The sequence below is a fragment of the Moschus berezovskii genome, chromosome 1 (assembly GCF_049115385.1).
Source record: "Moschus berezovskii isolate FMDL1 chromosome 1, NW_MosBer_1.0, whole genome shotgun sequence".
NCBI classification, from domain to species: Eukaryota; Metazoa; Chordata; class Mammalia; order Artiodactyla; family Moschidae; genus Moschus; species Moschus berezovskii.
The window spans coordinates 19,619,537-19,763,715 of record NC_142460.1 but is presented as its reverse complement, the minus strand read 5'-3'; the positions used below and the strand labels follow the sequence as shown (position 1 = coordinate 19,763,715).

Sequence of the window (144,179 nt, the reverse complement as noted above, 5' to 3'; positions counted from 1 at the left end):
TAGTTGACATGAAACAATGGACTGGTTCCAAATTGAGAAAGGAGTACATCAAGGCTGTATATTGTCACCCTGTTTATTTAACTTATATGCAGAGTACATCATGTGAAATGCCAGACTGGATGAAGCACAAGCTGGAATCAAGATTCCCGGGAGAAATATCAATAAACTCAGTTATATAGATGATAGTACTCTAATGGCAGAAAGTGAAGAGGAACTAAAGAGCCTCTTGATGAGGGTGAAAGTGGAGAGTGAAAAAGCTGGCTTGAAACTCAACATTAAAAAAAACCCTAAAATTGTGGCATCCAGTTCCATTACTTCATGGCAAATAAATGGCAAACCAATGGAAAATATTGACAGAGTTTATTTTCCTGGGCTCCAAAATCACTGTGGATGGTGACAGCAGCCATGACATTGAAAATGCTTGCTCCTTGAAAGAAAGGCTATGACAAACCTAGATGGTATTGAAAAGCAGAGAGATCACTTTGCTGACAACGGTCTGTAGAGTCAAAGTTATGGTTTTTCCAGTAGTCATGTATAAACGTGAGAGTTGGACCATGAGGAAGGTTCAGCACTGAAGACTTGATGCTTTTGAACTGTGGTGCTGGAGAAGACTCTTGAGAGTCCTTTGGACTGCAAGGAGATCCACCCAGTCCATCCTAAAGGGAATCAGCACTGACTATTCATTGGAAGGACTAATGCTGAAACTGAAGCTCCAATACTTTGCCCCTAATGCAAAAAGACTAATTGGAAAAGACCCTGATGCTGGGAAAGATTGAGGGCAGGAGGAGAACGGGGCAGCAGAGGATGAGATGATTAGATAGCATGACTGACTCAATGGACATGACTTTGAGCAAATTCCAAAGATAGTGGAGGACAGAGGAGCCTATCACGCTGCAGTCCATGGGGTTGCAAAGAGTTGGACATGACTTAGGGACTGAACAACCACAATAAAACATATAAAAATAAGAAAAGAAAATTTTAAATAGGTGGGAGAAAAAATTTACTATTATTTTAAATTTTTAATTAATTGATTAATTTAATTTTGGCCCTCCTTGGTCTTTGTTGCCGCGTGTGGGCTTTCTCCAGTTGCAGCAGGCGAGGGCTGCCTTCCAGCTGTGGTGCTCAGGCTTCTCATGGGGGGAGCCTCTCTGGCTGTCGCGCACAGGCGCGAGGACACATGGGTCAGTGGCTGTGTGGAACGGGCTTAGCTGTCCCGTGGCATGTGGGATCTTCTTGGACCAGGGATGAAACCTCTCTCCCCTGCATTGGCAGGTGGATTCTTCACTGCTGGACCACCAGAGAAGTCCCGAGGTATTCTAAGTGTTTAACCTATTTTAAGTCACATTTCATTCATCCATCAACATCAAGAATTAAATAGCATTTATAAATCACCTTCCTTTCTGTTATTCCCACAGTCTGATAATTTAATGTTCTTATTCTCCCCACTCACCTCTCTACAGCCTAGATTTTGTAGCTGATAATGATAGTAGAATTATAAGTATTACTTATTGAGTGCCACATGCCAGGTACCTTGTTTGTTTTATACACCTTGTCTCATTTTCCCCGAGCTCTTAACTACCACCTCAAACTACTCCTCCAGAGAAACCAATGGCAACCCACTCCAGTACTCTTGCCTGGAGAATCCCAGGGATGGAGGAGCCTGGTGGGCTGCCGTCTATGGGGTCGCACAGAGTTGGATATGACTGAAGTGCTTAGCAGCAGCAGCAAACTACTCCTCAGACTGCTTAGAAAATTTTTTGAAAGAACACCGTCTTCTATTTCAAGCCTCCTTCAAGCAATATTAAATTAAGTCGTGTAACTACACTGTCAATGATTTTTTGCATGGATTTCTTTTTTTTTTCAACATTTATTTATTTATTTGGCTATGTTGGGTCTTAGCAGTGGCATGCCAGACCTTTGCTGCAGTGTGAAGACTTCTCTAGTTGTGGCTCATAAGGACTGAGTTGCTCTGCAGCAGGTGGGATCTTAGTTCCCCAACCAGGGATCGAACCCTTGTCCCTGCATTGCAAGGCAGATTCTCAACTACGGATCACCAGAGAAGTCCCTGAATTGGTTTCTTAGAGTCATTTTCCTCCTATGGCTTCTATGATGCCATAGAACCCCACTGTTCTCTACTTCTAGCATACTTCCTCTCACTCTCTCTTGCTTGATTCTCGCTTCTTCTGAACTCCTTAATACTGGAATGCCACAAGGCTGAGCCTCAGACCTCTGGTCTTCATGTACCTCACACTTTAAGTGATCTCACCTGGTCCCATGGCTTTAAATACCATCTTTCACAGATTCTGAAGTTTGTATCCTCAGTCCTGACCTTTTTCCTAAATTCCAACTGCCAGTTTGACATCTCCACTTGGATGTTCAGTAAGCATCTCAAACTTAACATGTCCAAAACCAAATCCAGACTTGTTCTTCCCCTCTTCTGCATCTCGGAGAGTGACACCCTATAAATCCAGTTTTTATGTTAATTAATTAAATGATTAATCCAGTTACTCAGGTCAACAACTTGAGAATCAGACTTGTATTCTGTCTCTCACACTCTGCACATTCAATACACTAGCAAATTCTGTTGTTTCTGTCTTCAGTGTAAATCTCCACTTCCTCTGCTAATACCATCCTTGTTCAAAACAATGTCACGTATCTCTTGGACCATCGCAATAGACTCTATCTTGGTTTGTTCTCTCTTGCCTCCTTATATCTTGTCTCCAAACCCAAGACAGTGACAATCATTTCACAGTGTACACATCTATCAACTCATTATATTATATACTTTACATATGTATAATTTTATTTGTTAATTATCCCTCAAAGAAACTGGGGGAAATGAAAGATTCCACCATGGCAGTTGTGGTTGACCGTCTTTTATTTAGTATTCCTCCCTTGTGTTTGATGTGTTCCTTTGATGTGAAAATGTAAGTCTTTCTTTGGCACAGAGGAATTTTCTTTTATTACTTACTGGATTATGGCTTTTCTTCCAAGTAAATTATTGTCTATTGGAACCCATTTAAGTGTCTGACTCTCTCAGATCTTTCCTCATATTTCTTATCTTAGTCTTAAAATGTCTATTTCTTTGACTTTTGCTTTTTCGAAAATTTTTTTTAGTTATTCATGCATTGAATTTCAGAAATGTTCTTTATACTATTCAGCATCCCCATTGAAGTTATTTTGATGTACTTAAAAAAAAAGCTTCTAAGATATCTTCTCCATTTTTATAGCAGCTTGCTTTGTGAACATAAAATTTGCTGTAGATGGAATGGTTGTTTCCTCCCCAAGATTCATGTGTTGAAACCTAATAATCCCCAGTGCAGTGTATTGGGAGGTGGGGCCCTTGGGAGATGATTAAGTCATTGTGGTGGAATCTTTGTGAATATGATTAGTGTTTTTTTGTTTGTTTGCTTTTTTTTTTTTTAGTGACTTAAATGTCCTTTTCATGATAGGGGACTGGAATGCCAAAGTAGGAAGTCAAGAGATACCTGGAGTAAAAGGCAAATTCAGCCTTGGAGTACAAAATGAAGCAGGGCAAAGGCTAACATAGTTTTGCCAAGAGAACGTACTGGTCATAGCAAACACCCTCCTCCAACAACACAAGAGAAGACTCTACACATGGACATCACCAGATGGTCAATATCAAAATCATATTGATTATATTCTTTGCAGACAAAGATGGAGAAGCTCTATATAGTCAGCAAAAACAAGACCAGGAGCTGACCGTGGCTCAGATTATGAATTTCTTATTGCAAAATTCAGACTTAAAGTGAAGAAAGTAGGGAAAACCACTAGACCATTCAGGTATGACCTAAATCAAAATCCCTTATGATTATACAGTAGAAGTGACAAATAGATTCAAGGGTATAGATCTGATAGACAGAGTGCCTGAAGAACTAAGGATGGAGATTTTTAACATTGTACAAGAGATGCTGATCAAGACCATCCCCAAGAAAAAGAAATGCAAAAAGGCAAAATGGTTGTCTGAGGAGGCTGAGAAAAGAAGAGAATCTAAAGGCAAAGGAGAAAAGGACATATATACCCATTTAAATGCAGAGTTCCAAAGAATAGCAAGGAGAGACAAGAAAGCCTTCCTCAGTGATCAATGCAAAGAAATAAAAGAAAACAACACAGTGGGAAAGACTAGAGATCTCTTCAAGAAAATTAGAGATATCAAGGGAACATTTCGTGCAAAGATGGCACAATAAAGGACAGAAACATGCTGTATTAATATCTTTCTGCTACCTAACAGAAGCAGAAGATATTAAGAAGAGGTGGCAAGAATACACAGAAATATATGAAAAAGATCTTCACAACCCAGATAATCACGATGGTGTGATCACACTAGAGCCAGAAATCCTGGAATGCAAAGTCAAATGGACCTTAGGAAGCCCACTACGAACAAAGCTAGTGGAGGTGATAGAATTTCCAATTGAGCTATTTCAAATCCTAAAAGATGATGCTGTGAAAGCATTGCACTCAATATGTCAACAAATTTGGAAAACTCAGCAGTGGCCCCAGGACTAGAAAAGATCAATTTTCATTCCAATCCCAAAGAAGGGCAATGCCAAAGAATGTTCAAACTACCACATAATTGCACTCATCTCACACTCTAGCCAAGTAATGCTCAAAATTTTCCAAGCCAGGCTTCAACAGTACATGAACCAATAACTTCCAGATGTTTAAGCTGGATTTAGAAAAGGCAGAGAAACCAGAGATTAAATTGTCAACATCTATTGGATCATTGAAAAAGCAAGAGAGTTCCAGAAAAACATCTATTTCTGCTTTATTGACTACACCAAAGCCTTTGACTGTGTGGATCACAACAAACTGTGCTGTGCTGTGCTAAGTCACTTCACTTGTGTCTGACTCTTTGTGAGTCCAGGGACTATAACCCGCCAGGCTCCTCTGTCCATAGGATTCTCCAGGCAAGAATACTGGAGTGGGTTTCCATTTCCTTCTCCAGGGAATCTTCCTGACCCAGGGATCCAACCCAGATCTCCTGCATGGCAGGCAGATTCTTTACCACTAGCACCACCTGAGAAGTCCCAAACTGTGGAGAATTCTGAAAGAGATGGGAATACCAGACCACCTGACCTGCCTCCTGAGAAATATGTATGCAGGTCGAGAAGCAACAGTTAGAACCGGACATGGAACAATGGACTGGCTCCAAATCAGAAAAGGAGTATGGCAAGGCTGTGTGTATTGTCACCCTGCTTATTTAACTTATATGCAGAGTACATCATGAGAAATGCAGAGTTGGATGAAGCACAAGGTGAAATCAAGATTCCTGGGAGAAATATCAATAACCTCAGATGTACAGATGACACCACACTTACGGCAGAAAGCAAAGAACTAAACAGCCTCTTGATGAAAGTGAAAGAGGAGAGTAAAAAAGTTGGCTTAAAACTCAACATTCAGAAAACAAAGATCATGGCATCTCTGGTCCCATCACTTCATGGCAAATAGATGGGGAAATCGTGGAAACAGTGGCAGACTTTATTCTTTTGGGCTCCAAAATCACTGCAGATGGTGATTGCAGCCATGAAATTAAGAGGCGCTTGCTCCTTGGAAGAAAAGCTATGACAAACATAGACAGCATATTAAAAAGCAGAGACATTACCTTGCCAACAAAGGTCCATCTAGTCAAAGCTATGGTTTTTCCAGTGGTCATGTATGGATGTGAGAGTTGGACCGTAAAGAAAGCTGAGCTCTAAAGAATTGAAGCTTTTGAACTGTGGTGTTGGAGAAGACTCTTGAGAGTCCCTTGGATTGCAAGGAGATCCAACCAGTCCATCCTAAAGGAAATCAGTCTTGAATATTCATTGGAAGGACTGATGTTGAAGTTGAAACTCCAATACTTTGGCCACCTGATGCTAAGAAGTGACTTATTGGAAAAGACACTGATACTGGGAAAGAATGAAGGCAGGAGGAGAAAGGGTGACAGAGGATGAGATGGTTGGATGGCATCACCAACTCGATGGACATGAGTTTGAACAAGCTCCGGGAGTTGATGATGGGCAGGGAAGCCTGGGGTGCTGTAGTCCATGGGGTCAGAAAGAGTCAGACACGACTGAGAGACTGAACTGAACTGAAAACAACAAATACTTATTATCTCACTATTTCTGTGGCCAGGAATTTATTAACAGCTTTGCTGGGTAGTTTTGGCTCAGGATTTCAGCAGGGACTGCAGTCATTGGAAGGCTTGATGAGGACTGAAGGATTGGCTTCCCGGTTTACTCCCACAGCTGTTGGCTGGAGGCTTCAGTTCTTCAACTGATGAACCATTTTTTTTCCCCCTGCTCTATAATTTGGCTTTTTTTTCTTTTTAAGATTTTTTTCTTTGGAACTTTTTATTTTATTTTGGGGTATAGCTGATCAGCAATGTTGTGATAGTTTCATGTGGATAGCAAGGGAACTCAGTCATATATTTACACGTATCCATTCTCCCCCCAAATCCCCTCCTATACAGGCTGCCTCATAACATTGAGCAGATTCCCTGTGCTGTACAGTAGGTCCTTGTGGATTTTCCATTTAAAATATAGTAGTATGTACATGACCATTCCAAACTCCCTAATTATCGTTCATGAATATGATTAGTGTTCTTTTTTTTAACCAATTTTTAAATTGGAGTATAGTTGGTTTACACTGTTGTGTTAGTTTCTGCTATACAGCAAAGTGAATCAGCCATGTGTGCATGCTAAGTTGCTTCTGTTGAGTCTGACTCTTTGCAATCCCATGGACTCCAGGCAAGAATACTGGAGTGGGTTGCCATGCCCTCTTCCAGGGCATCATCCTGACCCAGGGATTGAACCCACATCTATCACGTCTCCTGCAGTGGCTGGTGGGTTCTTTACCACTAGGGCCACTTGGGAAGTCCATACGCATACATATACACTCTCTTCTAGACTCCATTCCTATGGAGGTCACTATAGAGCACTGAATAGTGTTTCTTGTGCTATACAGTGGGTTTTTATGCATTATCTTTTATAAATAGTAGCGTGTGTATCAGAGAAGGCAACGGCAAGCCACTCCAATACTCTTGCCTAGAAAATCCCATGGACAGTGGAGCTTGGTGGGCTACAGTCCATGGGGTCGCTACTAGTCGGATACAACTGAGCGACTTCACTTTCACTTTTCACTTTCACGCATTGGAGAAGGAAATGGCAACCCACTCCAGTGTTCTTGCCTGGAGAATCCCAGGGATGACGGAGCCTGGTGGGCTGCCGTCTATGGGGTCACACAGAGTCGGACATGACTGAAGTGACTTAGCAGCAGCAGCAGCGTGTGTATATCAATCCCAGCCTTCCTTGGTAAGCATAATTTTGTTTTCTACATCTGTGTAATTAGTGTTCTTATAAGAAGACCCTCAGACGGTAAAGAATCTGCCTGCAATGCAGGGGACCCGGGTTCAATCCTTGAGTCTGGAAGATCCCTTGGAGAAGGGAATGGCAACCCAATCCAGTATCCTTGCCTAGAGAATTTCAAGGACAGAGGAGCCTGGAGGGCTACACGGTCAACGGGGTTGCAAAAAGTCAGACATGACTGAGCAACTCACACACAAGAAGACCTTAGAGAACGTGCATGATGATTCAGCAAGAAGACAGCTTTCCCTGAATCAGAAAGAATGCCTTTCTCAGACACTGAATCTCCTGGTGCCTTGGTCTTGAGCTCCTCAGCCTCCAGAGTTATGAGATTAAATTCCTGTTGCTATAAGTCACCTGCATGCATGCTAAGTTGCTTCAGTCATGTCTGACTTTTTGTGACCCCATGGACTGTAGCCCACTAGGCTCCTCAGTCCCTGGGATTCTCCAGGCAAGATTGCTGGAGTGGGCTGCCATTTCCTTCTCCAGGGGATCTTCTCAACCCAGGGATCGAACCCACATCTCTTATGTCTCCTGAATTGGGTTCTTTACCACTAGCACTACCTGGGAAGACAAGGCTATGGTATTTTTGTTGTAGTGGCCTGAACAGACTAAGATAAGGATGAAAATAAGAATGTTTTTGAAAGTTTCTTCATGTTTTCTGTAGTGACTTTTTGTTTTTCCTTCTCCAGCAGGTTTCCAAATAGGTTTGCTGGTCCCATTGCATTAGGCCTAGTTGAATCACAAAAGCCCATCACCCTTTAAAAAAATTATTTATTTTTTAATTGAAGGATAATTGCTTTACAGAATTGTGTTGGTTTCTGCCAGACATCATGCTAGCCTCCACTGTAGTCTCTGTTGACACAAAAATTAGGTATGAGTTTAATAAGCTTATGTAGTAAAAGGTTAACTATACAGTTCACTTTAAGAAGCTGTAGAGGAAGAAATAAGCAAACAGAAGAAATTACTTTTAACTGGATGAAGAAAATTCCCCTTTTTTGTTGAACTTTGCTGTTTGATACTGGAATACATTCTTAAATATATGTGATTATGTTGCACATTATTTTAATGTGCATTTCTAGCTTTGTTTTTGCTAATAACTTGTTACTTGATGTTTGTTTTGTATTTATTTTAGACTATAGAAATGATGTTAGAAAAAAAAAAACAAGCAATTTTTTTGAGCTCGAGATAGGTCTTAAAGCAGTGGAGACAACTCTTAAGACCAACAATGCATTTGGCCCAGAAACTGCTAATGAATGTACAGGGCAGTGATGGTTCAAGAAGTTTTGCGAAGGACACGAGCCTTGAAGATGAGGAGTGTAGTGACCAGCCATCGGAAGTTGACAACGATCAATTGAGAGCCATCATCAAAGCTGATTCTCTTACAAATACACGAGATGTTCCTGAAGAAATCAGTGTTGACCATTCCATGGCCATCCAGCATTTGAAACAAATTGGAAAAGTGAAAAACCTCAATAAGTGGGTGCCTGGTGAGCTGACTGGAAATCAAAAAACACTTTTTGAAGTGTTGTCTTCTCTTATTCTGTGTGACAACAAGCCATTTCTCAGATTGTGACAGGCGACAAAAATGTGGATTTTATACGACAGCTGGCGACCACCAGCTCGGTGGCTGGACTGAGAAGACGCTCCAAAGCACTTCCCAAAGCCAAACTTGCACCAAAAAAAGGTCATAGTCACTGTCTGGTGGTCTGCTGCCTGTCTGATCCACTACAAGTTTCTGAATCCTGGTTAAACCACTACATCTGATAAGTACACTCTGCAAATTGATGAAATGCACTGAAAACTGCAATGCCCAGCTGGCATTGGTCAACAGAATGGGCCCAGTTCTTCTCCAGAACGACACCCAACCGTAGCACATTGCACAACCAATGTTTCAAAAGTTGAACAAATTAGACTGTGAAGTTTTTCTTCATCTGTCATAGTCACCTGATCTCTCTCCAACCAGCTACCACTTCTTCAAGCACCTCTACCACTTTTTGCAAGAAAAGCGCTTCCACAGTTAGCAGGATGCTGAAAATGCTTTTTTTACATTACAGGAATAAACAGAATTCTTTCTCATTGGCAAAAATGTGTTCATTGTAATGGATCCTATTTTGACTGGAAAAGATGTGTTTGAGCCTAGTTACAATGATTTAAAATTCATAATCCAAAATTGCAATTACTCTTTCACTAGAGATCCAACCAGTCCATTCTAAAGGAGATCAATCCTGGGTGTTCATTGGAAGGACTGATGCTAAAGCTGAAACTGCAATACTTTGGCCACCTCATGAGATGAGTTGACTCACTGGAAAAGACTCTGATGCTGGGAAAGGTTGGGGGCGGGAGGAGAAGGGGATGACAGAGAATGAGATGGCTGGATGGCATCACCGACTCCGTGGACATGAGTTTGAGTGAACTCCGGGAGTTGGTAATGGACAGGGAGGCCTGGCGTGCTGTGATTCATGGGGTCGCGGAGAGTCGGACACGACTGAGCGACTGAACTGAACTGAACTGAACATAAACTCTCAATAATATTGTCCAGATATGATGCAGTGTGGATTAAATTGAGAAAACTCAAACAGTCACTATATAATTCCACAGTCCTGAAAGTCAGACTCTGTTCCCTGAAGTCTTCAATGGTGAATTCAAACATTTGGCGAAGAAATAACACCAGTCTTATATATATGCTCTCAGAAAATAGAAAAGGAGGAATTCTCCAAAACTTGTTACATGAGGAAAGCACAACCTTAATGTCAAAACTTGACAAGGACATTATGAGAAAGGCAAATTCAAGTCAATTATGCTCTGGATTCCACAAGCAAAATTCCAAACACTGGCCACCCAAATTCAGCATTATGAAAAAATGATATATTGACTAAATTAAACTTATTCTGTGAATAACATTAGAAAATAATCAGTGTAATTTGCTACATTAACAGATTAAAACAATTATGACTACCTCAGGGATTTGGAAAAAAATCTTTTGATAAAATTTATCATCCATAAAATTTTGTTTCAGAAAATTGGAAATGGAAGAGAACTTCCTCAAGGTGGTAAAAGTTATCTAAGGGAAAAAAACTACAGTAGCAAACATCATACTTATTGGATGAAATAAGTTAAAAGGTTTTCTTTTGAAGATGTTAATATGACACAAATGTCCACTCTTATTCCTATTCTGCATTATGCTGGGGCTCCTAGCCAATGTAGAGAAAACAAGATAAGGAAATGAAATAGATATGAATTAGAAAGGAACATATAAAAATCTCATTATTCATAAATAGTATCATACCATGTGTCAAAAAGACCTAGTGGTATTGAAATGCAGAGGACAGAGAATTGCAAAACTTTCCTAAGGAGAATAACAAGGCAGAAGGATTTGCTCTACTGGATATCAAGTTATGAAACCACATTAATTAAAATAATGTGTATTAGTGGGTGGGTAGACAGATGTTTGACACTGTTTCCACTGTTTTTTTCCATCTATTTCCCATGAAGTGATGGGACCAGATGCCATGATCTTTGTTTTCTGAATGTTGAGCTTCAAGCCAACCTTTTCACTCTCCTCTTTCACTTTCATCAAGAGGCTTTTGAGTTCCTCTTCACTTTCTGCCATAAGGGTAGTGTCATCTGCATATCTGAGGTTATTGATATTTCTCCCAGCAATCTTGATTCCAGCTTGTGCTTCTTCCAGCCCAGCGTTCCTCATGATGTACTCTGCATATAAGTTAAATAAGCAAGGTGACAATATACAGCCTTGACGTACACCTTTTCCTATTTGGAACCAGTCTGTTGTTCCATGTCCAGTTCTAACTGTTGCTTCCTGACCTGCATATAGGTTTCTCAAGAGGCAGGTCAGGTGGTCTGCTATTCCCATCTCTTTCAGAATGTTCCACAGTTTATTGTGATCCACACAGTCAAAGGCTTTAGCATAGTCAATGAAGCAGAAATAGATGTTTTTCTGGAACTCTCTTGCTTTCTCCATGATCCAGCGGATGTTGGCAATTTGATCTCTGGTTCCTCTGCCTTTTCTAAAACCTGCTTGAACATTTGCCATGAAATTAAAAGACGCTTGCTCCTTGGAAGGAAAGTTATGACAACGTTGATAGTATATTAAAAAGCAGAGACATTACTTTGCCAACCAAGGTCCGTCTAGTCAAGGCAATGGTTTTTCCCATGGTCATGTATGGATGTGAGAGTTGGACTGTGAAGAAAGCTGATCGCCGAAGAATCGATGCTTTTGAACTGTGGTGTTGGAGAAGACTCTTGAGAGTCCCTTGTACTGCAAGGAGATCCAACCAGTCCATTCTAAAGGAGATCAATCCTGGATGTTCATTGGAGGGACTGATGCTAAAGCTGAAACTCCAATACTTTGGCCACCTCATGTGACGAGTTGACTCACTGGAAAAGACTCTGATGCTGGGAAAGGTTGGGGGCGGGAGGAGAAGGGGATGACGGAGAATGAGATGGCTGGATGGCATCACCGACTCTGTGGACATGAGTTTGAGTGTACTCCGGGAGTTGGTGATGGACAGGGAGGCCTGGCGTGCTGTAATTCATGGGGTCGCGGAGAGTAGGACACGACTGAGCGACTGAACTGAACTGAACTGAGACAGATGTTTCAATGGCACAATATAAAGAGATCTTGAAACACACTCCAGTTCAGTTCAGTTGCTCAGTCGTGTCCGACTCTTTGCAGCCCCATGAATCACAGCACGCCAGGCCTCCCTGTCCATCACCAACTCCCAGAGTTCACTCAAACTCATGTCCATCGAGTTGGTGATGCCATCCAGCCATCTCATTCTCTGTCGTCCCCGTCTCCTCCTGCCCCCAATCCCTCCCAGCATCAGAGTCTTTTCCAGTGAGTCAACTCATCGCACTCATGCATATTTGGAGCCTGGGTATTTAACATAGCTCTCTCCAACAAATGATATAGGACAAAGAATATCTACATGGAAAGAAAAGAGCTCAACCCATATCTCATATCATTCATAAAATTTAATTTCAGATGTATTCTAGATCTAAATGTGAAAGATAAAACCAAGCTTTTAGTTGATAATATAGTATACTCTTTTCCTACTTTGAGAGAGAAAAAAAAACCTTCCTAAAGAGGGCACATAATGTATTAACCATCAAAATAAATTGTACTTTATTAAAATTAAGAATTTTTGTTCAACCAAAGATACCATTAAAATAGAGAAAGAACAAGCAACCATTCAAGATTTTTTAAAAAGCAACTTTTACAAATCAATAAGAAAAGTCTTCCTCGGTGGCTCAGATGGTAAAGAATCTGCCTGCAATGCAAGAGACCTGGGTTCGATCCCTGCATCTGGAAGATCCCCTGGAGAAGGGAATGGAAACCCACTCCAGAATTCTTGCCTGTCAGGTTACATTCCATGGGGTCACAAAGAGTCTTAGCATCTGAGCACACATAGGCACGAGAAAAAGATAACTAGGAGAGAGGCAAGCAATTTGAATGGGCCAAAGATGTTAATCCAAATGGCCAATATACCTCTAAATCAAAAAGGTGCACACTAAAACCACAGTGAGAATCAACAGATTCATCAAAATGGCTACGATTAAAAAGACTGATAATACTAAGTGTTGGTGAAGTAATAAAGCAAAGGGGACTCTCATACATGGCTAATAAGAGAATAAATGCTGCAACCACTTTGAAAAACAATTTAGCATTACTTCTGAATTTGAAAGTACACACACATTATATTCCTACAGTTCCACTCCTATATCTATGCCCAACAGAGATACATACACATGTGTATGCACAAGAATGTCCAGGAAAAAGTTCCCAGGAACCTCAAACCTTAAACAGTCAAAAAGTCTGATAACAGTGGGGTGCATAAATGAATGAGAACATATTCACAAAATAAAGTGAACAATGAAAATGAATGAACTTCAGCAGTATGTAACAACGTGGATTAATGTCGTAAACATAAATGAAGTAAAGTAACCAAATGCAAAGGAAGGCATACTACAAGTTTTTATTTATATGAAATTAAAAAATCAAGTGAAGCTAAACTATAATGTTTAGGGATATAAGCTTAGGAGGTTAAAAACTTTTTAAAATTCAGGAAGTGACTTCCATAAAAGCCAGGATAATGGCTACTCTTATCAAACAGGTACAATGATTGGGATATTGAGGAGACTTCTAGGCTGCCGGTAATATTCTGTTTTGAACTAAAGAGATGTTCACTTAAACAATTAAGCCATATGTTTTTGTTTTTTTTCTTTTTCTGTATTTGAGTTCTCTCTCTCATACACAAACACACACACAATTATAAAAAGAAAAATGAATGATTAAATACATTAAGACACATGTAAATTACAGTGTCTAGTGATGTTGAGCATGAGTTTAACAAAATGAAGTAGAATTATACATAGTGACATTGGAGAGCTTTTGAAGACAATTGTTACCCTTGAGAAAACTAAGCAAATTTCATAATGATGCACACAATGTGATACCTTTATATCAAAACAAAACACCACTATATATTTTTGTATGTGCATTCACACATGCACTTCTGTAGTACATACATGCATATCTAACTACATACACTTCTATAGTACATAGAAATGATCTCAGAAATATTTATATAAATGTAAAAACAGTGGCGACTTCTAGGGAGAGACCTGAGTCCTTGTTGGTGTGTGGATGCTGTAGGTATCACTTGCACAACTAAAAGTAAACAAAAGTGGAAGGGAGGAAGGGAGGGAGGAAGGACCGAGCCCAGAAATTTGGGCCAAGTCACACAGCATTAAAGTGGAGATAGTTTAGAGCAGCTTCACTAGTTGCTTCTTTCTTCAGTTCAGTTCAGTCGCACAGTCATGTCCGACTCCATGTAACCCCATGAACTGCAGCACGCCAGGCCTCCCTGTCCATCACCAACTCCCAGAGCTCGCTCAAATTCATGTAAATTGAGTCGGTGATGCCATCCAACCACCTCATCTTCTGTTGTTCCCTTCTCCTCCTGCCTTCAATCTTTCCCAGCATCAGAGTCTTTTCCAATTAGTCAGTTCTTCACATCAGGTGGCCAAAGTATTGGAGTTTCAACTTCAGCATCAGTGCTTCCAATGAATATTCAGGACTGATTTCCTTTAGGATGGACTGGTTGGATCTCCTTGCAGTCCAACAGACTCTTAAGAGTCTTCTCCAACACCACATTTCAAAAGCCTCAATTCTTCAGAGCTCAGCTTTCTTTATAGTCCAACTCTCACATCCATACATGACTACTGGAAAAACCATAGCCTTGACTAGAAGGACCTTTGTTGGCAAAGTAATGTCTCTACTTTTTAATATACTGTCTATGTTTGTCATAGCTTTCCTTCCAAGGAGCAATCATCTTTTAATTTTGTGACTGCAGTCACTGCAGTGATTTTGGAGTCCAAGAAAAAAAAACCTGCCTGTTTCCACTTTTTCCCCACATATTTACCTTGAAGTGATGGGACTCAATGCCACGATCTTAGTTTTCTGAATGTTGAGTTTTAAGCCAAGTTTTTCACTCTCCTCTTTCACTTTCATCAAGAGGCTATTTAGTTCTTCTTTGCTTTCTGCTATAAGGGTGGTGTCATCTGTATATCTGAGGTTATTGATAATTCTCCTGGCAGTCTTGATTCCAGCTTGTGCTTCTACCAGCCCAGCATTTCTTACGATGTACTCTGCATATAAGTTAAATCATCAGAGTGACAATATACAGCCTTGATGTACTCCTTTTTCTATTTGGAACCAGTCCATTGTTCCATGTCCAGTTCTAACTGTTGCTTCTTGACCTGCATACAGATTTCTCAGGAGGCAGGTAAGGTATGTCTGGTATTCCTATCTCTTGAAGAATTTCCCACAGTTTGTTGTGATCCACACAAAGGCTTCAGCATAGTCAATGAAGCAGAAGTAGAGAAGCAGAAGTAGTAGTAGCTTCTTTCTCACTTCCACGCTTGGGGGTGCCATTAGTCAAGAATTAGTTCATTCATTCATTTAACACGCATATATATTATGGTGTTTCCTGAAGTAAACGTGTTTGTAACTTTCATGTTTCAGTCCAACCACTGAACGGGCAAGTATTTGATGATAGCATGGCACCCTGCCTGGCGTGCTGTGATTCATGGGGTCGCAAAGAGTCGGACACGACTGAGTGACTGAACTGAACTGAACTGCTGATATTCAAAAACTTCACCAGTAACAGGTGACAGGTAGATCATGTTCATAAGAAGTGTGTGCATTTCTGAGTGTTTCAATAGCTCATCTAAGAACTGCACATGTCCTCCTTCACTCAGTTTATCAAAGCTTTAAAAGTTTACAAAGTGCAGTGACGGCAGAGGAGCTTCTAGAACTCTGGAAAACTCTAGGGGAAATGTTCAAATGTGATGGATCCAAATAGACACAGTGACGGGCCTGAAATTCCAAGGAGACAGGAAAGGAACAGCAGTGACACGATCACACTGGAGAGGCAGCTGTGAGCGTCTGCCTGGTGTGATCCACACAGAGCTTGACGCTGGACAAGTGTGCGACTCCCGGGAGCTGCTGGAAACCCAGGCTTGTTCTCACACATCCTATCAGGCACAGACGTGCTTGTCATACCCAGCAGGAAATCTGCTCGACTTGCCTTTATAGTGGGATGTGTCAGTAAAGCACAGGGACACCTAACGAGAACGGCTTCCAAAGACCTGAAGTCAGAAACTTTACCTTGCCATCACAATACCTCCTGTGTGGTCTCCCTGATGACCCTCCCGGTCATGCAAACAATTTCCCATCTGCAGTTGGGTATTCCTGTCAGAGCAAAAATTAGACTACCTCTCTCCCTGGCTTCAAACCCTGCAATAAGGTGACTTTTATGAAATGTCACTGCTGAGTCCATATTTTCTCATTCAGTCCTTCAAGCACCCTGACATTGGAGCTGTTCTTACGATTCCCACCTTACAGATGAGGAAGTTGATATAAATAGCTCAGTTCAGTCGCTCAATTGTGTCCGACTCTTTGAGACCTCATGGGCTGCAGCACACCAGTCTTCCCTGTCCATTACCAACTCCCGGAGTTTACTCAAACTCTTGTCCATCAAGTCGGTGATGCCATCTAACCATCTCATCCTCTGTCATCCCCTTCTTCTCTTGCCTTCAATCGTTCCCAGCATCACAATCTTTTCAAATGAGTCAGTTCTTGGCATCAGGTGGCCAAACTATCGGAGTTTCAACTTCAGCATCAGTCCTTCCAATGAATATTCAGTACTGATTTCCTTTAGGATGGACTGGTTTGATCTCCTTGCAGTCCAAGGGACTCTCAAGAGTCTTCTCCAACACCACAGTTCAAAAGCATCAATTCTTCAGCGCTAAGCTTTCTTTATAGACCAACTCTCACATTCATACATGACTATTGGAAAAACCATAGCCTTGACCAGATGGACCTTTGTTGGCAAAGTAACATCTCTGCTTTTTAATTTGCTGTCTAGGTTGGTCATAACTTTTCTTCCAAAGAGCAAGCGTCTTTTAATTTCATGTCTGCAGTGACCATCTGCAGTGATTTTGGAGCCCCAAAAATAAAGTCTGCCACTGTTTTCCCATCTATTTGTCATGAAGTGATGGGACCAGGTGCCATGATCTTAGTTTCCTGAATTTTGAATTTTAAGCCAACTTTTTCACTCTCCTCTTTCACTTTCATCATGAACCTATTTAGTTCTTCTTCACTTTCTGCCATAAGGATGGTGTCATCTGCATATCTGAGGTTATTGATATTCCTCCCAGTAACCGTGATTCCAGCTTGTACTTCATCCTGTCGAGCATTTCTCATGATGTACTCTGCATATAAGTTAAATAAGCAGGGTGACAATATACTCCTTTCCCTATTTGGAACCAGTCTGTTGTTCCATGCCTGGTTCTAACTGTTACTTTCTGACCTGCATACAGATTTCTCAACAGGCAGGTCAGGTGGTCTGGTATTCCCATCTCTTGAAGAATTTTCCAGTTTGTTTTGATCCACACAGTCAAAGGCTTTGGCATAGTCGATAAAGCAGAAGTAAATGTTTTTCTGGAATTCTCTTGCTTTTTCAATGATCCAACAGATGTTGGCAATTTGATCTCTGGTCCCTCTGCCTTTTCTAAATCCAGGTGGAACATCTGGAAGTTCATGGTTAATGTACTGTTGAAGCCTGGCTTGGAGAATTTTGAGCATTACTTTGCTAGCGTGTGAGATGAGTGCAATTGTGCAGTAGTTTGAGAATTCTTTGGCATTGCCTTTCTTTGGGATTGGAGTGAAAACTGACCTTTACCAGTCTGGTCTTTGTGAATTCTTTAGCTAATTCTGAGTGTCTCTCTGTTGCCTCCACCCCAGTGCTCTATCCCATTATTCTGAGATTTTCTTCATGGCATTTAAAGGACACTTGCTCCTTGGAAGAAAAGCTATGATAAACCTAGACAGTATATTAAAAAGCAGACATCACTTTGCCAACAAAGTTCCATAGAGATATGAGAACTGGACCATAAAGAAGGCTGAGCACCAAAGAATTGATGCTTTTGAACTGTGGTGTTGGAGAAGACTCTTGAGAGTCCCTTGGACTGCAAGGAGATCAAACCAGTCCATCCTAAAGGAAACCAGTCCTGAGTATTCATTGGAAGGACTGATGCTGAAGTTGAAACTCCAATCATTTGGCCACCTGATGTGAAGAACTGACTCATTGGAAAAGACCCTGATGCTGGGGAAAAGAGAAGGCAAGAGGAGAAAGGGACAACAGAGGATGAGATGGTTGGATGGCATCACCAACTCAATGGACATGAGTTTGAGCAAGTTCCAGGAGATGGTGATGGACAGGGAAGCCTGGTGTGCTGAAGTCCATGGGGTCACAAGAGTCAGACACAACTGCATAAGTGAATAGCAAAATGTTCTTATAAGGGCTTTCCAGGTGGTGCTAGTGGTAAAGAGCCCACCTTCAATGCAGGAGACGTAAGAGATGTGGATTCTATCCCTGGGTTGGGAAGATCCCCTGGAGGAGAGCATGGCAACCCACTCTAGTATTCTTGCCTGGAGAATCCCACGGACAGAGGAGCCTTGAGGGCTACAGTTTATGGGATCCCAAAAGAGTCAGAAACAACTTAGTGACTATAAAGCAACAACAGCACATGTTTATACATCACCTTTCCCCAGTAGAATACAAGGAGAGGGACTTGCTAACTTTGCAGTATCCCAAGTGCCAGAATGATGCCTGACAAATGGTGGGCAGTCAAGAAAACTGTTCACTAAGTGCTGAATAGGTGAGCTTAATGCTAGTCCCTCTGGAGCTTATTATGTTACATCCAAAGTGATTAATATAGTTGCTTGCATTTATAATGAATTATGTAAATAAAAGAGTTATCCTTTGAATAACACTGGGGTTAGGGACACTGATGCCCTGCACATCCGAAAAATCTGTGTATAACTTTTGACTCCCCCTCAGCTTAACTACTAGCAGCCTCGTTGACCAGAAGCATTGCTGATAAAATAATTGTCAGTTAATACATATATTGTATGTTGTATGTATACCTACATATATTTTATACATTCATGACATACCTAACTTTTTCTTAATTTTTAAGATCTTTCTTGGCTGGCTACACAGTTTGTGAGTTTTTTTCGAACTGTTGCAAATCTCCCCCAGATATGTAGTATATTTAATGGAAAATAAATCTGTGTATAAGTAGACTACCACAGTTCAACTTTGTGTTGTTCAAGAGTCACCATACATTAAATATGACATTAATTCAACAACAAGAATGAAGTATGTTATCTGTATCTAGTTCATTTACCAAATGCTGACTGTGTACCACACATTGTTGGGTATGGGTGAAAAAAAACCCCATTACTTAAGGAGCTTATAAGTCTGTGTATGTGTGTGTATAGGGTGTGAGTGGGAAAGAGAACACTACGCTGTGTAGTAAGTGCGACTGTAGAGTTAAACACAGATGCTGGTGGCATAGAGGAAGGGCAGGTGAATATGAACAGGATTATAGTGGGGTGTGAGGGAAAGCTTTCACGCAGAGCTGAGAACACCGCTCAGTTAGGAGGACCATAATAATCATCCAAATATGTGGGGAAGCCTGTAAAGGGCACCGACTTACTAAAAGCGAAGAAGTGGTACTTTGGGGGAACCGTCTGGTACAAGGCAGGGATGCACTGAGAGGTTAAGCTGGATATGTGGAAGAGCCATTCACAGATGACTTTGGATTTCGTTGAATTGTATATCACCATGTCTTCTCTATTTCCCACTGTTGGCACAGTGCCTGTCAGATGGTAGGACCTCAGTAAATATTTTTTGAATGAGTGAATGGATTTGGAATGTTACTCCAGAGTATCCAGGAGCCAGTGAGAGTGTCAGTAGGGAGGGGGACCTGATCAGAATGCCATTTGAGAAAGACCACTCTGGAAGCAGAATAAGACTCAAGTCAGTGAGGGGCGATCAGGAGTGAATTTAAGGACCCTGCAGTGAGGTAGATCAGAAGGATGAGATGGATTTGAGAGTCACTTGGCAAGTGATTAGATGATGGGAAGTAAGAAGTAGGGTCAAGGCTAGAAGGGTTGCAAATTTCTGGCTTAAGAACTAGATGTTTGTTAGTGCCACGCATAAGACACAGGACCCAAAGGGGGAGTTACTGGATTCAGCTGGAGTCTTGAATCTGAGTAGCTTTTGGAACATCCTGGTAGAGATGTCAATAATTAGCCAAAATGTGGGCCTGGAGCCCAGGAGAGCGATCTGGGCTGGAAGATCTCTCTGGGCACCAGCAGTGTTGAGGTAGTTCATGGAGCCTGCGAGTGTGGAGACAGCCCGGGGAGGGGGCCCTCCAGGATGGGGTCTGCAGAGGTCCTGGAGGCGTGTGAAAGGACGAAGCAGAGAGGTGCCCACGATGGGCCCAGAGATGTTGGTGGACGGAGAATTACGGTTTGAAGGAACCAAAGTCCAGAGCCAAAGGATTTTGCCTATGAACACAGTTGAAGCATGCAAGAATGACCAATAAGAATGAAAGTTGAAAGGATAAAATCCAGGATGGAGTGTGGCCTGAAGGAATGGACCAAGGCAAGCAGCCTGGCACAAGCAGGTGCTCCCTCTTTACCTGATGCCCTGGGTGAGGTCAGGGCTTCTCTGGTGGCTCAGACGGTTAAGAATCTGCCTGCAATGCAGGAATCCAGGTTTGATCCCTGGGTCGGAAGGATCCCCTGGAGAAGAGAATGGCAACCCACTCCAGTATTCTTGCCTGGGAAACCCCACGAACAGAGGAGCCTGGCAGGGCTACAGTCCATGGGGTCGCAAAGTGTCAGACACGACGGAGCGACTTTTCACGCTGGGTGAGGTGCTAGGTGGGGTGACTTCCAGGAACCATTGGGTTGCGGCGGTTTCTGTCTTTTTGTAACTTTGGATGCCATCTCCCAGGAGAGTAGGGCTTCTTTAAGTGTCGTGACCCTGGGATCGCGGCCTTCACCCATCCTTCTCCCCCGCCCAGCCTCTGCAGCGGAGCACTTGGGCAATTCAGGGCGGTGCAGAAGGTCCGAGTGCACTGTCTGCACATGTGGGCAATTACATGTCTAGACTCATTACTCACATTCTCTGGCACAGATTTCCACATAAATCAGGTGTTTTCACCCATTCCCAGTTCTTCTTCCTGGGTCCTCTGACCTCTTACCCTAGTTCTGGGGAAGTTTGCTTGGAGACTGAGAACTTAGGATGCTTGCTATTTGGGCCTCATTTCCCCCTCAGTTCTGGCTCTCCTCTGAGGGTTCTCCACCCCGCTGTGCCCTCTTTGGGAAAACCATGTGACCTTAAGACCATAAATAGTTCAGGAAATTCTTTCTTGGGATGCTGAGTGAAGGAGGCCTTCCTCAGTGCAGAAAAAAAAAAAACCGATGCCCAAAGATGTTCATCTTCGGATTGGTTTTAAGAATGAAGCATGAAAATAGCACTGAAACATGTATATTACCATATGTGAAATAGATGGCTAGTCCAAGTTCGATGCATGAGACAGTGCGCTCAGGGCCAGTGCACTGGGATGACCCTGAGGGATGGGATGGGGAGGGAAGTTGTAGGGGGGTTCAGGATGTATACCCGTGGCTGATTCTTGTTAATATATGGCAAAAAGCACTACAATATTGTAAAGTAATTAGCCTCCAATTAAAAAAAATAAAAAGAATGAAGCATGAAAATTGGTGAAGGGAAATGGCCAAAAGCAGGGGAATGATTAAGAGGACAATGGCATTTCCTTGGATGGAATATAACACACGGGTATAAAAAAATACTTATTTATTTGGCTTTGGAGGGTCTTAGTTGCAGTATGTGGGATCAAGTTCCCTGCCCAGGGATCACACCCAGGCCCCCTGCATTGGGAATGTGGAGTCTTAGCCACTGGCCACCAGGGAAATCCCGAATGCAACAGTTTTTATAATAGTCACAAAGATAATTAAAGAACCTGAAAATGTTGCTGGTAAGATATTAAGGAAGGGAAGAGAATACAAAATAATGTTTGTAGTGTGATTAAAATTATGTAAATAAAAAATCACAAGAAGTCTAGAAAGGAAACTTTAAAATGTCAACAGTGGCTGGGTTTGGATTGTATGATTATGGGAATTTTTTTTTTTTTTTTACTATTTCCCAGTTTATCTGTAATGAGCTTATATTGATCTTGCAATGGAAAATATGCATAATAAAAATAACTTTAAAAGCCCTGAAGTCTAATTGGAAAGCTATCTTCTCTTCTCAGGCTTTTTAAGAATGGAGCTGTGGTTGACTCCCTCTGTCCTCTGTGACCTGGAGTTTATCTATTGATCTGGGGAAGTTCACGGAAGTAGGTTCGAACCTTCTAGGCAGGGCGTCCCCTGGAGACTAGACTCTCTCCTCGAGGTGGGGCAGGTAGGGCTCTGTCCTGGGGTGTTGGCATTTAGAATGTGCAAAAGCTATTAAACACAGGCTGTGAAGAGCACACCGAGCAGGGAAAGCTACCAGAAAGCTCCTGAGGGCCGTTCCCACACCCTGTCCCTGACGCCTGTCATGAAGTCACACCCCCGTACACTCCTGGGGGTGGAGCACTCAGCCTCCTGGGGCCTGTCTGGAGCCCCTTAGCACCCCGCCCTGGCTCACCCATAGTGCACTCCCAGGCCATCCACACAGAGCAAAGTCAGAAAGAGAAAGACAAACCACATATGGAGGCATATATGTGCAATCTAGAAAAATGATGCAGAGATGCCTATTTACAGGGCCGGAATAGAGCCGCAGACAGAATGAATTTGAGGACATAGTTGGGGGTGGGGATGGAAGGGTGGGATGTACTGGGAGATTAAGATTACACTAGCATGTGGGCCTTCCTGGTGGCTCAGAGGTTAAAGCGTCTGCCTCCAATGTGGGAGACCCGGGTTAGATCCCTGGGTCGGGAAGATCCCCTGGAGAAGGAGATGGTAACCCACTCCAGTATTCTTGCCTGGAGAATCCCATGGACAGAGAAGCCTGGTAGGCTACAGTCCACGGTCGTACATGACTGAGCGACTGAACGGAACGGAGCATGTGTAAAACTGCTGTAGTGGGAAGAGCATGACACAGGGAGCTCAGCTTAGTGCTCTGTGATGTCCTAGAGGGGTGGGATGGCAGGGAGTGGGGGGGAAGGAGGGGATATAGATATACATATAGTTGATCCACTTCGTTGTACAGCAGAAACGAATGCAATGTTGTACAGCAATTATCCTCCAATTAAAAAAGGCAGGGGGATGGTATCACAGGAGACTCCGAAGCGACAAGCCAGCAGACAGCTGGCCCAGGAGCAGCAGCAGGGTGCGAGGCCAGTTTCTGGTGCCGGGAGGTGTGCGGATGGAAGGGGCTGGGGAACTGGGTGGAGCAGTAAAGCTGGGCTGGACTGCAGGAACTGGGCAGCCAACCGGCCTTAGAGCTGACTCTCTGCCGGACGAATTATGGGGGGCATGAAACACCAAAGGAAATGACAGCCCACTCCAGGACTCTTGTCTGGATAATCCCATGGACAGATCAGAATGGCACAGTCCGTGGGATCGCAAAGAGTCTGACACGACTTCAGTGACTGAGCACGCGTGTACGCACTCTGGGGGCTGGATTATTAGGGACATGGAACACCCACGGGGTCGCCTCATTGTTTTACACAGCTGTAGGCCCAAGAGAGGAGAATGCCCCCCTTCTCCACACGACACTAAGACGGGGAGGCTGCCTTTGTCTGAAGACTGAGCTGTCTTGGAATTCCTCCTTCTGCTGCTGCTGCTGCTGCTAAGTCGCTTCAGCCGTGTCCGACTCTGTGCGACCCCATAGACAGCAGCCCACCAGGCTCCCCCGTCCCTGGGATCCTCCAGGCAAGAACACTGGAGTGGGTTGCCATTTCCTTCTCCAATGCGTGAAAGTGAAAAGTGAAAGTGAAGTTGCTCAGTCCTGTCAGACTCTTTGTGACCCCATGGATTGCAGCCTACCAGGCTCCTCTGTCCATGGGATTTTCCAGGCAAGAGTACTGGAGTGGAATACTCTTAATTTAGGCCCCCTGAAGGGACCCCTTAGCTTCCCTTGTGGCTCAGCTGGTAAAGAATCCGCCTGCAATCTGGGAGACCTGGGTTTGATCCCTGGGTTGGGAAGATCCCCTGGAGAAAGGAACACCTACCCACTCTTGTATTCTGGCCTGGAGAACTCCATGGACTGTATAGTCCATGGTTTCGCAAACAGTCGGACACGACTGAGCGTGTCATGGGACTCCTTAGGCGGAGGGGGCCTGGGGGTAGAAATGGCCATGATCTATGTCCCAAATGGAACCCGTAGCCTCACGTTTGATGCTTTTCTTCTTCCTCTCATCTCCATTCCCGGGAGCTTCATTGAGCCCAAGTCTTGGGAACCTCCCATCCTGGGACTCACAGGTTGACACCCACAGCCTTCCCCTAGACAAAATGCGAGAAACCCTGCCTTGTGCTGCCAACAGATACTTACTGGAGGCCCTCTGTGTGTTGGGCATTCTACAGGAGCCAGGACCAGCAGCAGTTAGACTAAGCCCCTGCCCCGGGGAGCCTGCATCCTTCTGACGTCCCAGCGGCACCGCAAAACCATTATGTTCTGTAGGCTGATGCTGATGGAGCCAGGCACTGTCTCAGAGGCTTCACATATGTACACAGATTTCATCTTCACAACAGTACCTTCCTCGTTGTCAGAGAAGAAACCTGAGAAAGGGGCTAAGGGGCTTACCTGGATGTGCAGTTAGTGGGCACAGAACTGGATTGGAACCTGGACAACCTGATTCTGTACACTACCAAACTTCCTGTTTTTTTGCCTTATTTAAGAAATTGTGATTTCTCTCTCATGTCATCTCCCTAAATGTCACCAGTATCCATCCAATGAGAGAATCAGAGCCCAGAAGTCCCTGTTGACACCTTCTTCTACCTCACCCTCCACGTCCACTCAATCAATAAGCCTTGCTGATTTTACCTTTTATGTTTTTCTTCAGGAGGCAGAAAGGTGTGTGGTTTTGGTCGCCATTGGGCCCAGCCCCCCAGCATGTATACTGACCACTCCATCCGAGTCCATCAGTGAACTCCACACTAGTGCTTGGCCTGGGGTTTTGCTACCTTTGGATGCATCCCTTTGCTCTAGATGGAGAATGAACATCCCAGGGGCAAATCATGGATGAGATCGAGTCCCTCGCCAGGCTTGGTAGGTGAGAGCCAAACCAGAGAATCTGATTTAGATTGATATGTAGGTAGATAGGTTAATTAGTGAATGCAATAATTCTAGTGTTTGTGACGGGGAGTAAATTCATGCAATATCCTTCTGTTTTCTTGTCTGTCTTTTTGATCAGAATACACAGCAAACAGCTATGAAACACTTCCTACATGGCAGGCAGGTTTCCCCATGCTTTCCACGTGCTACCATATAATCCTCACCTCTGTCCTTTGCCTTGGGCCTGATTGTGTTATAGATGGGGAAACTGAGACCCAGAAAATCCACCCACTTGCCCAAGGCCACACAGTCATGAAGTGGTGGGACCATGAGTTTGGATCCAGAAAGTCTAGCTTTGGCTCAGTACCCTTTACAGGCAAGTTCCACTGTCCCCAAACCGCCGAGGACTGCTCTTTCCTGAGGACCAAGTATTTGAACTTCATGGCCACACTCCCTTGGATTCAAGGTGGAGGTATCTCCCAAGGTGGATCTCAAGTGAGTTTCCTTCTTCAGACCAAAGATGATGGTCAATGTCAGCAGTCACATGAACTCAGCACATGTGCCCTCAGGGAAGTCAGGCTATGGGACAGCCACCTTCCACAGTGGGAGTTGGGGCTGGGTGGAAAAGCAGAGAGACAAGATGGGGTGGGGGAGGGGGGAGACAGCGTCAGATACTTCTAGAGCAGTGCAGATATATGTAGTCCCAGAAACACCAAGACTGTCACATCAAGATCCTTAGGAGCCTCAGCTTCACGTTCTGTTTCTGGATTCCAGGATATACTCTGGAATCCTTTAGTAAATTCCTGGGTTTTGCTTCTTCATTGTAATAATTATAAAATGATGGTCAATGAGACAGGCAAAGACATAAAAAGAATGTCAGCATTCGATTAACTCTCATTTTACAGATAAGTGATGAACTGCAATGTGTTGTGTGTGGGTGTGAGTCTGCATATATTTATAGGGTATGTCTACTCATATCAGGGGACAAAAAGTTGAAAGAGGCTTCAATTAAAATAGTGTAAAGGAGAAACTTGAAAGCCACCTGGAGAGCACATGATGTAGTGTTAATGAAAACAAAATTGTAGGTGAAAGGCGTAGGCAAGAAAATTCCTTTTGACCCAGCAGATAGATTCCAACTCTAATATCTCAACCCTGGTTTTCACAGCTGCTCGGGAAGAATCATTCTAGAATTACCATGCTCCCACATCCACTACCAGTCTTCACGTCTCTACCAAGAACTTGAATCTGTAACTACTTCAAGGTCCTGAATTTTTCAACTAGACTCAGTTGGCCTGAGATAGCAAATATCCTCTTCTTGGTTGTTGGGTTAGTGATTTTGTAACATCTGGAAAATGTGGAGATCAGAATAGAAAATGAACTAATCAAGACCAGAGTACTGCTGTATTTTATCTGTTTTAGCATCTTGGAAATTGGATTGTATTCTACAGTCAATGATATCATATAATAATAAATGGTCCTATTTCTTCTTTCTTAATGATATTAAGAGTTCCAGGATATTAAACTCCAGGAGTTGGTGATGGACAGGTAAGCCTGGCGTGCTGCAGTCCATGGGGTCACAAAGAGTTGGACACAACTGAGCGACTGAACTGAACTGAATGATATTAAAATAATGTTGCATCTTACAATTGAAGATATCTTAGATCCTATGAAATATTGTTGACCTTTTAACAATATGGATTCAAACTACACAGGTTCACTTATATGTGGATTTTTTTCAGTAAATACACTGGAAGATTTTTTCTTGATATTTGCAACAATTTGAAAAATTTACATAACTTTTTTGTAGATTACATAACCAAAAGAAAAAAAAAGACAGAAAGGAAAAGGCAAGTCATGAATGTACAAAATACATAGATGCTAGTCCATTTGATCATTTATTACCATAAAATATGCAAAAATCTATTATAAAGAGTTAAATTTTATCAAAGCATGTATACCAACACTTACAGACCACACATGGTACCATTTGCTGCAAGAGAAATGTAACCAAATGTAAAGATACAGTAATAAATCATAATTGCATAAAATGAACTGCAGTACGTACTGTGCCACTGTAACAATTTCACAGCCACCTTCTGTTGTATGGCAGTGCACTCACGGTGTGATAGCTGGTTAAAACACCATGTGATGCTACCATCTCCAAGTGAGCAGTTCCTCTCCCCAATATATTGCATTTCAAAGTAAAAAGTGACCATGGTTCTGGCTCACTTTTTACTGGGTTTAGTGCAATACTATAAACCTTGAATAACACACTGGGACCCATACAAAGTGCCACTGGTGATGCTGGAAGTGCTCCCAAGAAGCAGAGGAAAGCCATGACATTACAAGAAAAGATTGACTTGCTTGACATGTGCCATGGAGATAGCAGTGGCTCACCATTTCAAGATAAATGAATGCAATGTAAGGACTCTGGTTAAAAAAAAAATAAGTTACATCAGTACGTGTGAAAACCTTGAGGTTTATGGTATCTTTTTATCTGGTATTGAAAATGCAGCTGTTGTGGGAATGCAGGATTAGCATTCCTATGGACTCTAACATAGTTTGAGAAAAGGCATAGTCATTATGCTGCTACTGCTGAGTCACTTATGTCGTGTCCGACTCTGTGTGACCCCATAGACGGAAGCCCACCAGGCTCCCCTGTCCCTGGGATTCTCCAGGCAAGAACACTGGAGTGGGTTGCCATTTCCTTCTCCAATAGTCATTATATGACACCTAAAAGCAAAAGAAAGGTGAAAGATCTAAAACAGGAGGATTTAATGCCAGCAAAGGATGGTTTGATAATTTCAGAAAGAGACTTCACTCAAAAAAGGTCAAGATAACAGGAGAAGCAACTTCTGCTGACCAAGAGGCAGATGACTTCCCAGACATCATTGAGGAGAAAGAAACCTGCCTGAGAAGGTCTTAAATGCAGATGAAAATGCCCTATTCTGGGATAAAATGCCACAAAGAACATTTATTAGTAAAGAAGAGAAGTGAGCACCATGATTTAAGGTAGGAAGTGATAGACTAACCAACTCTAGTGTTTTGTGCAAATGCAGTTGGGTTTCTGATCAGGACTGCTGGTTGTACAAAAAAACTTGAACAACCACCCTTTTTTCTGGAATTGGTTCCATCAACGTGTTATCCCTAGAGTTAGGAAGTTACCTTGCCAGTAAGGGACTGCGTTTTAAAATTCTTTTGTTATTGGATAATGCTCCTGGCCACCCAGAACCCCATGAATACACCATGAAGGTGCTAAATTGGTCTATTTGCCACGAAACACTTCAGTCGTGTCCAACTCTGTGTGATCCCATAGATGGCAGCCCACCAGGCTCCCCTGTCCCTGGGATTCTCCAGGCAAGAACACTGGAATGGGTTGCCATTTCCTTCTCCAATGCATGCAAGTGAAAAGTGAAAGTGAAGTCTCTCAGTCGTGTCCGACTCTTAGCGACCCCATGGACTGCAGCCCACCAGACTCCTCCGTCCATGGGATTTTCCAGGCAAGAGTACTTGGCCACCAAACACAGTATTTCTAATTCAGCCTCTAGATCATAAGAACCTTGAAGGATCATTATATCCAGTACTCTGTGGAAGGGATTGTCAATGCTATAGAAGAGACCCCCAACAGAAAGATCATCATGAACGTCTGAAAGGATTACATCATTGAAGATGGCATTGTTTTTGTATTGAAAGCTGCGACAGCCGTCAAGCCTGAAACAATGAATTCCTGCTGGAGAAAACTGTGTCCAGATGATGTGCATGACTTCACAAGACTTATGAGAGAGCCAATCAAGGAAATCATGAAAGAGATTGTGGATATGGAAAATTAAAAAAAAAATGTTGGGATGAAGGGTTCCAAGATATGGGTCTTGGAGAAATTTAAGTGCTAATAGGCACCACACCAGAGGAATGAACAGAAGATGACTTGATGGATATGATGAAGAAGAAGACAGAAAAGACGGTGCCAGAAAACATGTTGACGTCAGACAATCTGGTAGAAGAGTAGAAGAGTTCTAATTATTCAAGGCTGCTTTTGACTTCTCTTACAACGTGTATCCTCTTATGATATGGACAAAACTAAAACAAACGGTGGGAGAATGATCGGGACCAGGTAGAAACACTTTTAGAGAAATGGAAAAGCAAAGAATTCAGACAGAACTTAGGATGTATTTCCAGAAAGTTACACCAAGTGTGTCTGCACTTCCTTGCTCCCCTCCCCACTTCTCCACCTCTTCTGCCTCTGCTACCTCTTCCTCCTCTTCTTTTTGGCCTCTTGAACATGAAGACAACAAGGACAAAGGCCTTTATGATGATCCACTTCCACTTAATGTACAGTAAACAATCATCATGTCATACAGTTCATGAAAGTATCTTTTGTGTAAATGTGAGTGTCTTTGTAAGAAAATCTAATAACTGTGCATCAAAAACTGTGTGAAACACTTTCATGCCATCATCATGACCTACGTATTCCTCATGCAGAACATCACAGACAAGACTGCTATAGAAGTGGATATCCTTTCCTTACGTGGACATAGGGTGAGTGATAGTGAACATCAAATTAGTAATATATTAGTTTTCTTACTGTTTTACCACTTTACTTTCAAAAGAATTACATTATCTTACAGTACACCCCTCTCCTTTGTAACTGGAGAAATTGTGTATCAACCTATCTTCACATGTTAGTGTTTTTTAAAGAATGTAATGATGTTTCCAATACTGGATTATGACTGTGACTGCAATGCTGTATGACATAAATGTTTTAGAACAATTCGTTCGTTTATGTATGTGAAAGTTATTCAGTTGTGTCCAACTCTTTGCGACTCCATGGACTATACAGTCCATGGAATTCTCCAGGCCAGAATAGTGGAGTGGGTAGCCTATCCCTTCCTCAGCGGATCTTCCTGACCCAGGAATCAAACCAGGGTCTCCTGCACTGCAAGCAGATTGTTTACCAACTGAGCTATCAGGGAAGCCGTTCATTTGTGAATAGACTAGGCTATCAGGGAAGGGGCTTCCTAGAGTACAATAGCTGAAAGATGATAGAAGTTTACTTCATGCTCCTGTAACAGTCAGGTGGTGTGTGGTCCAGAGCCGTGGACCTAGCAACTTTGCTATGTGAGGTCTCAAGGAAATCGGGTCCTTCTCTACTCTGGCTCTGCCATGGCCTGAGGGGTTATCTTTATCAACCTGGATAATGTTGGCACACCACCACATCCAAGGGAAGTGGGGAAGAAGTGAGTCCAGGCAAGCACGGTGAAGGGGCATACATCTGCTCATGTCTCATTGGTCACATGGTCACACTAACTGCAAAACGCACCCTACTGCTGGGTGGACATGTGTCCAGCTGAAACCCAGGGGTTTCAGCTAAAGGAAGAAATGGGAGAATTAACAATAGAAAATATTTGGCAGTCATCCACCATGAGTCTTAAGAAACTTCACTCAGTAGATTAAATTATTAAATTTCAGTAATTGCTTAAAGAAGATTTCACTTGTCAGTTTTATGTTTGCCATGGCAGATGTTTGAAGTGTTTTGAGAGACAGATATATTGTAATTTTAAAAGCACTTAAAATGTTTCACAAAATTAAATCATAAGTTTATAAATAGGGTTGATTATTTAGGAGAACCTAACAGAAGCAGAAGATATTAAGAAGTGGCAAGAATACACAGAAGAACTGTACAGAAAAGATCTTCACGACCCAGATAATCATGATGGCGTGATCACTCACCTAGAGCCAGACATCCTGGAATGAAATGAAGTGAAATGAGGTCAAGTGGGCCTTAGGAAGCATCGCTATGAACAAAACTAGTGGAGGTGATGGAATTCCAGTTGAGCTATTTCAAATCCTGAAAGATGATGCTGTGAAAGTGCTGCACTCAGTATGTCCGCAAATTTGGAAAACTCAGCAGTGGCTACAAGACTGGAAAAGGTCAGTTTTCATTCCAATCCAAAAGAAAGGCAATGATAAAGAATGCTCAAAACCACACAATTGCACTCATCTCACATGCTAGTAAAGTCATGCTCAAAATTCTCCAAGCCAGACTTCAGCAATATGTGAACCGTGAACTCCCAGATGTTCAAGCAGGTTTTAGAAAAGGCAGAGGCACCAGAGATCAAATTGCCAACATCCGCTGGATCATGGAGAAAGCAAGAGAGTTCCAGAAAACCATCTATTTCTGCTTCATTGACTATGCCAAAGCCTTTGACTGTGTGGATCACAATATATTGTGGAAAATTCTGAAAGAGATGGGAATACCAGACCACCTGACCTGCCTCTTGAGAAACCTGTATGCAGGTCAGGAAGCAACAGTCAGAACTGGACATGGAACAACAGACTGGTTCCAAATAGGAAAAGGAGTACGTCAAGGCTGTATATTGTCACCTTGCTTATTTAACTTATATACAGAGTACATCATGAGGAACGCTGGGCTGGAGGAAGCACAAGCTGGAATCAAGATTGCCGGGAGAAATATCAATAACCTCATATGTGCAGATGACACTACCCTTATGGCAGAAAGTGAAGAGGAACTCAAAAGCCTCTTGATGACAGTGAAAGAGGAGAGTGAAAAGGTTGGCTTGAAGCTCAACATTCAGAAAACAAAGATCATGGCATCTGGTCCCATCACTTCACGGGAAATCAATGGAAAAACAGTGGAAACAGTGTCAGACTTTATTTTTTTGGGCTCCAAAATCACTGCAGATGCTGATTGCAGCCATGAAATTAAAAGACGCTTACTCTTTGGAAGGAAAGTTATGACCAACCTAGATAGCATATTAAAAAGCAGAGACATTACTTTGCCAACAAAGGTCCGTCTAGTCAAGGCTATGGTTTTCCCCGTGGTCATGTATGGATGTGAGAGTTGGACGGTGAAGAAAGCTGATCACTGAAGAATTGATGCTTTTGAACTGTGGTGCTGGAGAAGACTCTTGAGAGTCCCTTGGACTGCAAGGCGATCCAACCAGTCCATTCTAAAGGAGATCAATCCTGGGTGTTCATTGGAAGGACTGATGCTAAAGCTGAAACTTTGGCCACCCTATGCGACGAGTTGACTCACTGGAAAAGACTCTGATGCTGGGAAAGGTTGGGGTGGGAGGAGACAGGGACGACAGAGAATGAGATGGCTGGATGGCATCACCGACTCTGTGGACATGAGTTTGAGTGAACTCTGGGAGCTGGTGATGGACAGGGAGGCCTGGCGTGCTGTGATTCATGGGGTCGTGGAGAGTCGGATACAACTGAGCAACTGAACTGAACTGAACTTTGTTTTTGGTTTGTAATTCTTTTTCTAGTTTCTTTAGTTGTAAGGTTAAATTCGGAGAAGGCAATGGCAAGCCACTCCAGTACTCTTGCCTAGAAAATCTCATGTACAGAGTAGACTGGTGGGCTACAGTCCATGGGGTCGCTACTAGTCGGACACGACTGAGTGACTTCACATTCACTTCTCACTTTCACACATTGGAGAAGGTAATGGCAACCCACTCTGGCGTTCTTGCCTGGAGAATCCCAGGGATGGCGGAGCCTGGTGGGCTGCCGTCTATGGGGTCGCACAGAGTCGGACACGACTGAAGTGACTTAGCAGTAGCAGCAGCAAGGTTAAATTATTATGAGATTTTTATTGTTTCTCAAGTAGGCTTAAAGAGATGGGAATACCAGACCACCTGACCTGCCTCCTGAAAAATCTGTATGCCGGTCAAGAAGCAACAGTTAGAACTGGACATGGAACAACAGACTGGTTCCGAATCGGGAAAGGAGTATGTCAAAGCTGTATATTGTCACCCTGCTTATTTAACTTATATGCAGAGTACATCATGAGAAACACTGGGCTGGAGGAAGCACAAGCTCGAATCAAGATTGCCAGGAGAATCAATATCAATAACCTGAGATACACAGGTGACACCACCCTTCGGCAGAAAGCGAAGAAGAACTAAAGAGCCTCTTGATGAAAGTGAAAGAGAAGAGCGAAAAAGTTGGCTTAAAACTCAACATTCAAAAAAACAAAGATCATGGCATCTGGTCCCATCACTTCATGGCAAATAGATGGGGAAACAAAGGAAATAGTGACAGATTATTTTGGGGGCTCCAAAATCACTGCAGATGGTGATTGCAGCCATGAAATTAAAAGACGCTTGCTTCTTGGGAGAAAAGTTATGACCAACCTAGACAGCATATTAAAAAGCAGAGACATTACTTTGTCAACAAAGGTCTGTCTAGTCAAAGCTATGGTTTTTCCAGTGGTCATGTATGGATGTGAGCATTGGACCATAAAGAAAGCTGAGCACCAAAGAATTGATGTTTTTGAACTGTGGTGTTGGAGAAGACTCTTGAGAGTCCTTTGGACTGCAAGGAGATCCAGTCCATCCTAAGGGAGATCAGTCCTGGGTGTTCATTGGAAGGACTGATGCTGAAGCTGAAACTCCAATATTTTGGCCACCTGATGTGAAGAACTGACTCATTGGGAAAGACCCTGATGCTGGGAAAGATTGAAGGTGGGAAGAGAAGGGGTCGACAGAGGATGAGATGGTTGGATGGCATCACCGACTCAATGGACATAAGTTTGAGTAAACTCTGGGAGTTGGTGGTGGACAGGGAGGCCTGGCGTGCTGCAGTCCATGGGGTTGGAAAGAGTCAGATGTGACTGAGGACTGAACTGAACTGAGGTAGGCTTGTATTGCTCTATATTTCCCTCTTAGAGTCACTTTTACTGTGTTCCCTAGATTTTGGATCCTTGTATTTTCATGTTCACTTCTTTCCAGGTAGTTTGAACTTCTTCTTTGGTTTCTTTAGTGAAACATTGCTTGTGCTAAAAATGTAGCACATTTTTAGCCTCCAATTGTTTGTGTTTTCTGCAGGCTTTTTTTTTTTTTTCTATAGTTGATTTCTAGTCTCACAGTGTTGTGTTTGGAAAAGATGCTTGATACGATTTCAATTTTTTAAAAAATTACTGAGAGTTGTTTTGTGACTTAGCATGTGATCTATCCTGGAGAATGTTCCCAGGAACACTTGAAAAGAATGTGTATTCTTCTGTGAAATGCTCGCCCTCTCTATATATATGTAGTCCATCAGGTCTAACTTGAGGGAGGAGGCTGTGTGCTGGGTCTTCATTGCAATGCATGGGCTTCTCATTGTGGTGGCTTCTTTTGCTGTGGAGCACGAGCCCTAGAGCACACAGACTTGGGTAGTTTTTGCAACCTGCAGGCTCTGGAGAGCAGGCTCAGTAACTGTGGCATATGAGCTTTGTTGGTTCACGGTATGTGGTATCTTCCTGAATCAGGGATTGAACCTGACTCCCCTGACTAGCAGGAGGATTCTTAGCCACTGGACCACTGAGGAAGTCCTAATGTGTTGTTTAAAACCAGTGTTTCCTTATTAATTTTTCTGTCTGGATGATCTGTCACATCGATGTCACAGTGATGTAAGCAGGGTGTTCAAGTTCTATTACTATTACTGTAATAACTATTGACTATTACTGTCAATTTCTCTCTGCTGATATGCTTTGTGTATTTAGGTGCTCCTATGTTGGGTAAACATATATTTACAATTGTTATATCTTCTTCTTGGGTTGGTCCCTTTATCATTATATAGTATCTTTCTTTGTCTTTTGTCACAGTCTTTGTTTTAAAATGTATTTTGCTTGATATAAGTATTATTACTCCAGCTTTCTTTGAACTTCCATTAGTGAAGAATACCTCATGCCTGTTAGAATGGCAATTATCAAAAAAACAAGAAACAAGTGCTGGAGACGATTTGCAGTAAGGCAGATCCTCATGCACTGTTGGTGGGAATGTAAATTGATGCATCCATTATGGAAAACAGTATGGAGACCACCCCAAAATTAAAAATAGAACTAACATGTGATCAAGCAGTTCCACTCCTGGGTATTCATCTGAAGAAAACAAAAACACTAAAGGTATATGCACCCCTATGTTCATTGTAGCATTATTTACAGTAGCCAAGTTGTGGAAGCGACCAGATGCTCATGAATAGATGAATGGATAAAGAAGATATGGTGTGTGGGGTATGTGTGTGAAATATTACTCAGCCATGAAAAAGAATGAAATCCTGTCCTTTGTGACAGTGTGGATGGACCTACAGAATATTATACCCAGTGAGATGAATCAGGCAGAGAAAGACAAATACTACACAATTTCACTGATATGGAGAATCTGAAAAAACAAACCAAATGAACAGACAGAACAAAATAGAAACAGTGTTATAGAGAATAAACAGATGGTTGCCAGAGGGGAGGGAGTGAGGGAGGAAAGAAATAAGAGAGGGAAATTAAGAGGTACAAACTTCCATTTGTGAAATAAATGAGTCACAGATATAAAATGTACAATGTGGAGAATAATTATAATATCTTTGTAAATATGTAATATTTTTATATGCTGACAGATCATAACTAGGCTTATGGTGATCTCTTTGAGATAGATAGAAATATCAACTCATTATGCTGTATAACAGGGAATAACATAGTTTTGTAGGTCAATTACACCTCAGAAACAAACAAAGAAGCTCATAGACAAAAATACTAGATTTGTGGTTACCAGGGGTGGCTGCTGGGGGGAGTTGAATTGGATGAAGGTAGCCAAAAGGCAGAAACTTCCAGTTATAAGATAAATAAGTACTAGGCATGCTCATTTGCTAAGTCATGTCCAACTCTTTGAGATTCTGTGGACTGCAGTCCTCCAGGGTCCTCTGCCCATGGGATTTCCCAGGCAAGAATACTGGAATGGGTTGCCATTTCCTTCTCCAAAGTACAAGGAATCTAAGATAAATAAGTGCCAGGAATCTAAAACATCCAACAACTTGAATATTAACTAAAACAAGTAGGTATAGGTGACTCTCTGCGTGTATTTATTCTATTCTTGGCTGTACTGGGGTCTTCGTCACTGTAGGTGGGCTTCCCCAGTTGCGGCAAGAGGGGGCTCCTCTCTAGCTGTGATGTATGGGCTTCTTGTGGTGGTGGCCTCCTTGCTGCAGAGCACAGGTCTAGGGTGCTCAGGCTCCAGGAGCTGAGGCTCATGGGCTCAGTGATTGTGGCTCACGGGCCCTAGAACAGGCTCAATAGTTGCGGCGCACAGGGTTACTTGCTCTGTGGCACGTGGGAACCTCCCAGATCAGGGCTTGAACCCATGTCTCCTGCACCGGCAGGCAGATGCTTGACCACTGAGCGACCAGGGAAGCCTGATCCTTGGCACGTAAAAGCCTTCATCAGATATTAAAAAAATCTTGAGTGCCATGTTTATGAACCTTTCAATAGGTTCTGTTATTGACAACCAAGAATGTCTTGAGGGAGATTTGGTTTCTTCCCTAACCCCACTACATCATGTTTCCAGTTTGTCTCAGTGTCATAGATCTCACGGTTGTATTTCTAAATTTCATTTTGCTTATGATAACCCTCCACATACACATGGGTGGACAAGATGCCTATTGGGATGCTTATCTAGGCTTCTCTTGGCTGCATACTGATACTGTTTTTCCCCACTCCAAATCCCCAGATCTACAGAGTTCAGAGGTATCTTAGCTGTCATAATGATATGATTTGGTCCACCTTGGTCCAAGGTGACCACTAACCTAAGCAAGGTTAATAAGAGTGCCAGTTGAAAGAGAGCCTCAGACTCTCTCTAGGTGGCTAGAAGGATCATATGTAGATGAAGGAACTGGGACTAGCTCTCGTCTACTCTTGGAGACTGGAGAGCAGAGGCAGAGGGTCCTTTTAGAGACAGAAGAACCAAGCTCATGGCAGAGAAACTGAAACAAAGATAGATGGGGTGCATTTGGGTTCTGGTCTGTTCCTGAAGCCCAGTCAGTGCACATAGCCTTGAGTCTTGGGAGACATCTGGTACACTAATAATAATTCATCTCTCCCTTCTGAACAGAACAGAGTCAGTTTCTATTATTTGTAACCAAAAAATGCTATCTCATATACCTGAAAAGATATTAAACTCTTCATACGAAGCAAACTCAAGGGTTTTATTTTAAAAAGAAATAGCTACTTGGTTGTCTCAATGAGAGAAACTTACCGGTGTGGATCTGACCTTTGGTTTATAAGTACTGGTCCAAGGTGTGTCCTCTGAGAAGTTCACAAAATTGAATTTACCTAAAGCTCATCTATTAGAGTAACTCTGGCCTGATAATTCTTGCAAAATACCCGACGCTGAGTATAAGAAAGTTACAGTCAATTAACCACTTGTGACTTCGGACAGTTCAGTTTAGTTCAGTGACTCAGTCATGTCCAACTCTTTGCAACCCCATGGACTGCAGCACGCCAGGCCTCCCTGTCCATCACCAACTCCTGGAGCTTGCTCAAGCTCATGCCCATTGAGTTGGTGATGCCATCCAACCGTCTCATCCTCTGTTGTCCCCTTCTCCTCCTGCCTTCAATCTTTCCCAGAATCAAGGTCTTTTCCAATGAGTCAGTTCTTCACTTGCAAAATACCCAGAAGTGGTGTAAGAAAGTTACAGTCAATTAACCACTTGTGACTTGTATGGCATCTCATTATACTTAGTCTACTGGGAGATCCCCAAATTGCATTATATAGTCTGTAGTTAAAACTGTTAGTTCACCATTCTCTCCCAGCAAAAACTACATTTCCCAGCCCCTCTTGAAGGCAAGGCAAGGCCATAAGACTAAGTTCTGACCCATAAAAAACGAGTGGATATGATAGGTGTAACTTTCAGAACATTCCTTAAAGGAATGTCCTTTTCTTCTTTTTCCCTTCCTTCTCCTGGAATTTGAACGTGGTTCTGGCAGCAGGTCCAGCCATGCTGGAACTCAAGATGAAAGTCACGTATTGTAAATAGAGATAAAAAATCTAGAAAGAGCTAGGGTCCCCAGACTTACTTCCATTTAGACCTTTCCATGGAGAGAAATAAACAATTTTCTTTAAGTCCCTATTATTTTGACTTATGTTTCAGTAGCTGAGCCAGTCCTTTAACTATATATAACACAGTCTTTACATAGTTTTCTACAAAAGGAAGTGCAGCCAAAAGTAAAACTTTAAATTCGTGAAACACTCGCTCAACAAAGATTTATTGAGTCACAAAGGTCTGAATGAGAATGTGAAGTACCCTTGGAAAAAGTGTTCAGGCTAGTGAAGCAGTCCAGAGGAGATGAGGAGCGCCCAAAAGAACATGGACCATTTAGCCTAGGGAGGGAAAAGGTTAGGATAGGTTGGAGAGTTGTCACAAGACTTAGGAAGAACTCAAGGGGAAAAGAGAATAGCTCCATCTGCTCCATATGATCCCAGGTGGCTGAAGTAAGGCCAGTAAAGCATGTAGGGAAGTGAAGTGCTAAGATCCAAAGGTTTCCATGTCAGTTCCGGTTCTTGGCGTTAAGCAATAGAAACAGACTCTAATGTCTTAGGCAAAAACAAAACTTGCTGGAATGGTATTTGGGGGGGAATCACAGAATTAACTATATACCAGGGTACTGGCCTCCAATGGCTCAGCAGGTAAAGAATTTGCCTACAATTCAGGAGACACAGGAGATGAGGGTTCAATCCCTGGGTTGGGAAGATTCCCCTGAAGAAGGAAATGGTAACCCACTCCAGTATTCTTACCTGGAAAATCCCAAGGACAGAGGAGCCTGGTGGGCCCACAGCCCAAAGAGTGGTAAAGAGTTGGACATGACTGAGCAACTAAGCACACAGAGTACTGACCAGGGATCAGTAGTATCTGGAGTGCTGTTTAGCAGAAGAATAGCCACAGCCATGGAGCAGACCACGGTCTGGCCAGAATGATGAATGACTTCTAACTGGTCCTCATGTCCCTGAGTCATTCACTCAGGAGTCAGAATCATGGGAGTGAGTCTTATGGCTGCACCTAGATCATCTTCTATTCCCTGGCTGAAGGAAGGCAGGGTAGATTAGGGGAAAAATAAGGTCCCTGTTGACTCCGTGTGGAAGTCAGGCACCACCTCCAGGAGGAACCAAGATACTATCAGACAATTTTCCAGGGCCACCCCTAATGATTCTTGCAAAGCCTGTGAATTTGTGACCCATGTCTTGTGATTGGGAAGAACTTATCTGATTCAGGGAAGTTTTCTCTGTTCTATATTCCTCACATATGCTTATATACTCTCTGCTGAATGATTCCAACCCTGAAAGATTCACTAGTTCACAAGTTCTTCATGTTAAGATGAAATAAAGGCTGGGAGTTTAGACTCTGCCTGACACTCAAGACCCTCCAACTCTGTTCTACCTTTGAACAGTTAAATTCTGTGATTCTTCTAGAAAAGCCTTTCTTCCCATCCAACTTATTCACTCAATGTCACCATCCTCTGGGACCACATCAAAACATCTTATGTTTATTCTCTTTATTTCTCCTGTCTATCTAAATGTTATCCACTCTTCACATTCCAGCTCAGATCCCACATCCTACACGAAACATTCCTGAACCATCCCAGGCCAAAGTAACTCTTTGGAAATTGTTTGCCTGTATGCTTCACTAGGCAATTAATCATTCTTTTTAAAAATGTTTTCTATTTTTTAGAATTGATACTTACACTTGGTTAGATAATTTAACTTTAAGCTTACTCATATTTTCTCTGTCTGGATTATAACTTCTTGAAGACATGAGCTATTTCTTATCCAACTTTGTATTTCCTGTAGAACTTAACAAAATTCTTTCCATATGGACTTTTTCCTCTGTTAATTGATAGGAATACCAGAAGTGAATATGGTCTTGACTCCTTATCCAGGAATTTGGGGAAGAGGAAGCAGAAGATGAGGGAAGAGGTAAGTCAGGCAATGACTTAAAATTACTTCTTAGGCTATAATAATGTTGTGAGTGATTTATGCTTTACAGCTTTTTTGAGTTATAATTGATATGCAAAACTGCACATATTTGTTAGGTTTTGACATATGTATACATCCGTGAAACTATTGCCCTAATCAAGATAATAAATATATTTATCTCCTCCCAAAAGTTTCCTTATGCCCCTTTGTAGATTCTTTCATTCACTTCTGCTTCAAGCCTTCAAGCAACTGCTGACTTGTTTTCTGTCACTATAGTTTGAGTTTCTTACAATTTTATATAAATAGAATCATTCAGTATGTACTCTTTTTGTCTGGTTTCTTTCACTCCACACAATTACTTTGAGAGTCACCTGTGTTGTTGAACAAACCAATAGCTCACTCTTATTCTTTTTATTGCTGAGTAGTATTCCATTGCATGAGCATACCACAATTTATTTGTCCACTGATGGTCATTTGAGTTGTTGTTTCCAGTTTTTGGCTATTACAAGTTAAGCTGCTATGAACATTTATACAAGTCTTTTTATGTGGACACATGTTTTCATTCATCTTAGGTATTTACATTGGGTTTTTACACCCAATTGTAGAATGCCTGGGCCTTAGGCTGCTGCTGCTGCTGCTAAGTCACATTAGTCGTGTCTGACTCTGTGCGACCCCATAGATGGCAGCCCACCAGGGTCCCCCGTCTCTGGGATTCTCCAGGCAAGAACACTGGAGTGGGTTGCCATTTCCTTCTCCAATGCATGAAAGTGAAAAGTGAAAGTGAAGTTGCTCAGCCGTGTCCAACTCTTAGTGACCCCACGGACTGTAGACTACCAGGCTCCTCCATCCATGGGATTTCCCAGGCAAGAGTACTGGAGTGGGGTGCCATTTCCTTCTCCTAGTCCCCAAATTACTCCCACTTCCTAAAAGCATCTACTCCACTGTGAAGCTCTACTTCCTTAAATTTTCCTTAAAATCACTTAACACAAGCTCAAATCCTGTATGATTCCCCATGATGTACATTCTCCTTTATTACAATGTATCAATAAATTAAACTTGTTTAATATAGATTATTCCTGGAGGTCTCCCCTGGAAGGCATTAACAAAACTGAGACTATAGATTTGAGTACAGGATGGGATTCAGTTCAGTTCAGTTCAGTTCAGTCGCTCAGTCGTGTCCGACTCTCCGCGACCCCATGAATCACGGCACGCCAGGCCTCCCTGTCCATCACCAACTCCCGGAGTTCACTCAAACTCATGTCCACAGAGTCGGTGATGCCATCCAGCCATCTCATTCTCTGTCGTCCCCTTCTCCTCCCGCCCCCAATCCCTCCCAGCATCAGAGTCTTTTCCAGTGAGTCAACTCGTCGCATGAGGTGGCCAAAGTACTGCAGTTTCAGCTTTAGCATCAGTCCTTCCAATGAACACCCAGGATTGATCTCCTTCAGAATGGACTGGTTGGATCTCCTTGCAGTACAAGGGACTCTCAAGAGTCTTCTCCACACCAGGGTGGGATTAGGAGTAAAATAATAAATTATATTGGGTTGGCCAAAAAGTTCATTTAGGTTTTCCATAAGATGTTATGGCATCACCGACTCTGTGGACATGAGTTTGAGTGTACTCTGGGAGTTGGTGATGGACAGGGAGGCCTGGCGTGCTTTGATTCATGGGGTCGCAGAGAGTCGGACACGACTGAGCGACTGAACTGAACTGAACTGAACTGAAACATATGTACAGTCTATAGAACAGATAATGTCCATCTACCCAAAGGGGTCTTTTGATAAGTAAACTTAACTATAATAAGCTTCCAGAAATCCAAAATGCCCAGTGTTTATCAGCACTGGTAATGGAGACTAAACAAATCAATCTTAAATTCTCAATTATTCAGTTTTCCATCTTATCTGAAAAAAATTAGAATCTAAGTACAAAAAGTGAAAAGCCAATCAAGAAACTAAATCTTGAACATAATAATAAAATCCTTGAATTTAAATATATTCAGTTCAGTTCAGTTCAGTCGCTCAGTCGCGTCCGACTCTCCGCGACCCCATGAATCACAGCACGCCAGGCCTCCCTATCCATCACCAACTCCCGGAGTACACTCAAACTCATGTTCACAGAGTCGGTGATGCCATCCAGCCATCTCATTCTCTGTCGTCCCCTTCTCCTCCCGCCCCCAACCTTTCCCAGCATCAGAGTCTTTTCCAGTGAGTCAACTCATCGCATGAGGTGGCCAAAGTATTGCAGTTTCAGCTTTAGCATCAGTCCCTCCAATGAACATCCAGGATTGATCTCCTCTAGAATGGACTGGTTGGATCTCCTTGCAGTATAAGGGACTCTCAAGAGTCTTCTCCAGCACCACAGTTCAAAAGCATCGATTCTTCGGCGATCAGCCTTCTTCACAGTCCAACTCTCACATCCATACATGACCACGGGAAAAACCATTGCCTTGACTAGACGGACCTTGGTTGGCAAAGTAATGTCTCTGCTTTTTAATATAATATCAAGATAGGGCTAACATTTTAAGGAATTACCAAAATGATTGCACCATTTTCATTCCCATCAGCAATGTAGGAGAATTGAGGTTGCTCCTTCTCCTCACCAATAGTTGCTTTAAAAAACAAAAAACAAACTTAGGCCATTGTAGTGAGTGGTAGCTCACTGTGGTTTCAATTAGCATTTTCCTAATGACTAATGAAGAACATCTTTTCATGAGCTCATTCGTCATCTTCTTTGACAAAATGTTCAATTCTTTTGTCCATTTTTAAAGCTGAGTTGTTTTCTTACTGTTGTGTTTCAAGTTTCTCTGTAGATTCTGGACACAATTTTTTATCACACACATGACTTGGAAATACTTTCTCATGGTCCCTGGCTTGCTTTTTAACTATGTCTTTTCAAGTTGTAGGAGGGTTAAATATTGATAAAGTTCAGTTTATCAGTATTCTCTTTTATGAGTTGTGCTTTTGGTGTTGCAACTGAGAAATCTTTAACTCAGGGTCTCAAAGATTTTCTTCTTCTGGAAGTTTTATAGCTTTAAGTTTTACCTAAATAGGTTTATGATAAATTTTTTTAGTTAATTTTTGCCTATGGTGTGAGGTACTGATTGAGGTTCATTTTTTCAAATAAAGACATTAAGTTGCTCCAGAATCATCTGTTGAAAAGATGATCCTTTCTCCGCTGGATTAGCTTTGCAACCATGTTGAAAATCAGTTAACCATATGTGTGTGGGTCTGTTTATGGACTCTATCCTGCTCCAATGGTTGTTGTGTCTATCTTTATACCAATATGTCACTGCATGATTTATATTCCTGTCATGTTTTAGATAAAGTGCTTTCACCCATAGATATAAGGTTGTGTTCATGATATGGACTCTGGAGCCAAATTACTTATGGGCAAATCCTGGTTCTAGCACTACTGGCTATATTGCGCGTGCGTGCTAAGTTGCTTCAGCCATGTCTAACTCTTTGTGACCCTATGGACGGTAGCTCACCAGTCTCTTTGTCCATGGGATTCTCCAGGCAAGAATGCTGGAGTAAGTTGCCATGCCCTCCTCCAGGGGATCTTTCTTCATGGATCAAACCTGCGTCTCCTGCGGCTTCTGGATTGCAGGCAGATTCTTTACTGCTGAGCCAACAGGCAAGCCCACTGGCTATATTACTTTGAAAAGTGAAAATCACTCGGTCGTGTCTGACTCTTTTCAACCCCATGGACGTATACAGTCCATGGACTTCTCCAGGCCAGAACACTGGAGTGGGTAGCCTTTTCCTTCTCCAGATATTGCTTCAGGCAGATTCTTTAATACCTCTGTGCCTCAGTTTGCTGCTGCTGCTGCTGCTGAGTTGCTTCAGCCGTGTCCCGCTCTGTGTGACCCCACAGACGGCAGCCCACCAGGCTCTGCCGTCCCTGGGATTCTCCAGGCAAGAACACTGGTGTGGGTCGCCATTTCCTTCTCCAATGCATATTTACTCATCTATAACATGGGAATGATGACAGTATCCACTCATCGGATTGCTGTGATCATTGTGTGGTCCAAAAAAGGTATATAGAGCAACATTCAGTGAAAGTTTTCTCTTATATAACTTCCTGCATAAAAGAATCATAGGAGCTAGTCAGGCATTATTGTTCCTTTTAACAGATAAAGAACTTAAGATGAAAAGAGGTATTATCAGTATTGGCCATGCCACATGAGAAAAACTACACTTAAGTCTTCTGACACAGAACCTAGCATCTTTTCTACTCCATCTCTGAGACTGTAATGGAGGCCCCAGTCTTTCTATAACCTAATCTCCGAAGTCATCTTCTGTCACTTCTGCTGTATTCACTACTCTAAAAACTAGTCTTTAAATCTGGCTCCCACTCAAGGACAGGGAATTATTTGAAGTATAACACCAGTAGGTGGAGATCACAGGAGACCAGCTGAGCGGCCACTTAAGTCTTGCCCTTTCCCCTTTCTAGGATTCTCACAAGTCTGATGGGTGGGGCTGTGCTCAGAGGTGTTTGAACTGTGGAATGAGAGGTCAGAGCATTCCGAGCCAATGACCTAGGAGGAGACTTTGCTTTCCCCTCCTGAAAAGAGAGAGAACCTTAGCTCCTGCGGTCACTGCTGCACATTGGCCACACCTTTTAATTAAGGAAGTACAGCCTCGGACTACACCCATGGAAATAAAAGAGGGGTCAAGGTTGGGTCGAGCAGTTTTCTTCTGCCCTCAGATGACAGTAGGAGCATGTTCCCGTAGGGGTTCCTTGGAGGAAATGCCTATCAAGGACAGACCTATGAAGGAGGGAACCAGAGAAGGGAGACTTTCAGGTTGCATTACAGGACCTCTGTGCCCGGCGGGGGCAAGGGGGTGAGGACAGAGAGCGCTGTGCTGCAGTGCAGTTCCAGGAAAGGACGCGCCCGCTCGCTGAGAAGTCCTTGACCCACAGAGGAGACCCACAGAGGACCATCAGAGGAGTCCTGGGGGTAGTAGAGGTGAGCCTGGGACGGTACCCCGAGTGTGCTCATTCTTTGGCTGGGAGCGGTCTGAGGGGCTGTGGCCTCAGCACTGGTGGAGCAGGGGGCCTGGGGGCCAGCAGCAGGGGTCTGAGCCTCGTCTTTTCACATCTGTCATGCGCATGCCATGGGGTCGGGTTTGTGTGGCCATGAGGTGAGCACAGGTGCTAAAGGAGCACAAAGGCATCTAATCCAGACTTTCAGGGTGAGGGCAAAGCTTTCTGCAGTGCTTCCCTGGTGGCTCAGATGGTAAAGCATTTGCCTGCAATGTGGGAGGCCCGGGTTCGATCCCTGGGTCAGGAAGATCCCCCGGAGAAGGAAATGGCAATCCACTCCAGTGCCTTTGCCTGGAAAATCCCATGGATGGAGGAGCCTTTTAGGCTACAGTCCATGGGGTAGCAAAGAGTCGGACACAACTGAGTGACTTCACTTTCCTTTCCTTTTCTGCAGTGTAGTGGTCAGAACTGACACAGGAGCAGAGAAGAGGGATTAGCGAAATCACACATGCTGCTAATGCAAGTGCACACTGGTGCCACCGCTTGGGAAAACCACTGGTCGTGTGTAGGAAGCCGAAGTCTTTGCATGCCCTGGAAGGTAGCGCTCCACTCCTGGGGATGGCAATTAGAGGAAATCTTTGCCCATGCACATGGATGCAGTGGTCTGTGTGTACAGAAATGTGTCCAGCAGCATCACTGGTACTCGACACCCACAAAGGAAACAGTCCACATCCATCAGCAGAACAGATGACTTGTGGTCCAATGGAATAGTATCAGCAAGGAAGGAAGTGAATTTACGGCTACACTCAATAACTTGGATCATGAACACAATGTTGGGGGCTGGAAATCAAGTCACTAATGCAACATTTTAAAAGGAGGCAGAAATAAGATACTGCTTAGGGAATGAATGCATAGATGTAAGACCATAAAGAAATACAAGGAGGGACTTTCCTAGTGGCCCAGTGATTAAGCATCTGTCTTGCAGTGCTGGGCACCTGGGTTTGATCCCTGGTCCGGTAATCAAGATCCCACATGCCTCAAAGTAACTAAGCCTGAGCCCTGTAACTAAGATCTGTGGTGATAGATAAATATCAAGAAAGAAAGAAAGAAAAGAAAAGCAGGGAAAGTGGGGGCGAGTTGGGGCTATGTTTCTGGAGAGGCACAAAGGATTCTGGGAGGGGGGAATCCAGGATGCTTGTCTTGAATAATTTTTCTCTAAATTCACCATATGTGCTTCGTGCAATCTCTGTCTGTATAACTCGTAGTTTTTTCTTTCTTTGAAAAAAAGGAAGGAGGATAGGAGTAGGCTACGTGGAGGAAGTGGAGTGTGTTCCAAGCAGAGGGCAAAGGACAGGCGGGGAGGTGCATGCAGGGGTGAGCGACTTGCAAACCCAGTGGGGTGACGAGGTGAGGAGTGGCATGTGATGGAGGTAGACGGAGGCCCCCGCAGACAGAGGAGTTTGAACCAGAGGGCAATAGGGAGCCACTGAAGTATTTAAGCTGTGGAGAAACAGAATTAGATCTACTTCCAGAAAGATCCTTTGGCCCCGGCGTGAGGATGTGCCTCAGAGATCCAGGTGAGTGGGGATAAGCTGGGGAAGGGAGGAGGGTGCCTGGTCCTTGCTGTAGCCAGTGGCTGGTCTTCTTCACCATTAGTCCAACTGTTCTGCTCTGCTGCATCTAGGGATTTGTCATTTCTTAATCACAGAATCATTTGTAACTGGAGGAGAGTCCCTACCTGACTGCTCTCCAACGTCAATCAGGAATATTACTGATGGAGGTGAACTGTAATTCTGGGTCCCAAGGGCCCTCTCATTTACATGCTGGACATTTTGGTGGAGAGAGGTAAAGAAAAACAAGCGAAAGGATTTGTAAGTAACTAATCATCCCAAAAGTTCACCCTTTGTAGGAATCATTTAATAATAGCGCTATATATAATGATTCTTTATCGCTAAAAAGACTTGTTCCATCTGCAATAATATTATAGATGACTGTTTGGTTAACATGGGGAAGTTTTTTTTTTTTTTATTTTGTGATTATGTATTTGATTTTAAGGTCAGTTGTGGACTTCTTTATTCAAGTCAGGAACTGAATTCCCAAGATATTGGCCAATCCAAAAAGTTTGTTTGGGTTTTTCAGTAACATCTTATGGAAAAACCTGAATGAACTGTATAGTTAACCCCAAATTCCTGCATGTTCTCCTAAGACCTCAGTAAACCTAGCTTGAAAGTTCAAGCTGATGTAATGTGGGAGGAACCACCTAATGGCTCCCAATTATCCTGTAATCTTAATTGCATGTGAGGAAAATTATTTTCCTTCTGGCAGCATAAATAATTGCTGTTATTGCCATTGTATTTATTTTTAAAAATATGGCCAATTTGATGAAATTAACAATATTTCTTTATTATAATCTACCAGCCCATGTCCACTTTCCTATTTTAAAAATCTTTTCTTATCTTTGGTTTGTTCAAATCAGGATTCAGAAAAGTTCCACAGGTTGTATTTTGTTGGCATGTTTCTTCTGTGTCTTTTTATGTGAAACAGCGGTCAGCAAACATTCTGTAAAAGGTTAGAGACTTAAGATTCTAGGCTTTGTGGCCTGTACAATTGTTGAGAACTAAACTCTGCAGTCATAGCATGAAAGCAACCCCTTGAAAATGTGTGAAAAAGTCACCTAGCTGTATTCTTGTAATAAAACTTATTTACACAGACAGCAGAACAGATTTGGCCCATTGCTTAGGGCTTGCAAACCAACCCCTGGTTTACAGTTCTGTAAGGAAAGAGGTTATGGCAAGCCAATCCAGTTCTCTTGCCTAGAAAATCCCATGGACAGAGGAGCCTGGTAGGCTGCAGTCCGTGGGGTCGCTAAGGGTCGGACATGACTGAGTGACTTCACTTTCACTTTTCACTTTCACACATTGGAGAAGGAAATGGCAGCCCCCTCCGGTGTTCTTGCCTGGAGAATCCCAGGGACGGGGGAGCCTGGTGGGCTTCCGTCTATGGGGTCACCCAGAGTCGGACACGACTGAGGTGACTTAGCAGCAGCAGCAGCAGCAGCAAGGAAAGAGGTTGGGCTTCCCAGGTGGCGCTAGTGGTAAAGAACCCACCTGCCAGTGCAGGAGACATGAGAGATAGCAGAGTTTGATCCCTGAGTTGGGAAGATCCCCTGGAGGAGAGCAAGACAACCTACTCCAGTATTCTTGCATGGAGAATCCCATGGACAGAGGAGCCTGATGGGCAATGGTCCATAGGGTCGCAAAGAATTGGACACGACTGAAAAGACAGCACAGCAGCACAAGGAAGGAGGTTTACCTGTAGAAGCTAATAATATACTATGATTTTATAAGGCTCAGACGGTAAAGAATCTGCCTGCAATGCAGGAGACCTGGGTTGGATAAGGCACAGCAACCCACTCCAGTATTTGGTAGCTCAGCTGGTAAAGAATCCGCCTGCAATGCAGGAGTCCCTGGTTCAATCCCTGTGTCAGGAAGATCCCCTGGAGAAGGGATAGTCTACCCAGTCCAGTATTCTTGGGCTTCCCTGGTGGCGCGGGTGGTAAAGAATCTGTCTGCAATGCAGGAGACCTGGGTTCATCCGTGGGTTGGGAAGATCCCCTGGAGAAGGGAATGTCTACCCATTCCAGTATTCTGGCCTCAAGAATCCCATGGACAGAGGAGCCTGGCAGGTTACAGTCCACAGGGTCCCAAAGAGTTGGACACAACTGAGCAGTTTTCACTTTCAAAGAAAATAACCTCAAGCGTTATAAACTTAATGAGTTTCTTTTGGAGACTCAAAAAATATGGGCAATCTGAAAAAATAGATACCATCTAATATGAAAATATTCTATCTAGATTTGATACATTCTAAAGTACAGAATCTTCCTCATAGCAGCTTTTGAGGAAACTGGCTACTTACTAAATACCTTCTCCAGTAAAAATAATCACTTACCTTCTGAACTTGCTCTCTGTTGGAATCCCCTCTGCCCCCTACACCCTCTCAGCTAGCTGTCCTCTTCTTCCTTTGTAAAAGGATGGTCAACGAAGTTCAGATCAAGGGCATAGCTCTGTTTTGCAAGGCAAACTTGACCCTGAGTCAGCAGGGGGCTGCATAGCTATTACTTATAATCTATTGCCTATGTGCTTTGCTTCTTTTACTAAATCTCTCTTCAGTCCTGTCTGACGATAATGGGGACATTCTCGCCAATGGCCATCAAGAGAGCCCAAGCAACACAGGGTGCGAAGCTCCTCCCAGCGGGCTAGACTTTGAGACAGTGCTTGTATGTTGACTTTCTTGCCACGGGAAGTGTTGACCCGTGGTGTCACAACATCCACCTTTCGACATTCCTCGGGTGGCCAGGTCATTTTGGGGGTGCTTCTCGGGCAGGCTTCAGGACTACTGTCTTCCTTCCTTTGGTTAAAGTTGTCCGAACAGGGAGACTATTGTGAGCAGTAAAAGACGTCAGCTGGGCTCTACAGAAGATTATACACTTGCTATGAAGATTTATGAAGATAAAACAACCAGAGGAAAAAATACCAACACTCTGAGTTGTAATATAAGCATGATGAATTAGGAGCTGAGGAAACATCACCCGGGGGTATGACCAGAACAAGGGAAAGTGAGTCTAGAATCTTTTCGCTATTCGTGACCCTTGCCTTTCTAGCTGCCCCTCAAATATCCTATCAGTCTCCCAATCTGACAGGTTCCACCCCTCACACTCCTTCCTTCAACCTCCACGAGCCTGGTTCACGGTGACCTCTGAGTGTGTTTCTGCTTGCATAGGCACACACTTGCACACCTGCTCCCTTTGAATCCATTTAGCCCCAATCATCTCCAGCTGAGAAGCTCCTCCGTGCTGAGCAGGCCTCCCCTTGAATGACTGCCCCCCTAGTTTATTTTTCTGGGTGCTCCCACCTCACCCTGGAAGCCTGGCCCCTCTGAGACCCCTGCAGATGCTGTCTGATCCATCTGCAACCTTCTCCAGCTCATGGCCTTTGTTCATTTTATTAATATACACCTAAGATCTTATTGACTCACTGGAAAAGACTCTGATGCTGGGAGGGATTGGGGGCGGGAGGAGACGGGGACGACAGAGAATGAGATGGATGGATGGCATCACCAACTCGATGGACATGAGTTTGAGTGAACTCCGGGAGTTGGTGATGGACAGGGAGCCCTGGCATGCTGTGATTCATGGGGTCGCGAAGAGTTGGACACGACTGAGCGACTGAACTGAACTGAACTGAACTGAAGATATTGTGTGGGCATGCTCAGTAGCGTCCAACTCTTTCTGATCTCGTGGACTGTAGCCCACCAGGCTCCTCTGTATGTTGAATTTTCCAGGCAAAAATATGGGCGTGGTTGCCATTTCCTCCTCTAGGGAATCTTCCCAATCCAGGGATCAAACTTGCGTCTCTCGTGTCTCCTGCATTGGCAGGCATATTCTTTACTTTTTGAGCCATCTAAGAAGTCCCTAGTTTATTTTTCCGGGTGCTCTCATCTCATCCCAGAAGCCTGGCCCCTCTAAGATCCCTGCAGATGCTGTCCGATCTATCTGCAACCTTCTCCACCTCATGGCCTTTGTTCATTTTACTATTATAAATCTAAAATCCTCCTATGTGTGTTCTTTTGGACTTTGCACTTGTGGAGAAAGAACACAAAGCTGTTTAATACCTCCCACAATATTGACGTTTAACATTTAAGAACACTTATAGGCCTCCAATAGGCAGTTGCGGATATTTCACGATAAAGTTAGAAGAAAAACTAACTGCTTCAGTAAGTGGAGATGCAGGATGTATTGTCTCTTTATAGTCATAAAATTAAAAAATACATTATTTCTTTCCTAAAAAAAAAAAAAAAAGATACTGTGCTAAGGAGAACGTCTCCCACAAACATCCCATAATTGATGTGCAGGGGAGGGTAGGCAAAGGTGAAAATAAGAGAACATTCCATTTGCTGCTGCTGCTGCTGCTAAGTTGCTTCAGTCATGTCTGACTCTGTGTGACCCCATGGACTGCAGCCTACCAGGCTTCTCCGTCCATGGGATTTTCCAGGCAAGAGTACTGGAGTGGGGTGCCATTGCCTTCTCCGACATTCCATTTTAGGCAAACTTTTGCTTTATCTTTTTATTTTTCCTTGTAAGTGAAGCCCAGAGTTGAGCTGTCCCTCTTCAAAAAAAAAAAACACAAAAAAAACACCTTATTTTTTAAAAATTAAAACATAACTTGAAATTGGTGGGTCAAAAGGGGGGGAAATGTTTAGGGAACTGCCTAATGCCTGACATAATAATGTATGTTGCCCACAGGGTTTCATTTTGCAAGGTACAAGTTGATGGGGTGAGAGAGGTAAAGATTAGTCTAGATATTTCCGGGAGGCTTGCTGAGAAGACAGACAACTACAGGCAAATCAACACGGCTGAAAGGATTTAAGTGTGGGGGCAAGGGTGTGGGGAGTGGGGGACAGGAGACATTACTGGTTCATGAGGCTTCCCTGGTGCTTAGACGGTAAATAATCTGCCTGCAATGCAGGAGACCTGGGTTTGATCCCTAGGTCAGGAAGATCCCCCTGGAGAAGGGAATGGCAACCCACTCCAGTATTCTTGCCAGGAGACTTCCATGGACAGAGGAGCCTGGTAGGCCATGGTCCACAGGTCACACGACTGAGTGACTAACACTTTTTTTTCTTTCACTGGCTCACTGGTAAAACATTTAGGAACAAGATAAATTTGAATGTTGTGACTTGGGTATAAGCCATTGTATGAGGAACAAAGGTGGTACTGAGCAGCCAGGCAGAGATATAGGATTTTACAGGCCCACGGTCTGGCTCTGAGCAATTAGTGACGAAAACAGCCCCAGGTCGCAGTGAGGAGGGATTTGGGAGACAGAGCTCAAATTTGCCAGAAATGGTGGCTCCCTTTTTCACCACGGAGAAGCTGATAGGCTGATGAGAGCAATGATTGACAGCTTTAAATATGACTTGATGACACCACGGGGTTTTTTTCTCCATTGACTGAAAACATTCACATTTCTTCAATTTCTAAGGGCTGAAGTTAGAAACTCAGGTCTATTTTTGAGGTATCTTTGAGAATTAATTATCTCGTGTAAACTCAAGGTCAAGTCTCCTTACAGAGCAATATAAACTAAGAAGGCAAAGGTGATTCTACTGACCTAGGGCACACACTGAAGCTACTTTTTTTGGAAAAGGATCAGATTTTGACATCTGGGCTTTTTTTTGGCTTCACCAGGTGTTAGTTGTGGCACGTGGAATCTTTAGTTGTGACATGTAGGATCTAGCTTCATGACAAGGGATCAAACCTGGGTCCCCTGCATTGAGAGCACAGAGTAGTCACTGACCACCGGGGAACTCCCTTGACTTCCCTTCTTATTTTTCTTTTCTAATAATGTAATGTAGTGTGTGTGCTCAGTCGTATCTCACTCTTTGCAACTCTGTGGACTGTAGCCTGCCAGGCTCCTCTGTCCATGGGACTCTCCAGGCAAGAATACTGCAGTGGGTTGTCATTTCCTTCTCCAGGGGATCTTCATAACCCAGGGATCAAACCTGAGTCTCTTACATCTCCTGCATTGGCAGGTGGATTCTTTATCACTGCACCACTTATTTCCTATCACAGAAACTTAGTTGAAAATGAATTCCAATTTCTGGCTAATCAAATCTTAAACATATACCACATAAAATGTTTCAGTTCAGTTCAGTTCAGTTCAGTCGCTCAGTCGTGTCCGACTCTTTGCGACCCCATGAATCACAGCACGCCAGGCCTCCCTATCCATCACCAATTCCCAGAGTTCTCTCAAACTCATGTCCATCGAGTTGGTGATGCCATCCAGCCATCTCATTCTCTGTCGTCCCTGTCTCCTCCCGCCCCCAATCCCTCCCAGCATCAGAGTCTTTTCCAGTGAGTCAACTCGTCGCATGAGGTGGCCAAAGTAATGGAGTTTCAGCTTTAGCATCAGTCCTTCCAATGAACACCCAGGATTGATCTCCTTTAGAATGGACTGGTTGGATCTCCTTGCAGTCCAAGGGACTCTCAAGAGTCTTCTCCAGCACCACAGTTCAAAAGCATCAATTCTTCGGCGATCAGCTTTCTTCACAGTCCAACTCTCACATCCATACATGACCACGGGGAAAACCATAGCCTTGACTAGATGGACCTTGGTTGTCAAAGAAATGTCTCTGCTTTTTAATATGCTATCTAGGTTGGTCATAACTTTCCTTCCAAGGAGTAAGTGTCTTTTAATTTCATGGCTGCAATCAGCATCTGCAGTGATTTTGGAGCCCCCAAAAATAAAGTCTGACACTGTTTCCACTGTTTTCCCATCTATTTCCCATGAAGTGATAGGACCAGATGCCATGATCTTTGTTTTCTGAATGTTGAGCTTCAAGCCAACCTTTTCACTCTCCTCTTTCACTGTCATCAAGAGGGTTTTTAGTTCCTCTTCACTTTCTGCCATAAGGGTGGTGTCATCTGCATATCTGAGGTTATTGATATTTCTCCCAGCAATCTTGATTCCAGCTTGTGCTTCCTCCAGCCCAGCGTTCCTCATGATGTACTTTGCATATAAGTTAAATAAGCAGGGTGACAATATACAGCGTTGACGTACTCCTTTTCCTATTTGGAACCAGTCTGTTGTTCCATGTCCTGTTCTAACTGTTGCTTCCTGACCTGCATGCAGGTTTCTCAAGATGCAGGTCAGATGGTCTGGTATTCCCATCTCTTTCAGAATTTTCCACAGTCTATTGTGATCCACACAGTCAAAGGCTTTGGCATAGTCAATGAAGCAGAAATAGATGTTTTTCTGGAACTCTCTTGCTTTCTCCATGATCCAGTGGATGTTGGCAATTTGATCTCTGGTTCCTCTGCCTTTTCTAAAACCTGCTTGAACATCTGGGAGTTCACGGTTCACATACTGCTGAAGCTTGGCTTGGAGAATTTTGAGTATGACTTTACTAGTGTGTGAGATGAGTGCAATTGTGTGGTAGTTTGAGCATTCTTTGGCATTGCCTTTCTTTGGGATTGGAATGAAGACTGACCTTTTCCAGTCCTGTGGCCACTGCTGAGTTTTCCAAATTTGCTGGCATATTGAGTGCAGCACTTTCACAGCATCATCTTTTAGGATTTGAAATAGCTCAACTGGAATTCCATCACCTCCACTAGCTTTGTTCGTAGTGATGCTCTCTAAGGCCCACTTGACTTCACATTCCAAGATGTCTTGCTCCAGGTGAGTGATCACGCCATCGTGATTATCTTGGTCATGAAGATCTTTTTTGTACAGTTCTTCTGTGTATTCTTGCCACCTCTTCTTAATATCTTCTGCTTCTGTTAGGTCCATACCATTTCTGTCCTCTATCGAGCCCATCTTTGCATGAAATGTTCCCTTGGAATCTCTAATTTTCTTGAAGAGATCTCTTGTTTTTCCTATTCTGTTGTTTTCCTCTATTACTTTGCATTGATTGCTGAGGAAGGCTTTCTTATCTCTCCTTGCTATTCTTTGGAACTCTGCATTCAGATGCTTATATCTTTGCTTTTCTCCTTTGCTTTTCGCTTCTCTTCTTTTCACAGCTATTTGTAAGGCCGCCTCAGACAGCCATTTTGCTTTTTTGCATTTCTTTTCCATGGGGATGGTCTTGGTCCCTGTCTCCTGTACGATGTCACGAACCTCAGTCCAGAGTTCATCAGGCAGTCTATCTATCAGATCTAGTCCCTTAAATCTATTTCTCACTTCCATTGTATAATCATAAGGGCTTTGATTTAGGTCATATCTGAATGGTCTAGTGGTTTTCCCTACTTTCTTCAATTTAAGTCTGAATTTGGCAATAAGGAGTTCATGATCTGAGCCACAGTCAGCTCCTGGTCTTGTTTTTGCTAACTGTATAGAGCTTCTCCATCTTTGGCTGCAAAGAATATAATCAATCTGATTTCGGTGTTGAAATTTAGGAAACTCTAAATTACAGAAAAGCATTTTTTTTCTTGTCAAACTGAGACTTTGTACTCTTTGACTAATACCTCCTGGTTCCTCACTTCTTGCAGCTCTGGTCAATAACTTGCCATGTATGCTTCCATGTGTTTAACTACCTTAGATAGTTCAGGTAGGTGGTATCATATAGCATTTGTCTTTCTGTGTCTGGATTATTTCACTTACATAATATCCTCCAGGTTCATGCATGGAGATCATTTTTGTACAGTTCTTCTGTGTATTCTTGCCACCTCTTCTTAATATCTTCTGCTTCTGTTAGGTCCGTACCATTTCTGTCCTTTATTGAGCCCATCTTTGCAAACAAACAGCAAAGTTTCTCTTTTTCAAGGCTGAATAATATCCCATTTACCACGTCTTCTTTATCTCCGTTCCGTTCTGTCGCTCAGTCGTGTCCGACTCTTTGCGACCCCGTGGACTGTAGCCTACCAGGCTTCTCCGTCCATGGGAGTCTCCAGGCAAGAATACTGGAGTGGGTTACCGTTTCCTTCTCCAGGGGATCTTCCCGACCCAGGGATCGAACCCGGGTCTCCCGCATTGGAGGCAGACGCTTTAACCTCTGAGCCACCAGGGAAGCCCCTTGGACATTTTTAAAAAAAGATTTATTTGCTTATTTTTTGACTGTGCCGGGTCTTCGTTGCTGTGCATGGACTTTCTGTAGTTGCAGTGAGCCAGGACTATTGTTTGTTGAGGTGCCTGGGCTTCTCACTATGGTATCTTCTCCTGCTGGGGACCACAGGTTCCAGGCATTTGGGCTTCTGTTCCAGAGTGGGCTCAGTAGCTGTGGCACCCAGGCTTAGTTGGTCTGCAGAATCTTCCTGGAGGGGGTATCGAACCTGTATCCCCTGTGTTGGAAGCTGGATTCTTAACCACGGGACCACCAGGGAAGCCCCATTCTTGGACATTTTATTTCCTGTCTTCGCTGCTGTGAATCATGTTACAACAAACGTGAGTGAGATATCTCTTTAACATCTTGATTTCAACTCTTTCAGATATAGAATTAGAAGATTCCTGGGTCACATGGTACTCCTGTTTTAAACTTTTTTTGCAGAGCATCCATACTGTTTTCCATAGTGGCTGCACCAATGTACATTCTCATCAAGAGCACACAGGGTTCTCTTCTCTCCACGCTCTTGCCATACCTGTGTTCTCTTGGCTTTTTGGTAACGGTCCTTTCAGCAGGTGTGAGGTGGCATCTCGTTGTAGCTTTGATTTGCATTTCCCAGATGAGACTCTTGAGAGTCCCTTGTACTGCAAGGAGATCCAACCAGTCCATTCTAAAGGAGATCAATCCTGGGTGTTCATTGGAAAGACTGATGCTAAAGCTGAAACTGCAATACTTTGGCCACCTCATGCGATGAGTTGACTCACTGGAAAAGACTCTGATGCTAGGAAAGGTTGGGGGCGGGAGGAGAAGGGGACGACGGATAATGAGATGGCTGGATGGCATCACTGACTCTGTGGACATGAGTTTGAGTGAACTCTGCGAGTTGGTGATGGACAGGGAGGCCTGGCGTGCTGTGATTCATGGGGTCGCGGAGAGTCAGACACGACTGAGCGACTGAACTGAACTGAACTGAATCCCAAGGATCTTCCCAGACCAGGGATCAAACCCACGTTCCCGGCACTGGCAGGTGGATTCTTAACCATGGGGCCACCACAGAAGTCCCCAAGAAATTATTACCACGGCCAATGTTAAGAAGCTTCTTCCATGTTTTCTTCTAGGAGCTTTATGGTTTCAAGTCTTATATATATATTTAACCTGTTTTGTGTTGATATTTGTGGGAGGTATGAGGCTTCCCCCCCTGCCCCCGTCGTTCATTGGTAAAGAATCTGCCTGCAATGTGGGTTCGATCCCTGGGTCAGGAAGATCCCCTGGAGGAGGGCATGGCAACCCACTCCAGTATTCTTGCCTGGAGAATCCCATAGACAGAGGAGTCTGGCGGGCTGCAGTCCATACGGTTGCAGAGAATTGGATACAACTCTATCGACTTAGCACGCAGCACATGTGTGGGTAGTATAAGACAAGTCCAATTTTATTCTTTTGCAAGTGGACATGCAGTTTTTCCAGCACAGTATACTAAAGAAACTATCCTTTTCCCAGTATGTATTCCTGGACCCCTGTTGAAGGTCATTGGTGGACCTTATGCTTGTGGGTTTATTTCAGGTCACTCTATTCTGTCCCACTGGTATATGTGTCTGTTTTTATGCTAGTACTGTTTTACTTACCATAACTTTGTAATACAGTTTGAAATCAGGAAGTACAATGCCTCCAGCTTTGTTCTTCTTGCTCAAAATTGCTTTGGCTTTTCAGGTTTTTTGTGTTTTTTAAATTCCATATGAATTTTTTGATTGTTTTTTCAAAATTCTGTAAAATTATTATTGAGATTTTGATAAGAATTGCATTGAATCTGTAGATTGCTTTGGGTAGTACTGGCATCTTAACAATATTAATTCTTCCAACTCATGAACATGGATCTCTTTCCATTTATTTGTGTCTGCTTTAATTTCTCTCATCAGTGTTCTGTAGTTTGCAGTACATCAACATTTCACCTTTTTGGTTAAGCTTATTTCTAAGTATCAGAGCAATTTTTAAAATTAATAAATGAATACTGCAGAAACATTTTATAATTCTAAGTGACTCTGTGTGTGTATTAGTCGCTCAGTTGTGTGTGACTCTTTGCGACTCCATAGACTGTAGCCCACCAGGTTCCCTGTCCATGGGATTTCCCAGGCAAGAATACTGGAGTGGGTAGCTATCCCTTCTCCTGGGCATCTTTCCAACTCAAGGATTGAACCTGGATCCCTTGCACTGCAGGCAGATTCTTTACCATCTGAGCTATCACGCGAAGCCCACTAAATGTCTACACATAGTACAAAATTCAGAAAAATCTTTTGTGGTGAATTAACACTTACGGTTATCATAAGAAGATACTAAATTTGCAGCAGCATTCTCTGATTTTACTATTATTTTTTAAATGAACCCACCAGTATTCTGTTACTGTGCTGAACTTTTTTTTTTGAAGGGTTGTAAAGGTTGGCTTGAAGCTCAACATTCAGAAAACAAAGATCATGGCATCTGGTCCCATCACTTCATGGGAAATAGATGGAAAAACAGTGGAAACAGTGTCAGACTTTGTTTTTTTGGGCTCCAAAATCACTGCAGATGCTGATTGCAGCCATGAAATTAAAAGACGCTTGCTCCTGGGAAGGAAAGTTATGACCAACCTTGATAGTATATTAAAAAGCAGAGACATTACTTTGCCGACCAAGGTCCGTCTAGTCAAGGCAATGGTTTTTCCCGTGGTCATGTATGGATGTGAGAGTTGGACTGTGAAGAAAGCTGATCGCCGAAGAATCGATGCTTTTGAACTGTGGTGTTGGAGAAGACTCTTGAGAGTCCCTTATACTGCAAGGAGATCCAACCAGAACATTCTAAAGGAGATCAATCCTGGATGTTCATTGGAGGGACTGATGCTAAAGCTGAAACTCCAATACTTTGGCCACCTCATGAGACGAGTTGACTCACTGGAAAAGACTCTGATGCTGGGAAAGGTTGGGGGCAGGAGGAGAAGGGGACGACAGAGAATGAGATGGCTGGATGGCATCACCGACTCTGTGGACATGAGTTTGAGTGTACTCCGGGAGTTGGTGATGGACAGGGAGGCCTGGCGTGCTGTGATTCATGGGGTCGCGGAGAGTCGGACACGACTGAGCGACTGAACTGAACTGAACTGAACTGAAAGTGTATTAATGGGGACTTTCCCAGTGGCTCAGCAGTAAAAGAATACACCCGCAATACAGGAAACATAGTAGTCTCAGGTTCGATCCCTGTGCAGGGAAGACCCCCCCGGAGGACATGGCAACCCACTCCAGTATTTCTTGCCTGGACAATCCCATGGACAGATGAGCCTGGCGGGCTACAGTCTATGAGGTTTCAAAGAGTCAGACACAGCGAAGCGACTGAGCACACAGCAGAAAATTTACTAACAACCAAAAAAGAAGGAACAGTAAACAGCTACTGAATATAGGATATTTTCTTATTTACATGTTTCAACTGCAGTAAGCATGTTTTAATCAACATTTCAAGTAATCAAAGGAGTACAACTCCTTTTTCTCCTTTTCAGAAGAAACTGATACGTCTTCAGACAGTCACCAGATTGGGAGAGCTGGGGGTGCTGGCTGTTGAAATATTATGCAATCAGGCTAATTTCCTTATGCTACTTTTCAGGTTAGATGGAGGAGTAGGGGAGGAAACCAGATTCTCAAGCAACCCTGGGCATTAGGGGAAATTATGGCGACTCTAGAGGAGATGCTAAAAGTTGAAGTCAGCTCATGGTATTGCCTTGGTCTTTGGCTTGGCATACTCCTTTAGGGGTCCACATTTTCTCATTTAAACTGGGACTTGTGGTTGATAACAGGAGGGACAGCTAAGATAGGTACCATCCTGGGAAACCTGTACCTAACTCACTTCTGAAGGTTCAGAAATTTCTTACTTCCTTCTTTTTATTTATTTACACTATCCTAGTCTCTTTAACCAGTACTCTTGCCTGGAAAATCCCATGGATGGAGGAGCCTGGTGGGCTGCAGTCCATGGGGTCGCTAAGAGTTGGGCACGATTGAGCGACTTCACTTTCACTTTTCACTTTCATGCATTGGAGAAGGAACTGGCAACCCACTACAGTGTTCTTGCCTGGAGAATCCCAGGGACGGGGGAGCCTGGTGGGCTGCCGTCTATCGGGTCGCACAGAGTCAGACACGACTGAAGCGACTTAGCAGCAGCAGTCTCTTTAACTGAAGGCGAAATTACACTAGCCAGGTAATTTGTACTACTGCCTCCATGGTTTCTCTTTGAAAGGACAAGGTGATGGAGAGGTCAAAGAAAATGTCAAAATCCAGGTATCACAGAAGCGGTTGTATTCAAACCATCCTTACCTTTGGTGGTGGATGGGAGGTGGGGATAAAAACCAATAAGGTGTCTGGATAAGGTGGCAAACGGAGTCTCAATTTTGGTTTACACAGAGTACATGGTAGACCTACTGCAAAACAGTATGAGCTCAGCCTCCATACAGTCTGGCTCCAAACTCGGTCACCGTTCCTATCAGACTGGGGTGCTGGTCTTGCGTGCCGGTTTCTAAATCCCTAAGGAGTGGTTACCATAATAATTCTTGCCTCATAGAGCTGTTAGGAGACTCTGGTAAGACACATATAGAAGCCGCACTGCGGTGCCTGGTACACAGAAAGTGCTCAGTAAGCTTTCCCTATTATTAAAGCACTGAAATGTTGACAAACATCTTGCCTACAGACCCTTTTAATGGGACAAGCATGGGCAGGGCCGAGAGTTGCAGGGGTATCAGGAGCGTAGCTTGAGAAAGATGCATTGAGTCCAACTCCTGCCTCAGTTGGTAAAGAATCCGCCTGCAATGCAGGAATCCGCCTGTGATGCAGGAGACCCCCGGTTCCCCTCCTGGTTCTATTCCTGGGTCTGGCAGATCCCCCGGGGAAGGAAATGGCAACCCACTGCAGTATCCTTGCCTGGAAAATCCCACGGACAGAGGAGCCTAGCGGGCTACAGTCCATGCGGTCACAGGAGTCGGATACGACTTAGCGACTAAACCACCACCACGTGCCAGGGCGAGCACAGCCAAGGCTGTTGGGCAGTGTGCTGTGTGCATGTTTGGGGGGTGGGGTGGCACTGCGTCCAGGGCACGCACGATCCCAGACGGTTACTAAATGGCCTTCCAAGCTTTCAGCTTGGTTCTCTAAGTGAACGCCCAGTAAACATTGAAACAATATCGGTTTGAGCCGGAGTATTAGCCTGTCCTTAGCAACAACACGTGGGTCAGGCTATGCGCACACAACAACAAATGCCAATGTGTGCCAGGCATCGTTCTCAGCGGTTTATGAGCATCAAGTCACTCGCAGGTTATCACGGCCCCTAGGAAGTAGGTGCCCTTCACATCCCCCTTTTATGCAGGAGCCGGCCCCAAGGTCAGGCAGCCCCGCGAGGGATGGGGCGAATAGGGGAGTCCTCCCGCCACTGCCGGCGCCGGGTGCCCACTTTTCCCGGGAAGCCGCCCCTGGGCAGCCACGCTGGAAAAGGAGAGCTTGTGGGCAAGGGCGGTTAGGGCAGCCCACCCGGGTAGCTACCCCTGCGGAGTCGGTGGGGGGGTGATGGTGGTGGTGGGGGCACAGATCCAAGCCGCAGAACGTTCCAGAACCTGGGTAAGCGGCCGGGGGTGGGGCGGGGGTGCGGGGAGAGAGAACCCCGTGTCCCGCAGACATTCCCGCGCGGAGAAGCGTGGCCGCAGACCAGGCCCCTCGAGCCCGGGAGTCGCGGAGTAGGGGCGCGCGCGCGCGCGCACGGACAGTACCGCACCGCACCGCAGCGCACGCGCACACGGGGGCGCAGGCTCGCCCGCCGCCCAGGACGAGACGGGAGGCCTGGAAAGTTCCAGCTGGTTCGAGAAGCATACGTAGCCAGCGCGGCGGCGGCAGCAGGGTCGGAGGGGGGCGATCGGCGGCTGCCGGCGGCTTCCGACCGGAGAGACCCGCGGCGCGTCTCCGCTCCGTCGCGCCGCCGGGCCCGGAGTCTGGGGGCCGGGGTGGGGCGCGGGAGGGGCGCGAGAGGGTCCCAGGTGGGGCCCGCGCGCCGCCGAGGGCCGGGCTTTCGGATGGGGGCACGGCGCGGCCGCCTTAAGGAGGGGGCGTGGCCTGGCTCCAGTGTGGGGGGTGTGGCCCGCCGAGGGGGCGTGGCAGCGCCATCTGCGCAGCTGCCAGCGCCTTTAAGCCCGGGCTCGCGCGGCCGGAGCGTGCTGTCGCCGCCCGGGAGCCTTCCGGCCCAGTCGGTCAGCCCGTCAGCTCCTCCGCGCGGGTCAGCCCGCCCCCCTCCGGTGTCCCGGGAGCCGGCTCGGTGCGGAAGCCGCGCGCAGTCCATTCGGGCATGCCCCGCTACGAGCTGGCTTTGATCCTGAAAGCCATGCAGCGGGTAAGTGACCTTCCCACCGCCCCCCCCCCACCTCACCTCACTCAGAGCCCGCCTTCCCCGCTAGGCCGCCGCCGCCGCCCCTTCCCTCAGTCCCCGCGCGGCCGGAGGTTGGGGGGGCGGCGCGGGGCCCGGGGCGGCGGGCGTTCTCGCTGGAGGGGGGAGCCCCCCGCCGGCCCGGCGAGGCCGCGTGCGCGCGGGAGGCGGGGGTGTGCCGCGCGGGAGGGTGTGTGTCTCGCACGCGGCCTCGCCGGGCGGGCGGGCGGGCGAAGGGCGGTGGGGGGACGGGCCGGCCCTCGGGATCCCAGTGAGAAGGTCCGCGGGGAGGACACGCGCCAGCGCCGGCCCGGAACCCGGGGCCCCCCGCGCTCCCGCCGTCGCGAAGCTGCCTCGTCGCCGGCCCCGCTCCGCCGCCGCGGCCCACTCGCCTCAGCCTGCCTCCGCCGCCCGCCCGCCCGCCTTCCACTGTAGCGCCCGCCGGCAGCCCCGGAACCGTCCGTGCTCAATAAAACCTTCTCCAAAGCGTGCGTGTGTGTGTGTGTGCGTGCGCACGCGGTTGTGTCAGGACCACGGTCGCGTAGAACCGGCTTCCACGTTAAAAAGAAAAAAATTCTTTGATTTTCTCTTTTTCTGACTTCAGCGGCAGTCCTGCTCCGGGTGCCCTTAGCCCAGTTTTCATTCATCCAAGTTGTGGCCTTATTTTTTTTTTTTTTTTTTTTTGCGCCTTCCGGAAGAAACTTGCCCCCCCCCTCCCCCCGCCCTGCTTTTGATTGCTCTAGAGGTAGGGGATTTCAGATTTGGAGGGATGCTAAGCGATCCTGCAAGCCCGTTCCACTACAGGGAATGGTGTGGCCGAGGACAGGGACCCCGCAGCCTGGAGCCGCTCTTCGTTCTCTGTTCTGGGTCAGGTGCTCCTCAAGCCGTCGCCGAAATCCCCATTCTTCTGTGAATTTGGTAACGTAGTGTGTGGTGTATGCTTTTTTTTTTCCCTCCCCCCCCCCGCCTTCCCTTGCAGGTATAGATAACGACAACAACAACAACAAAATACTAATATTTGGACTTTGGGAACATAGCTAGCTTCTTAACAGCGCCAGAGACTTGGGCAGTTTTCGGGTCAGTTTTGAAAACTAGCTGTTAGAAAGTTAAGTGGTACTTAAATTTGGGCTATTGGAAAACTACTAATTCCAGAGCATTAGGAAATTTTTACGTTCTTTGCACACTATGAGCTCGGAAGGCACCAGTGTCTCTGGATCAGATCTGGAGAGACTGGTCAGGCATGCTGTCGTGGCCTCAAGCTCGTTCTTCCTGAATTTGGGAGACGATAAGGTTGCATTGTTTAGCCTCTTAAGTATTACCGCTTTCTTGGCCCACTTCCTTCTAAAATGTAGTGCCTGAAGAGAATAGGAACAATTAAAAAATATCTTCCTTTTAGCTTACCCGTTTTAGGAGGTATCAGAACCTGGGAAATGTATTGAAATTTCTTTTGTTTCACCTTGTTTTAGGGAGAAAGCAAGTATCATGAGTCAATGTGTATAGTGTTTGTTTATTCTGTAAACCTTTGAAATGAAAATTGAGAACTCTTCTTTAGCATAGCTTCCGAGTACTCTACATTTGTTCACAGAGCTTCTAGTATGTTAGTTAAATGTATTATGTTATATACTTTTTTCTTTTTGTATCCTGTAACAACCACTATTCAACCATCTGTGGTGTGGAGCACACATATTTTTACTCCAGATAAGCTACATAGTGCAGTTTAAAATAATAATTCAATTAACCTTTCTTCAAATTCTGGCAATTGTGTGTGGGGGTGCTTTGCAGATAATCAAGGTGAACTCCTGCCTGGAGGCGCAGGCCTCCATGGCTGCAGATAAGGGCATTGTAACAATGATGATGAAAGTTGTGTTGAAGAGATTCTTGACCTAAATAAAGTAAGATTAAACAATTAAAAAATCTCTCTTTCTTGTATTCATGAAACTTGTTTTTGAGTAGGTTGTCAGTTTGAGTAACAAACACAAAACTTCCTGTCTTCCAAGTTCTGCTTGCTTTCAATTTGGGAAAATTGAGTTCTAAAATAAGATCAATACTTTGGGGGAAATGGATGAAAAATGTGACGATGAGCTTTGACAAGCTTTAGGGAAACCTCCTTTCTAATATGCAGCAGTTTTGTGGTTCCGCTGTAGGTAGCGTATTGTATGTAACTCCCCAATTTTAAGTAGCGTATCTTTTATATTTTTAGATTCTGAAATGTGTATGCCTTTTATGGTGTACCTTTTTGATGACTTAATTTCCACCTCTCTCAAGTCATTTATGTATTTTGGAATGGAGGGAATCCTCTAGGTAATTCTTAAAACAGATGTGGATGTTGATACTAATTTTTGCAGTCTTTTCATAGATTCCCAGAGAGATTTTTCCTGTTTCTTTTTTTTTGGGGGGCGGATATTCTATAGGCCTGAGGAGAATTTGAGCCTTGTGGGCTACAGTCCATGCGGTTGCAAAAGAGCGCCAGACGTGACTTAGTGACTAAACCACCACCACAGGCCTGAAGAGCATTCCTCCTCTCTTTAGGGTGTATTACTTTTCCTTCTCCAACTCTTGCATTTCCTTTGACTCCCTAGCTCAGAGTACTTAAAATTGAGCACAGAAGAGGTGTTGAATTTAAGAGGCAGATACTGTGTTGAGGCTTTCATAGCGTTTCTTGTGTTGGAGCCTCACTGCGTTGTAGCAGTTTCTATACGAGCCCCCATTGGAATATTTCAGGGTGTAGTACGCAGAATGAACCCTTATTGAACTATATTCAGTTGTGAGTCACTTAGATGTTTCAGTGCCTTTTTTCTGTTTGCAGTTGGGAGTCAGTCTCTACTCTTTTTGCACTTGCAAGTTTGTGCACTTTGGAATGTAGATGCCAGACCTCCCAAGAAGAAATTTATTTGCAGGTACTGTTTAGCTTGAGTTTTATTAGACACGTATATATAAAGTTGTCTTATTTCCATAATCTGATGCGAAAAGTAGGTAACTTTAATTCTGAAAGTTGATGCAGTAAAGTCATGGATGTTGTGAAACTAGACTTTTAAAGCTCATCATTAAAGCCATTTGAGAAGGTGGATGCTTAGACCAGTCTTAGACCATCATGTAGAAGAGTCTCCAGAATAAAGGTTTTGAGAAACTTATCATAGATTAGCACTGTGAGAGTTACATTCACTTCTTGCAAACACAGTCTTCAAGGCTGTAGTGTGGAAGGACATAGCTGCAGAGGAGAGACCACACACTGCAGGCAGTCTCAGTCCAGCCTGTGGAAGACATTTTCCAACAACTGAAAAATTAACAAATTACCTGTGAGATGATGAGTTTTCTCTCCACGTCCCTGCTGACGTCTTGCTGTGGGAAGTTTAGGTAGACAGAGGAGATGAGAGTTCATGACTTCGGTGGGTGATTTCTGAGGTCCCTTCTCTTGAGAGTTTGAGAAATGGGTTATGTCTGTTGAGTTCACTTTGAAATTTGATATAAAAGATTGGCACTTCATTTAAGCTAGGTAAAAGAATGAATTGACAGTTTTTAAACTTTAAAGCCATGTTCTGTGTTGAAAAACTGAACTTTGTAGAAAAATTTGTACGTTTGGGATAGGCTCAGGAAGATGAATTTTGAGGTTAAAAAGAGATCTATGCAGAACATTTATATTTTTTGGTTACTTAGTTTAGGAACACTTAACATGTGTTATCACATTTGCCCAAAAGATGATAACCAGTTGGCATATTTGGAGTTGTAAAAGCCCTGGGAAAATATTTTTTCCCGAACTCTTTTCATTTCCAGAAAGAATTAAAGGTTAATTGTTTAAACAATAATTAGTTCTAATTCTTTGTTTAATTCTAAGTAAATATAGGTGTGTACAATAAAATAACATTTATATATCCTCTTGTGTATTTTTTCAAATAGAAGTAAAAGCAGATGGCTACTTTGAAAATCTTCTTCATTAAAACATTTCACAAGTTATTTTATGTTCAATATCTTTCATATTTAATTTCATTGAAAGTCAGATTATATTTAAAATTTTAAGGTAGCCCATTGAAATAGTTCTTTGCAAGTAAAGAGTTTTATGATGTGCTGAGTTTATGACTTGGGTTTTATACATTTAGAGATAGAAGTATAGTTATAGTTTCTATAATTGTACAAAGCAATAGGTTTTCTGATAATGCAGGGAAGAGTTTGTCATGTTTTTCTTCAGTCAAGCTGTTTTGATTAGAAGACCTGGCAAAAGTGTTCTAGAGTTGTATCCCAAGTTTAGCATCTTGTGAAAGTAGTTTCTGCAAACTGTTAGCATTTTAGATACTTTCTGGAGGTGTAGGGTCTAACCGGGAACTCAGTATGAGACTGGCCAACTTTAGGTCATTGTAGCTTGGCTTGCTTGGCAATATTTGATAACTAGGAACTAGTGGTATTTTTGCTGTCAGGTGGTGGCAGGCAGAAGTTCAAATGGAAACATCCTTGTTCTAGTTGTCAGATGACTGTTTGGTCTTTTTTTTCTCCTCACCAGCCTGCCCTTAACAGCTTAGCTTGTATCTTTATCTTCAGTAACCACCGTTTGTGTTTTATCTACTTGTAATCAGATCACTTAAAACAGTTACCCAGTAAGGAAAGAACTGAGCCTTGTAGGCAAGCAGTGTCATACTTTGACTTGGTACTAAAGTTTTCTTGGGTTCCAGCTCATTGCTGCAGCAAGCGATTGAAGAAGGAGTGCTGTCCCTGCCCCTGAGCTACAGCTAAGGTACAAAGAGTGGCTGGGGGCTGAGGAAGCCTTCCTCACCAGACATGGTTTGTATGTGTGAAGACTGCTGGTCACAAGTTTGACTTTCTGCACTAAACTTTTTTGTTTTTCCCTTTGTGACTCGCACGTTCAATGCAGATGTTTATTGCCTTTCAAAATCTAGATGTTTTCACAATGCAGACTACCACTGAAGCTTCTCAGCCTTTAGATTATAAAATCACTCCAAGGAAAACTTAAGTTTGAAAGCAGTGAAGAAATTCTAGAGTAATGTTTTTCATCTAATACCTTCATTGTATTTGTAGTACAGGTAGGATTTATCTGTTCATCATGAGGAATGCATCTGTTTAGTGGAAGGCAATTCTAAACCAACTGGGACTGTTTGCCAACACATGTAGTTAATCTTTCTCAGGGGAATCAAACTGAAGGAATTAGTCAGATTTAAAGAAGTCATTAACATTTAATGAATGTCTGGTAAGTTACCAATTTATCTGAAGGAAAAACTACCATCAGAAGTTTGAAAAAAGACAGTTAATCCAGTCCTGTTATCCTTGTTGTGCTCCAAATAGCAGTTGGCAAACTGTATGGCTCACAGGCCAAATCTGACCTGTTGCCTGGAATTGTGTGGCCTGTGCGATTAAGGAAGGATTTTACGTTTTTAAGTAGTTGGGAAAAAAATCAAAAGTTTTTATGGAAGTTATATGAAATTCAGATATCAGAGTCCATAAATACGGGTGTGTTGGAATACAACCCTATTCATTTGCTTATTATCTGGTCCTTTACGACAACAAAAACTTTGCTGACCCCTGATTTAGAGGAAACAGACATAATTTACTAGGTTCACCATTTGTCTTAACTTCTTATGGTGGTATATCCTGGGATTTCTGCTTTGATCCCTTCCTTTGCCTCCTCTTTCTATACTGTACCTTTGCCTTCGTATGGTTTGGCCTTCGCATGGTTTGGCCTTTCTTTGGTAATAAGCCAAGAACTCTGGCATTTTGTGCCTTTCTGTGCTGGTTATAGCCTCTTGGATATTCCTGTGGGACTGCTAACTTCGTTTGGTTCAAACTTAATGAGTCGCCTATCCCCAAACTTGCCTGAGTTGTTTCTGTTTGTGGCTCCTGTTTTCTGTCACATGGGGCTAAACCAATCCAACTCTTTGTTCCTGCAGTCTCATTCCCATATAGTCTGTTCTCTGCCTAGCTGAGCTACTTAGGTTTCTTGCTTGGGTTCTTGCCGTTTCTTAGTTGATTTCTAACGTACTGCTAAGGGGAGGGTAATCCATGTCTATAAATACGCATTTTGGGGTGCAAAAATACAAGTTCTTGAAATACTTTGAGTTAAATTGGGATGCATTTTTAGGGAAATAATACAAACCATTGTTACAAAGCATTGTGTATTGATGCCTTTTTGATTACTTCATCACCTTCCCATATCAGTTGACTGTGTCAACACCATTGCCAACTACAGCACATTCAGAAACGTGCTCTTTCTCAGAGATACTAGGAATGAAGTCTGGCATCCAGGGCCACCTGTGATACGACTCCAGTCTTTTATTTTAACCTCATCTTTTAATTTCTTTGATTCTCCATGTTTGTACAGTACTGAGTAAAGAAAATCGCAGTATATCCCTATGAATATCATTCCCTTTTATTTTCTTTGGTGCCTGTGTGACACTGCTTTTTTGGAATGATCATCTCCAAGAAAACATGCCTCAATTTCATTTTGACTCATTTGGTATATGAAACAAATACTGTGGACCTGGCACTGTTATGAATTGTAATCTTTCCTTTGAACTTGCATGGTGTGTTTCTGTGTCTTATCCAGTAGACAGCTTTCTCGGTAGTGTTACAGTTTATTGGTGAATGTTTCATATCCCCTTTGGTAGGTTACATGTGCTTGAGGGACAGGTCTGTTTCATGTCTGCTCTGCTTTACCCACAAGGTTGATGCTTACTCAGCTGCCTTGGGGATTCCTGTTCTCATTAGTCTAAAGCAGTTCTTGACTGTGAGACAGCATGCTGACCTTTGGTGCTAGTAAGTTGCTTTCAGATCAGTGCATGTTGCACTGAGGGAGTTGTATACTTACCAGAAGTTGTGTTGGTTTCCACAACTATTTCATGGCAGGTCTTACTTAAGTAAAATCTTGCTTTTATAATACAATAATTTAAATATGTAAACTGATGAAATGAGTACAAACTATTTTTTTTTTCCTCTCCTGAAAACCAAGTTGGATTCTTTGGAAAAACATGCTGAAGGTGAGTCCCTAAAATAATGACTGTAGAATCAGATATAGCTGTTCATAAAGTTTTGGAGAGAAGGTAACAATAGTCCAGGATGATTCTGTATGTAGTCTGTGTTACAAGGAGTGTTTAAAGCTTTGCACTTTGGTGAAACTGGATGGAGATGGTAGATGATGGATTTATAGATAAGAGTTTAGATCAAGCAGAAGGAACTTCAGCAAGGAGCTCTACGTCATCAGTCCCGTTCTCGCAAGTGCTTGACCCTGTACTAAGATTGGGAAATACATTTATATATTAAATGTAGGTAAAATGTTTAAGGTATGTATTTTTTTTTTTAATTTCCTCTTGCAGCTTTAATCCCTTTTTTACTTAATACTTTTGTGTATGATTGTTTTGGATACAGATGATTATGCTTCAGTCAGTGCTCCAGTTTTTGTTTTCTCAATGAATAGAAGAGCAAAAGATCCGAAATGAAGGTCCTGGTTGTGTTATGTTGGAATAACCAAAGAACTGACACTGGGGCAGCAGAAAGAGCTTTAGAGACAATGAACCTGGGTTTGGTTCCTGGCACCTACCTACAGGGAATTGTAACCCTCTTGGATCCTCATTTCTGTCTGTGAAATGGGAGTGATCTGTCAGTTGGAGGGTCTTTGAAGATAATTTGGTAACATAACCCTGGAGGCAGTAGGTGTTTAGTATGTCATTAAGGTACCTTTGTGCTCTCAGGCAGGGTATTAAACTTTTTGTGTAATTTTCCATTATTCCCACTTTATTAGTGAAGAGACTCCAGAAGATAAATTTTGTTAATGTGTAAACTACCAGAATCCAAGACTTGAGTCAAACCTGAAATATAGCACTTGCTCAAAAGTTTTTGAATTGAACATGAAAGCTTTAGAAGTGAACATGAGCCATGCTTCCTAATAGCTTGCATGCTAATTAAGTAAGGTTGAGCTTTTGCATCTGTGAAATGTAGAATATATGTGAGGGGTCCGGTGAATGAACTCCACTGCATGGAACAGCCTCTCTGTCAGACAGATGTGCCAGCCTTTGCCAGGCTGAGTGCACTGGGAATCCTCATCAAGAACTAAACTATTTGAAGCTAGACTTTGTGTTCATCTCTGTCTCTCTTCTGACCTTGTATAACTAGTACTTAGTTAGACTTACGCGTTTTTTAATTGAGGAAAAGGTTGGAGAAAGTGAAGAAAATCTAAAGAAAAGAATTGCTTTAGATAGGCTTGTTAAGTGTCAAAGTGATTTGAGGCAGGTGAGGGGAAAGCTTAGTATCTTAATCTTCAAGTAAATTTTGATTGCTATTTGCCGAATTGCTGCTGAAACTTCAGGGATGACCCTGTTTCAGTAAAATCGACCCGTGGAGTTGGTGGATCATAGCCTAATCTATTTCTGTTGCTATGTGATACCTTCAGTTAGTATTTTTCTTTTCATTTTTTTTTAACTTTTAATTTTTGATGGAGCAATGTATTATAAAACTACATCTTTCCATTTAATAGTTAATTTTTTAAAAGTTTTTTTTCCAGTCCTATTGGTACAGGTTTTATTTTTATAAAGGAATTAAAACAGTACTTTGCATTATAGCATATGTTTCTGGAATGTATATATATCATTAACATGATTGAATTTTAAATAATTATTTTGTAAGCCAGAGGTACCTATGATCCAAATCTTCAAGACCATTTACAAGAGAATGGACATTTTATTTTGATGTATAGTTAACTGTCAGCCTCTTAAGCCCAGCTTTGTTTCAGGCTTAATTTGTGACTTTTTTTGTACCCTATTATTTTACTCTGAAGCTCCATAATGAGATACTGGATGATACAGAATATTGAGCACTTATGAAGCAGATTTGAGAAATGTGTGTGAGTGTATAATAGTGGATGAAGAAATAAGAATGTGACTAAGAAGATTGAATAGTAATGCTGGTAATTTTAAAATAATTTTCATTGTTTTTGGAGATGGCAGTGTAAAATAAACATGTTCACGAGTCAATGAAAACTGTTAAGAAAAAAGTTGTCTAAGGAATAGAAGGGTTATATGTTGAATTCTTTTGACTTTGGTGTGTTAAAACTGGTAAGTATGAATTGGCCTTAGATTATTTTGTTGGAGTTTGTAATGTTGTAATTCAAAGACTGAAAGGGGTTAGTGGGCCCGTGGCAGATGGTGGAGCTGCTACAGGGGTGGGTGTGTGTGTGCACATGTGTGTGCATGCTCGCTCATGCTGGTGCTGGTGGTGCCTACTGCCACTGGGTATTAGTGCCGTGGGGAGTGTGGGCCTGGTTTTGCCAGCTTGTCTTTATCTATCCTATTAGCCAAAACTCCAGATATTATAGGAAGTTGATTTTTTTGGGTTACTTTTTGTCTTTGTTAAATTTTTAGATGCTTGCACCATGATATTGAAGCACCATGGATCTAAGGAAATGTATCTGTTGGTCAGGTTTGGCTAACATCTTGTCATTTCTGATTTAGATAATGGGTTTTAGATGTTCCTTAAAGACATCCTTAATTGCCTTTGGACCTCTTTCAGCATTTAGGTTACAGAAATTGCTGCTCACATTGACAGAACCCATCTAGTTAACTGGCCTTTGATTTACAGTAGGACTAATAGTAGATGGCAAACACGGCCAGGTCTTTAAAAGGAGTATCAGTTTGTATCTAGTTTTGGACTAGTGGATTGTGTGTGCCCATTTAGGCCGAGTGCACATACAGACTTCAGAGAGTCGCACAAAGACTGAGGTGTGACTTAGTGTGAACTGTCAGAAATTGGTATTCACAGTCCACTTTGTCTTCAGACATCTGGGTGATTGCTAATTTTAAGGATGCCGTAGTACAGTTTGGTTTTACAGCTGCTGTACTGAGGTCCTACAGGTTTGAAATAATGCTTCTTGAAAGAGTCTCCTTTATCTAGAAGATGACATTTTTCCTCAGGGTATATCTATGAAATTCACATTAGCTTATATGACACATGACCCTTGGAATATAGTATTACTATGAAAAAAAATTAGGTGTTCCTCTAGTCAGAGTGTAGATCAAGGGGATGATGTGACATTAACAATTTTTGGCCAGGCTTCGTGTTTCCATAGAACGGAAGCCAAGTCATTACCCTGACTGACTTTCCCTTTTTGTCTTTGTTACTTCCCCACTCCCACCCCAGGTACTCTACAGCAGATTGCAAATAAACTCAGGTCCAGTTTGTTCTTCCCTACCTTTCCAGTCTAGGGTACAATTGACTTGTTGCCACTCATCTCCCTCATCATTTTTATTATGATTACAGTGCCCTAGTTAAGGGAATCCCTACCCACTTTGGGAACATTTCAGTAGAGATTGACATGGATGAGAGCTTAAAAATGGAATCGCAAGTGAAAGCAGAGGCTTCTTAAAACCTCCATCTGAAGCACTCAATGCTCATAAACTGGCATTTGCCTGTTTCTGCCCTAGCATCAGGAATTCCTGGTTTTGAATTCCCTGGCCGTCCAGTTGTTAGGACTCTGAGCTATCACTGCCGAGTGTGCGGGTTTGATGCCTGGCCAGTGAATGAAGATCCTACAAGCCCCGTGGTGCAGCCAAAAAAAAAAATTCCTGGTTTTGTCTTTGTTTAGACTTCAGTGTTTAAAGTGTCTCCTTGGCTATTAAAATGCTTTGATTTTGTCAGGTGTAGAAACCCAAGGGCAGCTGTAACATCCAGATTGCTATGGAAGTAGTTTAGTACGAGAACACCTTGGCTGTGTGGTGGTCAACTAAGTTTGGAGGTAGGATCTTTGTCAGGCATATATTACAGGGAAGGTGTACTTAAGTGTCCTTTTAAAAAAGTTGGCTTCAACCAAGGTAAATATATGACCCAGTAGTAGGTGGTTTTGATTCTCATTGTTTTGTGCTGGTATACTGCTTGTTTTCTGTTTTGTTGGCAGTGACATGAGAGTGCAGTTTTGTAACGTTTATGATCTTGGAAACCTTAGAATGCTGAGTTTCCATCAGGGATGATCTTTATAAAGTCCATGATTGGTTTCAGGAATGCCGTTCTTATGTATAGACTGAGGACCAAGAGTTTGTGCAAATCTAGTTTAAGAAGATTAAAGTGAAGAAATTCCTCCTAATACCCTTTCCTTTATTAAATATTTTACCTGATTTGGGTGAAATAATTAACTGGAAGCTACTTAAAATTTCAAGATCTCCTGCCTTCTCACATCCAAGGAAAGCATTTCTGATCTTATTTCTCTGTATTTTACTTGTTCTGTCTTTGAAATGTAAGAGAAAAATCAGCTGGATTTGTAATCTACAAAACCATGCCTCAGTTTTATGTTCACTTCTTAGGTTCTGTTCAGGGCATAATGTTGATCATTCCTTCCAAAAACTGTTAGCCTGTTTATGGTTCGGTTGTTTACTTCTTGAAAATCCTGTATTCCCCAAACCTTTGAGAAGATTAGAAGATTTAAAAGTTTTCTAACCAAAAGCATCTGCCTGAGGAATCATCCCAATTTTAGGATCTTCTGTTTTATGACTTGGCCTCCTGGGAGTTAGAATCTGGTTTACCAGGAAGACTCTTGTGTTTACATTTTCTGGCCTCAGTCTCATGGAAAAATGAGAAACTTCTTGGCCTCTCTTCTTCTAGGAACAGTTTTTCTAGGAACATAAAATTGGAACCAAGTAAGATAAGAACGGAAAACATGAAGGTAAACCACCACAAGTTGACATGGTTGGATGTCCTACATTGATAAAACTTATGGCTTGTGATACCTAATCCTCAGTGGCTGGTTTAAGCGAGGTGTGTGTATTATGTGTGTGTATTCTCCATTTTACACATGAAAACACTGAAGCAGAAAGGTACCCGGGACCATACAGCTCAGTCAGGTGCCAAGTTAGGATCCTAAAGGCAGTCTCAAAGCTAGAAGCTAAACTTTTGATCACTGCATCCACTGTAATAGTATTCGAGCTAAAAAGTCGCTTTAGACAGAAGGAAGCGTTTTACATCCATTTTGAGTGCCTACCACTACCGTGTGTTGTAAACTATAGGAAAAAGTTCCAGCTTTCCTGGGGCTTACATTCTAATGAGGGAGACAGACTAGTAGATGCTGTGAAGAGAAACATCAAGATAAAGGGACAAAATGTGGCCTAATGTATTTTTGTTACAGTGCTCAGGCAAGGCTGAGACTTAAGCAAGGGAGCGAGCCTTGGCCACTAGCTGTGGGCAAAGAGCAGAGATGGAGTGTAGACACGTTGGAGTGGTTATATTAACATGCATTCAGTCTAGCAGGCTTCTATTTTATAGGTCGTCTCCAAGCCTTTCCCGAAAGAGTTGACAGTATATGATGGTTGTTTAATGCTTATTTCTTTCCCACAGGACTTTTACCTAGTAATCTACCTTGATTAGTAATCTGTCTTGATGATGTTGACTTGAAGTACACGTTTTTTTCCGTTCTGTAGAAGTGAGAACTAAGACGTCGGCTCGACCATACACAGAAGTAACTCGTTTAACGGATCTCTGTATTGTACCTATTACCCAGCTTCAACAGTTATCAATGTTTACCACTCTTGCTTTATCTACACCACCCCTTCCCTTTATTCGTATATTTTTTGCTGGAGTACTTTATATTCTTTCATCTGAAAATTTTACACCTTTAGAAGAGATATAAGAACCATTCAGTTAACCCTTGTATGCTTTTCCCCTAGATCACTGGGGATTAAAATTTGCCCTATTGGCTCTTTATCTGTATACGAATTGTTGCAGGTATTGTTGACATGCCTTTCTTAGGAATAAGGACTTTCTAACCATAGCATAACCATTACAATCAAGTTTGACATTACTACAATGCAATTGCAGAATGTTCAGTTTGTGTTCAAGTTTACCTTATTCCAGTGTTAGCCTTTAGTTCTTTAATTCAGTATTCAATCAAGTTTCATGCATTTGGTTGTTATGTAGTCTCCTTGATCTTGAACAGATCTTGAACCGTTCTTTGTCATTGAAGACATTGTCACTTTGAAGAGTCCATGCCCTCTGGTCTGGAGAGTCCCTTGATTTGAATTTGTCTAGTTGCTTTCTTATGATTAGAGATAGGTTAAACATTGTTGGCAGGAATATTACACAGGAATATCAATGTATTATACCAGGAGACAGGTCAGTTTGTTCCCCTCTTGGGGATGTCACTCAGTCTTTTGGTTAGGGTGATATCCACTAGATTGTTCCATTATTAATGTACTTTTTTCCCTTTAGAAATTATTAAGTGATTTATGGAGTGACAAACTTGAGACTGAATATTCTTTTCTCCAGTAGTCTTCCATTGTATTTAGCATTTATTGATAATTCTGAATCAGTTGGGGTTACAAAGAGTTGGACACAGCTGAGCAACTCACACACACACATGCGTGTATGTGTATGCACATACTGAATCAATTTTTGCTGGAGTCCTTCAAAGCAAATGCAGATACAAAAATTCAGTCGTAAGTATTTAGTATATAGCTAAAAGGTCAGGGCTAAAAAAGAAAAAACAGTGCCTTTATGCCACCTAACTATAATTCCTTAATATCTGATACCCATATTCAAATGTCCTAAATTGTCTTAGATGTGTCACTGCAATTGACTTGCTTAAATCTGAATCCATGCAGAGTCGATAGGTTGTATTTACTTGATGTTTTTGCAAGAGTTCTGGGGTATAGCATCATGTTAGGAGGCAGCTGTTGTCAACCTCATCCATTCTGAAGTCCCCATCAGACGTTTTCACCTTTTAGCATCAACCATAACCATTGCCTCAGAACATTATTTCTTTAGGGGATTACAGAAGATGATTCTCAGATTGCATCATTTTCTCTGAATTGATTAGCAGATTTTTTTTTTTTTTCTGAGTTGTATTTATTTCTACTTTTTACATGTATCTTCCTGGGGAGTGTTATGAAAGGATACATTCTTCATCTTTACTTCACAGAGGATGGTTCTGGGCTTCCTTAGTAATTCTTTTAATATGTCCTCAAATTTTCTCATCTGTAAATTGGGAGCAGTTATCATGCCTACCTCTTGGGGGATTTTGTGAGGATTAAATGATCTGGTTCATGTTGTATAGAAGTGGTGCCTGGCACTTGAGTTGGGAAGTGCTAGTTATTAAAGTAAGTTTTTAATGAACTCATCAAGTGTTAGTGGAGAGGCAGAGATGGGAAAGAATCTTCCTGCGTTGACATCAGCAGGATGCTGGGGCCTGTGTCGAGGGAGCTGAGGGAGGTGCTCCTTGCCCACACCAGCATGGAAACAGCTGTGACACATGAAGCACACGGTGTCACGCTGCTCACGGTGAAGTGGCTGTTGATGGTTGCAGAGGTGAGATCTGGGACACATTCTGAAGTGGAGTTAGCACAATGAAGGAATGTAGGTAGGTAGATGAGATGGTGGCTCCAGACAGGTTTCTACTGTGTCATGGCCCATTGAGGTTTTTATCTGAACAAGGGGAAGCATGCTCGCCTAGTCTGATTTACCTTATCATTCTGCACACTCTCAGCCAGTGCTGTTTGAGATTGCAAATCACTTTGCTAGGGGAGGAAAGGCTCACCTACTTCTTGGCCTTTTAATCTACCTTCTGTTACTGCTTTAAAACCCAGTTGTTGATGACTGTATAGACTGTTGGAAGTTTAACACTCTTGATCAGGTGCTTACTCATTAATATTGGATTCATTTAACAAACATTTGAGCCCTATAGTGTGTAAGATGATGTTCTAGACAGAACAGCCACATCTGTGAACCTGAGAGACTAGTTTCTGCCCTCGTGGAATTTACATTCTGGTAGTGAGGTGACAGTAAACATAAGGAAGACTTATTAAAGTACGTTAGAAGGTGCTGTGTGCTGTGGGGGAAAAATAAATCAGGATAAGGAGAGATGGAGATGGTTAGGGGAATGGTCAGGGTGCTAGCAGTTGAGATTATAAATGTTCTGATTGTGGGTATATTTTTGAGATGAAGCCAGCAGATTTTGCTAATGGATTGATTGTGTGTGGGTTGAGGGAAAGTGAGCAAGCCTTCAAGTGAAAGTGGCTCAGTTGTGTCCGACTCTTTGCAACCCCATGGTCTTTGCAGTTCATAGGATTCTCCAGGCCAGAATACTGGAGTGGGGAGCCTTTCCCTTCTCCAGGGGATCTCCCCAACCCAGGGATTGAACCTAGATCACCTGAATTGCAGGTGGATTCTTTACCATCTGAGCCACAAGGGAAGCCCAAGCCTTCAAGGATCGCTGTTAATTTTTGACTGGAGCAATAATAGTAAGGATGGAATTGACATTCTCTGAGATGAGGAAGAATTCAGTGGAGTAGTTTCAAGGTTGATGAGCCAAATTATGAGTACTCCCAGGGAAAAGGATAGGTGGTTACAAACAGTTCATTCAGTAAGAAGAGTGGTCCGTAGGTTTTACTATGTGAACTCATGTCTATAGATGATAGAGCTGACTGTCTCAATCTAATGTCTTAAAGATGGAAGTTAGCAGAGGAAGGAAGGATGGCTGAGACTCCTGTAACCGTGGTAACAAGGTCAGGCATAGAGTAGACTTTGAGGCTTAATTTTTTAATTCTAACACTGAAAAGAGAATGGAGGCAAAAGCCTTCGTCTTGGATGGGAAACTGGTTAAACCTTGGTCTTCTAGGCGGCTTTTCTGATCTTCACGTTTTTACTTACGTAGGAAGCCTGTGCTTGGGACTTCTTTTTGTTTTAATCTGTTTATTTTCTTCATACATATATCCATCATGTATGATCATACATAGATACTTAAGTTGGACTTTATCCTGTGCACTTTTTGCAGTCTCTTAACATTTGTTATTTATACATCTCAGGTGTTTTCTCTGCAAGCTCAAAAATTTTAAAACTTTTTGATGATGATGTTGAATGATCTTTTATTAATATTTTCTGTTAATAAATTGCCCTTTTCATTAAAGGTAGTATTGTGTAGTGATTATAAGAAGCAGTTTAGACACAGATGGGGGTACAAATCAAGATGTAAACACAAATAACTGTATCTTGGGGTGTTACACCACCTCACTGGTTTCAGTTTTCTTGTGTGTAATATCATAATAATTGTACTTCTCCCACAGTTATTGTGAGGATTAAAGTAATGCAGACAGCACTTTAAGCACAGTACCTGCAAGGTGTCAGGACTTAGTGCCAAGTTTTTATTTTTTAATCTCCATTATGTATAACTTAATATGATAATCAATCTTTTACAAGCAAACCGCTCTGATCCTCTTGAATTCTTCCCCATTCAAAGTTAACACCAGTGTTTAGCCATTGGGATTACATGATAAGTTACCGTAGGCACTACAACTCTGTTATTTTACATTTTCATTTCTCTCAAAGAAATAGGTTATTGGAGTTTGCGCCATACACATGTTCTAGTATCATCCAATAAAGGTTGAAACCAGTGGTAGTTAAAGTTGCCCCCATACCCAAAAGGCCTTCTTCATTTGCTGAGACTTCTTTAGAAGAAAGACCCATTGTGAGCCACAAAGACCCAAAAAGACCCGTTGTGAGCCACACTTCTGCAGTAGTAGAAGCAAATTAAAATGACTACATCTCAGGGGACTTTTCTATATGGATGAGGTGATAAGTCTGGTGGTTTATGAACTTTCCTAGGTGAAGAAGATTTTATTTGAAGAATTAGTTTACTTACCTGGGAAGCCATCCCTCCTAACCCCCTTCCCACCAGTACTTTGTTGAAAGTAGAGCTGTTCTGGTTGGTCGAGGCTGCTGGAGTGGGGCTTTAGTCCCTGCTCATTCCACCTCACCTCCCACCCCTGTGATGGGACATGGGGACTAGGAACCCTCAGAATATAAACCCTCAGAATAAGCCATTTGAATTTAATTCAGGGCTTCAAACATTTCTTACATACTTCCAAAAGCTTGAATAGTGAGATTGTAGGCATAATTGAAACACTTTGCCAAATAAATTTAAGGGCAGACTCCTTAAAAGTTTTAGGGACTGTTATATGACTACATATCGGAGAAGGCAATGGCAAGCCACTCCAGTACTATTGCCTAGAAAATCCCATGGATGGAGGAGCCTGGTGGGCTGCAGTGTGTGGGGTCGCTAAGAGTCGGACACGACTGAGCGACTTCACTTTCACTTTCCACTTTCACACATTGGAGAAGGAAATGGCAACCCACTCCAGTGTTCTTGCCTGGAGAATCCCAGGGACGGGAGAGCCTGGTGGGCTTCCATCTATGGGGTCACACAGAGTCGGACACGACTGAAGTGACTTAGCATCAGCAGCAGCAGCATATGACTACATATAATGTCTCCAGCTCCACTTGTAATTTTGAATTGGCTGGAATTGATCTAAGTTGTATTGCTGCTGCTGCTAAGTCACTTCAGTCGTGTCCGACCCTTAGCGACCCCACGGACTGCAGCCTACCAGGCTCCTCCATCCATGGGATTTTCCAGGCAAGAGTACTGGAGTGGCTTGCCATTGCCTTCTCCGAAGTTGTATTAGAAGCACTCAACTTTCGTTTTGGTGTCACTGATAAACTGCTCTCATAGCCAAACTCTACGTTTTTAAGGTAAGCAGGAACTGGGCAATGGAAGGTCCTGTTACTCGTATTTACAAAGCAAGCACGAGTAACCTATTTCACTAGTGGAGTTGGCTTTATTGGATTTCAAATCAAGATGACAGAAGTGAAAAATACGTCTGAAAAGTAGATTTTTATATAAATTTAGTGAGTTTTTTTTTCTTGAGCTTTACTTGAGTTTTATTTGAATGAAGTGATGTAGATAGGCACTAATAGTTGATGAGGTGGTTGCTGCTGCTTAGTCGCTTCAGTCGTGTCCGACTCTGTGCGACCTCATGGATGGCAGCCCACCAGGCTCCCCCGTCCCTGGGATTCTCCAGGCAAGAACACTGGAGTGGGTTGCCAGTTCCTTCTCCAGTGCATGAAAGTGGAAAGTGAAAGTTAAGTTGCTTAGTCGAGTCCAACTCTTAGCAACCCCATGGACTGCAGCCTACCAGGCACCTCCGTCCATGGGATTTTCCAGGCAATAGTACTGGAGTGGGTTGCCATTGCCTTCTCCTAGGTGGTTGGGAGTCAGTTTAAAATATTTGTGAGAGAACTGCATATTTAATACATTATTTCATCTATTTCTTTTTATCAATAAATAACTTCTAAGACACTCGTGTGGAGGAGGAAATGACAACCCACTCCAGTATTCTTGCCTAGAAAATTCCATGGACAGAACAGCCTGGAGGGCTACAGTGTATGGGGTTGCAAGAGTCGGACACGACTGAGCAACTAAGCACGTAGCAAGCACATCACAAGAATTGAAGAGGGGCTGATAGCACCACTTCCAGTCTATGCAAGTGAAGTGACATTTACTTAACACCTGCCTGTTGCACTGGGCAAGATGACCTACTTTCTAGGTGTTTGTTACTCCTATCAAACCGTTGGGTCAGAAAATGCACAAGACTTGGCAAGCCTGCTTTTGACAGTACTGGATTCTGCCTGTTCAGATTGTCCTTTTTGACCCAAAAGCTAAAAAGATTGTGGTTTGGTCACTTTGAGAGTCGTTGTGTTCTACTCTTTTGTCAGTCCACGTGCCTCATTGAGTTGATTATGACTTGGAGCCCTGATGGCTTTAGGAATTGTTTTACTTGTTCTTTGGTTTTTGTGGCAGATGATTTTCTTTTTAGAGTGACCATACATCCTATTCTGGATGGAGTGTCCTAGAATAACATCCTAGTTTGGAAGATAAATTGTATGGTCTCCCTAGATAATAGAAGAGAGATGTTAGATTTGGTCATTATAACTAATTATGTTTTGATTATATTATCTGAAGGAGTTTAATAGCTGATGTTAATTTGGTCTTTCCTATTTGACTCTAGTTCAGACAGCAAATGTTTATGTACACTTCTCTATCTGGATTAATTCTTCAGTTGTAATTTAGTTCATCCAAGTACATGAAATAGTACTTTCATGTACCAAGATTGTATTCTAGTTTTGTGCAGAACTCCCAATAAAACACTGCTTTCTGAGAAGGAAGCCCCCTCCTGTTGGGCGGAGCCTCTCTGTTTCCTGACACCCTTGTGCTTGATTGAGATCGGCTGAATTTATGACGCTGGCCGTTACAGCTCTGGGACTGTATCTTTATCCATTCTATGACTGTTCCTTCCATTGTAATTGTTTTCTTAAAAATGCAGCTCACATGCTTGCCATTACTATACCTACTTTATTCCTTGTCCTACATTTCTCACTTAAGGGATTTATCTCAACTGTGAACCAGCTTAGTCCTAGAAATATGAAAACATAAATTAAAAGGCTTCTTTTTAGCAGCTGGAGAAAAAATTTTTCCATGTGGCTTCTTTCTAACAGTAAAGGAACTCTGGATAGTGTTCATTATATTTTTGTTATAATTATATTTACTTTTTTAAGAGTGAGAAAAAATATGCAAAACATACTGTATGTTTTATTTGAGACCATTTTAAGGAATTGTACAGTTCATTTTCTGAAAGGCTGAAGTTCAAGGCTATGACAGTCTCTAAATGACTAGATATGAATTTGGCTGCATTGCATTGTAGTATTTTACATCTTTCTATAAACTGATTTGACCTATTTTTATTTTCCTTTTCCAGTCTTTACTAGGTGCTGATTTCTGGATGTTTTGTTTAAACTGGAAAAATCTTAAATCTGTCCACAGACTGACACGGTGTCCTGTGAGATGGGGGCTGCTGGCAGTGGCTTTTGAAGGATCTGAGGAGGCAGAAAGCGTTGAGAACTCAAGCCCTGAGCTAGTGTTTGCTTCTTCCTGCCACCCCTGCTGTGGGCAGAAAGAACATCTTTTCTCTAGCTGACCTGCTTGCTGTTCTAGGGAAGTTAGGGGTTAGACCAGCCTAAGTGTTCATCAGGGAACGGAGTATGGCTTAGATGTCTGACTTGTATCATGTTTGTCAGTGGGAAATAGTGTGGTCGATTTGCAGTGCTTCCTAGTGATCAGAGAAGGAACGGCTTGTTTTGTGTCTGAGCGCTTTGTTCTTTGAACGAATAAGCTGCTGTAGTGGCCACTACAATGCGTACCCCACTCCACCTTCCCTCCAAACAAAAATAAACACACTGGGTGTTTGTCCCTTCTTGAGGAGATGGCCATCGACTGCCATTGAGAAGAGAGACACTTGAAATGGCCCTCGGATCAGTGAACTAGGCTTATCTATGTGTAAACTGTAGCAGAATGGCAGGGGTATGGCTGGATGTTGGGTGGCAGTGGGAGCTCTGTTGATGACAGGGAAGACTCTCATAACTGCCAGCTACAGTTTTCTTTGTAGTTGAGGACCTAATTCTTACACTGAAACACTAAAGGTGCCCTTTTAAATAATAATTGCTTATTATTTATTTGATTAGATTTTGTTTGAAATTTAGGTAATTCTTCCTAAATAATATCAAGTTTGTTTTTTTTTTAAATAACATGAATGTTTCAGGGTCAGAGAAAGTAGTCATGGAAATACTACCAGTTTCAGGATTTGGCAAGAATAAAGTGATACACGTCCCAGCTTTTAGTGTATTTTTGTTTTTGTTTGTGGCAATTTTACTCATGCCAGTCATTATTGACACTGAGTTTTAGGACGAAGGATTTTAGTCAGTTTATTTTTTAGTATAATTGTTGTAGTGTGCTAAGCTTCAAAAAGGCATAGAAAAGGGCTTAAGATATTTCTATGTGGCAGTATTATTAATTAGACTTAATAACTAATATGGTAGAGCATTTATCTTTAAGCTTTTTTTCCAGCTCAAGAGGTGTGCTGTTATGTGACTAGTACTGTGGTCTGTTTTGAAAAGAGGTGGCTTTAGTATCATTTATAGGACTTGATAACTTTGCTACTAATTTTTAAAGGAAAATAGGTTCATCAAAAAGCATCTGCTTTGTCAAGCATAGGAAAACATTTTACTCTGAGGTTGCCTTATCTCAAAAGGAGAAATCACTTTAGGAGTTACCATGTGGAAGGCATCAGGTTGAATAACAAAATGTTTTTCATATTGTTCCTCAGCTCCAATTATAATTACTTTGAAGGTCCAGAATTTATCTCTTTTTCCAGGAGAAAACCTGTCATAAACTCAAATTTAGGTAAATTTAAATGTTGGTTTTTCAGTGATTTTCTTGATCCAGGACTGTAAAAATCTGATTAATATTGACAATAATTTGGTACCTAATGGCTTACAGATGTCTGTCTATTTTGTTTAGGTTTGGAAGATGTAACAATAATGATGTTGTTTTTCAGTCTTCCAGAAAATTTTTCTCTTTTTCCCTCCTCTCCTTGCCTTGTATACCGTTCAACAAGAAAAACACTTTTTTCTGTGTCTTCTAGCTAGCAGAATAAAAATTTAGGGTTGTTTATAAATTGTATGTTCCTAGTTTTTTTGTGTGGAACATCTGATTTCCCTCTGAGGCAGGAGTCATGTCATAGTTTCTAGGTTAATGTGTGATGACTAGCACAGATGTACATTTGTAGTAGGAATTTAGGGAAATTTTGTGACAGTAGTCTACGTAGATTAAGCAATCCTTGGTATTGTGTTTGGGAGTGGATGATAATACCTAGTAAATACCTGTTCTATCCAGGACCCTAACTTAGCTACAAAATGCATTACTCTTAGAATTCAGCAGTATTTGAAGATTCATTTTGTTGTCATTAAGTTGTGTCCAACTCTGTGTGATCCCGTGGATTGTAGCCCATCAGGTTCCTCTGTCCATGGGATTTTCCAGGCAAGAATACTGGAGTGGGTTGCCATTTCCTCCTCCAGAGGATCTTCCCGATGCAAGGATCGAACCTGAGTCTCCTGCATTGGCAGACGGATTATTTACCACTGAGCCACCTGGGAAGACTGAAGATTCATTTAGGTGACCTTATTTATTATGAATAATTAGAGTCCCCTTCCCCCAGGTTGCTTTACGACCTCGGTGCTTTTCCCTTCTGAGACTACCACAGTAAGAGAAGAAAGGGCAGTGTCACGGTGGGCAGTTGTTGGTTGCCAGAGAAGTTAGGCCACTTACTTAGGACAGTATATTTTTGTTTTCAGTTCAAAATGATGAATACTCTCCCTGACATTAAGTGATAGCATGGATCGCTTTTTCCTGTGGAACTAAAGTATATATATTTTTAAAGTTTTTTTTTTTTAATAATGTCTTGTTGCGCCGTTTTGTTAGACTGAAAGTTTCCTCATCGCTTGGTGAGCCCCTCCTCTAATTCAATCTTTGTCTTTTGTCTTTGCTGCCTTGCAGGGTTGGTACAGTAGGCTTCACTAGACTTAGCTGCAACTCAGAATGTCTCCTCCAGCCCCTGAGTAAATGCTGATGGTCTTGTGGAGAGTGGATTAAGAGGACGAGCTAAGTTCTCAATCCCAATTAAGAAGCGGAGGAAAATTTAAACTGTCTCCTTCAAAGTTTATCACAACCACCACCATCAAGACAGCAAACCAAAGGACAAAGACCTTGACCTGCTGTGTTGCTCTGTGTAGTCCAGTTCACGTATGGTTTCCAGACTTGGCTGGGGTTACTCATGAGTAAATAAAAAGTCGGACACTTCTGTCATTGGACGCTTTTATTCGCAAAGTTACCAAACATGAGGGCTGTACTGGAGACAGCAGACATTGCCATAGTGGCCCTGTATTTTATCCTGGTCATGTGCATTGGTTTTTTTGCCATGTGGAAATCTAATAGAAGCACCGTGAGTGGATACTTCTTGGCGGGGCGCTCTATGACCTGGGTAGCAATTGGTGCCTCTCTGTTTGTGAGCAATATTGGGAGTGAGCACTTCATTGGGCTGGCAGGATCTGGAGCGGCAAGTGGATTTGCAGTGGGCGCATGGGAGTTCAATGCCTTGCTGCTTTTGCAACTTCTGGGATGGGTTTTCATCCCGATTTACATCCGGTCGGGGGTATACACCATGCCTGAATACTTGTCCAAGCGATTTGGTGGCCATAGGATTCAGGTCTATTTCGCAGCGTTGTCTCTGATTCTCTATATCTTCACCAAGCTCTCAGTGGATCTGTATTCAGGTGCCCTCTTTATCCAGGAGTCTTTGGGTTGGAACCTCTATGTGTCTGTCATCCTGCTCATTGGCATGACTGCTTTGCTGACTGTCACCGGAGGCCTTGTCGCAGTAATCTACACAGACACCTTGCAGGCTCTGCTCATGATTGTTGGGGCACTCACACTTATGGTGATTAGCATGATGGAGATTGGCGGGTTTGAGGAAGTTAAGAGAAGGTACATGTTGGCCTCACCCAATGTCACTTCCATCCTGCTGACGTACAACCTTTCCAACACAAATTCTTGTAATGTCCACCCCAAGAAAGATGCACTGAAAATGTTGCGGAACCCAACAGATGAAGACGTTCCTTGGCCTGGATTCATCCTCGGGCAGACCCCGGCTTCGGTCTGGTACTGGTGTGCCGACCAGGTCATTGTGCAGAGGGTCCTAGCAGCCAAAAACATTGCTCATGCCAAAGGCTCCACCCTGATGGCCGGCTTCCTGAAGCTTCTGCCGATGTTTATCATAGTGGTCCCCGGAATGATTTCCCGGATACTGTTTGCTGACGACATAGCTTGCATCAACCCTGAGCACTGCATGCAGGTGTGTGGAAGCAGAGCTGGGTGCTCTAACATTGCCTACCCCCGCCTGGTGATGAAGCTGGTCCCTGTGGGCCTCCGGGGCCTGATGATGGCCGTGATGATCGCTGCTCTGATGAGTGACTTGGACTCCATCTTCAACAGCGCCAGCACTATCTTCACCCTCGACGTTTACAAACTCATCCGCAAGAGCGCCAGCTCCCGGGAACTGATGATCGTGGGCAGGATATTTGTGGCCTTCATGGTGGTGATCAGCATCGCGTGGGTGCCCATCATTGTGGAGATGCAAGGAGGCCAGATGTACCTGTACATCCAGGAGGTCGCTGACTACCTGACGCCCCCGGTTGCAGCCCTGTTCCTTCTGGCGATTTTCTGGAAGCGCTGCAATGAACAGGGGGCTTTCTATGGTGGAATGGCGGGCTTTATCCTTGGAGCAGTCCGCTTGACACTGGCCTTTGCCTACCGTGCCCCGGAATGTGACCAGCCTGATAACAGGCCAGTCTTCATCAAAGACATCCATTACATGTATGTGGCCACAGCATTGTTTTGGATCACAGGACTCATTACTGTAATTGTTAGCCTCCTCACACCACCTCCTACGAAGGAACAGATTCGCACCACCACCTTTTGGTCTAAGAAGAGCCTGGTGGTTAAGGAGAGCTGCTCCCCAAAAGATGAACCGTACAAAATGCAAGAGAAGAGCATTCTGAGATGCAGTGAGAATAGCGAGGCCATCAACCACGTCATCCCCAACGGGAAGTCTGAGGACAGTATCAAGGGCCTGCAGCCAGAAGATGTTAATCTGTTGGTGACCTGCAGAGAGGAGGGCAACCCAGTGGCTTCCTTAGGTCATTCGGAGGCAGAAACACCCGTGGATGCATATTCCAACGGGCAGGCAGCTCTCATGGGTGAGAAAGAGAGAAAGAAAGAAGCCGAGGACGGAAGCCGGTACTGGAAGTTCATCGATTGGTTCTGTGGCTTTAAAAGTAAGAGCCTTAGCAAGAGGAGTCTCAGAGACCTGATGGAGGAGGAGGCTGTTTGTTTACAAATGTTGGAAGAACCTCCACAAGTTAAAGTGATACTCAATATTGGACTTTTTGCTGTGTGTTCACTTGGAATTTTCATGTTTGTTTATTTCTCCTTATGAACTTTTAAGGATATGATGAGACACTAATTTAAGAAAATACTGGTCTTTGGAAAACAACAACAAAAGAAACCCCCTGCAAACTTATGTAACTGTTGCATCTCTCAGGCATTGTTTACGCTGTAGGTTTTAGCCAAATTTTACTTAGGAGAAAAATCATCTATTTGCAAGACTTTTATTTTCCCAGAGATGGATGAAAGTAAATTTTCAACCTAAATGAAGTAAAACTTGTTTAAACAGACTGAATTGTGCAAATGTGGTTTAAAATTTTCCATACCAAAGTAAGGAGAGACCAATTATTCTCTAGAGCACTTAAAGCAGAGTTATACGCTAAGGTGTCACAAGTGAGATGTACTGTCCGCACTGCCAAATCTTGGTAGGCCTTCTTACCCTGAAATAGAAGACTTGCTCATTTTAAAGTTTTTTCTCTGTCTCTGTAATCCCTACTCCCGTTTTAAAGAACTGAATTTGTACATTGTATAATCCATTATGTTCTGAAAATCTAACATGTGCTTGTGGAGTACTTGCTTCAGGGCAAGTTTGTTTGCCAGGTTCGTTTTGTTAGCATGAGCCTATGGATTCTGTATGCTGGAAGAAAGGAAGAGGAATGTTTCTTGTAGCTGTTCCTGTACCACCAGTATATGGAATGTTGGAAAAAAGTTCCAGCTATGTTTTTTTTTTTTTCTTTTTTGTTTTTTTTCCTCCTCTGAAGGTTTAAGTGAACCACACTTAAATGACCACCAAGTAGTCTTGTCTATATAAAGTTGTTTGTCATGACTGTATTGTAAATGATTATGGGTGGGGAAATGAAGTTAACATTGCTGATGATCCCCAAATTTACTGACCACGTTAAGATTGTTTATGTGGTTTGAAAATAAGCATCCCCTAAAGCAGTGTTTGATCAGCTAAGCTGAACAGGTGATTCCTCCTACACCATGAATTCTCTAGCTTTGTTCTTGTCATTTGGTAACATTCTTTATTAACCAGTTAACCTTCCTGAGTGGATCCATTTGGAAAATTATGTCTGGAAATTTGAAGAAAAATTAACTCAGCTTTTGTGTTGGGTTGCCCCACTTGATTAGATTGTGATACAATGACTTTGAGTTTTTAGAGTGAAAATATCATTCTGAGATCATAATGTATACTTCATAAGTTTTTTTCCCAATTTATTTTTAAAGACAACATATGTATGCAGCCTTTGCATTTTTGTTTAAACAGTTACAGGGACTTAGAGCATGAGGATATTTCAATGCAAACAGGCCATCAGTAACAGAAAACTCAAAAGAGTGCATGCTTTGCCACTGGTGGGTTGCAGTATAGTCTTTCTGTAGAATGGAGAGCATATTCAAGAGAACTTCTACGGATTTAATAGTGTGTCCTATGGAGATTACAGACTTGTGTAATTGCAGGATCCTCTGTCTCGACCTGGCTTGGTATCCAGATTCAGCATTCCTGGAAGAGAATCCATTTTTCACAGGTGGATTCCCCTTCATGAGCAAAGGGTACAAAAGACGTTTGAGAAAAGCTCTCCACATGATCTCGTTCTTTGTGCATGCTGTCTTTTTTCCTCCATGGCAGATGAAGGAAACTAATTTTGTATCTACTTTCTTTGACTTTTCTGTAATCTCTGATATTTTTTAAATTGCATGATTTTATTAATCTTATATTCTTTAGGGGAAAATTATTACTTTTTTAGATACTTTTGTAGATTTTGAATCAAAACTCAGTCCTGATGACTTTAAATTTTTTTGTATTTGTAAACTAAGTTCATTATGATGGACTTGATTAGTTCAAAGTTGATTTTTAGAAATTATTAGGTAGCATAATGTCTTCCCATCTCCAGGAGGTTTTCTAATGGACTGAGTCTGTATTTGAAAAAATAATTTGTATTTGAATAGTATGATTTCTGAGAGCTTATTAGAGTGCCTTGTGGATTTTTTTTTAGTTTCATTCTTAAGGTTTATAAGCTGGGGGCCAAATGAAAGTAAGGACCATCCTTGAGTGGAGGCTGAGGCTGTGACATATCCAAGGTTACAAAGTCTGTTGGGAAGAACAGAAAACCAGGTGTCCAAATCTGGACTTATGGTTTGTCCTCTTCTTTTCTCAAAGGAACTGTTCTTCTTTTGAGACAGCCTTTTGGTATTTGGGGAAATAATAGGATCTTAGATTTTTCAAATTGCCATTAACTTGTAGAAATTAAAATGTTTCTTTGAACACATTGCTGTGTACCTCAGCAGTGAGGTTTGACATATTGGCTGAGCAGCCTTCTTATCCCTTCTGTTAAAAGCATAAATGAATAGGTGGTGTCTAAGTGGATTTCACCCCCTTTATTTAATGTTAACTCCTAATAGTTTGGGGTCTTAGCATCCCCCTGCCTTCTCTCTGCTGTTGTCTTAGTATGATACATAAAATACATCATCTTGTGTCTTATGTGTGTGTATATAGCAGTAGGTCAAGTTTAGAGTACTAATGTTTGTAAATAAGGAATGGTTATTAGCATATCCATTAGGATTGTTTATTCTTGCCAGTGTAAACATCACTTTATTTAGACTGAAGTCCCTGAAGCTTGCCCTTCTTATTGCTTCCCAATAATAGATAATGTGCTTGAATGAGTATGTGAACTGCTGATTGCCGCTTCACTTCAAGGGACCATTCTTCAGTCCTTACTTTGTTAGAATGATCATGGAATGATACATAGTCTCTCGTAAAGCTAGCAAAATAGTCATACTTTACACTAAATGGGTCCTAAGTGATGACAGTGATACCTAGATGTTAACATGTATATATTTTCTTATTTTCTCAAGCTAAGGTTGAGAACTGGCTAAGAGTGATTGACTGATACAGTTAGCTAAGAGTCAGAATGAAGTGAGGACACTGGTATTCAAAGGTGGAGAAAAATGCTGTCTCATCTGGTATCCCCAGTTCTTAGATTTTGTCCTCGCGGGCAGTCTTAGTCTCAAGATCTGATGAGAAGAGCTTGTTGCCCTGGCATGCAGAGTGATTATGGGTTCCTTTGTGGGGCATCTCATTTCCCTGTTGAAGGATATTTTGTCCTTCTACCCTGAGATAGTAAGTGGCTTTTGAAACAGCAGAGCCAACCTTTTCCCCAGCCTTTCTTTCCTGATGAAGTTCTCACTCTTGTCTTCTGGTTAGAGAAGCATCAAGCAGTAGCAGTGCTGCTGTGTCCTTTGGCCTCAGTCCAGCAGATCTGATCTCCCAAGGCTTCTTTTTCACTTGGCTCAAAGGCGCCATTGTCTTTTTGCAGAAAGAGGCTGGCCTGGGTCACAAAGCCCTAACTCTTAGGGATGGCACATGAAGTAATTAACAGGGGCCTGTTGCTTAATGAAATTTCACATTTTAAGAATTGAGGAGGAAGGTTGCTACTCAGTTCTCTAACCTGAGGCTGAGTAGGGACTTGAAAGTCTTGTCCAAGGTGGTTAGAACCTTTACGTCTCTACATTTCTCAGTCCATTGCTATCTTCTCTATATTGAATTTTGTGGATCCTCTCTCTTTAGAGATCACGTAATACAGGTTATTTTCATTCTTCACCACCCTGTAGACCTGCTATATTATTAGCTATTAAAAAGTTAGACCCATTAATGTTCCCACTTGGCAGTACTTTGCTTACGCTGTACTCCCCTGTGTCATTTTCATCTGAGGTATGATAGCTGAAAATGACCACACAGGTATTTAGCAGTGACACCTCTGCATTTCCGAGTTTGGGTTGAGAGATGTTTAAAGACTGTTGCTGTTAAATTATGTGACTACAGAGACCTGCCAGGACAAGATTTTCTGAAGAAGTCGGAAAAACTACTAGATGAGATGCTGAGAAGTACCTGGGTGTAGCAGCCCTAGGCTTCAGTATTCATGGGATTTCTCATTTTCTGGGTGTTAAGTTGCTTGTCCTTTTAATGTTGACATTAGCCTGAGCAGACATCAGAGATAGGACTTAACTCCTGTTTGTGTGTTGGCCCACCTACCATTCAGAGAGATTGGTTTGGTTTTCCCCTTGATTTGTCTTCCCTCACATTGCTTTAATTATTCACCTATTCTTTGTTTGAACACTTAACATATTCCTATTTTGATCTTTTGTCAGCTTAATTCACTTTTCAGGCTTATTGCCATGGTGTGTACAAGTGGTGCTTTGCCCCAGATTTGAAGGCCTGGATCCAGAGAATGATTCACTAAATAGTAGTTGCGTTTAAATATACTAAAATATCCATTAGCTTAAACTGTTAATGCTCCAGAGTTTTATTTTCAGACTTTGTGTTCACTAATAACAAAAGCCTTTATAATTCATCAGAATTTTATTCTCGAAGCTCATTTTTCAAAAATCAGGCAGAAGAAGTTAAATTCATACCAGTCCCTTGGAAATGATGGTATCTCAATGTAGAGAGGAATGGAGTTTGTTTTGATGCCGAAAAGCCTTGTTGCAGCAATTAAAGGTAAAAAGTTGGAACTAGTCAGTTGGCATATAGAGAAACTCTTCTGTACTAGTTAGGTGTAAATCTGGATTATGTAAGAAGTAATCTTTTAATCACTATGCTTGGTTTTCTTGGTTGACTTAACTCAGGGCTGCAAACCCCCTTTTCCTCCATTAAGCTAGCTTCTCCTAATTTGGTGTGTTTTTTGGTCACACTCTCACCTCTGATGGAAGAGTTCTGTTCTGTTCTGTTCAGTTGCTCAGTCATGTCCGACTCTTTGCGACCCCATGGACTGTAGCCTACCAGGCTTCTCCATCCATGGGATTCTCCAGGCAAGAATACTGGAGTGGGTTACCGTTTCCTTCTCTAGGGGATCTTCCCGACCCAGGGATCGAACCCGGGTCTCCCGCATTGGAGGCAGATGCGTTAACCTCTGAGCCACCAGGGAAGCCCTAGTTACTCAGATACTCTGACTGCAGAACAGAACTTAGCTAAGGTCCAAAACAGTTGACAGCTTTGCCAGTGCTGAGTCTCACGCCGTTATTCACGTTGTCATATACATGTTCTCATTTAAACTTCTCTCTCCAGTGCTGGGAATAAGGTTTTAAACTACTGATTCACCTTTAAAGGAATGTTATGTGAATTGATAGAATTTATCTTTGTTTCCATCTCAAATCCTTTGTAAAAGATAGGGTTTAGCTTTTCATTTCGGGTTAAGCACCCCATTTATCTGGTAACTAACAGCCTTAACCATTGGCATGTAGTCTTTTGTTCAGAAGTAAAAACAAAGGTTTGATGTATCTGCATCATATCTTATCTCATGCACTTTATTTTTTGGAGGGAGGACCATAATCTGAGACTTGACTTAAACCAATAATCTTAATTTATGTAATGACTTTTGTGGTTCGATTTGGTTACCTGGATTTATAGTGTGTTTGGGTAGAGGGATGCTAGAATAAATAAGACAAAGCACAGTGGTCTCAGATTCTTGTTAGTGTAGGTGCAGTGCCCTGCTCTCCTCAGAGAAGCCCTGGATTGTAATTGTTTCCCTGATAATGGAGCCACGCCCCTCCCCAAAGACAGTTTACAGAAAGTGAACTCTGTCAGTGAGGGAAGTACATTTTTCAGTGATTTCGGCGACAGCACAGATCAAGAGTAGATACCACATCTTTATTGGAGACTTGTATTTTCCCTGGTAAATTCACCTTGTTCCCTAGTGCTGCTGGATAAAGGAGTGTTTATTTTTTTTATTGCCTCTGGACAAACTTGTCTGGATAATTTTTCAGTATATCAGTGTCCCTTATACCTCTGTAAGTGGAATGTTGATTAATAACTCACTTTTTTGTTTCAGTAGTTGGAAACTGAAATTAAGCTCATTGCTATGTAGGGTCCCAAATTGGCACAGGCCATTCTGTAGGGTATTCCTTAATCAACTTCTGAAATTTATGTTTTGATTAATTAGTGCCTTTTGGTTGCTGATATTTAATCTGCTAGTTCACACCTTTCCCTTTCTTGATACATAACTCTTACACAATTCCTCTTTTTAAATTTTGCTATGACTAGTGAAGAAAATACATTTATGTTTACGTATTTTACATGCAGCCTATATTTAGGTTCAAAGAACCAGGTAGGTCTAACTTGTCTTGCAGCTTAAATGTTATTTATTCATCTGCATTTGTTTCCTTTATATCCTTAATTAAAGATTTAAGGTTACTTACTCTGTGAATGTGTTTGAACTTTTATCATTTGCCAGTGTAGGTTAGGTCGGCATGTCTGAGAACATATATGTGACAAGAGTTTCACATTCCATGATAAAAAAGCTTAAAAGAAGTTTTATAGAAAGCACAAAACCATGTTCCCTCGTGTGTAGCTCCACGTGTGGAAAGCACAAGGCTAACAGTATTCTCAGTATCCCACAAGTGCCCAGCGTAGAAAGCCCGCCATGGGTTGTCTCCGGAGTTGTCAGGATGAGCACCGCAGTGTTGCAAGCCCTGGACAGTGAGAGGTACCTGAATGGGGGTCCTCAATCATAAGAGAGTCAGTGTTCTAGTCTGAGGACCTGTGTACTGCTTTGGTGGAGGAAAGCATACTAGTGTCAAGACTGCTAAAACGGGGTCTGTGGGCTCTTCCCTACAGGCGAGCTGGAGAAACAGGAACAGACTTCTAGGTTTCTGGTGGGTGGAACATTTTGACAGACTTCTGCTTTAAGCTGTAGAGCCTTTGGGTTATTTTTTTTAATCGTAAATGTGTGGGAAATTTTACCTCCTGTCAATAGCACCCTGAGAGCATGGAGAAATCTCACATTTTAATAGGGCAAATACTAATCTTTAATCTTCGTGTAAGTTTAATAAGCTTAATGAAGTTATTTTTTCATATGCCTGACTACCCTTCATTTTAATAGAGCAGAATTCGATCCAGGTGTCACAAGCATCAAACAAAATGAGACATCTGCCAAATGAACTACTTTTTGCTTTTCACCTTGGTTGTAAGAGTCTAAAGGATTCTTTTGCCTGTTGTGTTACAAGACTAGATTAGATGAAATCTATGAATATGCCTGCAAAAGAAGAAAAAATAATGTGTTTTCTTGCACTTGGCATTGCCCTTATTTTACTCCTCACTTTCTTCATCTGAATAGTCCCTGTTTATTGGCAGTGAATAAATACATCTCTCGGATCTTGCCCATACGTCAAAAGATAGGAAAACTCTCAGAATGGAGAGAAGTGACTATCTTTTCCCCACTCCTCTGTTTCATACATTTATCTTAGGGATGGTCAACTTTAATAATAATATGGAATGAAGAGTCAATCTGGTGTAGACTAATGGAACATGGTTTAGAAGAATTAACCTGAGCACTTTGAGGGAGAGAGTATGGCCTACAGCAGAAAGCCAGCAGGTGTGTCCCTACAGCAGTTTTTAAGAATGTAGCACCTCAGGCTTTGGTGGCATTGAGGAGAGGAATGAGAAATACAGGGAAAAGGAGAAGTTTGAGGAACATCTTTGGCTTAGCCGTGTGTGTAAGGCAAAGCAGTAATAACTGGTTAGTTCTATATACTATATAGAATGTGCTCTGTACCTTTAAATTTTGTTTTAAATCTACAATTGTTTTTAAGTTGAAGATTCCTTTGGCAGAATATCTTTCATCTCTAATTTCCATGAAAAATTGCTTTAATTAGTCTAGGTGAACGTGGTTGTAGCGGTGTAAATATGTACAATTAGAACTTTCTAATTTCACTGTGAGATCTCTTTTGAGTGGCAAACAGATCAACTAGTCTTGTTTGCTCATGGACTTTTCTGTGGGGTTGTTAAAATGCAAAAGCTTTATTATTTTCTTTTTAAATAATGACATATTACATTCGTGTCAGATGATGGTATGGAATCTGTTGCCCTGCTTCCCCCCACCATGATTGCTTCAGTTGATGGATTGCCAACAAAGTTCAGAAATGAAAGCGAGGATTTACCCTTTCTTTGCTTGAATGTCCCATTCTTGTTACCTGGACCTGTGTTGGCAATCACATATGAACTATGTTATGTTTCTCAGTGCTGCTGCTTGCTGCTGCTCCTTTTTTTTTGATAAGGTGGATATCAAAAATAGTTGCTGTGCAAAAGTTAGTAGTCTTCTTCAAGAAGAAAACCAATTCCTTTTCTAATATCCTGTGAAATTGCTTCATTCATTCCTTTATTTTTAAGCCAAATGTCAGCAGAGTACTGCTGCCTTCTATCTAGTAATTTTGATATGTAAGTATTAATGCATTTTTAACAGATGTCTACATTGAAAAATGTTTTTCCCAGTGTCCTGCCTCTTAAAAGCTTTGTTCACACGTTCTGTGAGAGACCAGTCTGTGCACTGGCGTGTGTATTGTGTACATGGATTGTTTCGTCATTTACGCATTGTAGACCAAATGTGATCTTAAATGAAGTTGTTGAGTTATTGGTGAGTTTTTTGAATTGTAAACTGATTTCCAGTGTACCCTTCATTGTCTGCAGCGTTTTTTTTTTGTTTTTTTTTAAGGTTTGACTTATCAAGTCCATCTCATTGTACAATGTTTTAGTTGCGAACAGAAAGTAGAGTTTGGTATAAATCAGGTAACTTCCATATTGAAAGGAATACAATTGAAATTGTAGATTTAGGATTGTTAACCATACATGACAATTCTAACTTGACTCTTCTAACCTATTGTATACAATCTGATTTTTTAAATTGTAGACATGTATGATCTTGGTTTAATGTGTTTCTAAAAGTGTTATTGTTTTAAAAAAATGAAGCAAATCTGCTAAAGAGCTGTCAGTTTTCATTACTGACTCTGTAAAATACACTGTTCTTTGTGTACTGTGTGTTATTTTGCCAGCTGCTGCATTAGCCTTTAAAAGTATTTGGAAACTTAAGATGAGCTACATTTCTTGCAAAGTATATTCCTTTCTGTGGTATTTTGTCCTGTAACTGAAGTATAGTAATTATTTTATGGAAACGTTAGCGCTTCTGTACCAACTTTGAATAAAATGAAAAATTTACATTTCTGTGACTGAGTATTTTCAGTACAAACACACGTCCGTCCTCAAGAGGTTGTGTCTCAGTTCCTTTTCTTTTGGCTCATAAAGAGTTCCATTGCATTTCCCTTACCATTTATTGCTCTTCTTTACCTTGGAAGCATGGACTCACAAGTATTAACTGAGAATATAAAACAGAGTAAATAAAAATATGCTCAGTGTTTTCATTTCTAACTCTGAAATAATTGCAGATTGTAGGACAGTTGTAAAGATAGTGTGAAGAACCCAGGAATCATTTTCATCCAGATTTATATAAGTTAACATTTGGCTGCGACTGCTTTGTCATTTCTCTCATCAGACACTTTTGTGAACCATTTGAAAACATAAATTGCACACCTCACTCCCCTTTACCCTCTTAAGTACTTGGGGGTATAGTTCTTAAAACAAGGACAGTCACCCATATAAGCATAAAATAATTATCGAAATCTGAAAACAGTGGTACAATATTTTAATCTAAAGTTTTTATTCAAATGTTACTCTTAAATGTCCTTTTATAGCAACTTTTTTTTTATTTTTAAGTTTGGAAACCAGTTCATTGCATTTAGCTTTGATGTCTCTTTTAGTCTGAAATAGTTTCTCAGCTGTTCTTTTTGTCTTTTGTAGTATTGATATTTTTGAAGTTTAGATGCCAGTCATTTTGTGAATTCCACTCCTGTTTAGGGTTGTTCTCCTCATAACTTGGCTCACTCTGCATTTTTGGTTACATTTTGACTACAACATAAGCAATAATAATAGGTCCACAAAGCCTCACACTGGGAGGTGTGTGATGTGTTGTCTCATTATTGTTGACATTAACTTTGATACTTGATTCAAGTGGTACCTACTATGTCTCTCCACTATCTAGTTAACAGTTTCCCTTTTGGTAATAAGTAAGTTGTAGGGGAGATAATTGAGTTTATCTCCTTGGGCTTCCCTGGTGGCTCAGAGGTTAAAGCGTCTGTCTGCAATGCGGGAGACCTGGGTTTGATCCCTGGGTCTGGAAGATCCCCTGGAGAAGGAAATGGCAACCCACTTCAGTATTCTTGCCTGGAGAATCCCATGAACAGAGGAGCCTAGTGGGCTACAGTCCATGGGGTTGCAAAGAGTCAGACACGACTGAGCGACTTAACTTTCACTTTTCCTGATAAACCATAATTTGGGCTTTCCTGATAGCTCAGTTGGTAAAGAATCACCTGCAATGCAGGAGACCCCAGTTTAGTTCCTGAGTTGGGAAAATTCACTGGAGAAGGAATAGGCTATCCACTCCAGTATTCTTGGGCTTCCCTTGTGGCTCAGCTGGTAGGAATCCTCCTGCAATGTGGGAGACCTGGGTTTGATCCCTGGGTTGGGAACATCCCCTGGAGAAGGGAAAGGCTACCCACTTCAGTATTCTGGCCTGGAGAATTCAGTGGACTGTATAGACCATGGGGTTGCAAAGAGTTGGACACGACTGAGTGGCTTTCATAGAGTTCACACAAATAACTTATCAAACTAGCCCATAGTTTTAGCATCCATTGATAATTCTTGCCTGAGCAAGTTATTCCTGTGGTAGTGTAAAACAGTGATTTTTCTTTTTCTTTTTTTTTACTATACTGAAATCAAGAATTTCCTCTTCTCCCCGTTTATCTATCAGTTTGAACTCATGTACTGCCTTATTTAGTAGGTTATGATTCATTACTGTCATTGTTTTGCTCAGACGTTTCCAGATTTAGCTAGCAGGTGTCCCTTCAGGCTAGTTTGGGTTCTCTGTGGCACGTTCCATTGTTTCTTGAGTACTTACTGGCACAGTGGTAAAAGAATCCTCTTGACAATGCAGGAGACACGAGATGTGGGTTCGATTCCTGGGTTGGGAAGATCCCTTAGAGGAGGAAATGGCAACCCACTCCAGTATTATTGCCTGGAGAATCCCATGGACAGACGTGCCTGAAGGGCTACAGTCCATGGGGTCACAAAGAGTCAGACACAACAGTCCATGGGGTCACAAAGAGTCAGACACAACTGAGTATGCATGATATCGCCTCTTACAGCTGTGTCTGTGCCCTGCAGTCCATGTATTTCTCTGTTTTATCCACTCCAGAGAATCAGCCTCCAAATATGCATCTAGGGGTCCAGCTACTCCATAAACTTTCAAGCAAATTTATTTTAGTTCCCAACTCACCCCCATTTTCAGAGGTGTACTCTGTTGCTGGTCCCTAGGTCTTTGGGGACTGTAGAATGCAGTGTAAATATGGTTGACTCTTGGTTTTCCCCACTGGTGCTTTTTCTCCACCTGTTTTCTTTTTCCTAAAATCATATTGCTGTTTTCCCCTCCTCTCCCTCATTCTTGTAGAGTTGTGTGTTAACAGCAACACTGTTTCAGAGGAGTTCTCATAGGTTTTCAAGAGGGGGTGAAATAGGCTTCTGTTGAATCCTCCCAACTTGCTGGGGAATCCTGGTATCCACTCTTCACTTAGCTTTTGAAGCTCGAAATTTCAGGGCCTGTTGCCCATTTCTGCCTTATCCTAAAAGAACACGTTGTCAACCAGAAAGCACAGTGGGAACTGAGATATTCTGCTTACCTTGGGAGTTAGACAACTTTTATATGTGACCTCCAAGTTTGAATACAGTACTCCAGGGTAGATGCTGCTGATTTTAGACTGACAGGAAAAGGAAATAGAACAGAATGAGGTCTGTCGTTAACTTTGGATTTTATTCCTTCTAGCTCTCATTTGAGATTTTATTGTCATGCCCTATAGCAGATTCTCTGTAAAGTACTAGTCTCCACACAGGGCCTTGCTGGCTCATTAACAGAAGTTTTCGTAGGTGTTTGGAGTCTCAGCTTTGTTGTACTGTTCTCTCTGGGACACTCTAAGAGTCGAATGTCCACTGGTTTTATTGCATCCCAAGAATCTTCAGAAGTTTGGAGGCACCTTTATGAGTCTCCCACTGTATCTTTATTTCCACCCTCCACCTGTTTGTTCCTAGTTCCTTGACTGTACATCTCTGATTTTGACTAACAAGATATGCGTAACTTTCTTATGTGTCTCTACCTTTATGTACATACATTATATATGTGTAGTTGTATATATGTGTATGTGTGTGCTGTTTTCCTTTTTGCAATGAAGATCTTATTTCTCCTTGAATTTTATTTCATTTTTTAGTTGAAGCCATTTTTCCATTCTAGTTGAATTAAGTACAGTTAGTAACTTCCATCTATCTTTCCATATTCTCTGATGTACTTACTCATCAGACATTTGTGCATCCTGTGTGCCAGGTTCTTTGGCTCTCCAACAACTGGTGATGATGGAACAGAAAGCCACCTTAAAGAGGCTTGGTTGGGGAAGAGAGTGGGCTAAATAATGACACTCGCAAGATGTATGTGGAGTGAGAGACACACACAGACAGGATTAGGGAAGGAAAGGCACACTTTTCCTTGGAAGTAGCTGACCCTTGACGGAGAAGGCAATGGCAAGCCACTCCAGTACTCTTGCCTAGAAAATCCCATGGATGGAGGAGCCTGGTGGGCTGAAGTCCATGGGGTCGCTAAGGGTTGGATACGACTGAGCGACTTCACTTTCACTTTTCACTTTCACACATTGGAGAAGGAAATGGCAACCCTTGGTTCTTGCCTGGAGAATCCCAGGGATGGGGGAGCCTGGTGGGCTTCCATCTATGAGGTCACACAGAGTTGGACACGACTGAAGTGACTTAGCAGCAGCTGACTCTTGAAGGGTATTTTGATTTCTTGAATTCCTCTGTGCTTTTGGGCCCTTTCTCTTCTCTTTAGAGCAATGTAGTCCTGTAAGAACTTTCCTCCCATTGCTTGAATTAAGCACCCCTGCAGGATAGTCACAGTTTGGGTCTGTTGTTCACCAAGATAATGCAAATCTGACTCTCTTGCCAAAGCGTGCATTTTTGCCTCTTTTCGAGGTGTATTTTTAAAAAATTTCCCTTAAACTGGTCAGCTGATACTTTTGCTGAATCCATACATACAGTGACACTTAGAAGATTCACAGAAACTGAACTGACTCTGCTGATAACCCTTGTTCTCTACTGTCAAAGCCCTCTGCTGATTCTTACCTCCCGGGTCTCCCTGTCACTCCCGTGCCGCGCCCACTCCTGCTCCCTGAGCGTGTTGAAATACAAGGTGAAGGCCGTGCACTGAATTGCGCATGAGGTCGAGAGCAGTCAGTGAGACAGGCGCCGCTCCGCGCTGTCCACCTGGTGCCTGCTCTTACTATCAGTTTCATGAGCTGTGCCGTTTCGTCTGCGTGCTGCCATGGTAACCAGGGCTCCTGCCAGCCTTCTTGACTCCCATCTTTTATTCATCTGAAAGTGAGTCTGGAGGGGGAGGGAGGAGGACCGAAATGGGGATCCCCCAGTTTTGAAAGGCTTGTGGGAAATGTTCTCAGAATAGCAAAACCTCAATTTTGGCATTTTCCCACCTTTTCTGGTAGTATTAACCACAAGTAGTCACCTAGTAAAATTGTTATTCCACATTCAGGGAGGGCTCCATTATTACTGTGAGAGAAGTGGAGCTTTTATGCCTCTTAAAGTTGGAGGAGAGCATTGCTGAAAATCCTCTGTTAACTATAGTTCAGCCAGGATCATTCATCATTGGAGTGATGAGAAGCCAGCCAACTTGCTAATGCTAATGCTAAGTCACTTCAGTCGTGTCCGACTCTGTGTGACCCCATAGACGGAAGCCCACCAGGCTCCCCCGTCCCTGGGATTCTCCAGGCAAGAACACTGGAGTGGGTTGCCATTTCCTTCTCCAATATGTGAAAATGAAAGTAAAGTCACTCAGTCGTGTCCGACCCTTAGCGACCCCACGGACTGCAGCCTACCAGGCTCCTCCATCCATGGGATTTTCTAGGCAATAGTACTGGAGTGGCTTGCCATTGCCTTCTCCGAGCCAGCTTGCTACTAGAATGTAATTCTCACCTTTCTTCACACCTGGGGTGCTCTGAAAAATTGTAATGCCCAAGGTTTTTGAACCCCCAGTCTAACTGAATCAGCATATCTGAGGGTGAGATGGCGGCATTTCCCTTTAAAGACTCCCCAGATGATTCTGATGAGATCTAGAGCAATGCCTTGGGGATTCCATCCTTTTCCTTTGACTTACCCGGATCATAAAGGGAATGGCTAGTTATCGGCGAATGAGCCCTCAGTTTGGCCCTAAGTGACCTCTGAATGACATTCTTTTTTGAGTTGAGAGCTTGGACCCAAGTAGGTTTATTAAGGAACAGAAACTACATTGCGGTTGAACTATCTCACATTTACTGATAAGTGAAAAGTATTAGTTTCTTAATCGTGTCCAACTCTGTGACCCCATGGGCTGGGACCCGCCAGGCTCCTTTGTTTGGATTCTCCAGGCAGGAATTCTGGAGTGGGTAGCTCTTCTCTTCTCCAGGGGATCTTCTCAATCCAGGGATCGAACTTGGGTCTCCCGCATTAGAGGCAGATTTCTTTACCATCAGAGACACCAAGGAAGCCTATGTTTACTGATAACCCAGGCACATAAATAGCCGACAACTAGTCATTTTGTGTGTTTCGCTCAATCGTGTCCGAGTCTTTGCGACCCCATGGACTGTAGCCCACCAGGCTCCTCTGTCCATGGGATTCTCCAGGCAGGAATACTGGAGTGGGTAGCCATTCTCTGGCTCTCTTGTAATCATGGGTTTCTTCTTGCTCATTCTTTAAATTTATTCATTTATAACCTTTGACACCGATGCTGGTATTGATGTCTCTGCACAGACTAGCTGCAGGGGTCCTTTGGACGCCTGCTGCATTTAAGGTCAATCCAGTTTGTGATTTAAAGGCATGGTGCCAATCTTGTGGCTAACCCTTTTACTTTTATACCCACACGTTCGACTGTGCCGACTTTACTATTTGCACTCTGCTGTTAGCACAGTGTTCATCTGTGCTGAACTTAGCAGTCATTGGACACTGACCCCTCTGATTTTCTTTTCTTCCATTCTTCCCTGGGTTCTTTGTATTTTCTTCATATTGTCTAAAGAATACATTTTGGTGTTAGCTTTCCCATGTCCTCAAGAATCTCAGTCCTGGCTGCCTGGCCGTAGAATGGGCAGCTCGTCTTAACTGTCCTCATTCTCTTGCTTTCCTTGGCTGCTGTGTTTTTCAGGGCCCCACTTGGCCTTTCCCCGTCGCATCTCTTCAGTCTGCCCTGATTCTAGTCTCAGAGATCTCAGGGATCCAATTTTCCCTCTCATTCCCCAAAGACGGAGCAGCCAGTTGTAAGCACTTGTGATGCTTGAAGTACAATTTTCAAGGCACTTTCAGTAAACCCGGAAAAGCTGTCTGTACCACACTGATTGCTAAAGTATTTAAAATGTGTATTCAGAAAGGGTATATAAACTCGAACCCAAAACAATAAAGAAAATGGCAATGATATCATACTTATCAATAATCACCTTAAGTGTAAATGGGTTGAATGCCCCAACCAAAAGGCTGGCTGTGTGGATACAAAAACAAGACCCCCATATATGTTGTCTGCAAGAGACACACCTCAAAACGAGGGACACATACAGACTGAAAGTGAAGGGCTGGAAAAAGATATTCCACGCAAATAGAGACCAAAAGAAAGCAGGAGTAGCAATACTCATATCAGATAAAATAGATTTTAAAACAAAGGCTGTGAAAAGAGATGAAGAAGGAAACTACATAATGATCAAAGGATCAATCCAAGAAGATATAACAGTTATAAATATTTATGCACCCAACATAGGGACACCACAATATGTAAGACAATTACTAACAAGTATGAAAGGGAAAATTAACAACAACGCAATAATAGTGGGAGACTTTAATACCCCACTCACATCTATGGATAGATCAACTAAACAGAAAATTAACAAGGAAACACAAACTTTAAATGATACAATACATCAGTTAGACCTAATAGATCTCTATAGGACATTTCACCCCAAAGCAATGAATTTTACCTTTTTCTCAAGCGTACACGGAACCTTTTCCAGGATAGACCACATCCTGGGCCATAAATCTAGCCTTGGTAAATTCAAAAAAATTGAAATCATTCCAAGCATCTTTTCTGACCACAATGCAGTAAAATTAGATCCCAATTACAGGAGAAAAACTATTAAAAATGCCAACATATGGAGGCTGAACAACACGCTGATGAATAATGAACAAATCATAGAAGAAATCAAAAGAGAAATCAAAATATGCCTAGAAATGAATGAAAATGAAAACACAACAACCCAAAACCTCTGGGACACTGTAAAAGCAGTGCTAAGGGGAAGGTTCATAGCAATACAGGCACACCTCAAGAAACAAAAAAGTCAACTAAATAACCTAACTCTACATCTAAAGAAACTAGAAAAGGAAGAAATGAAGAACCCCAGGGTTAGTAGAAGGAAAGAAATCGTAAAAATTAGGGCAGAAATAAATGCAAAAGATACAAAAGAGACCATAGCAGAAATCAACAAAGCCAAAAGCTGGTTCTTTGAGAAGGTAAAATTGACAAACCACTAGCCAGACTCATCAAGAAACAAAGGGAGAAGAACCAAATCAATAAAATTAGAAATAAAAATGGAGAGATCACAACCGACAACACAGAAATACAAAGGATTATTAAAGAATACTGTCAGCAGTTATATGGTAATAAAATGAATAACTTGGAAGAAATGGACAAATTCTTAGAAAAGTACAACTTTCCAAAACTGAACCAGGAAGAAATAGAAAATCTTAACAGACCCATTACAAGCACGGAAATAGAAGCTGTAATTAGAAATCTTCCAACAAACAAAAGCCCAGGTCCAGACGGCTTCACAGCTGAATTCTGCCAAAAATTTAGAGAAGAGCTAACAGCTATTCTACTCAAACTCTTTCAGAAAATTGCTGAGGAAGGAAAACTTCCAAACTCATTCTATGAGGCCACCATCACCCTAATCCCAAAACCTGGTAAAGATCCCACAAAAAAAAGAAAACTACAGGCCAATATCACTGATGAACATAGATGCAAAAATCCTTAACAAAATTCTAGCAATCAGAATCCAACAACACATTAAGAAGATCATACATCATGACCAAGTGGGCTTTATCCCAGGAATGCAAGGATTCTTCAATATCCGCAAATCAATCAATGTAATACACCACATTAACAAACTGAAAAATAAAAATCATATGATTATCTCAATAGATGCAGAAAAAGCCTTAGACAAAATTCAACATCCATTTATGATAAAAACCCTCCAGAAAGTGGGAATAGTAGGGACATATCTCAACATAATAAAAGCTATATATGACAAACCCACAGCAAACATTATCCTCAACGGTGAAAAACTGAAAGCATTTCCCCTAAAGTCAGGAACAAGACAAGGGTGCCCACTCTCACCACTACTATTCAACATAGTTCTGGAAGTTTTGGCCACAGCAATCAGAGCAGACAAAGACATAAAAGGAATCCAAATTGGAAAAGAAGAAGTAAAACTTTCACTGTTCGCTGATGGCATGACCCTCTACACAGAAAACCCTAAAGACTCTACCAGAAAACTACTAGAGCTAATCAGTGAATAGTAAAGTTGCAGGATATAAAATCAACACACAGAAATCCCTTGCATTCCTATACACTAAGAATGAGAAAATAGAGAAATTAAGGAAACTATTCCATTCACTGTTGCAACAAAAAGAATTAAATACTTAGGAATATATCTACCTAAAGAAACAAAAGACTTGTACATAGAAAACTATAAAACACTGGTGAAAGTAATCAAAGAGGACACTAATAGATGGAGAAATATACCGTGTTTGTGGATTGGAAGAATAAATATTGTAAAAATGAGTATACTACCCAAAGTAATTTATACATTCAATGCAATCCCTATCAAGCTACCAACGATATTTTTCACAGAGCTAGAACAAATAATCTCACAATTTGTATGGAAATACAAAAAACCTCGAATAGCCAAAGCAATCTTGAGGAAGAAGAATGGAACTGGGGGAATCAACCTGCCAGACTTCAGGCTCTACTACAAAGCCACAGTCATCAAGACAGTATGGTACTGGCATAAAGACAGAAATATAGATCAATGGAACAAAATAGAGACAAATCCACGCACCTATGGACACCTTATCTTCGACAAAGGAGGCAAGAATATAAAATAGAGAAAAGACAATCTCTTTAACAAGTGGTGCTGGGAAACTGGTCAGCCACTTGTAAAAGAATGAAACTAGAGCACTTCCTAACACCATACACCAAAATAAACTCAAAATGGATTAGAGAGCTAAATGTAAGACCAGAAACTATAAAACTCCTAGAGGAGAACATAAGCAAAACACTCTCCGACATAAATCACAGCAGGATCCTCCAAGACCCACCTCCCAGAATATTGGAAATAAAAGCAAAAATAAACAAATGGGACCTAATTAAAATCAAAAGCTTCTGCACAGCAAAGGAAACTATAAGCAAGGTAAAAAGACAGCCTTCAGAATGGGAGAAAATAATAGCAAATGAAGCAACTGATAAAGGATTAATCTCCAAAATATACAAGCAGCTCCTGCAGCTCAATTCCAGAAAAATAAATGACCCAATCAAAAAATGGGCCAAAGAACTAAACAGACATTTCTCCAAAGAAGACGATGGCTAACAAACACATGAAAAAAATGCTTAACATCCCTCATAATCAGAGAAATGCAAATCAAAACCACAATGAGATACCATTTCACACCAGTCAGAATGGCTGGTAGAAGGTGTGGAGAAAAGGGAACCCTCTTACACTGTTGGTGGGAATGCAAACTAGTACAGCCACTATGGAGAACAGTGTGGCTGCTGCTGCTGCTGCTGCTGCTGCTGCTAAGTCACTTCAGTCGTGTCAGACTCTGTGTGACCCCATAGACGGAAGCCCACCAGGCTTCCCTGTCCCTGGGATTCTCCAGGCAAGAACACTGGAGTGGGTTGCCATTTCCTTCTCCAATGTGTGAAAGTAAAAGTGAAAGTGAAGTTGCTCAGTCGTGTCCGACTCTTAGCGATCCCACGGACTGCAGCCTACCAGGCTCCTCCATCCATGGGACTTTATCGGCAAGAGTACTGGAGTGGCTTGCCATTGCCTTCTCCGGAACAGTGTGGAGATTCCTCAAAAAACTGGAAATAGAATGGCCATATGATCCAGCAATCGCACTCCTGGGCATACACACCGAGGAAACCAGAATTGAAAGAAACTCATGTACTCCAATGTTCATTGCAGCACTGTTTATAATAGTGAGGACATGGAAGCAACCTAGATGTCCATCTGCAGACGAATGGATAAGAAAGCTTTGGTACATATACAGAATGGAGTATTATTCAGCCATTAAAAGGAATACTTTTGAATCAGTTCTAATGAGGTGGATGAAACTGTGGCCTATTATACAGAGTGAAGTAAGCCAGAAAGAAAAACACCAATACAGTATACTAATGCATAAAAATGGAATTTAGAAAGATGGTAACCTTAACCCTGTATCAGTTCAGTTCAGTTCAGTCGCTCAGTCGTGTCCGACTCTCCGCGACCCCGTGAATCACAGCACACCTGTATATGAGACAGCAAAAGAGACATAGGTGTATAGAACAGTCTTTGGGACTCTGTGGGAGAGGGTGAGGGTGGGATGATTTGGGAGAATGGCAATGAAGCATGTATATTATCATATGTGAAACGAATCACCAGTCCAGGTTCGACGCATGATACAGGATGCTCGGGGCTGGTGTGCGGGGATGACCCGGAGGGAGGATAAGGGGAGGAGGGAGGTGGGAGGGGGGTGTGGGAGGGGAAACTCATGTACACCCGGGGAGAATTCATGTCAATGTATGGCAAAACCAACCAATATAATATTGTAAAGTAATTAGCCTCCAATTAAAAAAAAATTACTGATTAGAAGGAAAAAGAAAGTATTTAAAATGTGTATGGATATAGAGTCGGTGGAGTTTCCAGTGTTGAGGCATAGTTTCAAGGCTTTGACACAATTCACAGACTATGGCATCTAAGAAGATAGCGGTTGGCATAGGCTTAGGGGAAGAAATTCTTCTTAAAACTGAACTTGCCCTTCACCCCCATCCTAAAAGATTGTTTTTAAAACACGTTTTCATTCTCATTGTAAGAGGAATTAGGTAATATAATGACGTGCAAAAAGAAGAGACTGGAATACTCTTACTACTTAAGGAAAACTAATACAATTTAGGCGTATATTCATCCAGAAGCTATATATGTATATTGTAGTACTTTTTTCTTCTGGAAAAAGCTGTGTATTGACCCTGCATGCTGATATTTTTCTTTATTTTATTAAAATGCTTTAATGTCAGTATTTAAGGATATTAGGGTCAACACTTTTTTAATGGCTGTGTAGTACTTGTTAACCCCACTCCAGTACTCTTGCCTGGAAAATCCCATGGACGGAGGAGCCTGGTAGGCTGTGGTCCACGGGGTCGCTAAGAGTCGGACATGACTGAGCGACTTCACTTTCACTTTTCACCTTCATGCATTGGAGAAGGAAATGGCAACCCACTCCAGCGTTCTTGCCTGGAGAATCCCAGGGGTGGGGGAGCCTGGTGGGCTGACGTCTATGGGGTCACACAGAGTCAGACACGACTGAAGCGACTTAGCAGCAGCAGCAGTACTTGTTCAATCAGTGAAAATAATTTATTGAACCAGACTTCTATTAATGGACAACTATGTTTCCATCTACTCACTATCCTAAGAACTTTGTGTTATTTTGGTAGCTAAATTCTTGTGCATGGGTATCGTAGTTTTCTTAGAGTAGGAGTGGCTGTAGGATCGAAGGTGTACACATTTTAAACTAATATATATTGCCAAATGGCCCTCCAGAAAGTTTACGATTTTACCAAAAGTGTCTTCAAAGAAGCTGAAGTTTTAAATATTCGAGGCAAAAAGTGACCGTGAGTGGGAAAAAGCAAGGCTTCTACCTGTACTGAGTAAAGTGCCCACATGGATTCTGTCCCAAACGCAAATTCCATCAGAAGCTGCTGCTTGTTGAACTGTTATCGCACACGTGCTCCGAGAGGACCCTAGCTAACCCTCCGCGCACAACTTGAAGAGGTGCTCAGCCATCAGAGTCTGGCTGAGGTCTGCCAGCTCTAACCTCCGCCCCACAGAAGTGTTCCCCCTTCCCTTTTGTTACTTATGTGTGCCTACACGTCCCCCTCACAGCCCTCTGAAGGGCAGGGGCTCTGTGTTTCTTATCCTGTGGCATTTCTTTTTTAGGTGGATTACCCGGTGAGTGACTTGGAAATCCTTGTCCTGAGGGAGACACTTGGAGAGGAATGTGGGTGGGTAAATATGAGCTTGAACCTTAGGAAACAGTCACTATTTGGGCTGCTTGATCCTACCCAAATGGCAGTTTCACAAGGTTCAGACTGTATTTCTGATACCCACAGAGTGCTGTGTTTATGGGAGATCTATCCAATTTATTCTCACTCCATTTCCAGATGTGAATGTCTGCATCTTCTCTCTTACAGCTGATTTATGCCATTAAGATTATTTTAAAGTTGTTCCCCAGTAGAGATTTCTAGGTGCCCCCCCCCCATAATTGTTTTCCATAAAAGATGGTTATGTAAAACACTGAATCTCATAATCATGAAGGCTTTTTCACTTAGCACATTTCTTCAGCAGCTCTCAGGGCGCTTTTGCTTTAATGACTAAGTGACCACTTGGAACGCCTGAACTGTGAACGTATTTAACAGTGTTTTGAAACTCTGAGGTGTTTCGGTGTTGTGAAGCACACAGTAGAGGCGCAGGAAAAGAAACAGTTTTTCACAGCGTTACAGTGTTTGTTACTTTCCTGCTACGCTTGATGTGTTCTGGTTCCATCTCTTCTCCCGTCCTCTCCTCTGCCTTTTGGAGTCTGTTGAGTCTTTGTTCATAGTTACTTTACGTTTTTTAAAAATGGTCCATTAAATATGATTCATGGACAAAGTAGTAGAGCAGTTAAGATCTCTAAAGTGTTTTCTGTCTTTGACCTTTGAAAGTTCTGTAGGTTACTTTTCTAGCCACTTAACCTACAAGTTATGTAGTGTATAATATACACTATGCTGCTGCTGCTGCTGCTAAGTCACTTCAGTCGTGTCCGACTCTGTGTGACCCCATAGACGGAAGCCCACCAGGCTCCCCTGTCCCTGGGATTCTCCAGGCAAGAACACTGGAGTGGGTTGCCATTTCCTTCTCCAATGTGTGAAAGTGGAAAGTGAAAAGTGAAAGTGAAGTCGGTCAGTCGTGTCTGACCCTTAGCGACCCCAAGGACTGCAGCCTACCAGGCTCCTCCATCCATGGGATTTTCTAGGCAAGAGTACTGGAGTGGCTTGCCATTGCCTTCTCCGATAGATAAGTATAATTGTGTTCTAGCATGTATTTATATATCTTTACATTAAAAAAATTTTTTTTAGTGTCTCCATTTGTCCTTACTGAATTTTATTCAGATTTTTAAAATAGCTTCTGCACGTAACAGTTTTAATCCTTAATTACTGAGAGGACTGCAGCTTTTGAGTCAATAAATTGGGAAAAGAGATTTTCTTGAGTCATAAAAGATATTTGATGAAGCAGGCCCCATGGACTCATGCCCAGAGTCAGGCTCTGTGGCGCTAGGCAGGGCTGGCCCTTCACCACCTGCTTGAGGCAGGTGCCGTCTGCTCTCTTCTAACCCAGGACCGCCAGTGACACAGCTTCCTTGGAATCTGGTTCTTCTGTTGGAAGGTGCTCATAGATTCTGTTTTTCCAACTGTTGTGAGAATCTCAGTGCAGAATTTCCAGGCACAAGTCTCTCTGTTTGGAAATGTAAATTTCAAGGAAATTATTTTAAGGAGACAAACCTTGGAATTAAGGTGCAGCAAAGATAGGGAAAGGCTTTTACATTTACATTTTCACAGGTTTCGCCAGTTTCCTGACTTGGCTCTGCCTTCCCTAAATCCTCCTTGCTCCCAGGAATTGGGCTGCTCTTTGTAGAGTGAGGAAGGTGAGATGTGGGTGGGTGCTGTACGCCATTAAATCTTGTGAATTCCCAGGGATTTCTCTGGTGGTCCAGTGGCTAAGACTCCTCTCTCCTGGTGCAGAGGGCCCAGGTTCCACTCCTGGTCAGGGAACTAGATCCCACATGCTGCCACTGAGACCCGGTGCAGCCAAATAAATAAATGCTTAAAAAAAAATACTGTGTATTCTGTATGGTTTTCTGGTGGGACGTGAGGGTGTTGTGATAGCTGCATGTACCACTGATTCAAAACTGTGTTTCCTGGAGAGTCTAATTTATGAGATAGTTCTGTTGACAGGCTTCTCTTTGGGGATGAAAATACGTTCAGTTAAACACTGGCCATTGACTGATGGTGCTGTTCATGGTACTCCCATGAATTCTTAGCTTAAATAACACTACTGAATGGCAGCTGGAGATCCAGTACTTCTTTGTTTTCCTCATGTCCTTGCTCTTTCTTTATTATAGCAGCTTTGTCCATTAGAGTCCTTAGAGCTGCAGGTTTCAAATTGTGATCTGAGAAGTCTTGGGCTTCCCAGGGACCTTTTCAGGGGGCCGTGGCAAAGCAGCAGAGGGTGACACAGCTGTTGCCCTAGTGTAAACCACGGACCACCGCCAGGCTGCACTCACAGTCACTGTATTCCTTACCGCCGTGCGGTTGTAATATTTTTTAAAATGCCATTTTACTTCCTAGTGTCCTTCAGAATGATTAGTGGTGCCAGAGTAGTATTGGAATTTAATCTTAGCAGGGGCTTTAGGGGGCTTCCCAAGTGACAACAGTGCTAGAGAATCAGCCAGGCAGTGCAGGAGATGCCAGTTCCATCCCTGGGTCAGGAAGATCCCCTGGAAGAGGAAATGACAACCCACTCCAGTATTCTTGCCTGGGACAACCTTCCACCCGGTCCAAGGAGTGATCTGATGGTCACCTGATGTCTTTGCATTTTGAGTGATGGGAAGGTCAGTGCTTTTCACAAGGCAGCCGGTTGCATGTAGCTGTAATTTTCAGAAATGTGTTCTTGCTTATACATCAAGGCTGTAATTTTCAGAAATGTGTTTTTGTTATACATCAAGGCTCTGTTTCTCTGTAGTTTTTACCTTTTGATTCCAGTCTAAGTTTTAGGGTCCAATCAGAACATGTCTATCTTTTACATAGTAGCCCTGTAAATATTTGAAGTTTCTCCCCCAAGTCTTCGGTAACCTGAACACCAGTAGTTCCAGCAATTAATAATAGTTCAAAATTTTAACTTAATTAAGTTTTAATTTTGTCTAGGAAGAACTTTCTTTTTTAAAGTATTGTTTACTGTAAGTTTTTCGGATAATGCTGTATCTTAACAGCAGATGATTAGAACAGTCCAAGTTTAACATTTATGATTATGTACGTGTGAGCTTGCTGTTCTTGCAGTGCATGAGCTATTTAGTTTCACTTGTATTCAGTGGATTCTGGGCTCTTTTAAACTGTAGTGTTAGCGGCACTTTGGCACTACAGGAGACAGGTGCAGAAAACACCCACACTGAAATGTCGCCTCCTGTCACAGTCGCTGCCCTGACAGTGAGCTGTGTTGTACATGAAAAGCGGCCTCAGACTGTATTAGAGAAAAGAGGAGACTTCACGTCCCTCCAGGGCAAAACTGGGACTAGGTAGGCAAGAGGCCCCCTTGGGAGGAGGTATGGTAATTTATTTAACAGCCCGTCTCTAGTGCCTGTTCTGGCAATCCGGACTGTTGTAACAGTCGTGTACAGGATGGGCGAATGTGCGTGCTCTCCTGAGTCTTACATCGCCGTGTGGGATCAACGAGTGGAGTGAGTGCGAGTCTCTCAGCCGTGTCCACCTCTTTGCTACCCCGTGGGCACAGGGTCCTCTGTCCAAGGGGTTCTCCAGGCAAGAAGAAGGACGACATAAGGAGTCCAGGGTTGGGATGGCACCTCTGGGTGACAGGCTATCAGAAGGAGGAACATTGAGAGAAAAGACTTGGTAAAAAAACACACACACACAATAACTTTTATGTGCCCCCAGGATATTTTGAGAATTGTGGCATAAACATTGTTTGTGTGAAACTCAACAGAGACAGAAAAGTGGTTGAGAGCCACTGACTTAGCACCTGAGGAAACTGAGGCACGGCTTTAAAATGGGTAGGTTTTAATAATTTATCTGGAGCTGCGTAGCGTTAGTGAAGGAGCTGTGGCTGGAGTTCAGTTTTTCTAGCTCCCATTCACGTTCATTCACTGTTTCTTTTCCATATTGTTTTTTCTCAAGTGAACATTTTCGGCTTCCCAGTCTGTGCCGTAACAGAACTGTGTTTCATTGCCATATGGTGGGTTGAGGAAAGTCTTAAGGAGCTGCTTTCAGATGGGGTGAGAGAAGCCCGCAAGAAGCGCGTGTGCACACCCTCTCAGAATAGTTGGAATTAAAGGGTTTAGAAGCCTTGTAAATAAGATTACGCCAGCAAGGTCCCGTGCTTCCTATAGACCATATGTTTCGTTTTTTTTTTTTTTTTTTTACAAATTGAACATTGTGCTTTGTTGAACAGAACTTTTTTAAGAAGCCTATTTTAATAGACTTCTGAGTTTCACCAGATGAGGAAAGTTGGATGCCTGGGCTCATGGGTTGATTAGATAAGGAGCCGGTGGATGGAGAGTGGTGGATTTTGCAGAATCCCATCTGCATCCCAGTGTGCTTGTGTGGTGAGGCTGATGTCCCTCAGCACGTTGGGGCCTGGTGTGTCCAGCTGAGGACCCATGCTGGGGGGACCCGTGGTCTGGAGCTCAGTGGCCAGGTTTACTACACTGGCTGCCGCACATTTTAGGGAGAGCAGGTGGAGGTCTTGCCTGCTTCCCCTCAACCCAGTCACTCTGGAGCAGATGGCGGCCAGATTAGTTTCCACTTTGCAGGTCATACAGTCTCGGCTGTAACTTCAAGTCTACTTTTAGCGTGGAAGCAGCCATGGACACTGTGTAAAATGCCTGAACTGGCTATGTGCCACTAAAACTTTATTTGCAATTCTGGTGTGCTAAGATTTAGCCCTCAGGCCCTGGTTTGCTGACCGTTGACTTCGAGTTGATGAGGCAGGTGTATAGGACAAGTTGAGCAACTCTCTTCACAAGCAGGAAAACTTTTAACCCCTCCTTCATATATATATGTATTTTTTTAACTTTTGGTGACATGAATTGCAGTAAAATGAATGTGGCCATTCAAGCAGTCTGCCATTTGGCCATTTGACCTTGATGTGCCAAAGTTAGAGTGTGTTTTGATGTTTTCCTGAGCTACATTCTTATTAGGTAGCCTTTCCCCTTTTTTGGACAGAAGAAAATCTTTGATTTTACAAGCTCTTACTTCAGAAGAGGTGCTCCATGTTTCATGCTGTAAACTCTTCAGTCAGAGTTTAAACAAGGCAAGAAGCATTGAGATATATTCCTTTCTAATCAGGCAAAGCTGAATTAAAATTTATGATTTGAGGAGCTAGTCAGAAGACTGTAATTAGTCAGAGAGTGTGTGTGTGTGTTTCCCTTATCCATTCTTAATTTGTATAGACTGTTCATCTGCCTTATCATAAGTTAATTGATGTAATACCAAGTCAAGAAATAGCATTTTTAATGAAATGAAATATTACCCTCCTGTTAGATATGAGGTTTCTGCAGAACATGGAAATGTTTGTGAACTAATGAAATATGAGAAGAATTTAGGCTCCACTTGATTAAAGCGATACAAAAATGTCTCTGGAGAAATTGCCATAGCCTTTTACCCAGTGTTAATGCAAGGATATTTGGGGCCCCTTTTCTTTTTCCAGGAAATTTCCATTTATCCTAAGGTTGGTTAAATATGTAAATACACATAATTTTCATTAGTAGGGATTAAAAAATCCCTAGTGGGCTACAATATGAAATTCAAGTAGACATTATATTTCTAAATCTTGAACTAACAGTGCATTCACAGCATTTTAGCAGCATTTGTCAGAAAGAAATTACACAGGTACATGGTGGGTTTTCTTCAGTTACTAGGATGTACACTTTAAACTTTTTCTGCAGTTTTCTTTTCATTTGATCCAAAACAAGCCACTGGAAGGTAGCCTTTTCTGAAGTTCACGCCTGCATTTCAAGGTCTCTTTGCCGGCACTCCTTCACTCATATCTGACTGTCGTGTTCCTCGTCCTCTGAACTTCTTCCCTGACTCAGCTTTTTCAGTGTTCCTTTTCTTCGCATCAGGCTCTTCCAGCTGTTAACGGCCACATGGTCTCCAAGTCATGACATCTCTCAAAGGCCCGATTGCCAAATCTGTAAACCTTCTTTGCTCCCTTTTTTTTTGGTCCTGATGAAGATTAAATATATGTAACAGAAAAACACTAGACCAGGTCATATAGCAGTTGTGCAGCACGTCGTGTTGGCCATGTGTGAAAACATCCATCTTGTTGTCCTTTGGCTGCTTCATTCCCCTTTAACTGCTGGCTTGCTCATTGTTTTCTCTTTCCTCAGACGCTGCTCAGATTCGTCTGCCCCTTGGACTCTGGTGTTTTCTCTCTGTCACGTCTCTACCTTGGCAGTCCAGCTTCTAGCAAGATTGCTGAGTGACTGTGCGGTCCCCGTACTGTGGCCTCTCCTTCTTCTCCATGCTGTTTCTCTGGTAGCTGCCTGTTCCCTTAGTTTCTGTGACAAGGCCAGTCTGGTTTTCCTGTTGCTCTTTGCTTCTCTCACTTGGAATCCTTGTCTTAGCCCCCAAGCTTCCCGAGGTTCTGTTGGTCTCTCCTGCTCACCCCACACCCTCTCTCATGCCCTCCCTGCTCCCGGGTCTCAGGTAGCCCTTCTCTGCCGATGATGGTGAAACATGTAATCCTAGCCTGCCCTGTTGTTTTCAGCTGCATGCTCACATCTTGAGAGGTCATCTGTTCCCTTAGCTGTTAACAGTAACCCTGTTCTCCCAGCTACCATGTTTGGGGCCTCTCTTTGGCCTCATCTCTTCCCCCATTTTCCACCTTCCTTTATTTAGTTCTGTCTTCTTAAGTTTACCCCTGTGAAGTGTCTCTTCTTTCAAAAGCTTTTGGTATATCCATATGCATAGAAACCTGAAAAGAAATTCACCACAGTGTTGAAAATCTTTTATCTCTGGATGATGGAGTTTCTTATCGTTTCAATTTTGCATCTTGGTAACAGGTATTAGTTGTTTCTATACTTGGACCCAACTGGCAGTCTTCGCCTTGCAGACCTCCCTCGTCCTGAACTCCATCCGGTGGGACTCCTAGCTGTCTCCTCGCTACTTTCTTGTCTCTGCTCCTTTACTCAGTGCCTGCGTGGTGTGTTCCTGTGTCTCCCATGGCCATTTCTCAGGGCTCTCGTCAGACTTCTTTCCTTGGTGGAGCCCAGTCCAGTGTGCCTTCTCTTTTCACGAGCTCTGTGGTCCCTGTGTCACTTCCTGTGTCCTGCCCTCTGGTCTTCTTAACGTGGGTTTTTTGTGTTCCTGTCTTCATTAGATTGTAAGCTCCATGCGGGCAGAGATTGGGTCTTACTCGTCTTTTCCCCGTTTTGGTTTACAGTCTCTTACTTTTTCTTTGGGAGACAGCCCCTTTCCCCACTGGCTGTCTATGGTTCTGGTGGGACGGCCGGTCCAAGCGTCCTGCCGAGAGGATGCCCTTTCCCCGGAGTTTGAATGTTGAGTCCTGGGCTGCAAGGACTGGCAGTGACTGGTGCTGACTCACCTGGCCAAGGTGCTCTGAAGAAGCCACTGGTTAGTCCCTGCCTCCCAGACCCCTGGAGCTGCTGTGGTCCCTGAACTCTCCGAGGCCTGCCTTTCCAGATTTTCCTCCGTATCTGTGAGCTATTCGTATCCTTACAATAAATGTGTCTTTCTCTCTCTCTTTTTTTCAAAAAAAACTTTGTTAGCCAGAAATAGTTTCTGTTGATTTTACCCAAGATCCCTTCCAATAGAGCTGTTATGATCGGAACTGACCAGACTTTAATCATTCTGCTGCTTACACTGATTCTCATGTGTGTTTATTTTTTTTTCTTCTTCTTTTTAAAAACCAAAACAAAACCCAGCCTGAAACCGCTGCGGCCTTGAAGCGGACGCTGGAAGCCCTGATGGACAGAGGGGCAGTGGTGAGGAGCCTGGAGAACCTGGGCGAGCGTGCGCTCCCCTATAAGATGTCGGCCCACAGCCAGCAGCACACCAGGGGAGGGTAAGTCCTCCGCCGGTCACTAGATCCATGCCTCCGACGGGGCCGTCAGGAGCACTGTGGCACTCCTCTCAGAGGTGACCAGACGCTCACAGTCCCACCTCGTTGTGCCAGGTGGTGTAGGTTGTATTTCCCAGCAGTGTTCTGTTGCAAATGGGATGCATGTATGCTCACCCACAATGAACTAACCAGAGCCCCAAAAGAGGTCATGCCAGGGAAAAGACGTTCATAAGCTTTTGATGGTGGGAGCCCTTTCTTGTCAGCGTAAGCACTGTCTTCCCCTAACAGTTCTTTAACTTTTGCCTTTAAAACACCTCATTGAGCGATGTTTTGTCCACCTACTCAGTGCTTCCTTTGTAATTACGAAGATTTCAGATAATAAGCAAGATGCACTTCTTAATACCAATGTATATAACCAGAGCTTAAAATCCCCAATAGAAGAATGGCTTTACCTACTCCAACCAATTTTAATCAGAATATTTTGTAATGGGATTTTTTTTTTTTCCATATAGTATATAGCAAGTTCCTCAAACATGTCAAGGGTTTGATTTTATAGCAGTAACTATCTTGGAGTAATTCTCTGAGGTCAGTTTGTTTGTTGGGTTGGTTTGACATGTCTCTGAAGTTATGCCTCTGGTTTCTGGTTTGGAGGAGGAATCTTACCTTGTTGTGTTTCCTAGAAGTAGGTTGATGGAGACATGGGAATCAGTTTTTAGCTTCGCTGGGAAAGCCCAGGACTAGACCTGATTCTGGCTGTCCCAGCTGTGTGGCCTAGACCAGGTCACTCAGCTTCTCCGGAAGGAACTCAGGTGGTCGTTCTCCTGTCCCCGTTGCCACAGGGGTGGACCGAGATGACCTCGAGAGATACAGTCTGTGGGACACGCTGCGTATCATGGGACACTGCTGTTGGTCGCGTGGGGCGCGTGGCCTTGTGTAGGTGTGATGTGTGTGACGGGCCCAGGCAGAGCCTCCGCTCACCCTGGGTATTTGTCCACTCCTGCAGACCTTCTGCCGAGACGTGGCGCAGACGGCGCATGCCGTCTTCTGATTGCTTCCCCTCGTTCTGTGCTCATGCTCAGCTTCTGGAGAACACCTCTGAAGAGCGTGCCTGAGGCGTTGCTAGGCAACAGGAAATGCATGGTGGCTTATTGCTCTCCACCATCATAACGGCAGTGAGCGATGGAGATTGTGTGTGTGAATTTTTCTTTTTAGCTTAACCGAAAAGGAGTTTGGTCTTAATAGCCAGGCTATGAATCTTTTCGCCAACTGGCCCGCCCCGCCCCCCCCGCTTTTTTTTTTTTTTTTAAGAGAAGCTGATAAAACTTGGCCAAGACTTATTAACGAGGTTCTGTGGTGAGAGGTACTGAACAGGGAGAGAAGCCAGTTTCCTCCTTATTTACTTGCAGGAATGTACGGTAGGAATGCTTTCCTCCAACCCCTTTCCACGTAGAGGATTACCTTGTTGAGGAGGGCATGGCAACCCACTGCAGTATTCTTTTCTGGAGAGTCCCCATGGACAGAGGAGCCTGGCGGGCTAGAGTCCATGGGGTCGCAAAGAGTCTTAAGAAGACTGAGCAGCTAAGCACAGCCCAAACCCCTTTCCACGTAGAGGATTCTGACTTTGTTGAGGACTGGTGCAACCAGCATCCTAGAATTTGCATTTCTCAGGGTGCTGTGGAGCATTCTCTGAGAACCACGGCACTGACTCACTGAGTTTCCTGGCCTCTGTGTGCCGTGCTGGGGTGGGATGGTTCTCTGCCTCCCTCATGGGTAGAATAAATTCAGCTCTGGAAAGAGCTCACCTGAAATTAAGCCAGAGCTGCTGACAACACTGGCTCCACATCCCGGACTCCTGTCAAGGTGCGTGTGCCCCACCAAGGACTCTGGAGTCACGTGGTCATTTACAGTTAAGGACTTTATTTCTGGGGGTGAGGGTGGGGGTGTGTGTTTGTTTGTTTGTTTTTACTTTCGAACTCCTCAGGAAAGGAGAAGTAACATCCTTAACGTGTATCAGACTGTCTGTTTCACATCTCCACAGAAGGGTGTTGCTTAGCCCCAGTTGGGGGAAGGGGGGGCAGTTCATGCTTTTTAAGCTTGCTTTGCTGAGGATAGAGCAGTTTGTGGGGTTTAATTGTCTGAGGTAATATTTTCCAAAGTGTGGTCTCCGAAACTCTAGTGATACAGGTATGCTCCACCAAAACATGGAGGCTGTGTGTGACCAGTCAGCTGTGGGAAGCCTTAAAGAAAGGGGGTGGGGGAGTCGGGGGCTTCTCTGCTGGTCCAGTGGTCTCTGTGCCTCTAGTGCAAGGGGCGAGGGTTTGATCCCTGGTTGGGGAACTAAGATTCCACATGTCACTAACTTTGTTTGTTTGTTTAAAAAAAGATGGGAAACCTTGCATGATCTAATCCTCCTGCAGGCTGACAACATACCTTAGTGTATAAATAGAATCCCCTTTGTAAGATGCCTCTATTTGTCAGTTTTACTTGACCATGTCTCTTTTGTTTTTGTAACACTCACTGATACTCTTCACAGTGGCTCTTGGTAATGAGGTGTGAGGCTTGTGTAGTCTGGAGTCCCCGGAGCAGAGATTTAGAATTGAGTGACGTTCCAGATGTCTGTAGTGGGGAGCTTCATTTTGGTCTGGTGTGCTCTTCACTGCAGCCAGCCCTACCATAGTCCTTGACCCCAGCGACACTTGTAGTGAGCATGGTGTTCACTTGGAGAGTTCTTTCTGTCACTGGCATAGCCAGAGGAGGCATTACAGACGTGTGCTTAGCAGACCGTGTGCCAGGGTGTGTTAGGTACAGTCAAGGCTCGCTTTTCAAGAGGGCCTTAGAAAGCATCACTACGAACAAAGCTAGTGGAGGTGATGGAATTCCAGTTGAGCTATTTCAAATCCTGAAAGATGATGCTGTGAAAGTGCTGCACTCAATATGCCAGCCAATTTGGAAAACTCAGCAGTGGCCACAGGACTGGAAAAGGTCAGTCTTCACCCCAATCCCAAAGAAAGGCAATGCCAAAGAATGCTCAAACTACCGCACAATTGCACTCATCTCACATGCTAGTAAAGTCATGCTCAAAATTCTCCAAGCCAGGCTTCAGCAATACGTGAACTGTGAACTTCCAGATATTCAAGCTGGTTTTAGAAAAGGCAGAGTCACCAGAGATCAAATTGCCAACATCCGCTGGATCATGGAGAAAGCAAGAGAGTTCCAGAAAAACATCTATTTCTGCTTCACTGACTATGCCAAAGCCTTTGACTATGTGGATCACAACAAACTGTGGTGAAAGAGATGGGAATCCCAGACCACCTGACCTGCCTCTTGAGAAACCTGTATGCAGGTCAGGAAGCAACAGTCAGAACTGGACATGGAAAAACAGATTGGTTCCAAATAGGAAAAGGAGTACGTCAAAGTTGTATATTGTCACCCTGCTTATTTAACTTCTATGCAGAGTACATCATGAGGAACGCTGGGCTGAAAGAAGCACAGACTGGAATCAAGATTGCCGGGAGAAATATCAATAACCTCAGATATGCAGATGACACCACCCTTATGGCAGAAAGTGAAGAGGAACTAAAAAGCCTCTTGATGAAAGTGAAAGAGAAGAGTGAAAAAATTGGCTTGAAGCTGAACATTCAGAAAACAAAGATCATGGCATCTGGTCCCATCACTTCATGGGAAATTGGGGAAACAGTGGAAACAGTGTCAGACTTTATATTTTGGGGCTCCAAAATCACTGCATGTGCTGATTGCAGCCATGAAATTAAAAGACGTTTAGACTCCTTGGAAGGAAAGTTATGACCAACCTAGATAGTATATTAAAAAGCAGAGACATTACTTTGTCAACAAAGGTCCGTCTAGTCAAGGCTATGGTTTTTCCCATGGTCATGTATGGATGTGAGAGTTGGACTGTGAAGAAAGCTGATCGCCGAAGAATTGATGCTTTTGACCTGTGGTGCTGGAGAAGACTCTTGAGAGTCCCTTGGACTGCAAAGAGATCCAACCAGTCCATTCTAGAGGAGATCAATCCTGGGTGTTCATTGGAAGGACTGATGCTGAAGCTGAAACTCCAATACTTTGGCCACTTCATGCGATGAGTTGACTCACTGGAAAAGACTGATGCTGGGAGGGATTGGGGGCGGGAGGAGACGGGACGACAGAGAATGAGATGGCTGGGTGGCATCACCGACTCTGTGGACATGAGTTTGAGTGAACTCCGGGAGTTGGTGATGGACAGGGAGGCCTGGCATGCTATAATTCATGGGGTCGCGGAGAGTCGGAAACGACTGAGCGACTGAACTGACTGACTGAGACGAGACAGAGCAGACTTGTTCACTGCACGTTTATCAGCATCAGAAGTTTTTGTCTTTCTTCAAACAGCCCTGGAGGCTGTGAAATGTGTCTGTAATTTTCGTGGAGCCCTGTGGCTCAGTGGTAAAGAATCCGCCTGCCGGTTCAGGAGATGCAGGAGACACAGGTTCAATCTCTGGGTTGGCAAGAACCCCAGGAGGAGGACATGGCAACCGACTCCAGCATTCTTGCTTGGGAAATCACATGGACAGAGGAGCCTGGTGGGCTACAGGCCATGGGGTCGCAGAGAGTCAGACACGACTGAGCACGCACATGCTGATTTGAATCCTGAAGTTGATGTGTGAGAGCCAGGTTTTTGGCTGGTTGACAAGTGAGCCCTGATGTTGCCCGAGAATCCACGTTGTGTTGTGGTGCTGTGGGTCTTACGGCTTGTTGCTTTTACATTTTGTGGGAAGAAGGGATACATCCTAATGGTCTTCCTAGATCTCAGGATGGTTCTTGTGATCGTCGTGGTTCCTCATCTCAGGGAGTTTTCAGTTGAGTTGAGGACTTGCCTGCCTATTGCTAACCAGGCCACCAGTCAAGGGTGCGTCAGGGCAGGGGCTCAGCGTGGAAGGGTCCCCTCGGCCAGGCTGCCTGCCAGCCGTCCCTCTTGCATTTCCTTCCTTCATGTTGAGTGATAGCCTGCCATCCTCACCTCCTTCCCCCAGATCCGCACCCCTGCTGCACACATGCCCATAGGCCTGAAAGAAGAATGAGAGAGTGCTTAGGTGGGAGAGGTAGGGCTTCTTGAGGTGATTTGGGAAGTTTTCCAAAAGGAGGTGGTGGAACCCAGTGTTTATTATTATATTAAGTCTATTACCCGTTTATGCCCCCCAAAATGTAATCATTGTATTCCAAGTATTAACTTAGTCCTGACTTTGGGTGCAGGTTACATTCCAGGAATTTGTAAGTTTATTGTTTATAACTGGGGACCTGTTTTCCCACTGGAACAACTTGATGGTTAAGTTCCCCAGGCTGATCCATAGGAACTTTTAAACTCATCATCTCTGAGGGTCGGTAGAGTTGGACGCATCATTTTTGTCCCCCGGTGATGTGAAATTAGGAATAGGGAGGCATTGACCAGACGCCTTGTTGCCATTTGGGCTGGGTTGGGATGGTTGCGGAGTTCGGGTCTCCCGGACCAGCTCTCTAGATGGCCACTTCTGGCCTCAGTCACCCAGCCCCTCAGCCCTGTTTGACCAGGCAGTGTCTGGAAACCCCTGGAGGGAGTGTGGTTAGGAGCTGGGTGGAGTGGATATGGCGGTGGGGAAGGTCTGAGAAGGCCTGGGATTTAGTCCCAGCTCGGGCTTTGCCTGGGGCTCTCGGGGAGGCCCCCAGATTCTCTTTCCTTTTGTGCCTTCACACGCTCACCTTCGTACCTGTGTCAACTTTCTGGGAAATGCAAGTCTGGTGTTGTGGAAAATTCTTAACTGTGTTCCTTGGTGTCTAAAAGGGTCCAGTGTGACACACTCAGAAGGGAGTCCCGGGAGTGAGTGCTCATTTAGACCCTTGTTCAGAAGGGGAAGGCTCCGCACAGAGGCAGAGCATCATCCATCACCCTCCGCCTGCAGCGCCACAGCATCTTCCTCCCAGGCCGTACATTTCCTCCCAGGCTGCACAGCCTGGCTTAAGGCTTTCTTTCCACTAGATGGGGCTGGACTGAGATTTAGAGTGATTCCTCATGCGGGAGAGGGAGGGAACCTTAGAAGAAACCCTGGTCCATATGGCAGCATCGGGCCAGAGCTCATGTGTAAAAGAACCCCCCTCCCCGCAACGCCCCAGTTGGCTTTGACTGTTTTCTCGCGCATCTGATTTCCTGCAGTGCCACTGGGCTGACTCCAGAACACGTGTGTATATGAATGCTTAAGTAGTGAAGGAGGTTTTTCTGGCCTGTTTGTCCCTTCTTTCTCGGGTCTCATCTGCTGTAAAAGGTGAGTAGGTGCTTATAGCAGAGATCTGCTGGCCTACATATAAGATGCCCTTCTATTTACAGGTAAGCAGAACGATAAAAATAACTGGCTCTATGGTGAATCAGTGGAATTTTACTGACTTGCTCCCCAAATGTGTCTGCAGCGTCCTCCAGGAGCGCTGGCACCCTCTCTCTCTCGAGATTGATTCTCCCCTGTAGTTTTCCCATTCGCTAACGTTTCCCTGTTCTTGCGCTTTGCTGCCAGCATCAGGCCCAGGCCAGCATCCTGACCCTGTTCTCGCGTGTAGGTGCTTCATGACCGGGCGTCAAGGCAGGACTGCTCTGGTCTCGCTCTCTTTTTCGGTGGCAGTGTCCCAAGATGTGTAAGCGTTCAGCAGCAGCTTTAGTGGCTTTTCAAATATGCAAGATAGATAGCAAAAGAAACGGGGGCTTTTCCACTCAGAGGGTGGTTTGAAGGCGAACAGTCCTCAGAGAAGCCTGAATCCGGCAAGGTTTGACCCGTGCAGTCTAGGCGTTCACTTGGATCTGGTTCTTTTCTTCAGAGAGGCTTGACGACGCTGCACGGCTAGGCTGCAGAGCCCTCTCCTACCCCCGCCCCCTCGCCCACCCCACTCGCTGTGAGCGGCTGCGCGCTTCAGTGGAAATTTCCACTCGTCTGCCGGCGGGGGGGGGGGGGGGTGGAGGGGGAGGGGAGGCTGTGAGCGCGTGTGTGGCTGTGACTGAGAGAGACAGACAAAGAATGTAACTCACATTCAAACAGGCACTTTTTATGGAAAACTTGTAAATGCAGGGTGAAGACAAAAGTAAAATGAAAACCAAATACACCCTTTCCATACAGGAGCATGGCAGGAAGGCACGTTTCTTCCCTCCGCCCCTTGGGTGGGCCGGGGGCTGGCAGCCAGCTGAGCCTTGTGTCAGGAGGTGACTGAGTGGTCCTCGGGCTCGTCGCATAGAGAGGAGGAGCCAAAAGGATGCTCGGGGCTGCCGAGCAGAAACCGGGCTGGGCTGGAGCGTCCTGGTGTCGCTGTGCTCAGCCCGTCCTGGGGAAGCCCTTGTTGATGGGGTCTTCTCTGGTCTCTGTGGAGTTTCATAGTGGAGAGCTTTGTAGTGAGTGTCTTGAGAAATACACAGGAGGGTGAATTATCACCTTCAAGACCATGTGGGCAGTTCTGCCCACAAGAAGGCTCTCCTGTTTCTCCAGCTTTGGAACATGGGACTCTGTGATGGGAAATGCACTCTTGTACTGGACCTTTTTTTGCCCTTTCTATCCTTGAAAGTGAAAGTGTTAGTCATTCACTCGTAACTGACTCTTTGCGACCCCATAGACCCTAGCCCAGCAGGCTCCTCTGTCCATGGGATTCTTCAGGCCAGAATCCTGGAGTGGGTTGCCATTCCCTTCTCCAGGGGATCTTCCCAACCCAGGGATCGAACCCAGGTCTCCTGCATTTCAGACAGATGGGCTGCCCCTTTCTCTCCCTGCCTGGTATCAGTCATCTCCTGGCTTCTACTTCTGCAGAGTTGGTGCCACATAAAACCCTAGTGCTTTTCTGTAGAAAGGAGAGATACTTGGATGAAGCTCGTGTCTGCTTCGCAGATAAAGTGATCCTATAATTAGAACCACACGTGGGAAAAACACACCTCGAAGTGTCAGCACCACCGGGTTTTATGTTGAAGGTGAGGGCAGTACTTACCCTGCCTCCCTGGCACCATTTCCCTGGTGCCACTGAACACATGGTTGAAGATGCTGGGAGTATGCACTATGATTAGACTTCAGATGACTACCCTGGATTTCTCTAAAGTTATCCGTTCAGTTTATTGATTTAATCACTGATTAGAGTAAATGGGGAGAAGGGAGAACTAGCTATTTGGAGAACTTGATTTCTTTTTTTCCCCCTTGTTGGAATGTCAGCTTTGGGGCCCGTCTAGGCTGGGCAGTTACAGTCATAATTCTGAACTTCCTTGAGCGAGGAGCTTATCATGAGGCTGTGCTGTGACTTTGGGGGTCTGCATTCTGACTCTACCTGGCTTTTTGAGAGCAGGCAGCCCATGTGGATAATCTCACTGTGGGTAAAGGAGGGGCAAAGATTCCTCTGGAGACATGGAGCCCCTCTTTTGGCGCCTTGCTGAGAACAGCCCTGAAACCGAAGCTCCAATACTTTGGCCACCTGATGCGAACACCCCAACTCATTGGAAAAGACTGTGATGCTGGGAAAGATTAGGGCAGAAGAGGATGACAGGGGATGAGATGGTTGGATGGCATAGTCGACTTACTGGCCATGAGTTTGAGCACACTCTGGGAGATGGTGAAGGACAGGAAAGGCTGGCGTCCTGCGGTCCATGGGGACGCAGAGAGACGGGTACGACTGAGCAACAGTGAGAACAGTCTCTCCTCTGAATTCCAGAACGGCCTCTCCATGGCGGATTTCAGTGGGAGGCAGGGCGTGCTGAGCCACACTCCCGTCTCTACAGGTCTGTCCTGGACCTGTGCTGTCACAGCAGAAGGGTCCTTGCAGCATCAGAAGCTGCCCAGGCCTACAGCCCCGAGCAGGCTGTTGCTGAGCCTCACGTCCTCATGGATAGAAAGTCCCATGGTCATTCCTCAGGTCCCCTGTGGTTAGAAACCCCAGCAGCCAGGAGTGGGTGTCCATGACCGCCGCATCCCTTCCACAGCCTTTGGCAGGACAGGAAGATGTGTGCAGGTCGTGGAAGACTGGGTCTCCGCCAGCACAGCGGTCCTGTGACTTCCGTCCTCAATTGGACTCAGGTTGAGGCCATGTGTGCCTCATCTTTTTAGTCTTTTGAGCTTTTCCTATCATCGATGGTCACTGACAGGTTAAGTTTGCCTGAGACAAATCAGTGAGAAAGAGTATGTCCTGGCAGCCACTGAGAACTGGTCAGGGCACCTCTGTGTGGAGAAGCCACGGTGGACTGTTGATTTATGAGCTTGGACCGCTAAGGCAGACGGAGATTGTTCTGGACCCTGGCTTGGTTCCCTTATGGTGGGGAGAGGCAGCTTGGTTCCCAGGGGGTGGGGTGGGGGGAGATGGTGGAGATCAGAGGCTCAGCTCTGGCCCAGGAGTGTTGACTGCAGCAAGACCTGCCCGTCTGCGAGCCACGCCTCCCCTTCCCTGTGGTGGTGGTGTTTCCTTTTGGTGGAAATTTCCATGATGTAATAAGGAGCACGGAAGTGGAAGCTGTCTTTGCCCACATGGGCCCCGGGCATAGATCAGCAGGGTGATAAGCGTGAAGTGAGTGTCACAGCTGTGGTTGTGGGCACAAGCCCATTTGCATCTTGGCCAGTGCTTTTGTCTGGAGTTGATTGCTGGGTACGTGTGACCGGGAGAGGGAAGGCAGAGTAGATAAAAAGAAGGTGAAGGCTGGAGGGTTTGGAAGTCACAGAGCCTCTCCCCTGCCCCTCAAAGCCAAGCTTAGGCTCTCCAGGTCTTTTTCTTGGGCTTTCCTTTATCACTGAGAACCCTCCAAAAGGCTGGTTGCTGTAGTTTGGACTGAGTGGGAGCCATGGGGGTCCAGAGCCTGCCTCTCACCCTGTGACCTGGTGCAGCTCAGCTCTTTCGAAAGCAGTGGCAGGGATTGGACTGCATTGTCTCCATGATCCCCTCCAACCCTTCCATTCTCTGATTCTTTAACCCTCAGGTTCCAAAGCTCTCGGTGGCTGTTAGAATTCTGGCAGTGGCCACTTAGTAAGCCGAGTGACCTTGAACGAATGATTTAATCGGTGTGAAATTCAAAGGAGGTTATGGTGTAGGAAACCGTGTTGAAAGCGGCTGGAACGCTGGTTGTTGCTGGGGAGAGGCTCGTGGGCCCCAGCCAGCACCAGCACGCTTCTGCTGCTCGCAGTCCCTGAGCTGCCACGCAGAGTGGAGCGTCCACTTCCTCCCTCTTCTTCAGGAGCTGTTTAAAAGAAAGTTCTACCTGAGACATTTTCCTTTCTGTTTCTGAAATGAGAGGTTTCTGATCCATCTGGCCTCTGGTTTCCATCCTTGGGGGTCTTCTTTCCCCTTATCACAAAGTGGCATCCAAAAGCTGGGGTTATTTCTTGGCATTATTTGACGAGTGCCAGAAGATGGAGAACCCTGCCCAGGAAGCCTGCATGAGAAGTGACTGGTGGTGGTTGAGTTGGTCGCTGGCTGTCATAAACACATTCTCTCTCAGAAACTGTTTAGACTTGGAGGCAAGCCCACAAAAACGCCTAGTAGAATGGAAAATGGAAGAAAACAATACTTCTGAACCCCAGATATGGTATTTGAATGACTTGACCATAAGGAAGGGTAGGCTTAACTCACTAGCACAAGAGACCCCTGTGTACTTTTCTGGAGAGAGGGGACTTGGGATACTTGGGAGCTGGTTGTGGTAGCTGCAGGGGTTGCTGTGTGCCCAGAGCCTGTCATTCCCTTGCTCATAAGCATTGCCTTCCATAGATTACCCCGTATGGCAGTTCATGGTGCACTTACCTCAGGCCATCAGGGCTTTAAGTGGAGCAAAGCAAAAAGAGGACACTTCTAGGGGACCCTGAGCAAAAGGGATCTCAGAGAGGATGCATATGTATTTAAAGTAAAACTCCCTGCTGTAGAATTAAGCATGGTGGGATATTGACAGACAGAGTAGAGCTAAGCCTTGGAAAGTGTGACCAGGTTGGTGTGTAACGTCCAGAGCAAGCGCAGTGGTGGTCTCCTCATTGAGCAGACGTACAGTGCAGTGCTTCAGGTTTGCCCAGGTAGTGGGGAAATCGGTGTTTTTATTATTGCGTTTCTTGAAAAACCCTTGGTATCTTCATCAGCTGTAATTACTCCCACCACTCTGCATCAAGTCATTCACCAAATCTTGCTCATTCAACCTCTGCATACTGTTTAAAACTCAACAGCTTTATGGAGATAGAAATGACACACAGTGAACTGCACATATGTATAAAGCCATGAAATCTCCACAATCAAGATGTAGTTTCTTTTACTCTGCAAAATTATTATGAGATTCATCACTGGTATTTATTAACAGTTTATTTTTTTTTATTGCTGAGTAGTATGCTATTGGGGGTGGGAGGAGACGGGGACGACAGAGAATGAGATGGCTGGATGGCATCACCGACTCGATGGACATGAGTTTGAGTGAACTCTGGGAGTTGGTGATGGACAGGGAGGCCTCGTGTGCTGTGATTCATGGGGCTGCAAAGAGTCGGACATGACTGAGCGACTGAACAGAACTGAACTGAGGTATGCCATTTTATGGATATACCACAGTTTGCTTATCAGTTTACATGTTAATGAATATTTGTGTTATTTCTAGTTTGGGGTTGTTAAAAGTTAACCTGCTATAAACATCAATATACAAGTTGTTCTTTGGGCGTATCTAGGAACATAAATCTTGGAATGGAATGGCTTGATCATAATGGCAGGTATATGTTTTATTTTTTAAGAGAATGCCATGCTGTTTTCCGAGGTTCGTCATATCATTTTGCATTCCCACTAGCAGTGTATGAAAGTGTCAGTTCCTCTGCATGCTCACCAGCACTTGATATGGTCATTCTAATAGGTCATTCTTTGTGGTTTGTCCATTGGACCATTCTCGTAGGTAACTGTAGTTTTAGTTTGCATTTCTCTGATGAGTAGTGGTATTAAGCATCTTTTCATACACTTCTTTGCCATTGTATATCTTCAGCGAAACGCCTCTTCAAATTTTCAGTGCATTTTTAGAATAGTTTTAGAAATAGTTTTAAATTAAACTTGGAGAGGTTTTAATATTATTCTAGAAATAAGCCCTCCATCAAATATGAGATTTGCAAGTCCCAGTGTATGGCTTATATTTCTATTATCTTAAAGAGTCTCTTTCAAAGAGCAGTTTTTAATTTTGATATGGCCTAAAATATCAAATTTTTCTTTTATGGAAATTGTGCTTTTGGTGTCTTGTCTAAAGAACCTTTGCTTAATCCAGGGTCACAAGGATTTTGTCTCAGGTTCTCTTCTAGTTTTATAACCTTATGTTTTATGTTTAGATATGTGTTCTATTTTGAGTTAATTTTTGTATATTGTACAAGTATGGATCAAAGAGTTCATTCTTTGGCCTGTGGATATCAAATTGTTCCTGTGCCTGTTTCTGAGAGGGACTGTCCTTTGCCTTGGCACCTTTGTCACAAATCAGTATACTTATGTGTATGGATCTAATTTCAAACTCTTTTCTCTTGATCTGTTTGTCTCATGTTCATGTAGATGCCTTACTGCATTGATTACCATAGCTTCATAGTAAGTCTTGAAATCAGGTAATGTGAGTCCTTTATCAAAGTTGTGTTGGCTGTTCTTGGTCTTTCGAATTTCCGTATGAACTTACGAATCAGTTGTAAATTTCTAACAAAAAAGTCTTAGGATTTTGACTGGGATATTTTTGGCTCTTTAGATCAGTTTGGGAGAATAGACATCTAAATAAATTGAATCTTCTGTCTATGAGCAAAGTATACCTCTCCATTTATGTAGATTTTCTTTAACTTCTTTCAGCAGTGTTTTGTAATTTTAGTGTAGATGTCTTGCACATCTTTTGTCAGATTTACTCATTTATAATTTCAGGGTCTGGTTATTTGTTGCTAGTATATAGAAATACAGTTGATTTTTGTTTATTGATCTTGTATCTTGTACCTTGCCAAACTAGAGTTTTGATATCTTTTTTAAATGCTTCAGATTTTTCTATATACACAATTATGACATCTGAAAAAGGATGGTTTTACTTTTTCCTTATCAATCTAGATTCCTTTCACTCTTTTGCGCTTCAGTAAAATGTTGGATGGAAGCAATGAGAGTAGACATTCTTGTTTGTTCCCTAGGCACCTAGACTTTGACCAGTTAGTATGACGTTAGATGTGGGGTTTTCCACAGATTTTCTATATAAGGTCATAGAAGATTCCGTCTTTCCGTCGTGTGCTGAGGGTTTTATCAGGAATGGATATGGGTTTTGCTAAATCCTTTTTGCATCCATTGGAGTGATCACATGGGTTTTTAGCTTGTTAATATGATTGATTTCATTCGTATTCAGATGTTTAAGCCAATCTTGCCTTCTTGGACTAAATCCTACTTGGTCAGGATATATTGTTCTTTTTATTTATTATAGTAGTCAATTTGCTAGAGGTTTATTTAGAATTTTTTCATTTATGTTTATGAGGGACACTGGTCTGTTTCTCTTTTCTTTTTAAAAAAGTGTCTTTGTCTGATCTTGGTTCCAGGGTAATACTGACTTCTTAGGACAAGTTCAAAAGTGTTTTCTTACTTCTCAGATCAGTTTGTATCAGAATTGATATTTTTTTCTTAAGTATTTGGTGGAGCTCACCAGTGAAACCATTTGTGCCTGTAGTTATCTTTATGGGAAGATTTTAAACTACAAATTTAACTTCTTTGATAGATACAGGCCTGGTCAGGTCATCTGTTTCTTCTTGAGTGAGTTTTGATAGTATTTTTTCAAGAAATTTCAGCTAGGTCATCAAGTTTATTGTAAAATATTTTTTATGATATTCACTTATCATGCTTTCAGTATCTGTAAACTTTGTAGTCATTTCACCTTTCTTATTCCCAAATATCAGTGATTTGTATCTTAACTCTTTTTCCTAATCAATCTGATTGGAGTTGTATCAGTTTTATCTGTCTTCTCAGTGAGCTAGTGTTTGGTTTCACTGTTCTCTTTCGTGTTTCAGAGATTTCTGCTCTGATTTTTATCTTATTTTTTGGTTTTACTTTGTATTTAATTTGCTCTTCTTTTTCCATTTTCTCAAGGTGGAAGCTGAAATCATTAATTTGAGATCTTTAATCTTTTCTTACCTAGATGTTTAGTGCTGTAAATTTATTGCTAAGCACTACTTTAGTGGCATTCTCCAAATTTTTATGTGGTGTTTTATTTTCATTCATTCAAAGTACTTTGTAATTTTCCTTTTGATTTCTTCTTTGACCCATAGGTTGTTTAGATGCATGTTTAGTTTCCAAGTATTTGGGGGGATTTTTCTCAAGATCTTCTGTGACTCAAGTCCCTTTGGATTTACTGAGACTCATTTTAGGCCCAGAATGCGGTTGTCCTTGGTAAATGTTCATGCTCCCTGAGAACGAGTGTGTGTACGGTCTTGCTGCTGTTGGTGGCGGGCTCGTTGGTCGCGGGCGGTGCTCGTGTCTTCTGTGTCCTTGCTGGCTTTCTCTGTGCTGGATCTGTCAGTCACTGAGCGGCGTGTTAGAGGTCTCCAGCTCTAATTGTGGGTTTGTCTCTCTTCTTCGTTTCTGTTAGTTTTTACTTACCGTATGTTGAAACTGTTATTCTACATACACACGTAGGATTGTTGTGTCTTCTTGGTGCACCCGTCTTTCTGTATTGTCTCCTTTTTCCCCTGATAATTTTTTGTTATTGTTCAGAGGTCTCCTTGGTCTGATATTACTGTAGCCACTTGAACTTTCTTTTGATTAGTGTTTTGCCTGATATAAGTATTTCTGTCCTTTAACTTTTTATTATTTTTACTTGATTGACTTTCCCACTAGGCTTGTGAATGGTCACATGTGAGGTTAGGAAGTTTTCTTACGAGTTTTGAACACTGAGTTTGTGTGGAATTACACAGAATGCCATAGTTTATCTAACAACTTTCTTCCTTGCTGAGTTTGTTCATTTTCAGTTTGGTCTTTCCTGCTTTCTGTGAGAATTCCACCCTTCAGGCTAACACATCATGGTGAGATATTTACTGTGGATCTGATGTGTGTTCACCTGTGTTCAGGGTGCTGGGGTGTAGTGACAAAGTCCTCCTTCCTAGGGCCATTCTGTTTTAGTGCAGTGAGGCCGACTGTAAACAGACACACTGTCAGTGGTGCCTGCGGGAGGAACAGAACCACAGAGTTAAGAAAGGCGGGGAGAGCGACTGAGTCTGGGCGGGTGGGGCAGCAGGCCTCTGACAAGGTGGCTGTTGGACTGAGATGCGATGAAAGTGAGGGATGGGCCGTGTGGGCCTGGGCGAAGAGCATTTCTAGCAGAGGCACAGCGCCTGCAGAGGCCGCGTAGAGGAACACGCCTGGGAGGAGAGTGCAGCCAGAAGCAAGCAAGTGATGTCAGAGGCCATCTCAGCCAGCGGGAACACTGAAGAACCCTGAAATACTGCCCTGAAAACTGTCCCTTTAACAGCACTGTGGTCCAAAATAAACAGCACAAGGGAGGCTTAAATTCTTAGAACTGTGCGGTGGGGTGGGCAGGGGCAGAGACGCTTCTTCCTTTGTTTCAGCGTACAGACAGGCACTGATAAAGTTACTGATCTTTTAAGAGCAGTGAGCTGAAAGAGTTGCTTCTCTGTGTTAGTCTGGTCTGCTAGATGATTGTTCAGTTCCTTTCTCTCACCACAAGATTCAAGTTAGTTTCTTTTTGTTCCTTGTCAGTTCTTGAAGGTACCGAATGGCCTTAGATGAGTCCTAGGCCTCTCTTAATCATTCTCCTTGTTTGTGAATATGGCTCATGTTTCCTACTATATCTCATAGGTGCATCAAGTCACTTGTAAAATTCTTTGGAAAATTAAGACTTGTAGATGTTTTCACAAAATGTGTCAACTCATGGTTTGGAAAATTCAGTAGAGTGAATGGGAAAGGGAGGTCAGGCATACTGCTGCACTTGTGTTTAACTGGTCCGCTGGCAGTTTCTGTTGTGACAAAGATGGGTATTTGTGTTTGTGGGTAGTTGATGTCTTTATGTGGGGAGAAGTAAAATGAAAACATTGACCAAGATAGTGAAATAGCTGTATTTAAGAATGCAGCCCGTTCACACACTTTTATTTTATTGCAGGTACTTCTTGGTGGACTTTTATGCACCAACAACAACTGTTGAAAGCATAATGGAGCACTTGTCTCGAGACATTGATGTGATTAGACCAAATGTTGTAAAACACCCTCTGACCCAGGAAGTGAAAGAATGTGAAGGGATTGTCCCAGTGCCACTTGAAGAAAAGCTGTATTCCACCAAGAAGAGGAAGTGAGAAGGCGCACCACACTTTAGCTTTCTGTTTAATTCTCTCACTTTTGAGGACCACGGATAGATAATTTACAGGCTTGATCTTTATATACAAGGGTACTGTTGGCGCTGTTGGATTTTCCCGAGGTACGTTTAGCTCTTGGTCCTCTTTGCTGTGAGAACTGGGGGCTGACTTCCTTAGGCCCACTTGGTAATCTTTGGCACCAGCACATCCTCCTTGCTTTCACTTCATGAGTATAATTTGTCAGTGAGGACTTCCTGCCCAACAGCAACACTAACCCCAGTTGGAAGAGCAAAGCTTATAAAAATTACTTTGGATTGCGTGCACATTATTCAGACTGTATATACCCATGCAAAATAAAATTTTAAGACCACTGTATTTTATGTGTCACTTTCGATCCGAGTGAAAGTGTGTGATTTTTTTTAAAGACCCTTGGCCTCTTGGCTCTCCACGGCACTGTGCACCAGCTGAGACCTCACACAACTCCAGTCCGCCCAGACTGCTGGCAGTGTTGGGAGGAGCCCAGGTTCAAGCCTGAGAGAAGCTGGGGCACGGGTGGGGTGCCTCTGCTCCTTGATCCCTGGACAGTGCCTGCTCCTCCTTGCAGTGGGTGCTGCTCTTGGTAAAGGGGTGCGTGCCGTGTGGCAGTTGGCGGTGGCACTGCTTCCTGTCATTACTCTGCCACCAGCACTGCCCGCTCCCCGCCCCTCAGCCCTGCAGACCTCTTTGGGGAAGTCGTCACCTCTGAATTCTGCACCCTGTTGCTTTTCCCTGCCACCCTGATGACCTGGAAGCTGATTGCTGTTGAGTTGAAGGTGCCTGAAGTGCTAGCTGGTGCCAGTGCCTGTGGCTGGTGGCACGCTGAACTCTTAATTCTGGGGCACTTATTGGAAGATGCGTCTTTTTTGTCGTTGTTGTTATTTGATACTCATAGACCTTTTTTTTTCCTTTTTTAACGTCCTGGAAATAAAAACGCAAGGTTGAAGAGTTTTTTATGTTGGCAGAGAAGAAGTTGGGTTTTTGAAATGTTATACTTAGAGACTTAGAAGCAACCAGTCTTTGCTTGAAATTGATTGAATTGAATTAATTTACTTAGCAAATAAAAATGCAGGATGGCCAATTAAATGTGAATTTCAGCTAAATGACAAGTCAGCTTTCACATTAAGTATGCCCCAAATATTACATGGTAATATACTTATACCAAAAACAAAAAAAGATGCATTGTCTATTGTGTCTATTTGACATTCAGATTTACCTGGGCGTCCTATAGATTCTGTGTGGCTAGCTTCAGTAGAGCTCACATAAAGGAATAAACAATACCAAGCCAGAGACAGCAAAGCTGAGAGGCAAGTGAAGTCAGCGTCCAGCATTCTGACTTCTCGGCTGACTACACTGGCAGGGAGGCAAATGACAGACGAGAACGCAGCGGGCGTGCTCTGATTTGCCTCAAGCCCTTCTCTCAACCCAGAAAACCGATCAGGATACCAACTGAGATTTCATGTCTGGTCAGTCCCAGAGAATCTGTTCTCTGAGCCTGAATTTACACCCCAGTCTGAGAATTCTTCACCAGGTTGCTTGTAAGTCCCTGGTGGCTCAGACAGACAGCAAAAAAATTCACTTGCAACGCAGGAGACTGGGGTTCAATCCCTGGGTCAGGAAGGATCCCCTGGTGAAGGAAGTGGCGACTCACTCTCACCTGGAGAATCCCATGGACTGAGGGGCCTGGCCGGCTAGAGTCCCTGGGGTCGCAAAGAGTGGAACATGACTGAGCAGCTCACACTGTGACTTCCTTGGTCTCTGCCCCAGGCCTGGCAGTGGGATGCCTTCTGTGGCAGGTGAGGATGGGTGAATATGGAAGGGTCTCTGTGTCTCCTCCCAGCGGCTGGGGCATTGGAAGAACTCGCCCAGCCTGTCCATCTTCTCAGGGTGTCTGCCCGCAACCCAAACAGCGAAGCTTCTGCACCTAGGTTGTGGGGAGAAGAGTCAGTTACCAAGGTGGGTCTCTGGTTGTACCGATGATACAGTCAGATCCTGTTTGGGGTGGAGAGGGTGGAGACCGGGGCTCTGCCTCTTCTAACTGCGGCGACGCTGAAGCACTGCTGGATGAGCAAACAGGTGCCTGACTCGCCCAGCTCTGAACTCCATGGGGCTGTCTCCCTCCGTGATGCTGCCCTGGATCGTCGGATTCCTCACGTGGCTTTCTCTTAAAAGAGCCCTGCCGGCATCCAACTTCCACTTCCTCCAGAGGCATAAAAAGCTATAAAAAAGTCTTTGAAGAGCAATAGTTCAGTGAAGCGGGTCATTAAGAACTGGACACTGGAAATAAAAGGGATAAGTGGAGATTATCTGGGAAAATGGGCTACTTCCTGTTTCATTAGGAATTTCCTGAATGCGCAGGCGCTGGGCCAGGGCTGGAGGGAGAGCAGACTCTCTACCGAACGGCCTGGGTCTCGATGCACGTTCACTGAGGTGCGAGCCCCCATCTTCCGAGAGTGCGTTTGCTACGTGTGTGCTCCGTGCACTCACAGTCTACCTCATGTAGCCTCTTCAGCTCGGAGGAGCAGTGCCCTTGTTCTCTGGGTGAGGACACAAGACTCCCAAGAGGCTTGACCTCGACCCGCAGCTTCCGAGTGGCCGCTCAGGTCTCGCGCCGGGACCCTGACGCCGTGTGCTCTTACCCCTCTGCTGGCGTGGGGGCTGTCTGTCTCTCTGGTTATAAACAAGGCACCTGGGTGTCTGGGCTGAGCGCAGGCCACGTGCCATGCAGGTGGTAAGCAGCCACCCTCGGGGGCTGGGGGTGGTACTGCCACTTCCTTTTCCTGCCCTTGCCTGTCGCCAAGAAGATGGATGGACGCTGTTGGGCATTCCAGGTCATCGGGTGCGCGGGATCTCGCGGCACAGTTTAGAGAGTGTTCAGAAGGAGGCTGGCTAAGTAGGCCAGCCATGTTGTGTGCCAGTTCCCCTCCTCGGAAGCTCCGGAATGAAGCCACTGCCCCTTCCTCGCTGTCCGCCCCGCCAGGCGCTGATTCACAGCTGGACCCTCGGCGCTGAGGGCGACCCTTGCCCGTTGCAGCCTGTTGGGGATGCCGGCGTTGGAGCAGGGCTCATGTGCAGGTCATCCCCAGGCGGGGGAGTGGGCTTTCTCTTGCTCAGGTGGATGGTGGGCAGAGGCAATATTTGGGTGGCCCGCCCCCTTCAGTGGATGCTGACTTGCGGCATGCTGGGGACGGAGCACTGAACAAGACGTCCTGCGGGCTGATTGTTGGGAAGGCAGAGAACTGGGGGCTGCCGCCAAGGGAGAGGGCAGAGGATGTGGGTGGGAGGGGGCGGGGGGCTGAGACCCGCGGGATGCGGAGCCAGTCACGTGGTGTGGTGGTTCCGGCAGAGGGCGCAGCGCCTGCAGACACCTGGACCTCTGAGCAGAGGGGGTGTGAAGAGGCGTTGGGGACCAGGTTTGGGAGGCTGAGGGGACACCCTCGAGAATAAATGTGAAGGGATAGGAGTCTGCCATCTGAAGTGAACGGCAGAAGCCAAAGAAGCCAGGCCTTGGGGTGAAGCCATAATTCCGGAGCGCTGCCTCTGGGGGCCTCCTTCTCACGCTTGTCACCCTATTTGTGGTTCACTTTGAACAGGATTGAACTTCCAGAAGCACTGTTTTTTTTGTTTGTTTGTTTTCTTTGCACAATGTGGGCTCAGGAAGGTGGAGAAAGAGGGAGGCTGTAGGCCAGAAAGCTAGTCCCAGGTGTGCCCTGGAAGCTGCTTTGCAGAGACATGAGTCAGGGAAGCACTGGGCAAGCATCTGAGCAGGAGACAATCAAGTCCTGTACCCGGAAATGTCCACAAGGAAGAACCACTGAGCCCAAGGGAGCCTATTGCCGAAAGACCAGGTTTGTGTTGATTAAGGTGAAATGCTGATGGTAAGAGGAGTGTTGGAAGCGTGAGCTACTCCAGAAGAGCAGTGATCCATCCATCCTGACACACCTGAGGGACACAACACATAGCTTCAGCAAAAGCTCAGTATGGGCATTATTCCTTTACCCTCCTCAGCACCCTGAGGTGCGTATTATACCCATTTTGCAGATGGGGTACACAAGTGCTAAGATAAGTGACTCCTCCAAGGCGACCCGAAGGCTCAGCAGGTTAAGAATCTGCCTGCAATACAGGAGACACAGGTTCATTACCTGGGTGGGGAAGATACCCTGGAGAAGAAAATAGCAACCCACTCCAATATTCTTGCCTGAAAGATTCCATGGACAGAGGAGCCTGGTGGGCTACAGTCCAAGGGATCAGATAACTGAGCAGCTAAGCGCGTGCACACACACACACCCCGAGGTGATTACTAGAAGAGTTGGGACTGGTCATTTGAACATCCATTTTGGGCACACCACACCCTTCCAGAGGTGGACACTGCCAGTTCCTGCAGCCCAGACCATGCTTTGAATGACCTCTGCCCCAGCCGTTCCCATTCCGCCACCAGACCAGGGCCCCCGGCCTCATCACTGTAGGAGGGGAGAGTGGAGCTGAGACTCCTGGGACCTGTTTTTAATCTCAGGTCTTCGAAGGGAAGTCCTGAGAACATCGGAAGCGAAGTTAGTGTGTACCCTGGAGACCAGGCCTCCTTCTGTCCTGTTTTTTCCAAACTGCTCTGTCATTTCCCACAGACCTTTATTCCTCGGCACATTCCCCGAAGGGTGTCTGTATAGGTGATGCACGTGGTAGGTGCCCTGGGCAGGATACAAAGATGAGTGGGTTGTGACCCTGACCTCGAGGCTCTCAGATCGGGGAAGGGGGAAATTACTCCGCCCTGATAAAGAGAATCACTGAGATGCAAACCGAGTGCTTTACCAACAAAGAACTGGGTTCCTTAGTCCTGGGGGTGGGGTGGGAAGTTTTCCAGCAAAGATGGCCTTTGAGCAGGCATAGGACGTCTTGTGTGGAGCAGGGGTGGTGGAGATGGGAGGTGCCACAAATGTGTTTTGGAAACACCTGGGAGCAGGCAGGCGTGGTGTAACGGCAAGAGAGGTGTGGGGTGCTGGACACCCTGCAGATTCAGGGAGGGTCCGAGCTGCCATCAGCTGGTGGCGAGAGCTTTCGTGGCTGCCAAGGGTCTCTTGAACTGAGGGGGCCACCTCCCAGAGCCAAGAATGAGTCCCGCACATACCCTCACGCAGCGAGCCTTCCTCTGGGCCAGCCCCGTGGTGCCCACACGCTGCTGAGAAGGGAATGATTCAGCCAGTTCCTCACGGAGAAGCACCGAGGGCCGAGGGCTGAAGCCCGGTTTCCGGGCATCCCAGCAGCAGACGGTGGACCTGGGGACAGGCCTGCGAGGTGCCGGTGGCGGCCCGCGTCCAGGTCTGCTTGCGAGACTGTGTGTCGCGGTGGCAAAGACGTGAGCGCAGCAGTGCAGTGAGCGCGGCACTCGGGCTTAGAGACCTGTGTGGGCTGTGTGGCCATGGGCCGCTGCTCCTTTCAGCCTCCGCTGCATGAGCTGCTTTCCAAGAGCCCTTCCAAGTGTGTCCGGCCCCGGCCCAGGCCCCGCTGCCCAGTCTGCTGGGGCTGGGCGTGTTCGGTCAGCGACTTGGAAGCCTGACTGGCGGGGTGCAGAGGTGGGCAGAGTTCCTCGGAAGGCTCTTCTTTGCACACTCTTCGTCTTCAGGTAAGGATGACTGTTGCTCCCATAGCCTGCCAGGGGGTTCGGTGGGGCAGTCGCCCTAATTATAGACAGAACAGGCGTTGTACTTGACCACAGGGAAACAGCCAAGGGAGCCTCCGAGGCCAGCATGGCCACTGGCTGCACTTGAATTGCCAGCATTCTTTTTTGCTCTGAGAACAAAGCTTTAAAGCACGTGACTTAGACCCAAACACAAATGCAAGGCATCCCGTTAGTCCATGGGAGGAAAATGGGGTGACCAGGAAGTCCCTGGGTGGTGGCGAGCTCTGGTTTTCTGAGAGCTGCCCCATGACTACCTAAATCAGCCCCTAAATTTATACTTGTTCAGTCGCTAAGTCATGTCCAACTTTCTGTGACCCCACTGACTGCAGCCCACCAGGCTCCTTTCTCCTTCACTGTCTCCCAGAGTTTGCTCAGATTCACGTCCACCAAGTCAGTGATGCTATCGAACCACCTCATCTGCTGCTGCTCCCGTCTCCTTTTGCCTGCAGCCTTTCCCAGCACCAGAGTCTCTTCCAATGAATCAGCTCTTCGCATCAGGTGGCCAAAGTATTGGAGCTTCAGCATCAGTCCTTCCAATGAATATTCAGGGTTAATTTCCTGTTTATAGTACCAGCAGCAATAGCTTGATAACCTTGTATGCTTCTAGCTCCTCTCGACCCAACAGGGAGATTAGCAAAAGTCGAGCTCCTGAAGCCAGACCAAGTGGCCAGAGTCCTCAAGACCTTTGGGGTGCTGTAAGGAGGCAGAGTTGTCATATGCATATTGCAGTCGAACCCCTTTCTCCAGAACACTTGGGGCTAAGCTTGGCCCTTCTGGGGCAGGAATTGTGATTTCATTTCCTGGAGATTTCTCCCTAAGCTGTGGTTCTATTGTGAGTGGAAAAGACAAGGATGCATTGTCCAGTGGATAATGCCAGAAGTGAGGATTGTATTAATACAAAATGGGTTCTTGAGCTCTCCATGCCAAGTGAGAGACTCCACTGTACCCATAAACTTGTATTGATCTGACTTGGAGGGAGCACTGTGTGTCCCTGTGGATCCCAAAGTGTACGCACCTCTTTGTGGAAGATGAGATTTTGCTTTTTGGATGGAGGGTAACTGCTACTATTAACTTTGCCGACCAAGGTCTGTCTAGTCAAAGCTATGGTTTTTCCAGTAGTCAAGTATGGATGTGAGAGTTGGACCATGAAGAAAGCTGCTGCCGCCACAAAGTCGCTTCAGTCGTGTCCGACTCTGTACGACCCCATAGACGGCAGCCCACCAGGCTCCTCCGTCCTTGGGATTCTCCAGGCAAGAACACTGGAGTGGGTTGCCATTGCTTTCTCTGAAGAAAGCTCAGTGCTGAAGAATTGATACTTCTTGAGCTCTTGTGTTGGAGAAGACTCTTGAGGGTCCCTTGGACTTTAAGGAGATCAAACCAGTCAATCCTGAAGGAAATCAGTCCTGAATATTCATTGAAAGAACTGATGCTGAAGCTGAAGCTCCAATACTTTGGCCACCTGATAGGAAGAACTGACTCCTTGGAAAAGACCCTGTTACTGGGAAAGATTGAGGGCAGGAGGAGAAGGGGACGACAGAGGATGAGATGGCTGGATGGCATCACCAACTCAATGGACATGAGTTTGAGTAAACTCCGGGAGTTGGTGACGGACAGGGAGGCCTGGTGTGCTGCAGTCCATGGGGTCGCAAGGAGTCAGACATGACTGAGCAACTGAAGTGAACTGAGGCCTCTCTTAGTGGGAGTTTGATGTGTGACGCAGGGAACCCAAAGGTGGTGCTCTGTGACAACCTAGAGGAATGGGGTTGGGAGGGAGGTGGGAAGGGGGTTCATTATTCAAAGATTCTGTTTTTATGGATTTAAATTTTGAGTCTCCCAATGTGTCTGTTCCCAGGCAAGGATGAACAGGTGACTTCTTGTTTCAGCTCTTACGCTGTGAGTAAGTGTCTTTTCCTCAGTCAATTTATGTGTTGTGATTCTTGCATTTACCTGCTTTTTGTTGCTGATTAAAATGTCCCCTCCACCCACCATTAATGCAGAAATGCTGTCCAGTGTCCCTGAGCACAAAAAGGCTGGGATGTGCCTTATGGAAAAAATGTATGTGTTAGGTTGGCTTTGTTCAGGCCCAAGTTATGGTGCTGTTGGCTTTGTCCAGTGTTTTTGTTTTTAACTTTTATGGGCATATAGTTGACTTACAATGTTGTGTTAGTTTCAGGTGTACAACAAAGTGAGTCAGTCATACGTATCTGTATATCCACTTTTTTGGGGGGAATTCTTTTTCTATATATGGATCAACAGCATATATTAAGTAAGATGTCATTAAGGGACTTCCTTGTAGCTCAGGCAGTAAAGAATCTACCTGCAATTCAGGAGACCAAGGTTTGATCCCTGGGTCAGGAAGGTCCTCTGGAGAAGGGCATGGCAACCCACTCCAGTATTCTTGCCTGGAGAATCCCATGGACAGAGGAGCCTGGCGGGCTACAGTAAGTGGGGTTGCAAAAAGTCTGATACGACTGAGTGATGAACACTACTCCTACCAAGATGCCATTAAAAAGAAACACACATAAAGCAAGGTTATCTATTGGTGGGTGACACAGCTGTTGTGACTAAAGGCTCACAGGAGGCTAGCCCTGCATTTGCCCCCGGAACAGAGGTTTCCAATTCTCTAAATCAGCATTTGCAGCTACTTTATATGACAGAGATATCATGGACGATGAGAATAGACTGTATTTGATGCGGGTTTGTGCTTTTTCTGCTGAGTACCTCTTCGGTCGTCCAGTAATTTTCCAACTTTTATCTGTAATGAAGATTTTTATTCCTACCCTTGTCCTTATTCTGCACGTGTGGCTCGTCTTTCACTGTCCTGCCTTCCCTTCTCATCACACTTGCATTCTCCTTCACGGGCTCCTATCCGTTAGAGCGTCACACATCTACGTGTGCCAGAGACCTGCTCTTTGAAAGGAACACTTAGAAAAGAACCTTGGCAGAAGGGTTTGGCGATGTGGCCAGCAAGAGCCTGGACACTATCCATTTGTCTCTCAGCCTTAGAAGCAGGCAATTTGGTGGGTTTAGTTAAGGCCATGAAAAGGGATAATTAAATCAGCAGTAGAGCAGCCCCTGCCCTCTTCCTTGGGTTCTATGATATCTCAAGGGTTTTCGTCACACGCTCTGAATCAAATACATTTTAATTACCTTTAACACAACCGCAGAAAGTTGTTCACAAAGCAAGAGCACAAGGAGTTTTAAAGGTGCTGATTTTGTAAAGTAGGCAGTTACAGCCAGTGTTTTGAAAGCTCATTACTCTTGCATTTCTTTGTTTCTTTTTTAAATATTTATTTATTTATGGCTGCACTGGGTCTTTGTGGCTGTGTGCAGGTTTGCTTTACTTGTGGCAAGCGGGGAGCTTGCCTTATCCCTTATCCCTCCTAATCCCTCCAATCTAGCTGTGGTGCACAGGCCTCTCATTGTGGTGGCTTCTCTTATTGTGGAGCATGGGCTCTAGATTGTGAGGGCTTCAGCAGTCGTGGCCCCCTGGTTCTAGATTGTGAGGGCTTCAGCAGTCGCGGCTCCCGGGTTCTAGATTGTGATGGCTTCAGCAGTCGCGGCTCCCGGGTTCTAGATTGTGAGAGCTTCAGCAATCGCGGCTCCCGGGTTCTAGATTGTGATGGCTTCAGCAGTCGCGGCTCCCGGGTTCTAGATCGTGAGGGTTTCAGCAGTCGCAGCTCTTGGGTTCTAGATTGTAAGGGCTTCAGCAGTCGCGGCTCCCGGGCTCTGGAGCGCAGGCTCAGCAGTTGTGGCGCACAGGCTTAGTAGCTCAGAGGCATGTGGGATCTTCCCAGACCAGGGATCAAACCTGTGCCTCCTGCATCAGCAGGGGGATTCTTAACCACTGGACCACCAGAGAAATCCCTTCCATTTATTTCTTTCCAGGTCTAAACATAATAATGTGGAACAAGTTACATAGTCTGGTTCACAAAATGGCTAGGGAATCTCTGTTACTTAACGCTCCCTTATCCCTTTTCATCCCATGATGGTTCTGGGTTGAATCTCCATTGTGGTGAAACATGATGCTCTAATCATGATTGCCCTCACTTTATGGCACCATCCATATGCTACTCGCTTTCTTAAAACTTGTACATGGACTGATACACTAGAAATAATCTACTTTAAAAAAATTCAAACATCCCTAAAAGAACAGAAGATATTATAACAGACTTGAGGTCCTTATCACTCAGATTGAACAGATGTATTTTTGCTGTATTTCTTTCAGGTCTTTTATTTTCAAGAAATAAAATATTAGATATAGTTGAAGTCCTTTTTTTTTTTTTTGTATCTCTTCTCATCTATTCCTTCCTTCCCAAGAAGTAGCCATCATTCTCAAGTCAGTGTGTATCATTTATATACATCTTTTATATATATATATGTATATGTATATATGTATGTACACAGTTGCTCAGTTGCGTCCAACTCTGTGACCCCATGGACTGTAGCCTGCCAGGACTCTCTGTCAGTGGGATTTTCCAGGCAAGAATAGTAGAATGGGTAGAGCTGTTCCTTCTCCAGGGTATCTTCCTGACCCCGGGATTGAACCCTGGTCTCCTGCATTGCAGGCGAAGTCTTTACCCTCTGAGCCACCAGGGAATCCCATATGTACATATATTTTATCATAATTTCATAATACTGCTTTGTGGATTTTGAATGAACCACCTAGATTTTTAATGAACTGACTGGATATGGAAGCTTCAGCAACATGGTTTTTTTCCTTCACCAGTATCATCTTGTGCCCTGTCATGGAGATCTAGTTCATTGATCTCTTAGGTTCTATCAGGTGCCTGTGTGACTGAAGTGAACTGTGGTCACTTGCCTCTTAATGGGCATGTCTAAATTTACAGTGTTTCAAGCAAAGCTGTAGTGAAATTGCTGGCAGGCAAGACTACTCGAGTGGATAGCCGTTTCCTTCTCCAGGGGATCTTCCTGACCCAGGGATGGAACCCAGGTCTCCGGCACTGGAAGGCAGATTCTTTACTGTCTGATCCACCAGAGAAGCCCCATTATGTGCCAGTTCTAAGTATTTTATGAACATTAACTTACTTCATTTTTATCGATCTCTTAACATCCTTCCGCCATGAGGAGAAAACACAGGTACAGAGGAGTTAAGCAACTGTCTTGAGACCACACGTCTTGTGTGCACGATCGGAGTGCCCAGTCCTGATGGCAGCACAGCACTCCCTCTCCTTGAGGGTTTGGCTGAGCATCATCTTCCCCGTGGGCTCTTTCCTGACCACCTTGCTTTGACATGCAGCTCACACCTCTGCTTTTCCCACCTCCTTCCCCTGCTATATGTTTCACCGCTGTGTTTACTTGGCCATCTGATATACATGTTGTTTGGGCTTCCCTCTGGCTCAGATGGTAAAGAATCTGCCTGCCAATGTTGGAGACCGAGGTTCGATCCCTGGGTCAGGAAGATCCCAGAAGAGAATAGCCACTCACTCCAGTATTCTTGCCGGGAGAATCCCATGGACAGAGGATCCTGGTGGGCTACAGTCCATAGGGTCGCAAAGAGTCCTAGCAACTGAGCACACACATACTATCTCTTCCTAGACGGAATGTAAGCTCTGTTGGGGTATGACTTTTATCTGGCTGGTTCATGGAGTGGTGCCTGGAACATTGCGGTTGGATAAACGAAGAGGAATTTTCCAAGAGAACACGGAGATCTAAAGTTAGTGTCCTAGACTTTGAAACCTCCCATCCCGAGATCCAGCTTCGACAGCCCTGTTGCCCATATGTCTCAGGGGAAGAATGGATTGGTTAAAACTGGATAAAGATGAGTCCAGCAAAATAGCTGTTAGATGTAAAATCATGAGCTACCAAGAGTGAGTTGGCAGTAGGTAACAAAAGCCACCAATAAACGCATGGCTTGTGGCCCAGCAGTTCCACTTGCGAGCATTTACTTTGAATCATGCTTGGCACAGAGAGTCACCACATTGTTCTTTGATAAAATCAAAATGTTGACAATCACCTGAATGTTCTACAGTAGGATACTGCTAAATTGTGTATCAACTTATTCATAGTTTAGTTGCTAACTCATGTCTGACTCTTTTTGCGACCCCATGGACTGTAGACCACCAGGCTCCTCTGTCCATGGGATTTTTCAGGCAAGAATACTGGAGTGGGTTGCCGTTTTCTTCTCCAGTGGATCTTCTTGACCCAGGGATTGAACCCGTGTCTCCTGCATCAGTTCAGTTCAGTTGTTCAGCTGTGTATGACTCTTTGCGACCCCATGGACTGCAGCACGCCTGGCTTCCCTGTCCATCACCAACTCCCCAAGCTTACTCGAACTCATGTCCATCCAGTCAGTGATGCCACCCAACCATCTCCTCCTCTGTCTCCTGCATGGGTTTCCTGTATTGCAGGCAGAGTCTTTACCCCTGAGCCACCAGGGAGGCCCTATCAACTTACTATGCCGCCATTAAAAACATATAACAGCATGAGAAAATATTAGTGATATCTCAGTGAAGGAAAAGGAAATGGTGTCTTAGATACAGAAACTTAATATGAAAGTAGAATTGTACCAAGAGAGAGAAACAGCTTTACAAAGATAGTCAAAGATATATGGATGGGTCAGCATTAAAAATCTCAATGGGAGCTCATGGATATAATAGAAACTCAGTGTCTGGTATAATTCTGAGCACAGAAAAGGCATTAGATTGGCACCAATTTGGAAGAA

General features: G+C 43.7%; 2 protein-coding genes across 4 annotated transcripts; both read left to right on the top strand.

The window, feature by feature from the left end:
- The first annotated feature begins 61,586 nt into the window (after positions 1 to 61,586).
- SLC5A3 (solute carrier family 5 member 3) lies at positions 61,587 to 101,827 on the top strand. 3 transcript variants are annotated; one of them, XM_088835606.1, is made up of 3 exons: positions 61,732 to 62,676; positions 64,565 to 64,655; positions 83,948 to 101,827. In XM_088835606.1, the coding sequence occupies exon 3, from the start codon at positions 84,288 to 84,290 to the stop codon at positions 86,442 to 86,444; it is 2,157 nt and encodes a 718-aa protein (XP_088691732.1). In that variant the 5' UTR covers positions 61,732 to 62,676; positions 64,565 to 64,655; positions 83,948 to 84,287; the 3' UTR covers positions 86,445 to 101,827. The 3 variants fall into 3 exon arrangements, with proteins under 3 accessions (XP_088691729.1, XP_088691732.1, XP_088691735.1); XM_088835603.1 differs by lacking the exons at positions 61,732 to 62,676; positions 64,565 to 64,655 and adding an exon at positions 61,587 to 61,725; XM_088835609.1 differs by lacking the exons at positions 61,732 to 62,676; positions 64,565 to 64,655 and adding an exon at positions 79,590 to 83,566.
- On the top strand, positions 61,591 to 132,175 carry MRPS6 (mitochondrial ribosomal protein S6). The gene is made up of 3 exons (XM_055417334.2): positions 61,591 to 61,725; positions 115,380 to 115,519; positions 131,595 to 132,175. Exons 1-3 carry the CDS (start codon positions 61,681 to 61,683, stop codon positions 131,782 to 131,784), a joined length of 375 nt encoding a protein of 124 aa, XP_055273309.2. The 5' UTR covers positions 61,591 to 61,680; the 3' UTR covers positions 131,785 to 132,175.
- The last annotated feature ends 12,004 nt before the right edge of the window (positions 132,176 to 144,179 follow it).

Excerpts from the sequence above, each read along its gene's own strand:
- MRPS6 (XM_055417334.2), top strand. The coding sequence starts at position 61,681 with ATGCCCCGCTACGAGCTGGCTTTGATCCTGAAAGCCATGCAGCGG. Across the intron at positions 61,726-115,379 it reads TCCTGAAAGCCATGCAGCGG|CCTGAAACCGCTGCGGCCTT; the intron begins GTAAGTGACCTT and ends AACAAAACCCAG. Across the intron at positions 115,520-131,594 it reads CAGCAGCACACCAGGGGAGG|GTACTTCTTGGTGGACTTTT; the intron begins GTAAGTCCTCCG and ends ATTTTATTGCAG.
- SLC5A3 (XM_088835603.1), top strand. The coding sequence starts at position 84,288 with ATGAGGGCTGTACTGGAGACAGCAGACATTGCCATAGTGGCCCTGTAT.